Consider the following 144179-nt stretch of genomic DNA (forward strand, 5'->3'; position numbering starts at 1 on the left):
TCATGTCCAAGACATGGGGTATTTTTGGTAAGCAGACAATTGTCCATTCATTCACAGCTCTCTACTTATGGTAATATCACTCTGGAGGTACCTATTGTCTATTTAGGCACAGAGTGCCTTGAATAAATTTTCCCTTGCATGAGAGAGGAATTCCTAATAGCTCCACAACATTCTAATTAAGCAAGTGCCAGTACTGTCTACATGCAAGCTTCTCAGCTTTCCTGCTCAAGTAACTTGTCTAATTAATCCCCATCCTTTATAAAAGAAAAGGATTTGTTTTTCTCTCTCAAAACTGAAAGCCTTATTCATGGATCTGCTTTTGGTTATCCTTCCCTTGATTTATAGTGGATCAAGCCACCATCATTGAAGTCACAAGTATTTTCTGTGGACAGGTCTTCTATATCATCTTTGTAGCATGTCTTACTACGCACCCAAATCAAGCTAAATATCATCACCCTTTTCTAATTCAGGGAACAGTCCATGAGGAAATATGTTAACTATCAAATATGGGTATGTCTAAGGCTCATCATTGTAAGTGGCATTTCTTTTCTAACTCTTATCAAGAAAGCTAAAAATCTCACAGTCATGCAATTCCCAAAAGTAGTTCCTAAAACCATTAGAAATCTGAAAATATCTATACAGTTTTCAGTATTGTCCTACAATAACTTATTTTACTATTCTTACCTAGATTTCTTTTTGGGCCAAACCTATGCTCAAGCCGTACTACCTCTTTTTTGTTTGAATTTTTTTTTTAAGGTTTTTTTTTTTTGTTCGTTTATGTCTGATCATATTGTGAATGTGTTGCATTAGCCATCTGCCTTAACTCCAGCTAAATGTATAAACAGTTTTTCTGTATATGGCATACCTCTCAGTACCTACAGTCCAATCGCAATTCTTCCTTATTCCACCATGTTCCTCTTATCCCCACCCTGTCTAGTTTCATTTCCCCTACTAACTCAACTTCCTCTGGTGTGCTACCGGACTGTGGTATTAGTATCTAAATATTTGATTTCTCACTGACCATACCCAGTCTCTGAGATGAGGTGTAATTCCTTCGGTACCTATAGTGTTCCCTGTTTTCATCTACATGATTCTCTTCACTGTCTTTCTGTCCACTGAAAATGTTCTTTTGCGGTTTGTTGTATACTTATTTGTCTGAATTATGGTCTTGGTGAGCAAATACTAAGCCTTGAAATCATACAAGTGTCTCCCCACCTTCTTCCCATGTTCCTTATTTTAAAATTAATATGTCTCATTATCATTGCAGAGATTTTTTCAGGTAATTGGATAGAAGATAATTTGAAGTAGGTCATCCATTAGGTCTTTACCTTTTTTACATGTTATCATAGCACAGTTCATAATCAGTAAGAATATATAACAGTCAGAAATGCAACATACCACCTCCACGTGAGTGTTGAGGTTACCGGCAGAAAAATATTATGGTGGAGGGCTGGGATATAACAGTAGATTATATCTATATCTACATATCTATCTAACCCAGCTCCAATGTTCAAGCTGGTTCCTGCACTATATTTTTAGACATTTGTCCAGTCTTATTTTTTAAGTCTACTTTAAAGCATTTTGCAGTCTCATAGTTATACTTCCTCCAAATGTTTCATTAATTCTTGTGCACTTCCTTTGCATCACAGTAAATTCCTCTCCTTCTTTGGCATTCACATACTTCAGCTTTTGCAGACTGTTATAACAATTCCCTGAGTTATCATTTCATATTTTCCTCCCAAGTCAATATTTCCAGACTTTAATCATTTTGCTGCCATGCCTTGCTCTATAATCTTTGCAGTTTATCAACAGCTTTTTATGTGAGCACTCAACTTACACAGAATATTCATCCTGCCTTACCAAACATGCGTTATCTAAAAAAAAAACCTGAATTTTTTTCCACTGTCATATCTATGATTTACAACGTCGTTACTGAATGAAATAATAGAATTATAATACTTGTCATGCTGACAAATTGCTGCTTGATCATTTCTCCTGGATTTGGTCATGCTTTGTCTCATATCTTGTAGTACACCTTTTGGGGATGAGGAAATATCTTTTTCTACAGTCTCTGGGCAGCACATCATAAACTGATGCCTTGCTACATGAGGTGGATCAGCATTAACCACGAAAGAACATATAGAGACTACAGCCCAATATCTTGTATGAATATAGAACATCAAACACTGGGTTTTGTTCTTGAAATGTTTTTTTGTTCTTGAAATTTTTTCTTTTCAACTCCTTGGCATGGAAAAAGGTAGCAGAGGTGATATGGTATCTGTAGAAACCAAGAAAATACGATGAATCTTGAACAGTTTGTTACAGTGCAATTATCCAAGGTTTCTAAATTTGCCCTTCAAATCTCAATTTGAATACGACTGCATAAATGTGCATTCAGAAACGAAGAATTTTGACCCTAAACTTGTTCTTATCATGAAGTCTGAATAATTATCATCATGAAGTTTCAGGCACAAATACTAGGTATTTGAATGAAAAGTAAGTCACCACCGTTGTGAGAAAAATGCCTTCAGCGGCATTTGACAAAGACCATTGGGCTCACAAAAAGAGAGCCTATAGACTTGCATTAACCTCCAATTGCAGTGTTGATTTACAGAGGAAACACTCTTAGTCTCAGAAAGCAGACTACAGATTGCGATTATTTTTCCTTTGCAGAGACATTGGAAGAAGGAGAGTATTAGAAAGGGTCTCTGTGCTTTTCTCACACAGCATTTGACGTTATGAATTTCCTTGCACTTTTATTACTGTGCATCCAGGCCTGGAAATACAGATCCTAACACACTCAGAGTGAAGTGTGTGGTCATCAGCTGTAAAAATACAAATGTAGCATTATTACCTTTTGTCTTCCATTGAGTCCAACTTTTCCTTCATGGACATGAAAACAGATTTGGCATGTGCCTCTCTGTGAATGTAATGGAACAGAATATAAATCCTTCAAGAGCCCTACATGGGATTTTTGCAGGGTGGAGAGTTGGGGCCGGGGGCAGGAGGGGACGTCCCTCTTTTTTTTTTTTTTCTTTTTAACAAAGAGGCAGTCTTTTGGCTTGCAAGTAATGGCATAGAAACTCAGCAACTATGGTTCAATGTGACTAATAAAAATTAGTTATAGAGAGGAAGCAAAGAGTTGTGGAAGAGAGAGGGAGAAGATAAAAAGGAAGAAATGTATGAGAAGAAGAGAAGGGAGGGAAAAATGAAGGGGAGAAAGAGTAGAGTATAAAATCTTTCCAGTGAGTTCTGATACTGAAGAACATGTACGTACAAATAACTGTGTCACAGATACCAGAGCACTAGCACTATTAGCACCACTGTATATTTGACTTTTTTTTTTTGTTGTAAGAGCGTACAGCTCCCCCTTGAAGTTACTTCAGGCAATTCAAAGGAAACATTAGCTGCTCACAGAAATCCTAAGAAATCTGGAGAAGTTCCAAGATACTTTTTTTTTTTTTGCCAGCCATTTTGAAACAAAATCTACTGAAGGAAAGTGAAATCTGGCTCATTTCCTCTGCCTGTATGTTCCAGAGCCCCACAAAAATGTTTCCTTTTTCTTCCTCCATTCAAGGATCTAGCTCAGTTTTTCGTGAAGTATTTTTAGGTCATGTTTTTATGAAGAATGAACAGCACTAAGAAAATGCCAAAGCATTATGAAAAGAGAATGGAAAATTTTATATGCAAGGTTTATCTAATAGCTCAAATATCCTCCCTACATCTCTGTCTTTTTGAAAGGATGCCAGAAAAGGCTTAATTTCATTTCAGTATCATAGATCAGGAAGAACATTTTATTGTATGCGGGAAAGGGGAAGAAAGGAGGGAGAGACTGGCTATGTAGGGAAATGTCTTCTAGTGAGGAAAGAAAATCCTTAAATAAATCAGTTTCAAAGCTCTGAGATTGGAAATAAAACGCACAGTCCTATCATTTTAGATTGTTGTTTGCGTTCCAGGTCAGTCTTATGTAGATAGAAACATACTTCCATTTGCTGGTGGTTTAGTAGCTGCTATTGGTTGCTCCACCTATTAAAGACATGTAATAATATCTGTTTAAAAAACGATATTTTAAAGGTCTGCTAAATTTTGAAACAAATTTTTTCTGTGTGTCTGCTGTGTTAAGGTAAAATTAGTTTTCGGAAAATTTCAACCAGAATAGTTCGGTCTTTTCAAAACATAAATTAAGGATATATTGTTTTATTCAAATATCCAGACTTCTGAGGCTTTTTTTTTTTCTTTCAATTCTTCTAACACCCACATACATTACAGTTTTACATGGTTGCTGCATCAGGAGCATGCCATATTCCAATATGAGTCCTGCTAAAATTCTAAGAGTAACCGCATCTCATATAGTGGCTCTTTGCAGCTATGATTATCAAATATTCCACCTCCACAGGGCATGCCCAAGCATGAGGCTAAGCACAACTGTCCTTGAAAATGCCAAATTCCACGTAGCCACACAAATCACAGAGAAATAAAGAAGCTGTCAAAGTCAAGGAGAGGACAAGACTTGACCCATATGCAAGTGGACTGCAAAGGAAGCCTGTTGAAAGACTGGGCAGGGAGAGAAGCAGACCTGGTGTGACTTGGTAAGGAGACAGGCCAGAAAGCAAGAGGGAAATTGCAGTGTAGAACAGAAGCAATAGAAAAGCTTGGCTTTGTGTTGAAAGAAATAAAAATGGCATCCATCTCCACACTGATACTGTTTCTCTCAAGACGTATCCCTTTCTCCTGCCAGGAGCATTGTCCGACTGGATGTACAGTAAATGCATTCCAGAAATACGGTCATTCCACACTAGAGCCTCACTGTCATCTACATTTTTTTTCCTCTAGCGATGGTCTAACATCACAGTTAACTGATTCAAAGTGTGATAACAACTCAAGATAGTTCTCTACAAGGCAGCACTTCTGGAGCCTTTTTTTCATTTAACTTTTTGAAAACCAAGCAGGCTGCATAGAACATCTCTTTTTATTGTTTGCAAGGTTAAGGTTCCAAGATGAGGAAATACCAGCATTCATCACTGTATAATCATAATTCAGTCCTGTTGTATGCATAAGGAAGCCAACTTCATGATTTCACAATTATGTATTTTCCTCCTTAGCAAAACCTTATTCAGCATGCATGCTACAAAGCACTCTGGGAGGGCAGGAAAGCTCTGAAGTAAAAGTGATTATTGTTGGTAGCACCCATAATCTTCAGAGAGACTGGGAGGTGTATAACAGTTAGAATCAGGGACTGCAGGAGAAAAAGGTGTGGTCAGGGTTGAGGTTAAAGGCTCAGCTGAATTCCTCTCTCTGCCATGTATTTTCTACCTGAAACTGGAAAAGTTACTTGAACCAATATTTTATTTTTTTTAAAACAAGTGAAGGCTGCATGTTAACTTCTGGGTGTCTGAACTCAAGCTTCAGCTCCAGTAAAAGAAGTCTCATTGATTCACAGCTGTAAGTGAAGTCAGGACAAGGTACAGTTTGAAGATATGAAGTTCAGTTCACTCCTACGTATTCTTAAACGTGATTTCCTGCATGTCACATTTTTGTCAGAACTGCACAAATAGAACTGTTCTGTCTCAAATCAAGCTAATTTTTTCTTTTAATCATAAGACCTCCTGGAAGTGATATGATTTGCTTGTTTCAGGGGCCTTCGTAAAGACAAACTATGGCTTTTGAAGCATTCAGGCACTATAGGAAAGCACAAGTCATCTCAAAGCGCATGGCTTCTTGGTCATCAGACACAGTCCCTAAACACCAAACACAGAATAATGAGGCATAAACAAAACACTAAAAAGGTGCTCATTAAGCGAGCGCTGTCTATGTCATGCACTGAGTCTGGAGTCCTGGGAGGGTGGGGAGAGGAGGAAGCATGTGATCATGCATTGAAGAAAGCATTGCAATAAGATGTATAAAGAAACCAAAATCATGGAAGCACAAACAAATCTGCTCCTGCTATTTCCTACTTTTTGAATGTTTGACTTTGGGACTGTCATACCGTTCTCTTTAAAGTGTACGCCTATGTTAATTGAAAATCTCTTGATCTAATTGTTTCTTATGATACTTAGTGAGGCACCTAGGGATAGCTATCACCAGGTTAAAGACAGTGGCTTTGTGGGGAAGTGAGCAAATAAGAAACAGGGAGAGGGAGTACTGAGTGTTAAGCTAGTGAGATAAGCGTATTCACAGACGACCTAGGGTAAGGAGAGAGAAAAAAACCCTCACCCCAAACCAATTTCAAAAACTGCCGGTTGCCATGCCATTTTCCCTGGAACTTCCTGATTATTTACCAAGCTCACATATGACAAAAACAACCTATACCAGCTAAAGCGCCTGCATCCTCTAGAACCTCAGTGCTGGCAAAGACAGAATTGAACAGACACCACTTTCTTCCTTTGGAGCACCTCTCACCAACAAACCTCTCATCTCCCCCTTCTTGAGTATAGTACAACCTCTTGACAAAGGGCTAAAGCTGCTCTGCTTGCCCTCAACCATCTCCAAGCAAGCTTAGAAAATTCTGCTGTGATTTTCTCCTGCAAAGAACGATTTCACTGGGCAGAGTAGCAGAGACCCTTTTAAATTAAACTGCAACTCTAATATCTCAGCTACAGCTTTTTTAGACAATTTCTGGGCTCTTTAAAATATAAATCCAGTAAATATATTCATCCTGTACTGCTTAGTATGAGGAAATCCTTGCCAAAGAAAAAGACCCGTGCTTTAAAACTCCTGGAGCTCACTGTGGGAGATGTTCCACTCCAGTCCCACAGAGGACGTTTTCCAGTTTCAGTCTCCAGTATCAACTGGGGAATGGCCTGATACAACCAGGGGGAACCTTAATGTCAGGGAGTCACAGGGAGACTGAAACAGCAGATCACATGAGGTAAGAGAGAAAGAGAGAGAGAAACTAAGGAAGGCTCTGTAGACTGTTAACAACATAATTTAACCGAGTGCAGATCCAGATAATAGTTACTTACCACATGAGATTGTAACCAGCATTCTCTTAAACTGAGAATGGGAAATTACACCAGACTGGGAAAATCTTAGCTTCTGCAGGTGTTTTGAATGTTTTTCTCCTTAATTAGCATCCACTAAAGGCATAGCAAACATGTTATTTGTTGGTAACAACCCACCCAAAATATGAACTAGTAAAGATTCCTATGATTCAGACATACATGGGCTTTCAAATAAAATCCTGAAGGGGATATAAACTTTGGAAGTTTTAAAGGAATGAAGAAATTAGGCTAGAGGACTATCCAGTGTAATATCTTGTCCTTGAGTGAGCAAGATGTGACATTCTAATAGGGAAGAGAGGAAAACCTGGCACCACACACTCTTTCAAGTACCAGGATCAAGCTATTTATCTGTTCTACTTAAAAGAACTCAACGCAACTCATCTAATGCCACTCCTAAACTATTTTTCAAGTGCATGTGGGTTTTTTTTTCCTTAGTTAAAAAGGCCTTCATATTCCAAGCTGTGAATCCAGCATTATTCAACAGAAACTTGATTAACGTAGTAGCCTCTAATAGTGAAGTTCACTTTTCTGTTAGGTTTACTTTCCGTTCTAGCAACATTTTATTTTGTATTTCCTGAATGCTCTGTTCCAAGCACTGCCAGTTTTGCCTCTTTAAGAGACAGGAACTTTATTTTAGTACCCTTCCTATCTGATAGCTAATGTTTCACATGATTTTGCTGTTATCTTTTGACTGGCATGAAACAAATGATCTTATGATGCTGTGTGGCTTTTGTGTCAGATAATGCTGCACAATTTACATCTCAACTTTAAAACTACTAAGTAAAATGCAAACCACATAAATTTAATTTCTCCATCCATGAATTTTACACAATATCTGGTCAATGTTTATTATATGGGTACTTATAATGGGCAACAATTGCTATTTATTTAGCAGTCCATCATCATCAATTGACTCTAACTACAGACTACATTTAAGGATAAATTTGTCTGTCACTGCAATACAGCAATTGACTGAAAGCGTATTGTTTTGACAATTGTTTATTTCAGATAAATACATGTGAGAATTTAAGGAGGAAAACCACAGTGACTTGGAATCTAACCAGAATTCTGGGTCCTGTTCTTAAATGCAAAGGAACCTTCATGGGCATAGTTACAGTAAGGCAGTCATCAGCACTCTGCAAGCAGTCGATTTAATCCTGACTAAGGCCAAATGTATAGCCAGATGAGTGAAAAAATGGAGAGCCCTTCTCAGAGTCATGGGCAGGATGCAGAGAATGAAACTAGGTCCCCTGTTAGTCAGCTGCACCCCAAAGCTTTACTGCCCATTAGTCAACAGCTCCTTATTCATGGGTGGTGACTAATACATTTCCGTGGCACAAACCTCTTCTCAGTCACACCCTGAGCTTTTTCTCTCACCCAGGAAATAGGCCGCAAGAAGGTTGCTTTGCTGCTTTTCTGGTTCCAACAGTACCTTCTTTTGTAATGCATTACTATGATCATTGCTTGTTTCTGGCTCTTCCCGTAATAGTTTTCCAGCTAAAAACTTTTTCCAAAACAAGTTTATGATATGTTGAGGGGGCAAAAAGAGAAAGTATGTAGGAAACAAGTGATTATTTCCTCAAGTCCTGAAGATCCTCACTGGTCTTTTTCTGCTGCAGAATATTTTAAAATAAAGTTTGCTTTGCAGAAATACAAAGCAGCCCCCAGACACAGGCATAGACAGTTTGGTACCTGTAGTCTCTATGCTATTTTTTTCCAGGCTGTTTCTGTGTTCTCTTGTAGGCTTGTACATCAGGTTTTGGCTTTTCTCAGCAGAGTTGAAGCACGTGGTACCCACCTCAGAACAAAATGCAGGGTGATGTAACTCTTGCTTTGCTCTTTCAGTTGCTCTCTGTCCAAACGCCTGCCAAAGTAATCAATCAGTGCCTGGAAAAGCAGAATCTTAGATAATGATTTGCATACAAACTTCTCTGGAGAGAACAGGCATAATATATGTTAAAACAAAGCGAATTAATTCAGAAAACAATTTGCAGATGTGTCTTTCATATACAGTTGGAGATAATATTTGAAAGAGTTTGATCCAGTGAATTCACATTTCAAAAACTGCTGGTTGCCAAAACAGCGTACATGTGTTAATTAGGCCCTCTATGTTGGTTTTTTTTTAATCTTCACATACCTGCAGTGTAATGCCAGGTATATATCATATAACTGTGTGCTGTTTGCAATTTCTGTTCTAGTTTGCACAGCTGTTTGGTTTGTCTTATTTTGCCTAAAAGCAAACAGAGAACGGTGTTAATAAAAATATGCAAGTGTCCTAGTATAGAGTAAGAGCTTTAAAGATTGAAAGTCTCTATGTCAATGTCTCCTGAATAATTTCATTACAAAATTTATGAGTACTTTATTATTAATCCAAAGCCCAGAATGCTCCCATTGGCTGCAGCAAGGGCTGCCTTTGCAAGCAGGAAAGTAAAACTAAAGGCAACCGAGCTAGTTCAGGCTTGTTATTTCTTATGAGTTGCTTATGGTGATCCCATAAAAGTAGAATTAATAACCGAGAAGTTATTATTCGGCTGCCTCTGCCTGCTGTGACGCTGAGCATACCTCCTACTTTGTAACTCTCCACTCATGTCAAAAGAATGTTTACATGGCTGGCAACAGAGCAGGCTACATGTAAAGACAGCAGTGGCCTGCTAGCCTTTAAGCTTGCGTAACTCGATTTTCCAGAGATGGATGAGATATTTTTAAGCAATTTAAGTGAAGGAATTCAGTGTTTCTAAGTTAACAAGCACCAAGCCTGGGAAATCCCTGCTGTTCAGTTTCCATCCAGTAACTCTCACTAGCTTCAAGACAGTCAAGAGCCGTTTCACAAGTACTTAGGCTGAGATTTACCTGAAACTGAGAGCTAAAACCAGCACTGCCTGTATTCCTCTTGAGCACACCATGACTGTAGTTAACAGACAGCATTTTTATTTTTTTTTGCAGAATAGTTATGTCAGTGACTAAGCCACAACAGTATTTAAAAACTAATGCCTATGTTCTCCTTACAGCCATTTTAAGAAAAGCTTTATTTTTTTATAAACCTAGCTCTGCATTGCTCTAATTTTCCTATTTTCAAGTGACAAGGGTATATCATTGTCCATTTACACAGAAATCATATGGACAGTATGCAGACAAGATTTTTTTCAACTTACCCAGCGTTTTTTTTCCTTCTGGTTTATATCAAATGACTACTGCAGACTTCGCGTTTCACAAACAAGAAATTCTGTCTCTTCTATTAAGTAGCACACACCTTTCTATTATAAACTTTTACAATAAAATTATACCTAAATAGAAGGAGATATAATCCTGATTTCTTCTGATCACTTTGGGTAAAAATCTCTAGTTAAGAAGTTTCCAGAAATTCAGTGAAAATATCTTGGAACCATATAGTCTAAATAAAAATAATTTTGAAATAACAACTTGACAATAGAAAACATCACCTTTTTATTATATCAACATTTAAAGTCCTCTAAAATCTTACTACTAATGATTTATTAATTGTGATACAAAGTTGCTTTTTCATAAGGTGTTGTTTGTATAACACAAAGAACTATTTGGGCTTTGTTTATGGAGTTATTCTGTGCCAATTTAAGAATTATTTTTGCAAGACCGAACAACTAGGAAAGTCCTCTGAGAAAGGGGAGTTATCTTAGTATGCATTCTTCAATTTACTATCAGAAAAAATATTTACTGGCTTGATAAATTGCTCTCTTTCTTAGATATTATGTGTATGAATAATACTGGCATGACATACAAGCCATGTGTTAATTCAGGGTATTTTCTGCATGTAGACACGCAGACCTCACCAATAGTTACTCAGACTCACTTTCTCCAAGCTTACTCAGAAGATACCCAGGTACATTTCAAAAAGAAGAGACAGTTAACTGACTCAATGAAAATGATCAGATTTCCAAAAATTATCCCCCTGATGTAATAGAAAAGTCTTTAAAAGAACAAATGAGTCACGTTGCCATAGCAGGACAACGTTTGCATGCATTGTAGCTATGCAGTATAACCATGGAAAAATTTGGGACAAGGGGATAATCATGCTTGTGTAACTCATGCATACAGGCTTTGCTATTATCTTAGACTAGCTCGACACAATTCAAGACTTCCCTTGTTTTCATTTGCTGTGAACTCTTACACGCTGTATACGACAAATTCCTTCACTGGCACATATCGCCATCTCTGGCCAGGATTATTCCACCCAGAAAGACAGGCATTGTAACCGCAGTGTGCTGCAATTCCCTTGGCACTTTCAAATGTTAATGTCTCTTAAAATGGGAACACCTGCAGAGAGTGGTATCAATTGTTTAGAAGACAGCACTTTCACCTTCTCCCACCAAGCGTTATGCCTGAAAGGAAGAAAAGAAGGTATTTACACCTTTCATTTGCAGGAGACATCACTTCCATCTGCAAAACGTGCTGCAGGCAGGAGGGTTATTTTGCACTGATAAATGTTTGGCCTTTCCTTTCTCTGAGACTTGAAAAGGCAGAGCACTGATTCATTGTGAGACAGCAATACCAAGAAATGGATGCCTACAATGAACCACACCAAAACGTGGACTCACACATACCTCAAGGAAAACCAGGAAGTATTCAGGGGGTCTCAGCTCAAGGCTGTGGTCGTCACCAATCTTGTCTCAGCATTTTGATTCCATGTAGACCTATGGTTTGTGTCAGTAAAATGATTTTGATTTCTGACACTGAATATGCTTTGAAAGCCCAAATGCAAAATTCACTAGGATCACATGAGCTAAAAAGTGTGATCAGATTTCTTAGCATTCTTAGGAAATAATGATTACTGTTCACCTAACAATGAACAGTAAGATAATCTTTATTTATGGGAAGTAATAATTAATAGGGCATAGACTTACTCCTGAGAGCTGTGACTCAGGACACCCGTCTGCATTAGCCTCTCTGCCCGACTGTCTTTGCTTTTGAATGTTGTGTTCTTGGCTACATAGTGGCTCTCTCTCATGACATAGGTAAAGATAACCAGGTGCCAGTTTACCCTCTTGTCTATCTATCGCTTTTTCCCTGGAAGGGTGAACCCTTGTCAGAGGAAAGCACTGAACCAGGGTCTTATACTCTCTGAGTAAGTCTAAGTGTCAGACTTCCTTTCAAGAAAATACACGCTAAAAACTCCACCACCACTGAGCCAGCATCCTGACTGAACGGACAAATTGGCCTCTGAACTTTAGAAGGGGGGTTCTTACTGGGAATTTCAGGTTTTCATATACCTCAAGTCATGACTAAAGAAGAATTCCAAGCCCAGGAAAAAGGCCAGATTTAAGAATTACTCCTCTACTGGCCTCTATCAGTCTACCTTGAACAACCAGGCTGGATTCTAGCCCCATTCTCCATGCATTGCAAGGTGCTTAACATCCAGGAGATCCTTTTCAGTAATTTTGACAGTCTAAAAAACTCAGAAATCCCAGGGCATGAATTAGGGATATAAATTCTGGTACTGGGACAGCTGTGTGCAAAAGGTATGTGGGAAAATCTCTCATAAAACCATGCAACAAAGTTTCTCAGTCTCTCTCTACCTTCTGAAAGAAACAGTGAATTGCCCTGTTTGGAAACATATATTGTCTCACAATCTGTAAGGCAGAGTGTTGCAAATCAAGAGATTCCTCATTTGCCTCCTCATAATGTTCAGATGCTGTCTGCCAAGAAAAAAATATTTATGAATTTAAACTTCACCGGGCAACACCAATACAATCATTAGAAGAATCTGATGAAAACATGTATTCTTCTGTCATGCGTAGCTAACATTTACTCCACAAGATTTCATTGGAATGAGAAACCTCCTTGCATGCACCTCTGATCACAGAGTCTGGGAAGCCTCATGTCCGGTTCTCCTCATGAGGGCTGGGTTCTTCCTCTTTATGTCTTTGAGAAGGGAAACAAAACAGAGTTTCTGAGCTTTGTCAGCTCCTATACAATACTCTATTTCCCTCTTGGGTTCATATCCACATTTACTAGCAGCTTCAGGTGAGAAATCATATAATATCACGAGAGCATGATCTCCTGATTATGACCTGATAGATGTATTATGGCAGCAGAAAGCACAATATACATGCAGACAAACATCAGCAATTACTGTCCACGGCTAAATAACTGAACTGAAGCAGCATATCTCATCCTGGAAACGTAAGACTCCTGTTTGTTTAAATGCAGCTAGTCCAGCATGACATTAAGCCATCGGAAGTATTAACTTATCTCTATTTCTGTGCCCATATTAATACTGCGCTACAGTCAGCATTTCAAGTAGTTACTTTCAAAGGAGATGTGACATGCATAAAGAGGAACTACTGATGTTCTACTTCCTTTGCTTATAGCAAAACTTATTGGTTTCACTCAGCTTCCCTTCCTACCTAATTTTCATGCCATGCCAGGGTGAGGCCTTTGCTCTCAAAAAAGTAATAAAATTTTTCCACTAAGTCTTTAGAAATGTGTCTAGATGATCAAAACAAATACCAAAAAAGAAGGTCCTGAAAATTACTTTACCAAAGAGATCTGTAGAGTTTGATGTTGTCAACTGATGACCTATTCTGTGTACAGAACAATTTATAGGCTATATCACCATGCATGAACACCACAATTTGCTGAATCATTAAAAACCAAACCCAAATTTAGATGACAATCCAAATAATTTCCAGACAAAAAGGTTACACTGGTGTTCAAAAGAGTTTTCACCGTTTAAACTAGTGGTTGTGGTAATTCTGTCTTTTCTCATACACTGCCAGAGATTTACATAGGTAAATTATGGGATGAGGGATCACGTCTGAACGGGTTTACTCTGAAAAAGGTGTACTTTAAAGATACTACATCATAGGTTGGAGTGTGAGCTAGCGACAGTATGTACAAGGTACGTACTGAAAAGGAGAAAGAAACTCCTATAGCAGATGCAACCATCAAACCACTTGAGATAGAAAATTTAGTTGCTGAACATGGAGTTTGATTCTCAGAGCCAGCTGCATTTAGGGAAATATGACGTTATTCACCTTTGGAAGAAAATTATTTGAGAAACTCCCTGAAGTGGAAAGAAAGCCACCCACCTCTCCAGAGCTAATCAGAGGAGTTAGCTATGCAAACAAATTTCATTAGTTATCAGAAGGTTTTGGATTATTAAATCTCATGGGCCAGGGTGTAATCACTGGGAAATTCCCACCCTCTCCCCAGGTCTGTGTATAACTTTGAATAGATTCCTTATGTGTCTTATTCCTGTTTTACTCTATCTCTTCTATCATGCAACACTACTGAAAACAGGATGCACAGGTGAACTGTTATCTCCCATGTTAAATTGTTAGACTGTAAAGAAGAGACTGGAGCTCCTGTCCCAGTGAACTTAAACTCTCTGTGCCTGAATATTTTTGTACCCTGAAAAGACTCTGCAAAGATAACTTAATTTAACTTTATGCTTAGAGGCTGGGAGCCACAGGAGAAACTAGACAGAATATTGGTCTAGTGTCCTGTAGGTGAAGGTCACCCACAGTTTTTGATCAGTCTGCAGACCTGCCAGCAGACCAGCATCGGACCATTTATTTGAACAAGTCTAAAAAAAAATAGTAAAAATAATGAGTATAAAAAAGATCATACTATGCTTTCTATATAATGATATCAAGGCAGTGGCTGGACACTACAATCTGGTTGTTATAGTAACAGGTGTTTTAAAAAGCATAGGTTATATGTTGCAGTCTACACGCATTGCTTTACCAAGAAATCTCCAAACTATATTTTCATGCTAATAAATAGCATGTAAGCAAATGTCTGTTTAGAGGAGAGAGGGCAGGCTTGCTTTGATTTGGTTTTAAGTGCATCAGCCTCCACCATGGATCTCAGCAGCTCCTCAACAGCATGCCGTAACATGGCACAATAAGTTTGAAGAAATCCAAACTGAAGCTGTACAAGGAGCTTTCTAAAGAGGCTGGAGACAATTAGCCAACGTGGAAGATTTCCCACAATGCAGTTCACTACACAGCCCCTTTCCAGTCCTCTGCTTATTCCACTATTTTGCTGTGACTATCTTTGCTAACTTGCCAGCACATTCTTAATAGCTAATCGCTGCAGAATATTATACAGGCTTGGAAACTATTCAATGAAACTATTTGCACAATGCAGAGAGAGAGAAAATTGCCTTTATTTTCAGATGGGACAGCGCAGTTAATATCTTGGTCAGATCATAGAACAGTTTGAGTTGGAAGGGACCATTAAAGGTCATCTTGTCCAACCACCCCTGAAACGAGCAGGGACATCTTCAACTAGATCAGGTTGCTCAGAGCACCATCCAACCTGACACTGAATGTTTCCAGGGATGGGGCATCCACCGTCTCTCTGGGCAACCTGTTCCAGTGTCTCACCACCCTCACTGTAAAAAACATCTTCCTTATATCTAGCCTAAATCTACCCTCTTTTAGTTTAAAACCATTAGCCCTTGTCCTATCACAACAGGCCCTGCTAAAAAGTCTGTCCCCGTCATTCTTATAGGCCCCCTTTAAGTAGTGGCAGACCTCAATAAGGTCTCCCGGGAGCCTTCTCTTCTCCAGGCAGAACAAGCCCAACTCTCAGCCTTTCTTTACAGAAGAGGTGCTCCAGCATTCTGATCATTTCTGTGGCCCTTCTCAGGAACTGCTCCAACAGGTCCATGTCCTTCCTGGGCTGAGGGCTCCAGAGCTGAATGCAGTACTCCACGTGGGGTCTCACCAGAGCTGAGCAGAGGGCCAGAATCACCTCCCTTGACTTTCTGGCCACACTTCTTTTGATGCAGCCCGGGATACAGCTGGTCTTCTGGGCTGCGAGTGCACATTGCTGGCTCATGTTCAGCTTTTCATCCACCATCCACCCAAGTCGTCCTCCTCAGGGCTACTCTCAATACCTTCATCCCCCAGCCTGTACTGATACCAGGGCTTGCCCTGACCCAGGTGCAGGACGTTGCACTTGGCCTTGCTGAGCCTAACGGGGTTCACATGGGCCCACTTCTCAAGCTTGTCCAGGTGCCTCTGGATGGCATCTTGTCCCTCAGGCATGTCAACCACACCACTCAGCTTGGTGTTGTCTGCAAACTTGCTGAGGGTGCACTTGATCCCACTGCCTACGTCACTGATGAAGACAGTAGACAGTACCGGTCCCAATAGGGACCCCTGAGTGACACCACTTCTCACTGATGTCCATCTCTATATTGAGCTGTTGACCACCACTCTCTGGATGCAACCATCCAAACAATTCCTCCTCCACCAAATAGTCCACCCATTAAATCCACACCTCTCCACTTTAGAGAGATGCATCTCATCAGGTCCCATAGAATTCTCTATTTTCAGGTTCCTCAGGTAGTCACAAACATGATCTTCTCTTACAGCGGGAGGGACTTTGCTCCCCCAGTCCCTGCCTTGTGGTCCACCTACTTGAGGGCTGTGGGGAGAGAGGTTGCCAGTGAAGACAGGTTGCCAGGAATTTGTCCCACCAAGTTATAGGAATGGCTACTAGGTTGTAGCTTTCTAGCAGCATGCTGGCTTCCAGCTCCTGCTGTTTGTTGCCCATGCTGCGGGCATTGGTGTAGAGGCACTTCAGCTGGGCTGTTGGTCATGTCACCTTCTTACAGCAACACCCCTTAATTCCTCTGAGGTAGTTCACTGGTCTTTCCCTGCTGGCTCCTATTCCCTCAGGAGGCCCTGGCTCATCTCTCTAAGACTCATGCTCCAGCATAGCCAGCCCATCTCAGAGTGACAGGCTGAGGGCCCTCACGAGTACCCCGGCCCCTCTAACCTTGGCATGTCATCCCACAGCTTGTCACAGGCAAGCCTGATATTATCCCCCTCCCCCTTAACTCTAGTTTAAAGCTCTGTCAATGAGCCCTGCTAGCATGTGAGCAAGGACCCTCTTCCCCCTTTGAGAAACGTGAATCCCATCTGATGCCAGCAAGCCTGGTGCTGTGTAGGCCACCCCATTATTGAAAAACCCAAAACTGTGGCAGTGACACCAGGCACAGAGCCATGTATTAATGGACTGGGTCCGTCTGTTTCTTCCAATGTTGCTGCCTGCAACTGGAAGGAGAGAGGAAAAAATAACCTGTGTTCCAGATTCCCTTACCCTGAAGTTCCAAGGCCCTGAAGTCTTCGATCACCCTTGGACTATGCCTTGTGGCTTCATCTCCACCCACATGGAAGGGCAGTAATGGGTAATAGCCTGAGGACCGTACCAGCCTAGGAAGTTTCCTAGTGATGACAACCCAGGCCCCAGGGAGGCAGTGGACTTCCCTAAGAGGAGGGTTGGGCCAACATATTGAATCCTCCGTTCCCCTCAGAAGGGAGTCATCTACAGCTATAACCCGTCTTTTCTTCCTCATGGAGGTGGTCATGATACATGAAAGGCGGTAGGCCTTTCTGACCTTGGCAGCACCTCTGGTGAAAATGGACCGTCATCCACATCATCCACTGACTGGCCTTTCACATCCAGAGCCTCATACCTTCTGTACAGAGGCACCTGGGAAGGCAGGGTGGGACACCTGGGAATGTTCAACTTGGAAGTGATTTAAAATTAACATTCAAGTACAAAAGATCTAATAAGCCATGCAAAGAAGTGGAGAGAAAATTACCATTATTAAAATGTCAGAAGAGCCAGTGGTAATTATACTTACTGTTGACATGAGTGAAAGATCACTTGCTTCCATTCAAATACTCTCACATTTCATACTTTTCATATTTTCGATCCCACAGGGACTGAAAACAGTGGGTAGAGCCAGATGCTGCTAATAAGGGTTTATTGACCCTCCCAGGCAAGGCAAGTCATGACCCAGGTACAGACTCCATCCAGGGATTCCAGTCAGGAGCAGAAGATGGCCAGAACCAAGACCATCCAAAGGGTCTCTCTGAGGAGACAAGCTGCCTACAGCCAAGGTCTGGTACCTGTAATTCACTTTTCTTAGTAAATGTCTTTCTGTAGGCTGCAAAGCTTCATGAAGAATATGTTATTTAATATGCATAATTCTGGAGCTATTCCTCCAGGTAAGGACTTTACTCCAAGTGACTTGCCCAACAGGATTATTTTCTGCACCTTCTCTTTATACTGACTTCTTGGTCAACCTGGGGAAATCCAAGGAAGTGTACACCCTTAGAAATCCCATTTAAACACTCTGAAAAGGGTGGATTTCCTTAAAAGTTCTTTTCTGGACAGGTTTATAAGGATAATGTCTTCTGATAGTGTCTGCTAAGGTCTTTAGCAATATTGCATTTATGATTTACCATGGCTCCGTTGAAGGTACTGTGTCATCACATAAGCATAAGATCCAGCAAGCAAAATGCTTATAGGTGCTACAACAGACAAAAAGAAGAAAACTGCTTCAAGGGAGCAGGGCAAGGAAAAATGAAACTACTGCACTAGCAGGAAAGAGACATGAGAAAAGAAGACCAGGTAGTCTAGAAAAAAAAAATAAAACACTGGGTACACAAGGCTTGCTGGAACTGGAAAGGCCAGCAACAGGAATGACAGGGAGATGCTGTGAACCAATCTGCAAACAGAGGCCTTATGGATAGTTCCATACAAATGAAAAATGAACCACCAAAGAATCATTCTCTGGTTGCTTTCAACAGAAATGTGCCCCTTGTTCTGGCTTTCTATCCCTAAACTCAATGACCCCTGAGTAGAAGATTGACTTGATAGCTCTTGCCTTATTTTAGTTGTAGTCAACAGTCGCAATGCTGTGGTTGATCACCATATGTTTACCCAGCAGGCACAGCAAAGCAAGCTTCTGGTCTTTCTGGAGTCTATGAAAACTACAGGGAAGAGCCTGGTGTTCATAGGTCATAGTGCATTTGCCTTCTTAGAAATCAGAAATTGCTGGCATGCTGCCAAACACATGGGCCTATTGTAAGAATTCTGCTGCTGAGACAAGAGCAATGACAAGCACTTTCCTTTCTTAAAAGCAAACTGTAATTAATGACTCAGTGAGATGCAGTAACACTGCAATAAAGAGTAGAGATGAGGCCTATTAGTTATGAAGCACAATGGAACATGTCTCAAGACGAAATAGCAGTGTTTACCCTCTCTCTAATACATTGCTCTTTTTTCATTAGCTTATACACTGCCATAGAAATGAATGTGCTGCTTTAAAGATAACAGTTAGTTTTGTGATTTGGCAGTGGATCTAAATGTCAAGGATGGAAATCCTGAATTTCTTGAAGTTTAAAGATACTAAGTGTTTTATTCTATTATGTGCTGGAGATAAAGGCCTGTGGAAAATTCAGGTCACAATAAGAAGAAAGTTTCTTCCAAATCTAGGGGACAGTTGTATTACAGACTTTGATTCCTGTTTCCTTCTCCCCATACTGGAACTCGAGAACTTGTGAGTGTGTTTTATATGCCCATACTTAGTTGCAAAAGGTTCTTATTTTCCAACTATTCTGTTCTGCATCACTCCAGCTGTTACAAGGTAACACAGTGTCTTAATATGTGGATTTTTTTAATCAGTCTTTGGTATCAGCAATTCGCTTCCTCCTGCATCACTCTGCCTTCTGTCCCTAATGCAGGCAAGTTTGGACAGTTTTCCACACCCTTTGATGCATTCTAGAAAACACAGCTCACTTTACAGTAAATTGAACTGAACTTGCTTGGTGATATAGATGCTATAGAATATTTTAACATCAGAATGCAAAGGTAAACCTGCTTAAAATTCTGACAGATTCATGGTAAACAATACACTGTGAAAATGCAGCCTGGAAAGTTACAGCTGTTTCCAAAGCTCCAGAAAGACTGACCAGTCATACCCTACCCTAGGGATGATGTACAATAACATGTATTTAGTTATTATATGAAAATCTTCCCTAAGATGCTAAAGAGCAATAGCAATTTTATAAAAGAATCTGCCATACAGGGCAGGAGGGATGTCTGGATAACAGATTTGACTTTCTGAAATATCAGAATTGAATAAAATTGCTGGAGAAAGTAAAGGCAGAGAATCATTGAAGTACCATGTTCTCATGGTGAATACACAAGAGAACTTGTTTAGGTTCAGTAACTGTAAAAAATGGAAAGAGAACGATGAAAATAAATGATGGTTTTGTTGTCTATAGCTTGTTTAAAAGGGTTGCAAGAGATCCTTACTTGGGAGAATCTTTGCTTCTTAAACCATGCAAAATTGTGTATCAGAGAAAGCATTACATCTGTCTTTGCAGGTTTGTCCTCCAGATGTGGTGGGGCGATGTCCCATACTGCAGAAATCTCAGAGTGGAAGGCAAAAACTACACTCTATGCTGGGAGAAACTGAAGAAGCTTCACCAAGAGACTGCCAAGCCTCATACAGTCCTCTGACCAGTATCCACTGCTGTTGTTTCATGTGGGCACCAGTGACACGGCCAGGAGCAGCCTGAGGAATATCAAGAAGGATTATAGACCCCTGGGAGTGGTGGTCAGGGACTCTGGAGAACAGGTAGTTTTTTCATCAATCCTCCCAGTCAAAGGGAAGGGGTCAATCAAATCTGGCAAATCAACAAATGGCTACAGGACTGGTGCCACAGACAGGGGTTTGGTAAAGACCATGGGACTTGCTTTGGGGAATCTGGTCTACTGGGGCCTGATGTGGTCCCCTTGTCAGAGAAGGGAAAGAGTGTCTTCCATCAGAGGCTTGCCAAGCTTGTGAAGAGGACTTTAAACTAGAGTTGCTGGGGGAGGGGAACCTCAATCCATCCCACTCCTACCAGTATGATGCCAATGCCAGTAATAGATGCCCAAAGCCTGGAGAAGGGTTGCAGGTCAACATGAGAGCACCTGGAGGGCAGAACAAAGGAATACCAGCCACTCCAGACAATAAGTTAACTTCATCAGGAGCCCAACTTAAATGCCTCTATGCAAACACACATACCATGGGGAATAAAGAGAAGGAGCTAGAGATGTGCACATGCTTGCAGGGCTATGATCTTATTGGCATCATGGAGAATCATAGAATGGTTAGGGTTGGAAGGAACCTTAAATATCATCTAGTTCAAATGCCCCTGCTGTGGGCAGGGACACCTCCTACTAGACCAGGCTGCTCAAAGCCTCATCCAGCCTGGCCTTGAACACTTCCAGGGATGGGGCATTGACAACTTCCCTGGGCAACCTGTTCCAGTGCCTCACCACCCTCACGGTAAAGAATTTCTTCCTAATCTCCAATCTAAATCTACCCTCCTTCAGTTTGAAAATGTTACGCCTTGTCCTATCATTACACTTCCTGATGTCTCCTACAACTGGAGTGTTGGAATGGAAGGCTCTTCAGGAAGGACAAGCAGGGGAGATGAGGAGGGGGTGTTGCCGTCTATGTCAATGACCAGCTGGAGTGCATGAAACTCCTGGGGATGGATGAGGAGCCAACTGCGAGCTTATGGGTCAGCATTAAAGGGAGGACAGGCAGATGATGCTACAGTGGGGGTCTGCTAAAGGCCACCTGACCAGCAAGACTGAAAGAATGAGGCCCTCTATAGACAGATAGGAGTAGCCTCACGTTTGCAAGCCCTGGTTCTCATGGGGGACTTCGACCACCCTGATACCTGTTGGAGGGACAACACAGCACAAGCAATCCAGGAGGTTCCTGGAATGTGTTGATGACAACTTTCTTCTCCAAGTGACAGAGGAGCAAATGAGGAGAGGTGCCATGATGGACCTTGTTCTCACCAACAAGGAAAGGAGGGGCTGGAGCAGAATGTGAAGCTGAAGGGCAGCCTTGGCTGAAGTGACCATGAGATGGTGGAGTTTAAGATCTTTAGAGCAGTGAGGAGGGTGCACAGTAAGCTCCCTGCCCTGGACTTCAGGAAAGCAGACTTTGGCCTCTTCAGGGATCTGCTTGGTAGAGTACTGTGGAATAAGTCCCTGGAGGGAAGATGGGGCCCAAGAAAGCTGGTTAATATTCGAGGACCACCTCCTCCAAGCTCAGGAGTGATGCATCCCAACAAAGAGGAAGTCAGGCAAAAATGCCAGGACGCCTGCATGGATGAACAAGGAGCTCCTGGACAACCTCAAACAGGAAAAGGAAGCCTACAGAGGGTGGAAGCAAGGACAGGTAGGCTTGGAGGAATAAAAAGAAATTGTCTGAGCAGCCAGGGACCAGGTTAGGAGAGCTAAAGCCCAAATAGGGTTAAATCTGGCCAGGGACATCAAGGGCAACAAGAAACACTTCTATAGGTATGTGATAAAAGGAAGACTAGGGAAAATGTGGGCCCTCTCTGGAAGCAAATGGGAGATCTGGTCACCCGGGATATAGACAAGGCTGAGGTACTCAATGACTTTTTAGCATCGATCTTCATTGCCAAGTGCTCTAGCCACACTGCCCAAGTCACAGAAGGTAAAGGCAGGGACTGGGAGAATAAGGAGCCACTCACTGTAGGAGAACAGGTTGAAGACTGTCCTGGTTTGAGCAACACAGGATTAATTTATCTTTCACGAATTTTACTTACTGGTAAGGTCTCTTCTAATCTTGGGAAAACCGGATTTTTAGAAGACTCTAGTGTGTCAATTTGTGAAAATATTTACTTTATAGCCAGCTATGGTATCTGGGTTTGAAGGTCTTAGTGTTTTTGAGCTAGCCAGGTGCAGGGATGAGGAGGAGTGAGACCCAGGCTCTTGACACAAACTGGACAACAGGATTATTTCATACCATGAACATCATATTCAATATAAATTAGAAAGTTTGATGAGGAGTTTTCTCTCTTCATTGATGGCTGTGATCCTAATAACTTCTTGCCCTGGTGCTGGACCCCTGAGGCCTTCCTTCCTCCTGAAGCCATAGCGCTTGCAGTGTCCAACATTTTCTGTCCACTGCTGGGAGTGTACAGCTTCCTACTGATATAATTGGCTGAGTATAATCCTTGTATATTTTATATTGGTATCAGGATCAATATTGGTCCTTTAGTATTATTAATGTTAATTATTTGGTCTTATTCTATTAAATCTGTTTATATTTCAACCCCTGGGTTTCCTTATTTTTTCCCAGTTCTCCTTCCCGGGTGGGAGGGGTCATCAGGTGATAGAACAATTGTCTAAATTACAATAAATTGTTGTGGGTTTCTCAAAATATAACAGAGACCGTCTAAAGAACCTGAAGGTGCACAAGTCCATGGGACCTGATGAGATTTATCCATGGGTCCAGAGGGAGCTCGTGGATGAAGTTGCTAAGTCACTATCCATCATATTTGAGAAGTCATGGCAGTCCAGTGAAGTTCCCACTGACTGGAAAAGGTGAAACATAACCCCGAATTTTAGAAAGGGAAAAAAGGAAGACCCAGGGAAGTACAGGCCAGTCAGTTTCACCTCTGTGTCTGGTAAAATCATGGAGCAAATCCTCTCATGCTAAGGCACGTGGAAAATATGGAGGTGATTGGTGATAGCCAACATGGCTTCACTAAGGGGAAATTGTGCCTGACAAATTTGGTGGCCCTCTATGACTGCGTTACAGCTTTGGTGGATAAGGGAAGAGCAACTGATGTCATCTACCTGGACTTGGGCAAAGCATTTGACACTGTCCCATATGACATCCTTGTCTCTAAATTGGAGAGGCATGAATATGATGAATGGACAACTCTGGATAAGGAATTGGCTGGATGGCCTCACTCAAAGAGTTGCGGTCAACAGGTCGATGTCCAAGCGGCAACCAGCTCACCACATCACACATGTACAAAGGTGTCATGGTTTGGCCTGGACTGGCCACTGAAGCGGACAACAGATAGACTGTTATTGCTCATATCTTTCTAAAACATTTCATCCAAGTGATATAGGCAAAGACAAGTGCTTGTATCTCTTGAATATATCTGAGGCATAAAGATGTGGCCTGATTCTTCTGGGATTTTAATTGAAATGCTTTGGAAATATTTTCCTGTTCATTTGCCCACAGAAACAGGCCCATCACATCTGGAATTAGTAGTATATGTTCATGGCAGTGTTCAGAGGACAAGGCATCTCAGGAAGTTCTCTACTGATTCCTGGAGGAAGTTACCTTTTGCCCAATAGAATACTTAATGCCTAATGCATTACACACAAGGCACTAGAAGAGCAGAAGCGTATCAGCAGCCAAAAAAAGAAAAACTGCAAAATAACAAACCATTCAGTCTAGATTGGGTATCTGCACTTAATAACTTGCCATTTTCCTCCAAGCCTTATCAAAGTAACCTCTCATAATGCTCTATAATGTGACAACAGAGGCCTACAACACTCACACAGTGACACCACTTTATGGAGCAGAAAAGAGGTGCAGAATCAGAGCTATTTCATTTGGAAATGAAATGGTTTTATTTTTATTAGGTAAATTGTAGTCAAGGAGGCATTGTTTTCCTTTAACATGAACTGAAAAAGTGCCTGGCTGTCATCCCAGGCACAAATTGTCCTTGCTGGATACTTGAACTATGTCAGATAAGCCACTGAATAACTCCATCTCTGTCCTGCTGATCACATATGCACTCAACAGAGTCCAATTAAGAAATCTCAAAGACTTATTGCATTATATACTCACAATTGCTGGAGTGAAGGCAGCTGTACAAATGTTAACTCTTACTGTGGATAAAAACCCATGACGCAGCAGAGGTACGGAAGGTAAGTGCTCTGTTCTGCAGCTCACTGAACAGTTCCTGAAACAGAGAGACAAGATTGTCTGTGAGTCACTGGACAACTAACTTCTTTCTCCATTTACCAGACTTGCTCTGCTTCCTACAGTGCCAGCCAGTGCTGCATCTCCATTTTCGATATCCATCTTTAGTCTTTGGCCTATGTTCCCTTCTTGGAAACCCCATGACCCTCTTCAGCATGGTCTCCTTCTGTAACATTCTATCTAACCTTATGGCATGTACTCCCCCTGCAGACAATTTATCTTCCTTGGAATATAATAGGAAATGCATGCTCATATTTTCTAAAAATCAGGCCTAATTATGGACTTAATTACATGACTGTTTGTATGAATTACAATCACGTCAATTAATTATTAATTTTTATTCCAAATAATCAGTTGGAACAGTACTGGAAAGAGTCAAGGGAATGGCCTTTAATAGCGATTAATTTGCCTTGGTGTTTGAGATCAAAGGCATTGGTGTGATAACGTCATGCTCTTGGTTTACGACAACAAACCTAGTGTGTTGTAATCAGCATCAACATGTACCAGCATCTCTTCCTTTTTTCCCTACTTTTTTCCTGATGTAGCATCAGCCTACTATTCACTGAAGAGATGTTTTATTGTGTATGTGCAAAGTATCTAGAAGATGCCGACCAGATTATTCTTAGGTTTTGGAAAGTCATATATACTGGGAAAAGTCCATATCCCTACAGTAGGATTTTCTTCTTTGTTTACGTCTAGGTTGAGGGCTTTTTCATTTAAAAAAAAATTAAAAAGTATACAGAGGAAGTAACTATATTTCATATTAATTTATTATGTAATGAAGTTATCCTGAGGAGCACTATTTATTTCTACTCCAAATGCTCAGTAAAGGAGTCCAGCTGGCTTCTTGGCAGGATCTGTTGAATATGAAATCAGAGCACTCTTCTAATTTATTGTTTCCACACACCTTACCGAGTTTTAGTAACAGTTACATGTTTTTCAGTTCCTCATTTTAAAAAGTTTCTGTGTTTTCTTTCATATGCCTCAGTAAGTCACTTGATAAGCACCTGGTAAGCAGGCAGTTCTTGGAAATCGGGGGTGAGACACTGTTTGCAGCTTGGAGTTTCCTGAGAACTTACACTTCAAACTCAAGAGTCATCTGTAAACGTTTAGTTTTGTGCCAGGAGTTACTAGACAGAACTTTCCTCCTCTTTGATTCACGATCCAAATCTCCAAGTTATAAGTAGCAGTAGTTCATGCTGAAGATTTAGTCAAAAGTGAAATTAAAAGTGTGTCTTGAACTTCAGCTCACTGCTATAAATGATCTGAAATCTATCAGAAAGATAATCAAATCAAGCTGTTCTTCAGCAAGTCCTGTTTCTCAATGTGAGAGTAGTTTGCAAGCTGATTTCTTACCTGTGTATGAGGCAGCTCTCTGTCAGGAATGCAGAAGTTGCATGTAGCGTGTGTATCTTTATCTTCAGGACGTGCACAGCTACTGATGTGGTTAGAAACATGTCTCTAAGTCTAAGGAAAAATTGATTCTTTATATATCATACATTGCAGTGAAAGTACAAAAGGTCCTGTCAAAAACCAAACATTCAATGAGAAAAAAAAAAAAATCAAGTTCATTATGTAGGGAAACAAGAAACAGCAAGTCAAAACCTAACAGTGGTTTCCCTCCATGCTTACTCGGTGATGTAACTCAGTGATGAGAATTTGCTGTTTACGCACAAGCCTCAGTGCTATTTTAGACACCTCTGGATACCCCACCTGCTCTCTAGCTGTCGCTCCTGAAGAGCAGCTATTGTCCCCTATTGTTTTAACTTTTTCTTTTTTTTTTTTTTTAAACCAGGTGTGTAAAGGGCCACTGCAATCCCAACATGCAACTTGGGGGGTAAAAAGAATTAAGAAAAGCAAATTATAAACATGCTACCTTCAACAATGGTGTATTTTATATAACTCTCAGTAAACAGCTTCTAACAAAGTGATTTGGCAACAGTTATAGGTACCCTGCTCTAAACTCTAAAACACAGTATGTGCTTTACATTAATGAATCCTACTTTAGTGAATCTTGAAGAATTAAAACAGTTTAGCGACAGCCAAAGAATTCTTTAGAAGGGGTTGAAAATCCTGCTGGATTACTGGTAGTGTTCAGTTTACAAAGGAGGAAATAAAGTAATCTTAATTAAATTCTTCCTCTTGCTTCACAGGCTTTCAGTAATTGGCTCAAAAGAAACTATTCAAACAGTTTTCTGGACAGGCAAATGAATACAACATTCGGAAATGCACATGTGTGTGTGTACGTGTGCCTCACACATTTTTACTTAAAGTCTCAGCTTTTCTCCTTTTGCAGGATCTGTGAAGACAAATATCAACCAGTTCCTGATACGTGGCTGGTAAGCATAGAAGACAGCTTCAAGGAGAAGCAGCACTAGCAGGAATTATTCAAAGCCAGTGGGAAGATGAGCTAATGACTGAAAAAGGATGGTAATCCAAGTTTACAAAAAAGGAGGCAGCAGAGCTGCAGGGGTTTTTTTGCTTTAAGCATATGATTCACAGACTGGCTGAGATTTTGAGACTTCTAACAAACAAGACCAAAGTGCCTCTAGAACATCTCTACCACAGTCAGAATAAGCTCCACACCACGAATACCCACATTTATGGTGGTGGAGAAACTGTTATCCTAAGTGTATAGGGACACTGTTGAAATCATCACAAGGAAGATGTAAAACTAATTCTCTGGTAAAATTTCTCTCACTTTTAATTTCTGGAGTCTTTATAATGTGCCCAAGTAGCTAAACTAGATCATAGAATCACAGAACCATTTAGGTTGGAAAAGACCCTTAAGATCTTCAAGTCCAACCATAAACCTAACACTACCAAGTCCACCACTAAACCATGTCCCTAAGCGCCACGTCTGCCTGTCTTTTAAATGCCTCCAGGGATGGTGACTCAACCACTTCCCTGGGCAGCCTGCTCCAGTGCTTCACAACCCCTTCAATGAAGAAATTTTTCCTAATATCCAATCTAAACCTCCCCTGGCGCAACTTGAGGCCATTTCCTCTTGTCCTATCACTTGGGAGAAGAGACCAGCCCCCACCTAACTACAATCTCCTTTCAGGTAGTTGTAGAGAGTGGAAAGGTCTTCTCTCAGCCTCGTTTTCTCCAGACTAAACAACCCCAGTTCCCTCGGCTGCTTTTCACAGAACTTGTTCTCTAGACTCATCACCAGCTTCATTGCCTTTCTTTGGAAACACTCAGAATCTCAATGTATTTCTTGTAGTGAGGAGCCCAAAACTGAACACAGTATTTAAGGTGCAGCCTCACCAATGCTGAGTACAGGGCGCTAGTCCTACTCACCACATTATTCCTGATACAGGCCAGGATGCTATTGGCCACCTTGGCCACCTGGCCACTGCTGGCTCATATTCGGCCAGCTGTCAACAAACACCCCAAGATCCTTTTCTGCAGGGCAGCTCTCCAGCCACTCTTCTCAAGCCTATAGCACTGCATGGGGTTATTGTGACCCAAGTGCAGGACCTGGCACTTGGCCTTGTTCAACCTCACACCATTGGCCTCAGCTCATCGATCCAGCCTGTCCAGGTCCCTCTGAAAAGCCATCCTACCCTCAAGCAGATCGACCCTCTCAGCTAACTTGGGGTCATCTGCAAATCTACTGAGGCTGCACTCAATCCCCTCGTCCAGATCATTGATAAAGATATTAAACAGAACTGGCCTCAGTACCGAGCCCTGAACACCACTCATGACCAGCTGCCAACTGCATTTAACTCCATTCACCACAACTCTTTGGCCCAACCATCCAGCCAGTTTTTTACTCAGAGAAGAGTACACCTGCCCAAGACATGAACAGCCAGTTTCTTGCAGGATAATGCTGTGGGAAATGATGTCAAAGGCTTTACTAAAGTCCAGGTAAATAACATCCACAGACTTTCCCTCCATCACTAAGTGGATCATCTTGTCATAGAAGATCAGTTTGGTCAAGCAGGAACTGCCTTTCCTAAACCCATGCTGACTGGGCCTGATCTCCTGGTTGTCCTGTGCGTGCCATGTGATGGCACTCACAATTATCTGCTCCGCAAGCTTCCCTGGCACTGCAGTCAGACTGACCGGCCTGTAGTTCCCCAGATCTTCCTTCCAGCCTTTCTGGTAGATGGGCATCACATTTGCTAACCTCCAGTCAACTGGGACATCCCCAGTTGGCCAGGACTGCTGATGAATGATTGACAGATGCTTCAGCTTTCTGCTGTATGGTCAGTAGTTTTCTTTGTCTTCTTACAATTTGATTGCTTGAAAGAGATGAGACTCAGTGCCAGGAGGCCTGAGACACATGAACACAAAGGGTCATATGCTTCCTCACTGATATTTCACAGTATTACTAGAAGCCAAAGACAGATTTTTAAGATGTAGTTGGAGCCGCTATCCTAATCTTTTCAGTCTCTCAGCACCTCTGTGGACAGTACTAGTAGTATTTTCATTTCACAACTCTGGATTCTATTTACATATAAGCAAGAAAACAGTTACTAAGGAAAGTCAGAAACTCTCAAAAATCTTAACTCTTTCCAATAAAGTTTAGTCCTCTCAGACTTCAAAAAAGTTTCCTTTCAACTCCAAATATACTTTCATGGTAATCAAAAACATTTTGAAAATTATTCTATTCAAACTTACAGGTTCTTTAAAAGGTCTTTTTTTATAAGGATTTCAGAGATAATGTAAGTTCTTATCAATTCGTGGTGAGCCAAGGCTTTCTGGGCTGGAAAAACTGATTAAGCATTGCCAGATAAGAAATTCTTCAAATGATTTAAACAACTGACACATACATGGCCTCTTATTTTAACAAGTGGTGGTCAGTACTAAAATAATCTCTATGCATATTTTATTATTTATATAAATCTACATCTAAATCAAAACTTATGTAAATGAACACCTTTGAAGTGTTCATAGCAATTCTAATGAAAACATTTTTAACTATAGATATACATCCATAGTTCTGTGAAAACATCAGCATTATAAATGTTTTTGGTAAAGTAGGCCACTGATTCTTTCAGTACATTGAAACTACTTTTAAATGGAAAAAAAATGAGTAAAAGAAAATTAGATGTATTAGATGTTGTTCGCACCTGGCTGAGATCCTAGAAAAAGGCCATCTTTACATTTCTTACCATTGGCGACACGGAGATCTACTCCAGAAAATTTATCTAGCGGTTGCATACCTTAAGCAAAAACATTTGCAATCTATAATTGTTTAATCTGCTGTTCACATATGAAACTCTAATCAAGCATTCTAAATAACCACAAGAATAATAGCAAACCACATGAAAACATTTATTTTTAATACATATATAAAAAAAAACTTCATAAGAAACCCCTAAAACTTCCAGAGTCAGAAAAGGAGATTCTAGAGTTTGCAATTAGAACTTGTGGCTGGTGTGGCGAAGAATTGTCACTTAACAAACCAAAGCTAGAATTTTCTGTATTAAATTAATCTGAAAACTGAAAAAAAAAAACAAAACAAACAAACCTCCTCCCAGTCTTTAGGTATGGAAGAATCCAGAGTTATTTTGCCACTGAGTTACTGTTTTCCTGTCCTAATCTCTCTTGTTTTCTGTCGCTTGTTAGGCAAACTATTACCCCAGGGGAGCAAACACTGCCCACTAATATCGCTATTCAGTAGTTGGTTTTTTTTTCTTTGTTTGTTTGTTTAGCATGGCATTTCCAGTGGCATTGATGCTTATCTAGTCAATTCTGAAATGAAAATAAATGTGTAATTACCATCCATGGCTAGTTACTTTGATATAAATGGTATACACACACACTACTGAGGTGGCTATAGTACACATCCACAAGCAGACAATCACCACATTAAACAGCTTAAAAATTAAATAAGGCTCAGGTTTAGAAAAGCACAGAGAAAAAAATGGCTTAGCTTTTACCTAAATCAGTCTTAATACGATGTGATCTCTAAAATATCCCTGTCTGGATTCATAGATTTCTCAACAAACTTAGTAACATATTCGGCAACAGTTGCGGGCTTTGCTTGGTTAGTTGATTGTCTTTTTATTTTTTAACAAAAATAAATGTTTAAAACCTCTCCACAAGCACTAGACACATTATTCCCACACAAGATAACTCTTTCCACCACCACATTCCCCCCAAATGCTGTCATGAGGTACGTATAAAGGATCGCTTCACAGATTCTTCAGGGTATCTCTCTTAGCCAAGAGTATTTGCTCCTCGCTATCATTTCAACTGTCTCATCACTTGTGTTTGAGCAACAGATGCAATGTTGCAATTACTTCCTTCAAATGTAATCAGGGCAGGTTTCTCTTAGGCCTCCCCCAGTGTTGTACCTCAACACACATACATTGACATACATTTAAGCAGAAATGTTAGCCTCAGCAGCGGAATTCAGAAGCCTGTCTCTCTCTTCATCCCGTAGCCTGGATCTGAAAGGCTTTATCGAGTGTGGTTGAAATAGCAGATGGCCCTCTTTACTAGTCCATCTCAGCACATACAGAGATACACATGTGCACAGGCACACATGCAAAGCATGCACAGATGCTTTAAAAGAAGGTCCAAGAAGTAAAATTCCCTTTCTTAAATTTGTTATGGAACATTAAAGTTTTGAAGTATTGTTTCCTTCAGAGTTTGCTTGAGACAATTGCGTGGTCAGAGATCATCTGCTTACGCTTTATGGCTTAAAAAACCCCCAGGCATTCCTTGATAATCAATAAAATCGATATAACACTACACAAAGTAGGATGTTCAAGTACAGGTGAAAAAGACTAACTTCTTTTGACTTACTTTCATCTTTTCTACCCTGCCCAGTAGGGATTGCCTTCCAAAACAAGGAATACAGCTAAGGGTGTCACAGACTAATGATTAACACAATCATTATGTCAACACACAGTACCGAAAGGCTGTCATCTTTGAAAACAAAAGTATTAACACAGCAGCAGTTCTGTTGTGGTAAAACTGCAACCCTCTGCTTTGACTTTGAGTCAGTGAAACCAGCTGCATTGTAGCTAAAGGCATTGGAATGGAACTATTAACAAATTTTTTTTTGAAAAAGAGCCAATAATCACATTTCTTCTCCTTTATTAGTATTGTTCATGTCAGTAAGAGGGCCTAGACCCTCTGTTTGTGGCCTTCCTCTGCAGCTGTCAGAGTGGTTGAACCCTGTCAGACAGCATACAAATATAATGCACTGTTTAGGATAATTTAGCACATCCCAAATTGTCCCTTCTCTTCCAGGCTGGGAGTCACTCAGAATCTTTAGCCCTTGTTATTAGCTTGAGTAAGACATCACCTACTTGGCAGTCTATGGTAGCTAGATTAGGTTCAAAATAGGAATGGACAGATGAAGGACTCCTAATCTGCCTTAAAATTCTGTGACTCTTCTATAGATGTCAACAGGGAAACGCAAGATGATATTAACATCTGATAAATTTCTGTAGACACAACCAATTCATTTTTGAATTAACTTCAAAATAATTCTGTACGTAACGTGTCTCTCTAAGTATTCATGTGGGGGAAAAAAAAGCATGACAGTTATTTCATTTGAATCTGTGTATTGCTTGTACTATGAAGTGAATAGTAAAAGTGCTCTAGAATCCTTGCCAAAATGAGCAAGTGAGTAAGCAATGTATTGCACTCAGAGTATTTGGTTGAAATTTACACTATAAGACAGAACTTTCACACTTCTGAAGAGTGTAAGAAGAGTTTCTTTCTTGATCAACCAAGGGATTCCTTATAGCTCCTATTTTTCACGCAAGGAAGAGGAAACAGCGTGATGCTGTCTGCTGAAACCTAGAAAACTCAGTGCACACTGCTAACGGAGACTGGGACATGACACAGCAAGTACAAGCATCTGCACGAGCAAACAGCCTCCATGGCTATTTGATCTTATAATTTATTTGGCAGGGAAGAAATTAAAAGCGCACCTGAGTTGCCAAATGCAACATATTTTCTTAAGATAGGCAGCTGAAACAGGAATTGGTTGATGACTAGGTTAACAGAGCGTATCCTACAACGTTCAATTGCTCGTATCCCTGCAAAGCAAAGCGAACAGCAAGTGGTAATGAACGCAACATAGACAGTGCAAAAATCATGAAACTGCAGGAGAGAGATCTGCTGCACTAACAATTCAGTATATACTTCATACAACAGTGAGCAGAAATAAAAATGTTCATAGCTGCCCTTTCTTCCTATCCAGGTCTAGGCTACGCGAGAGAAACTTTTAAGGTATGAAAGAAAATCTTCTCTTGATCTCTAATCTGTAATTCATTGACATAGCATGAATCACTTTCCTTAGTACAGCTAATGAACAAGAAGAAAAGTCTATCATTTTCCAGCCAGTTATTTCTCATAATGACACAAATGTTTAACTTGCCAAGTAAGACAATTATTGTGGAGAGAGGGAAGAACAATATGGTTATTGTATCTGAATAATTATCCACTGTGATACCTACAAGACAAAGCAAAGTGACATCAAAGGGGAGGAGTGCAAACTGAATTCAAGCAAACAGCGATGGCTTTTCACGGATACAAATTAGGCAGATTTTGTAAAGTAACCCTGCAAAATAGCCAGTCAAGGCTCCAGTAAATGATTTGCACCTCAGTTTTATCAACACATGGGTCTTCACTCAAATCCTAAATTTCTGTGTTTCTTGGAACATTTACTGGTTAGCATGTTTCTACAAATCTCCAGCAGGCTACCATGAACTTCCTCCTGCTTTACTCAAGCATGATTACAAAGAAAGAAATTACAAGAGTTGTAAGTTTAAAACTTACGCTTAACTAAGCACATATTGAAAGCTCCTTTCAACTGATCAGTTTTTTCTCTATTTAATCTATAACAGATGTAATTGCTACACTGACCTGGAGGAATCTTCTCTCTATACCTTCAACATTTTAGGGACAAATGGAATAAAACATCATTGAATACGGCTCAGCAGTGTGCCCTGGCAGCTGAAAGGGCCAACCGTGTCCTAGGGTGCATCCAGCTCAGCACAGCTAGCTGGTCAAGGCAGGTGATTGTTCCACTCTACGCTGCACTGCTGCAAGCTCAACCTTGAGTACTGTGTGCAGTTTTGGGTGCCTCAATATAAGGACATCAAACTATTGGAGTGTGTCCAGAGGAGAACAACCAAGATGGTGAAAGGTCTCAAGGGTATGACTTATGAGGAGCAACTGTGGCCACTTGGTTTGTTCAGGTTAAAGAAGAGAAGGCTGAGGTCCTGCAGTCCACAACTTCCTCAAGGGGGGCAGCAGAAAGGGAGCTGCTGATATTCTCTCTCTGGTGACCAGCAATAGGACATGAGGAAATGGAATGAAGCTGCATAAGGGGAAGTTCAGGCTGGACATTAGGAAAAGATTCTTCAGTGAGAGGGTAGTCAGACATTGTAACAGGTTCCCCAGGGAAGGACCAAGCCTGACAGAGTTCAAGGAGCATCTGGATGAAGCTCTTAGTTATAGGATTTAGTTTTAGGGAGTTGAACTCGATGATCCTTACGAATCCCTTCCAACTTGAGATATTCTACGATTCTATGATCCAGTTCCGCAGGAAGTGCCATACACAGACCAAGGTTTCCATCTGATCCCAATTCCAACAAATCAAGGCAAGTTAGTGTTTACTGTTCCTTCTTTATTCATGTCAGGTGCTTTCTGAAACACTTTAAAACCAAAGAGAGCTAGACCATCAGAAAACCGGGCTGCTCAGTCTGCCCTCTGCTGGCCTTTCTGTATTTCAGTATTCTCTTTAAAACAAAGTCTTTCATTGACTGAAATGATCAACAACAGTGGCACCATCAAAGCTTATACCAAGAAAATCCACCGGTGAGTACATCAGAGCTGAATGACGAGTCAGTGCTTAAGAATGATTCAGTGAACAGCTCTATGTGCAGAGATAATTAGGCTGATTAATACATTTTATCGGAAAAAAATTTTGGATAAAATTTTTCATAATTTACAAAATACAGCAAAAGACAAAAGCACACTTCATGCACTTTCCTGTAGAACGTTTCATTTTTCATGTTACATTACTACAGTCAGAAAGGAAACTGACAGGAGACACATTGAAGATACTTCTCTATTGCGCTAACATTATTTAAGCTACTGCAGTAATGCTCATCTTCCTTGCATCTTGAGATCAATGTCATACTCACCTTAGATATACTCCTTCTGCAAGAAAAGTATATAGCTATCATATATTTTTAAATGACTGCTAGGACTTCAATTTAAATGACACACTCTCAAAGGGTTTGGCCTTGCCTCTTAAAACCAACAGAGAAATCTACTCAATTCTGCCATTTGCCTGAATTAAAAAAGGAAACATTCATAAAATAGGTGGTTTCTAAAACTTAACCTAGTACACAAAAACTAAAAGATCAGAACATTTAAATTACTTAGGAAGGGTTATCAAAACATTATTCTCATTTTATTGGACTATCTTTCATTGGACTATTCTTTCGTTATGTATTTAATTGGACTATTCTTTTGATTTCAAGCTAACACTTGGAAGCTTTAAGGAAAATGAAAAACCATCATCATTGTAAGCAAAAAACCAAGAACATACACTGAACAACCATATTTTTCCACCTTACTTACCAAAGCACAATGTGACTATTCACATGTAATTCAATACCTCTTAAAACCAAAAAAAAAAAAGAAAAGAAAATACAAACAGCAGTCTACAAATAGATATCGGGGAACAGGAAATTCCAGGTGCTAGGACACTTCTTAAATGATAACGCTTAACTACTTACAAGAAAACCTTCAGAATAAAGGAAATAATAGCTATTTGTTTCTGACCCATGATGCACTAGGTAAGAATCTCTACTGATCTGGAAAACTCATAAAAATATTAAGACCAGGTAGTCAGCTAGTTAAATTTTATTAGTTGTGCCGCAGTACTTTGTATGAAGTGAAGTGATATTTTCTTTCAAAGTCTTGGAGAAAATAATAATTCTCTAATTTCAAGAACAAAATAGTATGAATCAGAGCAGTTAAGGCAGATTATCCATGAACAAGAGGCTGAAAAACAGCCCGTCCACAACATAAAAGTGGTATGTTGAAATATTACCTACACAAAAGGCAGAAAAACTTACTCTCATCACTAAAGTAATTGGTACAGTGATCTAATAAATAATTTACTAATCCTACAGCAGTACAAACAGTAATGAGCTTAAGCTTGAATTTAACAAATAGCTCAAGAGTACAAGAGTACATACAAGTAGATTAACCTTCCTCCAGCTAACCCGTATCCGAAACTGCCAGGGTAAACTGAGTGGTACTGAAAGGGGCTTGCAATGAGTACTTCTGACAGAAAGAGACAGACCCATCTGAACATCTGGCACTGGTCATTGCACATCCATTGCTACTATGTGTGTTATTTCCACCACTTTCAAAAAAATTACAATAATATGCAACATTTTCAGTGGACTTTAGGGAGGAAAAAGTATTTGTTGTGGTCTGATGTAATCCAGGACAAAAACTCAGTGGAAAAATGAGAAGTCATACAATAAAAGCCAAGAAAGTAAAAAATAATGAAAAAAATAGAATAAATTTCAAACCTACAGGTCATCGCCATAAAACTATTACAAGATCAATCCCAATGTCATCTTTTTCTTTATTTTCCATCACCTTCTGGCACAAATTATTGCATATGAAAGACACATCCAAGTATGACACTTAGTTCCGACAATTCTGAATTAGTTTCCCCTTTACTCACTCTGCAATTGCATATACTTTAATGTGATCAATATGCAACTTTCTGTACAACATAGCACATAAAAGGACATGATCGGGCTTTGTTTCTTGGATTATTTGTCATATTTATGGCTCCCTACTCAACTTTAAAGTTCTATTGTATCCAGTGGGACAGATCATCAGTAGAAGTAAGGGTGTCTACTGTAATGTGTATGGATGGAGATGAGCATGTGGACAAAAGGATTAGGTGAAAATAGCACTGAGCATTCACTTTGCAAGAGTCAAGTTCTTTCAGGAATTACGTGTAGGAAGATTTACTACAGAAATTTTATTTCATAAGGAATACGTTGCAGGAAAAATGTCAAGTACATTGCAGGAAAAACGTCAAGTACGTAACAGTTATCTATGTTGTCAAAACAAGCAGCAATCTTCACTGAGTTTAACACAAGGCAAGTCGCATAGGATTCTCTATGTTGGCTTTCAAGGTCTCCAAAAACTTTGAAGCCAGCCCATCATCTACCACCCGACCATCACTTGAAAGAGTCACTGTCATGAGTTGATGCTGCTTAAGTTTCTCATTCCCTTCTTCATCTTCCACAATCTTGAGTTCTGCTCTTGCTCGGCCCACAGCGAGGATGCAGGCCTGTGGAGGGTTTATGACTGCAGTGAAGTCATTGACACCAAACATGCCCAGATTGGAGATACTAAATGTAGGAGAAGAGAGTTACCAGTAATGTCAAAAGTTATATATCCCCCTAGAAGAAATAATGTATATTCAATAATTACTACGACGTAATTCCCTCCCAAGTTCAAACCTGTTAACTTTAAAAAAGATCTGAATTGGATTTCAGTCGGGCAAATTCAGACTCTCAAGAGTTTGGGATTTTTGAGATTACAATTAACACACCTTTTTAAAAGCCCCATTTCTTTACAGTAAGATATCCTTGCACTGCATACACTAAAAGCAGAGAGTAGGACAGGAAAGTAGTATCTTCAAAAAAAAAAAAAAAACCAAAAAAAAAACTTTGGCGGCCCCTGTTCAAAGCCAAATGTCTTTTAGATTGAACCTCACGACTTTAAGTTACAATGGCTGCTGATAACCAAGTGATACGATTTGGGCATATAAACATCACTCAGGCACAGGAAAGCCTCATCATGCCTTTCTCCCTTTAACATTTTTGTCTGTGTCACCAACTGGGAAGTGGTATATTGGATAAGACTGGGACTCTTTTATGACAGACTGTCTATAGAGAAGCTGACCCATCATCTCGCCCTTTTTCTTATAGTTACAGCAAAGAGCAGAAAAGAGATTAATCTGTACAGAAACATAGAATGGTTTGAATTGGAAGGGACCTTTAAAGGTCATCTTGTCCAACCACCCCTGAAACGAGCAGGGACATCTTCAACTAGACCAGGTTGCTCAGAGCACCATCCAACCTGACACTGAATGTTTCCAGGGATGGGGCATCCACCGTCTCTCTGGGCAACCTGTTCCAGTGTCTCACCACCCTCACTGTAAAAAACATCTTCCTTATATCTAGCCTAAATCTACCCTCTTTTAGTTTAAAACCATTAGCCCTTGTCCTATCACAACAGGCCCTGCTAAAAAGTCTGTCCCTGTCATTCTTATAGGCCCCCTTTAAGTAGTGGCAGACCTCAATAAGGTCTCCCAGGAGCCTTCTCTTCTCCAGGCAGAACAAGCCCAACTCTCAGCCTTTCTTTACAGAAAAGGTGCTCCAGCATTCTGATCATTTCTGTGGCCCTTCTCAGGAACTGCTCCAACAGGTCCATGTCCTTCCTGGGCTGAGGGCTCCAGAGCTGAATGCAGTACTCCACGTGGGGTCTCACCAGAGCTGAGCAGAGGGCCAGAATCACCCCCCTTGACTTTCTGGCCACACTTCTTTTGATGCAGCCCGGGATACAGCTGGTCTTCTGGGCTGCGAGTGCACATTGCTGGCTCATGTTCAGCTTTTCATCCACCATCCACCCAAGTCGTCCTCCTCAGGGCTACTCTCAATACCTTCATCCCCCAGCCTGTACTGATACCAGGGCTTGCCCTGACCCAGGTGCAGGACCTTGCACTTGGCCTTGCTGAGCCTAACGGGGTTCACATGGGCCCACTTCTCAAGCTTGTCCAGGTGCCTCTGGATGGCATCTTGTCCCTCAGGCATGTCAACCACACCACTCAGCTTGGTGTTGTCTGCAAACTTGCTGAGGGTGCACTTGATCCCACTGTCTACGTCACTGATGAAGACAGCAGACAGTGCCGGTCCCAATACGGACCCCTGAGTGACACCACTTCTCACTGATGTCCATCTCTATATTGAGCTGTTGACCACCACTCTCTGGATGCAACCATCCAAACAATTCCTCCTCCACCAAATAGTCCACCCATTAAATCCACACCTCTCCACTTTAGAGAGATGCATCTCATCAGGTCCCATAGAATTCTCTATTTTCAGGTTCCTCAGGTAGTCACAAACATGATCTTCTCTTACAGCGGGAGGGACTTTGCTCCCCCAGTCCCTGCCTTGTGGTCCACCTACTTGAGGGCTGTGGGGAGAGAGGTTGCCAGTGAAGACAGGTTGCCAGGAATTTGTCCCACCAAGTTATAGGAATGGCTACTAGGTTGTAGCTTTCTAGCAGCATGCTGGCTTCCAGCTCCTGCTGTTTGTTGCCCATGCTGCGGGCATTGGTGTAGAGGCACTTCAGCTGGGCTGTTGGTCATGTCACCTTCTTACAGCAACACCCCTTAATTCCTTTGAGGTATTTCACTGGTCTTTAAATAGGAGCCCTGCTGGCTCCTATTCCCTCAGGAGGCCCTGGCTCATCTCTCTAAGACTCATGCTCCAGCATAGCCAGCCCATCTCAGAGTGACAGGCTGAGGGCCCTCACGAGTACCCCGGCCCCTCTAACCTTGGCATGTCATCCCACAGCTTGTCACAGGCAAGCCTGATATTATCCCCCTCCCCCTTAACTCTAGTTTAAAGCTCTGTCAATGAGCCCTGCTAGCATGTGAGCAAGGACCCTCTTCCCCCTTTGAGAAACATGAATCCCATCTGATCATCTACAACTATAACCCGTCTTTTCTTCCTTGTGGCGGTAGGCCTTTCTGACCTTGTCAGCACCTCTCTCTATGTCTTTCTCAAACGCCCTGATGCTCCTTACCCTTTGTACTTCCTCTCACAGGTCTGCCACAAGGCTGAGTAAACCATCCAGCCGTTCACACCTGACACAGCTGTTCTCATTACTGCGATCTGTTACCAGTGAAATGTCCACAGTTATTCACACTCAGGGGCCATTTTGTTGATGAACACATCCAAGCCTCCACTGCTGCATTTCCATACATTTTTTTCTGCTGAAAGGCTTAGACATTTTTTTGACCACTCCTCCAGCATGAGCACCACATACTCCAGACAGCTGCAACCCAGGCACATATATTGCTGCAGTATTTCTGCAGAAGTTTGTATTATTACTCTAATCACAAATTATCTATTCTAGAAGATATGATTAACATAAGCATTCAGAATTAGCTTTTAAAAAATTGACAAAAAGTGAGCTAAGCTACAGTTAATAACAAAAAATGTTGCTTGATGATACTGTGTCATAAAATACAGTACACTAAAAATTTTAGAAACTTGGGGAGTGTAAAAAGTCATCTGAGAAATTAATTGTGCAACTTTGTCAATACATTTATGCTGATGTTTTACACATGCCATTTATTTCTCATCACTGAGTTCACTATCTCCTTTTGCGGAGTACACTTCATAGAAAAAATATTTACTAAATATATGCTACTACTTAAAATTGATCTACTCAGTTTTTAATGTTTCAGTTTAAAGTAAACTGTAAGAGTTAACACCACAACTTTGCTGTAACTTTTCTTTTGCCCCCTAGACATTCCTCTGCAACGCGAATTGAAGACAAACTAGACATCACTGTCTGCTTCAATATCTCTGCCAAAAAAACTCCTTTGAAAATATTTATTTAAAAACTATTATCAATGGGTTTTCTTAACTACAGAATGCAATTTTAAAAAAAGAAAAAATAAACTAAACCAAAAAAACCCAACGGTCTTCCGCAACTGGGAAAAATTAGGTGCAAAAATAAAAGTCAGATCAGTCTCGGTATGAAAAACATGAATTTCACACCAGGCTCAGATGAAATAAACCTGCACCAAAATAATTGTTTCCCCTGATACAGAAAACTCAGCTTAGGTTTGGCCCTCAGAATCATCACATGGAGTTTCATCCTAAATGGAGCGAGATTTTAAGAGACAATCGTTAACACACAGCAGAATAACAGGATAAAGTAGTTCTGAACCTGCACTGTATGTATTAAATACTGCTAGAGAGTTTTACCTAAAAGATCCTCCCTGGTACTCTTCTGGTAACAGTTTTCCATCTCTTGCTTTCTTTGCTAGAGCCTAAGGAAAATGAAAGAAGAAAAAGAAGAGGAGAGAAGAAAAAAGTGTTGTAATAGACTACCTCCTTTTAACTCAGTAAGAAATTTTAAGTACCATTAGCCATTAAAAAGTCATCTGCTTCTGGAATTAGGCAAGTACGTCAGCAACATTGTTGTTGTAGCTGCAATGATTTGGCAAAGAGACTATGATGCAAAACTTCATTTTCCCAACAATATTGGCTGTTCAATAAAAGCTGTTCTCTCACCTTAAAAACCTTACTTCAGTTTCCACAATGGAACCACCATTCTCCCTGGTGTTTTTACATGCTAAAAATATGTAGCAAAATACTGATGAGAAATTCACAATATTCTTCATAACACATTTGTTTAAAGAAATTGCCATGTACCACTTCAGAACTTTCTAGCAGATTGAAAGTACATATTTCTTCCAGCTAAGCAGTCAACTATCTCAAAACCCACCTTTCATGGAACTGCCATTTCATTTGTGACACTTTTCTACTTCTAAATATAACAAAAGAAGCTGTCCACAAGTTTTGTTCAAAATACAGCCCAAGAAGTTCATACTACATTCTACGATAAGATCACAGAGAAAAAGAACTTTATCCCCACCTAGGATGTTTCTACCTCAGAGGTCTCCTCAGATGGAAGCAGCAGGAATCAGAATGAGTAATTCTTACAGTAGTGGTCACATAAGGAGGAGAGGACTGAGTGGACCTCAGGAGAAATGGCACTCATTGGTGGGTCAAGAATTATTCAGCCACCAGCTCGTTCCTAACACCCTGTGAATATCCAATGAAATGTTGGTGACTTTAGTCACCATTAGTAGCAACCTTTTCAAAATAAGGAGCTCTTCAACTGACAGCAAAGACTGAAGTGGGAATATATGCAGGACAGATATCTATCCTACTCATACGGAATACATTTAATGTTTTTGGCTTGTATCATATTTGTTCCACAGGTGGAAAGTGCATGGAAAACGTTACGTTGTGACAATTGTCTTCAAATGTCATAATGCTGAAAAAATGACTGTTTTCAAAAGCACAGTCATTTTATTTTTCAACTTCTTCAGTGAATTATTGAAATAAATATATAGCTGACATGCACACGTGGGACGCACAAACTGAAACTGCAGCTGTGGTATGTTTAATAGAGCTGTGACAAAGTAAGCATTCTCCTTTCACTTCAAATGAGAAATAAGACTCAGATCAGACAGACTGATAAAAGCAACACCATCTCTATATTTTCCTTTTGCTGGTAAAAATAATAAAACTAATTACAGTTTCCAATCATTTAATTATGTTAGGGAAATTTTGGTCAAGTGAATAAAAAAAATAAAAAAAAAAATCTACTTTCTCAAAAGATGAAAAAGCAATATACCACATTTGTGAAACTTTGAGATTATTCCATGAATTCCCTCTTTTTCCAGGAGGAATTTCCTGTTTTCCAGGAATTTTCTACCCCCTTTTTAGGAATTTACTACTTTTTTCCGGTTTTCTTTCTAGGAATTGATTTATTTTTTTCCCCTTTTCTGATTTCTAGATTGCTTTCCAGGAATTGCCCATTCTGCTTTCCAGGGTTTTTCTACGTGTGTTCTGTGAATATCCTGTCAACCACTCAATTCAATCTACCAAGAGGTAATTTCTATGAAAGCTCACCCCTGCCTTTAAGGACCAGAGTCAGTGAGTGGAAACTATGATTGAATTGAGTTCTTTCTGTTTACATGTGGATGGAAACAGAGTTATTACAAGATTAAGTTCTACACAGATAATGTGTTGGTTAGAAGTTATAGTTGTGACATGGATTAATCCCTTTTCATGTTGTAATATAACTCTGATGGTCATGGTAAACAACTGTCTTCCCTGCATTGCATTTCTAAACATCTTTCAAGCAAGTGTTCTGAAAGACCATGGTAGTTTAACAACTGCAGTGACTTAAGCTTAGAAATAAACACCAAGAAGTTTAAGAGAATCTCATTCTAATGAATCACCCACTAAATAATTCAAGGTTACAACAAGTTTTACAAAACTTTGACACCCTTATTATGAATTTAAAAGTTAAAAGAATACACTGAATTTTATTTTGGGCTTTTATTCAACTCTGAATAATTAGTGATCCAGACGACAACAGCCATGAGAACAGCTTTCACACAACAGGGTCAATATAAGCATAATGCATATGTGCAATTGCATTATTTGAATGATGAAAATACGGTATTAGGATGCACATGACCTGGATAGCAATTAAAATTAGCATGCAACAGAAAGGGACATATGCAATCTACACAAAGAAAGCACCTGCTAAACTACAGGGAGACTGGTAGAGAAGCAGCTGCAGTTTCAGTTTGTGCCTCCCATATGTGCATGTCAGCTATATATTTATTTCAATAATTCACTGAAGAAGTTGAAAAATAAAATTAGATTCCAGGTGTCCACACCAACATATGTGACTCAAAGACTTTGTTATTGAGTAGTGTGACCTATGTTACACGCATTCCATTTGAAGTGAAAGGAGAATGCTTACTTTGTCACAGCTCTATTAAACATAATGCAAGCACACACTCCCATCATGGGAACTGGAGGACACTGTGATTTATAGGAAAAGAGGTTTGTAATACTGCATCACAGTATCACAGGTATTGGGGATGATAATGAAAGCACAAGCTATACTTCACTTCTCATACTGCTGCTCTTCTTGTTGTTCTATCATAAATCATAGAATAATGTAACAATCTGAGCTGACCTTCCTCCTTGGCTGACTGTTATGTTAGTGAAAGGATTTGCTTTCACAACACATTCATCATGAAGTAAGAAGCATCAACTGTAAAAAAAATCTTAAAAGCGTCCAATTATGAATGTGTTGTGCCATGACACGCCTTTTTCTGCTACAACTTTGTTGGTCATTCCCTTCCACCAACAGACTATTATGATTCCTGTTGTTTTGAGGAAGACAAATGTACAAAATGCAGCCTGTGTCTGGTTTTGTGACAGTTTTGTGCCCTAGCAACTACTTCCATTGTATTCCTCAGATACCGCAGGCCTTTAATTAGTACTCATTAAATGACCAAAAAAAAAAAAAGCTTGTATTGGTGCATTTCATCATTCATTGTATTTTTGCCTGCCACAAAATAGTACTTCTATGGCTGGCAACAACTGCCACAGATTCAAGTTACTTTAACTGTCAGACGGTCTACACAAAATACTGCTCATTAGTCTGAGGAGTTTAATGTTATCTTTTGGGTGACATTCTCAACTGAACGGCATATTGAAAAAATGCAGACAGAAATAAGTGCCATAATGTAACTGCACATAGAGTAACTCAAGCAGCTACAAGCAAATTTCTCAGAAAGGGCAGAAAAAAACCTCCCAAGCAAAAAAAAAAAATCTCAAATCCAAAGACCAGAAATACTAAAGAAATTAGCATTATCTAGCTTTCTCATGAGGATTAAAGTAATACAGTTATATTAAATTGCAGAAGTCTGTATAGGTTTATTTTTCAAACAGTCTAGCCAGCATGCAACTAAATAACATGATGGCTAAGTTATCATTAATTAAAAATGAACAGAGCTGCAAAATTAATAATAGTTTGAAGTCTAAGGAATGCTGAAACTTGTTTTGTTATTACTGATGTGTAATGGTCATGCTACGTTTTCTGCTACAAAAAACTATATAGCTACTATATTCCTCAGCCTACTGTACATTTAAGACCTACCTTTGCAGAGGCAGCAATTTCCTTTATTCCCTTGGCAGCAGCATCTTTTATGATCGGTGTAATGAGACCTCGGTCTGTTGCCACAGCAATAGAAATGTCAATGGACTGCAGCTGCCTGCAGACTTCTCCATCCCAGGTTACATTCACATCTGGCATTTGCTAGGAGAGAGGGATTGAGAGAGTAAAACACACAGCTGTTAAAAGAATAATGGTGCAATCAATTATCAAGAAAAAGGAAAATCCTTTAAGACATGTAGCTACATACAGGCATTCACCAAATTAATTACTCTGTAAATGAAAGCAAAAGAACAGGTCACATCTGTCATCAGGACTGCTACAAGCAAAACCAAAAAAATAATCATTGTGAGGGTCTAAGAATAGATGTACATGATTGGCTTGCATTTGTTTTATTTTATTTAAACTTATTTTGTCAAAAAGCATGAACATATGCTCCAAGAACTGAAAATGGCAGGGCAGCCAGAAGGTTTTTTGGTGCTGCTGGAAAAAAATTAACAAAAGCCTACTTCCTTCAGGTGTCACTGATACCATCATACAGATGCCCAGCAAGCAAAGCTACAACGCAGTATCATTTATGCCCAAAATAAATCACAGAATATTGACTTAAAAAGCATGGAAATGGACATCCTAATATATCAACATGTTGTTTTCCACTTGTGTCTCAAGGATGACTCTCAACAAAGGAAGCTACAACACATTTACTCAGACGAGGTTCCCCTAAAATGTAAGATTTTTGTGTGTGCGTGTGTAATCAATTAAAATTGAGATAATGTTTACTGATAATTTCAATGAGGTTTCTTGAGTTTACCATATAAAGCTGAAACAGCTCGACGGAAAAAAATAACCCCAACATATAGGTGAAGTCTCGGGTAACTGGTCACAGAAACTGTGAAAGTACTATTTCCAATAAATCCAAGATTAGTATTTAGTCTTCACTGTGGAGAAGGTATTCCAGGAAAAAAAGTATGGAAGAGACATTATCTCTGTCTAAACTAACTCTGCTCCTAGAAGAATAAATAAAAAAATATTGTGTAGAAAAATAAAATAGAAAAATAAAAAAACACGGTGTAATACTCCTCTTTGCAAGTCAAATAAACTTCAGGAAAGTCCCACAGTATACACAGCTTTTATATGCCTTCAAATGGGTGTTGTGCATGTTAGACTCTCTATATAAGGTATCCAAAGGAGATGGTAGGGAAAAGGAGTTTTTCCTATCAACTTCAACATGATTAGAACAGTTTTAATTTTGATGTAGACCAGACAGTATTATTTCTCCCATTGCTTCAGAAATTAAATACTGTTTATTTTTAATGGACAGCTGATATAGTGGCTGTTGTTACTACGCCCAACCACTTGTGGATGTCAGCCTGGAAGCTTTCATTCCTTCCTCCAGCCTTACTCCTCCCTCCTTGTTCCAGAAAGCCTGAATTGTTCTAATGGGCTATCATCTGGTAAGCCCACTGGCACATTCACAAACCTCTGGCAAGACCAAGTCAAAAAGTAGAATTCATAACTGGACTTGTGGTCCTAAGAACTGTGAAGGAGAAATTTAGCATGTTAAAGAACTGATATAAGCAGCATCTTGAGGTGTTTGCTAACTGATCACAAAATGTCAAACCAGCCACTGTCAGTTCATTCAAGCTAGAAGAGCATTCGTCTTGCATTGTTCAGAAAGAAAATATTAACAAAATATGATTTGAACAGTGTCCAGAAGAGTCAGTAAAAGTGCCTTGAATTTAAACTTGCAAATGTATTCACACCACTGAATTTCAGGGTGGGGAGAAGCACGTGGAGGTGGGTTTTCTTTTTAGAACTAGTACTCCACATATTTTCCTGAAAAACAAACAGAAAGTAGTTGAGACATAAGCTTGATCATGAAATTATTTCCTGGTATACTGGGTTAAATCTGTTTTGTTTTGGTTTTTTTTTTAATTTATTATTTTAATAGTCAAACAAATGCTAGCATAGATTTGTAACAAAGCAACAGAATAGGCCCCCTTTAAGTACTGAAATACTGAAAGGTTGCAGTAAGGTTGCTTCCCCAACCCTTCTCTTCTCCAGGCAGAACAAGCCCAACTCTCAGCCTTTCTTTATAGAAGAGGTGCTCCAGCATTCTGATCATTTCTGTGGCCCTTCTCAGGAACTGCTCCAACAGGTCCATGTCCTTCCTGGGCTGAGGGCTCCAGAGCTGAATGCAGTACTCCACGTGGGGTCTCACCAGAGCTGAGCAGAGGGCCAGAATCACCTCCCTGGACCTGCTGTCTATGCTTCTCTTGATGCAGCCCACAAAAGAGTTGGCTCTCTGGGCTGCGAGTGCACATTGCTGGCTCATGTCCAACATTTCATCCACCATCCACCCAAGTCCTTCTCCTCAGGGCTACTCTCAATACCTTCATCCCCCAGCCTGTACTGATACCAGGGCTTGCCCTGACCCAGGTGCAGGACCTTGCACTTGGCCTTGCTGAGCCTAACAAGGTTCACATGGGCCCACTTCTCAAGCTTGTCCAGGTGCCTCTGGATGGCATCTTGTCCCTCAGGCATGTCAACCACACCACTCAGCTTGGTGTTGTCTGCAAACTTGCTGAGGGTGCACTCGATCCCACTGTCTACGTCACTGATGAAGGCAGTACCGGTCCCAATACGGACCCCTGAGTGACACCACTTCTCACTGATGTCCATTTCTATATTGAGTTGTTGACCACCACTCTCTGGATGCGACCATCCAGCCAATTCCTCCTCCACCAAACAGTCTACCCATCAAATCCGTCTCTCTCCAACGTAGGGTGAAGGATGTTGTGAGGAACCATGTCAAAGGCCTTAGAGAAGTCCAGACAGATGATATCCGCAGCTCTTCCCTTGTCTGCTGACGTAGTCACTCCATCATAGAAGGCCACTAAGTTGGTCCGGCAGGACTTGCCCCTGTTGAAGCCATGTTAGCTGTCTCAAATCACCTCCCTGTGCCTTAGCATAGCTTCAAGGAGGATCTGTTCTATGATCTTCCCAGGCACAGAGGTGAGGCTAACAGGTCGGTAGTTCCCAGGGTTCCCAGGTTGGAATTTCTTCTAATCCAATGCACAAAAACTTCAGCTTCTCAGAATCAGACCTAGAACACCAACTCATAACCAAATATGCACTGATTTCACAAAAATGTATGCTTTATCATTTACTAGGTTTGTCTACTGAATTTCCTTTAAAGTTAAAAATGACACACTATAGATGATTTTCTCATGTTTGCAGCATAGAACTATCTAATCCTGAAGTTCAAGATGCAAATTCTGTATTATATACGGGTCAGCTGAGAATACTAGGAAAAAGAATACAAATCTAATCACAGATTAAATATTTTTATTTGTCTATCAGAAAGAGAAATCATATTTACCTAATTAATTGGTTAGGTCATTTTGTGATGGCAGATAAGGAAATCTTGTTTTAAATTCTGGCAACAAACAACATGCATAATTCATAAGTGTGGTCCTTCCAAGTACAGTAAAGCAGCCTAATAGTTAAGTGCACAGGAAGCTACTTGTCTTTTAAGTTTCAGGCAGCAATTTAAAAATCCCACAAAGAACAACAAACAACTTTTATTATATAAGCAGAAGCAATAAAAAGTACATTGAATGCTTGTATTCAAGTCATTCTTTCACATATAGATGAATTGTACACTAGGATTACATCCCATTATTTTTCTCAACTGGTCTTTTTGTGTAGAGTAGAAAAACACAAAACCTAATCTTTCATTCCTCTCTCTGTCTCCTGTTCCTTTCACCTGTTCTCTGGTGCAGAGATTTGTTAATCCATGCTCGCAGCTAGCAGTTCACAGTCATTTTTGGATGTCATTATTTCCTTGTGTAAGATGTCATTAGGCCACAAAAAGAAGTTTCTTGCTATGTTCACATCTAACAAATGCATAGCTAGCATATTTAACTCCTCCTTCTGTTTCTGGTATAGAATAATTTAGGAAGTTTTTTTTCCAGTTTATCTAATGACTAGGATTTCTCTCAGGCACTTGCTTATGAAACTGCCTAGAATCCTGTCTATTTTCTGACAAAATCTGTAAGTCTTGCAATTATACATTAATATTTAGATCATGTTTGGCTAGAAATATCTCAAGTCCATTCCAGTGTAGTGTTCTCCCTTAATTCCATATATCCATGGGAATAGTTCCCCAACATGTAACTTCCTGCTTCAGCTTTTGAATAATCATTTTGGCAAATAAGAAAAGTGGCTGTCACTCCCTTTCTGATTTTTTTTTTTACTGTTGTGAGGTAATGCAACTAGTCTGGATCATTGTTCTGCTTTATCTTGTATGTCTTAGTTTTTACATCCCGCTGCTCAAAGGAGGAAATGATATCAGAAAAGTTTAGCTTTTCAAGACATTTACAGCTAGAAGGTGCGACCATTGTGCAATCAGGAAGGTATAGGTAACAAATCCACAGCAATACCAAACCACTTCAAAATCTGCATTCTTTCATTGTCACACGAATACATTGCCTTGATGACAAGGGCAAACTCCATAGCATAGTTTCAGGATCAAGCATGTGTCCCCCTTAATTATCTTTCTATATCACAGAGATCTTTTCCAGCTGTTAGTGATCACTAAAAGACACTATTTCCTCCCAAACCTTAAAAATACTGGCCTTGAGGATGGTTAGAACTCCCACCTTATTCTAAAATTAAGTGCAAACTGAATTTAAACCAAAAACACTCCACATCTAAAGTGAAATCATCACACTTCTTGCTTTTCATGAGTTTGTAAACAAGATTAATTTCACATTATGTATTCCAAATGATTATATCTGAAACACTCTGGATTAAGAGTGGGAGAGTTCTCCTAAAGAAGGATCTCCGAAACCTTTTAGTTTCAAAAAATTAAGTGGCACTGGGAGCGTTTTCCAAGCAGAACAATCAACACAGACTGGAAGGCAATGTATCCAGTTCTATCCAGAGAACACACAAACTGCTTATGGAGACTGTCAAGCCTCTGTAGTTTGGCATGGAATATGTAGGCCCTAATGAAATTTAAGGTCTTAACTTCAGGATGTTTTGCAATCGTTTAACTTTTACATTGACAACAGGAACAATGACAATTCTTAGCAATGAGCAAAGTTTGGTTGCCTGAAGAATTTTTAATTCCAAGCAGAGGTCACTGAATATGCCATCAGAATACATCTAAGGTAATACACAAGATTGGTGTAAGACCTGGATAAATATTTGTTTACTACTGTAAGAGAAAATAAGATGCAACAGCAAAGAATAGAAGACTTATCTTGCCAATTGCTTCAATCTGCTGACAAAGCATCTACCACTATCTGCAGATGATAACTATACTAAGCGGATCTAAGAAGTTCTCACTTTTACAGTCCACAGCATAGACAGTGCAGAGAATTCTGCCTGTAGAGCATTAAAAAACCTGACAAGAGATAAAGAATTACAGGCTTTGCTATTATTGCATTCATAGCTCCATACAGACTCACAAAACACTTCTCTTGTCTCCTTGGGAGTTTACTATAAAACTTTTTTTTTTTAAAGCCAATTATTCACTTACCTTCAGAGTAACTGCAGTTGCCTTTATTATAAAGTCATTTACAGATACTTTAATGTCATCTGCAAAAAGAAAAAAAAAAAAAGACAATCATTGCTCATATGATTTGTTTATCAGCATTCGTGTGATGACAAGATTCCAGTGATTCAGCAGACTTGCTTCTTTGAAATTTTGCCAAAATGTAACTCATCTTCAAACTACATCATAAAAGCAAGAAAATGTTTCTCCCTATTGAGACAAAAGGAGTATCGCCAAGGAAAAGTCTCCTGACCAGAGACATTTTTGCTAGCTGTTACTAGAAGGTCAAAAAAGCTGCAAACTTGAGTATTACTCCTCATTCTTATAAGTAGCAGCCCATATGTGTTTTATGCTTTACATATTTACTGTCTATGTAGAAATCTATTGGATCTAAATATACAAAGACAATACTGGAGACTACTATTCTTTATGTAGCATGATGCATTACAAGGAATAATTGCAGAGGTCAGCTTCTATTCAGCTGTAAATCAGAAGTACGTTATTCTCCAGTGATCATTGGGGCTTTATAATGTAAGAATTAGCTAGGTGAAGGCATCTGTCAATCCTTAAAATGGGCTAACAATATATTCTAAAGCAGGCTACAAAATAATACGAGTGACAAAGTTGTTAAATTAAAAGCAAAGCTACCAACAAAAAGAGGCAGCATTAGCCAGAAGCAGATAAAACAGTCTTGAGAGGACTGGATTTTTTCTGATGTGAGCCTAAGAAATACTGCATAACACTTTGGTACATTTGCTTCCTTCCCCCAAAAGCTTGGGAGATCAAGGGATGAAAACAATGGCTATATTTGCTCGGTATTATTTTTTTTCCCCCCGAGTTTTAGGACACCAAAAGTACTAACTAAAATCAGGACTAGCAGCAGCAGACTATAGATACAATGCAGAATATGGCACAGTTGCTGCAAGATTATCCTGAAGATGCATTATGTTTACACAATACTAAATGCATCATTCTCACAATATAAAAGCTACGTGACTCTATTACCATCCTCCAGTACAGGAGTACTCTCCGCTGGGTTAAAAACTGGCCGGAGGGACGGGTGCAAAGGGTGATGGTGAATGGAGTTAAATCCAGTTGGCGGCTGGTCATGAGTGGTGTTCCCCAGGGCTCGGTATTGGGGCCAGTTCTCTTTAATATCTTTATCAATGATCTGGACAAGGGGACTGAGTGCACCCTCAGTAAATTTGCAGATGACACCAAGTTAGGTGGGAGTGTTGACCTGCTTGAGGGTAGAAGGGCTTTGCAGAGGGATCTGGACAGGTTGGATCCATGGGCCAAGGCCAATGGTATGAGATTCAACAAGGCCAAGTGCCGGGTCCTGCACTTGGGTCACAACAACCCCATGCAGCGTTACAAGCTTGGGGAAGAGTGGCTGCAGAGCTGCCTGGCAGAAAAGGACCTGGGGGTGTTGGTCAACTGCTGGCTGAATATGAGCCAGCAGTGTGCGCAGGTGGCCAAGGAGGCCAACAGCATCCTGGCCTGTATCAGGAACAGTGTAGCGAGTAGGACTAGCGAAGTGATCATCCCCCTGTACTTGGCACTGGTGAGGACCCACCTCGAGTACTGTGTCCAGTTTTGGGCCCCTGACTATAAGAAAGACATTGAGGTGCTGGAGTGTGTCCAGAGAAGGGCAATGAAGCTGGTGAGGGGTTTGGAGAACAGGTTTTACATGGAGCGGCTGAGGGAGCTGGGGTTGTTTAGTCTGGAGAAAAGGAGGCTGAGGGGAGACCTTATCGCTCTCTACAGCTACCTGAAAGGAGGTTGTGGAGAGGTGGGGGTCAGTCTCTTCTCCCAAGTAACAGGTGACAGGACAAGAGGAAATGGCCTCAAGTTGCACCAGGGGAGGTTTAGACTGGATGTTAGGAAAAATTTTTACACTGAGAGGGTTATTAAGCATTGGAACAGGCTGCCCAGGGAAGTGGTTGAGGCACCATCCCTGGAGGTATTTAAAAGACAGGTAGACACAGTGCTTAGAGATATGGTTTAGATTAGCGATGGTTTTTGTCAGTTAGTCTGATGGTTGGACTAGATGATCTGAAAGGTTCCTTCCAACCTATTCAATTGCCAACCAAGGCAATTCTATGATTCTAAGACTTATCATCACTGCTGTCAGCTGAATAGATGAAGAAGCAAAACTGCTTCAAGTCCAGCTTATGGCATGTAACACACGTACCTTTAGAAATGCTTTTGTAAAGGGAGACTTATTTATAGACAATTATAATAAGTGAAGTCTTCTAAAGTGATCATAAATTTGGAGGAATGAAACAAGTATCTGTTTACCACACAACTGACCTGCAACATTTGCCATCATTAGCTATCTATGTATAAGAGGAGAGACAGAATTCTAATGTAATACAATGGAATTAGCAAGTACTATGGTGCATTGACAGAATTTCACATCAGACAAACCTGTATCTTGATCATTAAATATATTTTGGTATTTTATATTTTGATTTATATACTACACTCCTAATCCTTGGCAAAAATGTCACTATCCATGAGGGGGGTGGGAATACAGTGAAAGTATAAGAGTGCAGGTAAATGAAGTATGTCTGATAATATTTCACCCTCAATCATTGATGTTTAGAGTACAGATAATTGCTATATTTTACCCCCAAAACAAAGAAGTCTACAGTAAGGAACATTGCATAAAACTTCCACATTACATCTCATCATGTAGTAGAAATCACCATCATTTCATCAGAAAAAAGTCTACCAGGATCATCTCTGCAAAGACATATGGCTCTTTCCCACACCTACATTTTTAAAAAATATTCACTAAGAATCCACAGCAGCAGAAGTGAAATGTTTTAAATGAGCATTCCTAAGACAATTTTTTACTTCATTTCTTATGACCTGCTACTGTTTAAAGAAAATATCAACATCATAAATTGTCTTTGACATTAACTTGTGAATAAGATCTCATTTAAAAAATCAGGTAGAAAAATGACCTGGGTACTCTTGCATTTAAAAGTACCCATTCAATACTCCAGTGAAAAGAGAAGCAGCTCCCGTACCATCATCTAGAAAATCTGGACACACCAGTCTAATTCAATTTAGGACCTCACAAATTGATAAACATGCATGGGCTAGTCACCGGTACATAACAGTAGCCCACAACATCAGCATTCTAGTTCCTAGGTGTACAGCTCTGTAACACTAAGCTGAGAGAAAATTCACTCACTGGGTAAAGCCTTGGGAACAGCAAACGACTATGAAGTACCCTAACACTCCTGGAGGATTTATGTGCTATAATGCCACATCAGAACATCCCTATATTGTGATACCCCCAGGAAAAACAAAACAGTCTAAATTGCTAGAAATACCTGGTTGCAAGCAGATCTTCTGTCATATCAACAAAACCAAAGACTATTACCTTCTTTGTCAGACAGGCATATCACCACATGAATACTTATTTGTGTTTAAAACCTAGCTAGTGCCTCCATATACAGAACCTTTCAAGGCTAATTTCATTAGATTAACCTTGACAACCCTTTTCTATACATCCACATGATAACCCATTCATGTAAAGAAATTTAACTCGGTATGGTGATTAACAACAAAGCTGTTTTTTAACCTTGCCCCAGAGGCAAAGCTTTCAGGAAATAAAGAATCCCTCTACTGTTGAGCACTAGCTGGAAGAGTTGCCACATATAAAAGCTATAGTATCATTCCAGAGGGGATGGGGGGAGTGCGGCAACAACAATAACAACCCCACCTACCTACAGCTGTATCTGGCATAATATACAGTGAATACTGGATTCCTGATGTGCCTGCTTTCCCTTGAAGACAAGAAAATTACTCATTTGAGTTACGTTGGTCTTGTCATACAAAACGTTTACAGATGGGACCAAGAAAGCTTCTGAAGACCTAGGTATTCTGTCTAGGGCAACTACAATACAATTTTTTTCAGGTAACAAAGAACCAACAACCCCCCTTCCCCCAAACCATAAAGCCTAAAGATATCTTTTAACTCTTGTTCTACTGCTCTTCTCCATCGTGCTAGAAAAACACCAATAAACAAACAAAAAAAAACCCTTGTAAGAATAAAGACAGGTAAACAGCACCAAGAATGTTTTGGTCAAATCACTGAAAGATTGTCATAATTTGCTTGAAGGACAACTGATTGCTAATCATCACCCGAAGCTACAGTAATAAAAACATTACTTTGAGACTACCAATTCCCAATGTGTCACTGGTCAGAAGTTTCCATGTGACTTTGGAGTTTTTAAAACTTCAAACTGTTGACTTAAACTGACAGTTGTCTCCTGAGTGATAGAAAACCATATTTTGCTCTCTAACAAATTATTTATTACAGAGAAGTTATTTAATGCACATTGTTCTATGAGTACTTTGTACCTAAGAATAAAGGGGCACACAAAATTGTGTATCTCCCTGGGATACCAAGAAATGCCGACTCTTACCTCCCTGTGCATTTGTACAAGTGCCTTATCAATGAAAGATTCACACCCATCCATTTTCCAAAGTTCAATACCCAGTCCTTTTCTTTTAAGAACTGAAAAGGGATGTGATATCAGGATATCTATTAACAAAACCACCAACTGTTTTACTACTGCTCCCTTTCTTCTCTTGTTTGGCATCAGTCCAAACTGAATCTTGCTACCTCTAGGATGCTCAGATACATATCAAGTTGCAGATACTTCAAAAAAATCACCTGAAACACTATTTGGATTCATCATTTCTCTGAAACCAACATGTTTTCTTTCAGATTTGCTTTAATTCATTTCAATTACCAGTAAAGCTTCAAATGAAAAACAAGTTGTATTTTTACAAATTATATTGACAAAAATACTGTGTTTTCTCTTATGTACAGAAGAATAAAGTTAATATAAAAAAAAATCAGATTTTAAATATACATGATACACATTTTTTTCCAGGCTGTCATATAAGGTTTCTCTAAGACATTGCTTAGCTACTGCAATTTGACAGAACCACATGTCAGGGGGACCACACTCTAGAACAGACCTCAAAAACTGATTGTGGGACCCACCAAATTCAATCTGCCAACTCCAGAACTACTTACACTGAAAGACCTCCAAGCTGACATCTCTTCTTTTTTTAGTCTCATTTCCTCCTCATTCTATTTTCCAGAAATGCAGCCTCCAATACATTGTAACAACTCTTATTTCCTTTCCTGTCAATCTTTCAGGCTCTCTTCCTTGTCAGCTTGGATTAGGTTATCCATCCTTTCAAAAGTTTTGTTAAACATAGCCCTACTTACTATCTAGAAAACTTAAAGAGGTCCTTTTACTCTTTCACAACTTTTCAAAGTCATTATCATATTTTGCTTTGAAAGTAATAACTGACTGATGATAACTAATGTCTTAAAACCAATGTAAATGCTGAAAGTAATTTAGAATTCCAAATGGCGTTCCTTAGTATTACTATCCCATGCAGCCTCTGAAAAAATTGTTCAGTAAAAAGTTAGGACTCAAGTTGAGTGAACATGCAGTAATTGATGATTAACAAACATCAAAAAGCATTTCTCTTTTTTCAGCCTGATGATCCTTGTGATTTGGTGTCAGTTTTCAAGGCTAGTGTTCAGATCCCTCTAACTGGCCTGTACAAGTATGAAGATATTTGTGGCCTGATTCTGTAAGTAGTCTCTAGGTTTCACAAACTTCAGTTAAACCTTAGAACATGCAGCATCTCTCAGAACTGGACCTAATTAGTGCAGATTAAATAAAGTCACAGCAATGTCAGCTATAGGTGGCCCCAGCTTTCACACTCTGCTCTGAATGCTTCGATAAAGGCGAAGAAAGCACTCAGTTTCTCAATCAGTACAGCAATAAAAGTGTACATTAAAACTATCCTGCTCTGCTATACTGAATGCAGAGTTCACATGGCTTCAGAAAACTATTATTTGAACCTGAACCTACAAGCTTTCAAACCGTGATAGCAATGATGAAGCTTTAAACCAAAACTTGAAGTGTCACATGTCACTGCCTTAAAAACATAAATATTCACTTTTCATTATTGTGGTAATGTCTAAAACAGCACACACTATTAATTCCATTTCTACTACTCTGTGTAATAATAAGGATACACATATAAAAGCTAAACTATTGAAAACAAATTATTTAAATGGTACCAGAAAAAAGGACTAATTCAACAACACCAAAAAGAATACACGTGATATTGTCTACGTACCTTCCTCTTGTGTAAAGAGCTGTATTATCGCATGAGTATCTTTAGTCTTAGAAATAAACTTTGGTCTTGAAAAAAAGTTTAGTGGAAAAAAACCCCAACCAAACACATTTCTCCTCATTATAAATAATGGGCCTTCTGAATTTTTTATCCAAGTAACAGAATTATTACCAGGCTATGTGTGCGTGTCTTCTTTAGCAAACAGAGCTTCGCTACTTGCTTATGCAGCCTGAACAGTGTGGAAAATGAGATTTCATAAAATGGAATGAATGAAAACTAAATTTATAAAGTGGCAGAGATTAATATGCACGCCTGGAACAGTATCCAAACTTTGTAGGTATTGAAAAGTCAAGTTTTGTGAACAAATAAATGATTCTTTTACCAGCATAATTAGCTAAGCCCCTCAAAAGAAAAAGCAATCAGTTTTTTCCCAATTTGATTTGAAAAGGGATCTCTCCTCTAAAAGAATGAAAATTAGTTTTAAAAGCCATGCCTAATTAGTTTGGCTGCAACTGATAAAGCAGACATCATCTGATCTCAACTGATTCCCAACAGATAAAACACAACAGATGTCATGTAATTTTAGGCAGAGATAAGATCCTGACAATTCAATAAAGCCTCTAGCCTCAGACACTAGAAATAAATATCCTTTGTGAAGAATATTCCACATTTTCTAGAAAATAAAGACCAGAAGAATCACTTACAGATATTGTGGTCAAATCATGATTTACATGATCTTGACTAATTTACCAAGTCCTGCCTTAAAACCAGATGGATTTCCGGAGAAGGCTACTCTTCCTGGACAGCTGCATCCAAACCTCATTTTTCAATGTATTAGAATTAGAGCTCTATAAACAAGCAGGAAAATGAAGGCAGGCATTGACCCCACCTGGGCCTGTCTCCCTTCCCCTCTCCTACTGCTTCCTACTTTGCAACATCACCTCAATTTTGCCCGAATAACTGTTTTACAGGTCTGATGCCAAAGTGTGTCATGTGGATTAGAACAGCTTAAAAGAACTCAAGCTTTGGCATCAGAAAGGATGAAGATACTACAGAGGCACAAGCAGCACTAGTTTTCAACTGTTTAATCCAGCATTTCTGTGAAGAAAAATATCTCCCAAAAATTGATAACCTCTGCAAGTACCTTAGGAGATAAGTGAAGATGTAAGTTGCGACTGAAAGGACAGGGAATTCATTCTTTTTTCCCCACAGTTTACCAGATTGGTGACAAAAATATGACCTTGCTGAGAAAAACAGTCTTATAGCACAACTACTCAACAATTCTCTCTCTGATCTTCATTACAGTCCTTTAAATTCTTGCTCAAGATGTGCATTTAATGGAAAATAGCCTTATAAGTGTGATGGAAAAAAGAAACATTACATTACAAAAGAAAATTTTTCCTCAGACTTAAATATCTCCAAGTCAAAAGAAAATTTTTCAAAGTCCTCTAACTTAAGGTGAGTTACTGAAGAGCAAGATGCCCTAGGTTAATACAAGTCTAACCTACTCAGCTGTAAATCTGGCTTGATCAAATTAATTTACAGCTGTCAAAGCTTTATGAAAATGTATGTTTGCATATTTCTGACACTGGTATTTATAAACAGATTGCATTTTGTTGGTGTCCTCTTTACAAAATATTAAACAAGATACCAAAATTAATAAAAAGAGAAGAGAGAGGGACAAGTGAGAGGGAAAAGATGAAAAAGGAAAAAAAAAAGAAGAAAGAAAAAAAGAGAAAAAGAAAAAAAAGAAAAAGAAAAAAAAATGAAAAATGCTAGTAACTAAGGCAAGAACTGACCTAATACAAGTGACTTCCTAAAGAGCTTCCACAGGTTTTGGTTTCACAAAGTATCAAATTGGAGCCACTTCTTGTAGATAACATTAAATCCATACATTGATCAAATATTTCTAAATATAATGAAATTCATTTAAATTAAGAAGATTATGATGTCAATGTAATGAAAATTTTCTTTCACGCTTTTTACCCAACTAAGTAGAAGTCCTTAAACAAAAAGATTAAAGACGCAAAACAATACTTTTGTGATATTTTGCATGAAAATGAAGTTTCTGCCTGAAGAGTGTTCTATTGAAAAAATCCTCTTGTTTTTTTTAAATGTATATCATACATATTTTGTTGAACTGAGATGTAGGAAAGAATATTCTAGTCCGCATAGTTAATTTTGAAACTATTAAAACATCCTGTTTGCACAATACACTCAACTGATTTTAGCAAAAATAAAAAAAGTTTTAGCAAGAACAAAGCAATCTTTGATTATGACTTTAAACTTCAAGAACGTTTTCTAAATAAGTCACTTCAGTGAACAGAAGTTTAGACAAAAAGGGACAATTTCTTAAATCTAATACATAAACATTTCTGTATAAGTAAGACACAGTGAAATGAAAATTGGGATTTACACATACACAGAGAGATTTATAGTTTTTAATCCAATTCTTAATGTATATTTTAAAATTATCCATTTTTCTGTGGGACAGATTTCTATTTCAACAGCTTAACATCGCTTTAAGCATATATATAAGTTTCAGTGAGAGAGATAAACCCGCCTCCTTCACATTAATACCATTAGATTGCCTTCCAGAGGCATCTACCCTGCACTGGATGGCACATGCTAAAAACTCACTTTCTTTCCTCACCATGGCTAAAGTCATTCTCACCCAGAATTTGAGAGGCTGAGTTAGCTTTCCTTTTCCACTAAATTCAACAAAGAGACCAGCAAAACTAAATTTTAACATTGTACCTAGAAGGACAGAGCATGTCTCTATTCTAATATGAAGTTTCCCCTATTATCTTTCACATGAATAATTTGAGATTTTAAACATCAAGAAACTAAACATTGCCACATCTGGATGGAAGGAGACAGAAAGCATAGCCCTGTATTAAACTGCAGTTGTCTACAGAGCATTGTGTTAGTTGCCAGGTAACACCTCTGTCTTCCTCTATCTTGGTAAATCGCCCAATTTAATAATCAAAGGCAACTACAGCTTGAGTCCAACATACAGAATGCCAAAAAGATTATTTAAATCCACAGTGTTCTGCCTCCGCAAAAATCTACACCTCCTGGGCAAGACATGTAAACAAGACAAAGTACACGTTAGTACCACGTTATAGTAATTCAGTTTAATCACTAACCTTTGGCCAATTCTTTTCTTAATCGCAAAATAGCATCAATATCACAGTCAGCAGCAGCATATGCATGAGGTATAGTAGTTTTAGACTCTGTTAATCTCTTAGCAATAACTCTTCGGATGTTGCTAGCTGGGATTTCTGTGAACGTGCCCTGAAAGAAATCATACGTTGCATATTAAATATCAAGATGGAAAATATTCTTCCCCTTTGCAACAGGACTCCATCATGGACTTGTTATCATCAATGACTCCTGCTCACTTCAAATGTCCCCTAGATATCAAAAAGCGATACATTCCAACTACAGAAATTAATATGATTAAGATCCATTGAGGGTTCTAGTCTATTCCACTTAACTTGGATCAACACAATGGGTTTTATAGAATAAAGACAGTTTAATTTTACAGTATAGAATTAATCCTACTATTCTATCAGGCTGCTAAAAAAAAAAAAGTATTTCCAAATATGCAGGCATTAATTCTCAGCCAGAGTATATAAGCACTGTTCAACCTGTCAGACCCGGCATATTGCTCAGAATATGCTTTGTTCCATTTCAGTTATAATGGAATATTTCCTCAGTACGCTATTGCTTATGCAGTTCCTCAAGTGGTTGCTTAAGACAAGCTTTACTGCATATCTTTTTTGTTATTCTTCTCTCTCCTTCCAGATATAATCAGTAATCTTTCAGTGCAGAGGTTTTCTCAAATTCTTCATAAAAGCAAGTCAACTTTCAAGGAATCTCTTGAAATACCAGAAACTACAGAAAACAAGAAAATAAGTGATTCTGTAAAACATTATTTTGTATACCTCATGTATAGCACGTATACTACATACTGACTAGTACTCAACACAAAACAAATTGCAATATGTATGCTCTGGTGCATTCATAGAAGCATTTCTTTCTGTAATAGAAAAATATCGAAGTTTGAGCTTTCTGTGCTGTTTGGTTCTTTGCGGCATGAAAAAAAAGCAGCACTTTCTGAATATTAGGAATTATAGCTACTTTGTAAACTTCAGCCTGTAAAGATATTTCAAATTTAGTTCTAGAGCCAGAAAGTTCCCCGCCCCATTTATCGCAAAAGCTTTTCAATTTCTACTAATGTGCGTTTATTCTTTAAAAAATAATTTCTGGTATTTCTAACATTCCAAATTAACACAGAAACTGTATTTAGGCACTAGAGTTTGCAAAATTACTCTTCAAAGCAACCACTAAGCCCTTCCCTTCCTCATTTCCTCAACTCATCAATGGATATTTACATATACTTATATTGCAGGAAAGTAAACAAATGAAGTACAGTAAAAATAACTCATGATTCAAGTTTCTCCTAGCTTGGAAATACATACTGACATACTGATCCTCCAGGGATTGAAGGAGAGGGTGTATTGTTGATTTCCAAACTAGCGGCATCTTCTTATTTGGGGACTGAAATAAAACTGCTGCCTCTCTAGCTTTCCTCTTTCCAAGGACTGCAACGTAAACTTTTTCATGGCTTCAATTTGCAAGTTACACAAAGTAGTGCGTGGACCATAATTTCAAGAGCTCTGCAGTTCGAATTACGCTGCCTTAGAATCACTCAAACATACTAAAAACTGCACATACCTGGACTTGACATCTGGGAGGCCTTTGTTTTCTTGTCTCTATAGTTCTGGAAATCTCATATAGCTACTTAAGTAGCCATGGCTATACTTAACTGCAGCAATGTTGAGGACTTAACAGACATCTTACCGGTGCAGCAGGTTGTCCTGGTGTGGAAACTAATGGAACTGCCGGCCTTGGATAAGCAGAAGTCACAGCTGTTGCTTGTGAAGCAGAAGGCACCACAGTAGGCTGAGGAAGAGCTGGAGAAACCACAGGTTTCAATTCACTGGGTTTGCCCTTGTGCTTCTCTTGCAGAAGTTTGAGAGCATCCCTGGTAATTCAACACAGTGAAACACTAACAACAAAGAAACTGTTTCAAAAATTCCCGAAATATTACTATTCCATTACTTATTTTAATTAATTAGATACTCCTGTGCATTTAAATTTATTGCCAAACCAAACATTAAGAAGGTGATTTTTATTAACTAATATGAATTTTGTGTCTCTTGTGATATCTTTTTAGTAAATTCTTATTAACTTCTGTGAATAAAAGGACTTGACTATGTAGTAACAGAAAACATTTGTTTTAGTGAAGCATAACATTCATCATCACTAACTGTGAGTGTACAAAGTAATTTGTGAATTGCCCTAGCAATTCTTCTAAATAAGATGTCAGAATACACTGACTCGGGCTATAAGGTCTCAAATAAAAGCTGATTCATTATATTTGTAATCATTTGAATTTAATGTAATTAATTAGTGCTCACTGAAAATTGAGCGCATTTATCATTCAAGTCTCTGTATCTTTCTGACAAATATGCACAAACACGTGTAAATAGTATACAAGTCCATACTTCATAAGCAATTTGAAAGATAGCACAACACTAAAGAAACAAAGCCAAAAACTGAGTAACATCTAACAGTCCCCAAGCATTCTCCCAGGGTCCTTATACTGATATAGCTATCACCACAAAAATTCCCTCTAGTGGGCACAGTATGACAGACATAAGTCATACTTACATACACCATCTTTAAGCTATAATATTATATCCACCCTAGGTGCACTGCATTTATGAAGCAACACGCTAAAGATTAGCACCTCTGAGGCTAAACAGAAGACTGCATTTACACCATCACTGCCAATTGTAAGGGAAATAAACTATAGTAAAATTTCTGTTTTGCAGTTGTAACTGCACCTATACTTAGCAACTTGTTAAAAGAGCTGTATCAGTCAGATCTCCTCTCTTTATGTTCCAGATCTGATAACAAAAGTCTATATCTTATCTCTATCGCTTTAAAAGACATCACCACAGCATGTACACAAAGGCTTACATACACAAAGTTTTATTACATAAACTGGTAGAGAAAATTAGAAATAAGTGTAAAAGTCAGACTACTGAAAACCACACCATGGCTTCAAAACATAACCCATAAATATTAAACAACAAAGCTATCTGATTTCATTAGATTACTGCTTGAGTGAGAGTCTATTCTTGAGTGAGAGTCAATGCTTTGTGTTGCTAATTTTTTGTAGAAAGGACAAAAATCTCAGAACAAAATTATGCATTCTTAGTTCTTCCTAACAAAGTAGCACTCCAGAATCACAAACTGAAAACTGAACACTCTGTATGCTGTATATAATGCCTTTTACTGATTGGTGACTTGCTTCAATTTATTTTTAGCTTCAATACATACTCCAGGAAATTATATTAAAAATAAAAAAATGTTTAAAATGACTGAGTTCAGGATGTAAGTTTGTCATTATTAAAGTTGTTACTTGTTTTCTCAAATTAACACGTTAGCCAAAACTTGTTTTAAAAATAAGCATTTAGTATTTAACCGAATTACTGTATCAGGGAAAAAAATTAGATTTCATTGAATGAAAATCATCCCCTAGCATTACAATTTGTCAGAAAAAAAAATAACTGCATGACATAATACAACTTTTCTAGTTAACATATTAGAAGCTACCAAAAATTACTGAAGGGTTTTAACTTGGCAGTCATAAGACAGACCATCTGCTCATTATACTCTATAATACATAAAATAGAGCTTTTATAAATTCTTATATATTTTAAGGCTAAGGAAATGCTTTAAAATTACTGCCACATACTATGCAAATGACAAAAACCAGATGGTCCTACCTATCATAGCCAAGTCTAAATGCTTTAATAACGTTGGTGGCTTTTACTGTGTTAACTGAAAAATATATTGCCAAAATTGAGCTGATTTTTAGATTGCAATATTCACTCAGGAGTTTCTGAAACTCATGCATGAGTATGAGATACAAAAACTATAAAACATACATATATAATATCAAATTTCATAGAATGGTTTGGGTTGGAAAGGACCTTAAAGATCCTCTAGTTCCAAGCCCCTGCCGCGGGCAGGGACATCTCCCACTAAACCAGGCTGCTCAAAGCCCCATCCAGCCTGGCCTTGAACACTTCCAGGGATGGGGCAGCCACAACCTCCCTGGGCAACCTGTTCCAGTGCCTCACCACCCTCCTAATATCTAATCTAAATCTCCCCTCTCTCAAGTTAAAACCGCTGTACTCCCTGATAAAGAGTCCCTCCCCATCTTTCCTGTAGACACCCTTTAAGTACTGGAAAAAAAGCAGGCTTTTTAAATAATGGAATAAATAAGAGAATATGAGGTTGTAGCTTTACTGAAATATCTACGTACTCTTTAGTGAAGATTCCTCGAGGCCCAGAAGGTGTAATATTGCTTGGGTCTAGTCCATGCGTCTCCACAATGTTGCGAGCTGCAGGACTTAAGCGAACCCTACAGAAATAAGGAGAAAAACAGACTATTTAAACAGTAAGATTAACTTATTTAATTTAACGTATATCAAAAGAAACTACACAATATATGCTTCATTGCAGACGCAACAGCTGGGGAAGAAAACAGAGTTCTGTACAAAGGGCGTGATCCTAAAACTGAAGGCAGGCTGTGCCCCCTCACTAGCTTCACTTGGCTAGCTGTAATTGCATCATTAATGCAGCTTAGTTCTAATTTTAACATCACCTTTGCCCTAGCTTCAATTTTATTTTATAGGACTGATTTAGTGAAATGGCTACTTTTTGGGAAAGCACAAGCCATACAGATGTAGTTGCATAATCAGTGTCTGCTTTAGAAGCCCTCCCACACTCAAACATTTTAATCACCATATACCTAAGATACACTACAATACTAGTAAACCTGTACCTGCCATCTTGGCCTAGATGGAGTATGTCCAGTCGTAAAATTTCTGCCTAGTAACAGAAACAGTGATCAATTACAAAGCATGGTACATAGCTACAGAGTACCCAGTGCACCTTAGCATGAGTTGCTTTCTGAAAAAAGCAAGAAAAAACAACACGTAGAGATTTCAGAATTCTTAGGTACAAAAGCAGCATCATTTTCATAAAAGAATAAATACTTGGTTTCAAGTCGTTCCACAGAATCTCCAATAAGAACTGTCCTCAAGCCCTTGCCAAAAAAACCCATGTCATAAATGATCACTCAATTCCAAAGATGCCGATACATTTTTAATTAGGAGTTGCAGTGAAACAGATGCACTTCTGACCTTCTCTGGTGCTAAAACTCAAGACTTAATCCTTTCAAGGATTCTGTCCTCGAAGTTTGGGCAATGACCTCAATTAGTTGCCTTTCATTTGCATGAGAAGAGCCCAAATGCTGATAGCAAAAGTAAACCTAGCAAACCGATTAGAAAAGGTAATGCGTTTTTTTTTAAAAAAAACAAACAAACAAAAAAAAAACCACACACACAAAAAACCAAAACCCAAACCAGAAAAGCAAAAAAACCTGAAAACAATCAAAACCAAGTAGTTTGTGTAGCAGATGCTACCAAAATTAGCTTCCTATTCTTTTCCTTAATAGGTTGCAATTTTACAGCTTTTGTGTTATCTCAATTCACTCCAAATAAGGAGCGATACCTCCAAATAAGGTACATCTTGTGACACAAAACACTGATTTATAGATTACTGTTACCTGACTAACACTTTGGGGTTAATTTACTCTCCCTTTAAGATGTTTGCAATGCTTAGGGTACCCTAACAGATCAAAACAAAACTATCAAAGAGCACCTAAAAGCACACTTTTAAGTTTTTCACATTCCATTGTTATGAAAATAAGACATTTTTTCTAATATTAAGAGTGCAAGAACGTGGAAGGGTTTTGGAGTATGCCATTAGTTTGTTTGTTTTTTTTATCCTAAAAAAGAAATACAGAAGTTACAGGTAAACTGAGCATCTGATGCATAAGCATTAGTGTTCATCGTACATAAACACAACTTCTTCCTAATCTAAGCTTAGAATTCTTCATAAAGGAATTGAATGTCAGACTAAAAGAATAAATATCCACCATAGAAGGTGTTCCAATAAAACTATGTTGTTCAAATTGACTTACTGGGCTTACAAGCAAAAAAATATTCTGGCAAGCTTTACCACCTCACACATATTAAAATACTCAAACAGCTTAATATTAAGTAAAAAGGGACAAAAGATTCTTCTTGTTTCAGCCCTACTGATTTAGCTAAATAAGAGTTCCATTTCATAACAAACATAGAAACTTACAGCAATTTTCCAGGTTCACGGTCCAGTTTAGGAGGGGATAAAACTGAAGGACCTGCAGGTGTTGAGGTAAGCGCAGGTGCTGGTGGAGCAAGAGAAGATGGATCACTACCATCAGCTGGTATTTCAACTTGCTTCCAGTCCTGTCCTTCCTCTACCAGCAGACAGATTAGTGAGCCCAAGCGTACATTTTTGCTTCCTTCTTCCACCTAAATTTAAGGCAACGAGAATATTGTTACATATTGCGCTGTGAAAGTTTCAGGCATATTAATGACACTTCATCAAGAAAATATATTGCATTTTATCCCTACTATTAATAAGATGACACATGACTGAAATGAATTACCGTTGCTCTTATAAGGAGAGGAATATTAACGTATTCCCCAAAATCCCATACATCTGCAGTTAGCATTCAGAAATCAAAGTAAGGAAGTTACAGACCATTGAGTACCTCCAAGACAAGGCAACAAAAAGAGAACAAATCCCACAACTACAGTAGCACCCCATTACTTCCTTTTGAAAAAGACAACATTCACTTTCCACTAACTTCCACCTCTAAGTTTGTCTATTTTAACATAACTGGTGCCAAATAACTAGTCTGTCCACCAAGAAAGTAAAAGCACTTATGCAATATGTAAACCACCCTTTCAAAGAACATCTGACAAGAAATCTTACAGAAAGATAAATATAATCTTATCTAAACGTAACCTAATTAGATTGGATAAAGCCAATCTTTTCTAGATATTCCCTTTAAAATGAAAAGATATCTATATCACAGTCAAAATATCTCTTTGATGCTTTCACAGATAAAGGTATAGCAATCATGTTAACTTAACAACCTAATGAAGGCTGCCTCCTACAGTCTCTGAAATGGTTACAGAAGTACAAATCTTCAGGTTTTCAAATGCAATAACATTTTCAGGGCATCAGGCCAAATGTAAAGACAGCCCACAGGTAGCCAAACACAACTTAGACTGTACCAGCCCAAATACAGTTTATTTGCTAACAAAGGAAATGGACATTACATTTCCATCATAAAGCCATACTGCACAAACATTGCCTCAAGTGGAGCTTGTATACATCTGCAATGCTGACATTTTGCCCAAGAAAATGCAAATCACTGTCATTTGAAAAGTCTAGAGACAGACTGTCCTGGTTCTGGCGGGGATAGGGTTAATTCTCCCCAGGCTCCGGCAGGGACACGGGTATTCCATGACAGGTGAGCCATGCCCACTCAGAGCTGCGGTGGAGGGGAATCACAGCTGCAAGCAGGCTAGGGCGGGCTAGGGCATCCGGGGTGGCTAGGGCATCCGGGGTGGCTAGGGCATCCGGGGTGGCTAGGGCATCCGGGGTCCAGTCGGTGAGTGGCGGTTCCATAACATTCCTCTGTCCGTGTTATTGTTGCTGTTTTCTTGTTCCCTTTGCTGTTCTGTTAATCTGCCTTTGTCTCAACCCACAAGTTTTGCCTTTTTCTTCTGATTCTTTCCCGTATTGGGAAAAATTTGAGAGCGGCACGTGGCTCTTTGCTGCCATCCGAGGCCAAACCACAACAGACACACAAAATAAAGTCATACATAGTACCAGGTATCATAATTGTGTTTTCTAGGCACTTAAACACTAATAAATAAAACAGAATGCTGTAAAGACTGTACTAGGCAGATGCAACTACTAGAATTGTTATTACTCAGATAAAATTGTTGTCTGCACAGTTAACTCCACTGACAGAATATATCAGGTTTCACAGGATTACTCAGCTCTGACACTAGAAGGACCAACACTCGACCTATGAAGGAACAGCAAAGGCGATTTGTTCTCGGTATGTTCTGATAAAACATCTCACATTTACAGTTTTGCCAGTTTACTTCTTTTTTCCCCCCGTATGAACATTAGGTAAATTCTAGTGTAATACTTCTTTAAGAGTATTTATTACATGAAAAAAATTATTTAAGACTCTGTTCAGTATTTCTTGTTCTGATCTCTTGATGCATTCTTCTCCATTAATATTCTGAAAAGCTTCATTTTAGAGAAGAAAGTCTGAAGAGTCCATCAAAACTTGATCATATTTTATTTTTACTGAGATGACTTCAAAGTACTCGGGGATGACAGAATGCCATCCAAAAGTCCTGAACTGATTTGTCTAAGGCTGAAAGATCCTATTGAAGGCCCATTGATAAACAGATTTATAAAGCTACGTTTAATTGCAGTGTTACAATCAAATAAACGCAGCTTGAAGCCAGTACAAACACAATCTACCTAACCTAGTCAATGAAACACAAAAAATAGGAAAAAAAAACAAAAGAAAACAAAGCTACAAACATACAAAATACTGAAGTTATTCGCTTTAATAATTTTACGGCATTATCACACTTAGCACTGAATAAGGTATTTAGAAAAACTGTTTATCAGCATAATACTCAGATGTTTGATCCATACTGCCGTGGTTCAACCCCGACCGGCAACAAAGAACTGCGTGGTCCTGTCGCTCACTCCCCCCAGCGGCAGGATAGCAGAAAAATTGGAAGAAAAAGGCAAAACTCGTGGTTGAGATAAAGGCAGTTTAGCAGAACAGCAGAAAACAACAACAATAATACTGACAGAGGAACATACAAAACATTATTAGTGTACCATCGGTCACCGACCAAACCCGGGATGCCCCAGCCCGCTCCCAAGCGGCGATTCCTACCCCCTCCCCCAGCCAGCCCCTCGCCCATGGCCTGGGCATGGCGGCACAGAACAGCGCTTTGGCCAGTTCGGCTCAGACGAACGCCCCCCCGCTCCATCTGTGTCCCATCCCAGCTCCTTGTGAAAATTAATCCTATCCCCGCCGGAACCAGGACACACACCAATGACGATGCAAAACAGGCATGTCCCCCCAGGTTCAAAATACTCCCCACAACATATTAATATGCAGCAGTTAACCTTTTTCTTTCTAAAATGAGTAAACCAAATGTTTTTGCACGTCTTGTCTTTTCTTTACAAAGGCTTGCACATATAACAGAGAACCCTTTTATAAGCAGTCTACATATTGTAACTGAATAGACAAAAGCAGCACTGCGACACGGTTGTGGTGTCAAGTCCTTACCACTATTTTGGTGTCGGAGTGCTTTAATGGTGCAACAACAACACATGCAGAAATCCAACTGGGATGACTGAGCCTTCAGAAACATAACACAATACTTTAAACACTAGTTAGGCTTTGTGTATAACTCAGCATTATATGAGCATTCAAAACCATCAATGTTGTCAACTTTAACTCTTCAAAGCAAGCCAAATGCGTTTTTTCTTCCGTTCACCACTCCAAGAGAGTTATGTGAAACTCCAGCATTCCTTATTTTCCAATGCAAGCGTCCAGCCCAGATGACTGCAGAGTTTATACTTTTAAAAAATGTATGCATGTATTTTAAAAAAAAAAACGTTTTTAAACACACAACCTTTGCAGTTCAGAACTAGAATAGACAAAGAAAAATTGTTATTATTTTGCTTAACTTTCCATCTCCTGGATTTTTGAGTCACTTGTACATTTTCATAATTCACAATACCAGAGAACCTCTCTGCATAAATCTCAATGAATCACAGAATCCCAGATGCAGAAAGAGCTGAAATAAGCAGTTTCACAGTACTTCTATTACTGTGTGTATGCATAGCCAAGAAGAGTCAAAAAGATCCTAACTTTGCTGACAAACCAACAAAACACAGATGAGACATGACACCGAGAAAAAAATTGGAGACTAGTGCACAGAGGAATAAAGTTCCCTCAGAGCTGTTGCCACTGCAATACAGTGCTTTAGTCACTAAAACACATATACCAAAGTAGAAGTTTATTTCCTAAACTGGGATGAAGGTGGACAGAACTTACGCTGGCTCACTCCACATTGGAAGTTTCAGTTCATACCAATTCCCATTAGGTCACAAATAAGAAAATTATAATGGATATTAAATCCTGTTCTTAAACAATCAATCATCACCTGGTCTTGGTCCAAAGTGAACTAATAAGTATTTTAGGCAAAAAAGTTAGTGTTAATTTAAGTAGCAACTCTACTGAAAGAATAATCACCATTCTGAAACAATCCTTCTAATACTTTCATTCAGTCATTTGATCTTTTACTGCATTTTACACTGAATCAGATGCGATCACTAGAAGACCTATTCGGACAGAATATAGGTGTATCTGTTTTACTGTTAGCCTGCTCTTTCTTAAACCATACATGCTTTCATTGTACAGTCTAGAAAAAAAAACAAAACAAACAAGCAGGGTTACAGAAGTTGAATTCATTTACCCTAATGAACCTTCTATCTTTAAAGGTAAAAAACAAAGTGCTAGGCATATACCATGTTTATTTGACTTGGTTTTCCATACTGAACTCAGTCAAGATCTAGCAGAATTGTAGTTGGCATCAAAGAACAAAGAATCAGCGAATGGTTCGGGTTAGAAGGGACCTTAAAGATCCTCTAGTTCCAACCCCCCTGCCATGGGCAGAGACACCTCCCACTAGACCAGGATGCTCAAAGCCCCATCCAGCCTGGCCTTGAACACTTCCAGGGATGGGGCATCCATAGCTTCCCTGGGCAACCTGTTCCAGTGCCTCACCACCCTCCAAATATCTAATCTAAATCTCCCCTCTCTCAAGTTAAAACTGTTACCCCTCATCCTATCACTACACTCCCTGATAAAGAGTCCCTCCCCATCTTTCCTGTAGGCCCCCTTTAAGTACTGGAAAAAAAGCAGGCTTTTTAAATAATGGACTTTCCAAGTTTATGAAGATTCCTCTAGGTTCAATGGAAGAAATAAGGGAATGGTTGCCTCATTTCTTTCAGGAAGTGAGTAACTTCAGCCAGATGCTGGCAACTCAAATGCATCAAACATTCCTAATTTCCCATCGACTACATCACATCTGAAACTTCTGAATGGCCTTTGGAAGCGCAGTCTTTTCAATAAGAAATCACCTCACCATCCACAAACCTGAGACAGCTTAATGTTATAAACGTTACACAAACATCTACTGAACACCCAGTATAGTGCAGAAATATCCACAGGATACTGCAGAAAGACTACTAAGGATCATACTTGAGCTAGGAAAACAAACAGTCAGAAATTTTCTTATTACTCCCCTATTATTGTCTAAAACATCAGGTTTCTTCTGTACTTGTAGGAGACTAGAATGAAAGCCTATTTGTATATCTATTCTGTACTCTATTACACTAGTTCTAGATTACAAAAAGGGTGATTGAAAGAATCCATTAAAGACTGGTTTGCATAATAACCTGTTCATGTTACTCCAGTACAGCTGCCTCTCTTTCCTTAATCTGAAAGACATTATAGTTATTTTCCACCTCCTGGCATCTCCTTCTCAGACTCAGCTCTTGGTCCATGATTGTTATTGGATGATGTGGATATCTTGGCTAAGGCTGTGTGTCACTGCTCCATGATAGTGATATCATGTAGTTGCTAAAAAGTCTGGTTTTGATCTATCAAAAAACGTGCCACAACAGCAATACACAAAGAAATTTTGGAATTTGGAACGCATTCAGAATACAAGACAGGAAACAGGAAAAACACACCTTCTGAAATATTAATGCTACCTGTAGTCGTCATGAATTACTATTAAAGAAACTTGAAAAAAAATCAATATTGGAGTCTGCTATTCTTGTCTTAACGTCTCTGGGAATCACTCTTTAATACTTTTGAGAGAGAAAATCCCCTTATCTCCTTTTCACATAATCTAACAAAGCAGTACCTGTAAATGCAGAATAGATACTTCATATTAAAAAAAGTAAAGAGGTTGCATAAGTTTTTGTCAAGACAAAGTAAGATGCAAATTAGATGCAAACTCCAGACAAAATTAGATGCAAAAAGATTTTCAGAAACATTATAAATTGAAGAGAATTAAAAATAGTGAAAGCATTACTCACCCAGCAATTATGAAAATAATTATATGCAGACTAAAAACACATCTAAAAATATGTCCGATGTGAGATTTTGTCCTGGGATAGTGAAGAGTGAAGAGAAGAAAAGTCAATGAAGGAGCATCTCCCTACTTCATCTTAGTGAAAACCTATACAGTAAATTCAATTTTATTTATAGTTCCATAGAAATTACTTTTGTCAATTAAAGTTTCACATTGAAGGCTGGATCTCTCAGTTGGGACTTACTGTTGATACAGGAGGGGCTTTTTTTTTTTTTTTGTCAATACAGCTTTTCACTAGGGTCTAGTAGTGGATAATCTACTAGTGGATAATTCTGTAACTGCGGTGTCTTTACTCTAAACCACCACCTCTGTTCAGCAAAGAATTTTCCCTTTCAAGTTCAACTCTTGTTAAATTTTATGTTTCCATCTCAACATTTTTTCCACTCCCTTCCCTCCCAACCTACCAATTTGACCAAAAACTTTGACAGATGACTAAACATTTTGATGTAATTTTGACTAAACACTTTGACAAATAATCTAGTACACATATAGCAAAACAATTTCTCATAATTTTTTATTTATTTTATTCAAAGTTCTTCCAATTCACCCTATTGTTTAATTATTGTGGAGGGAGAGAAGAAAAAGCTGCAATACTCAACCAGCATGGAAATAAGACTGTTCTGAAAAATTCAAAAAGTGAGGAGTTTGGGAAGACAAAAGCATAAAAAAAATGAAGAAACAAAATTTTAGTCCTCCCAAGCAAACCACAAGGATGGAGTCTTGTGAGAGTAAGGAAGACAGACTATCATGCACGTGTGTTCTTTCAAGTGTGGCACAGACTAGCCTATAAGCACCATGAAAGTTTTGAAAATGTGGTTTGCAACAAAAAATTAATTACAGCTTTATTAATGATTTCCACATACTAGAACAGCAAAAGACCATTATTGTATTGCTGGAAAGTCAAATTTTCAAACAGCACAATTTCTATATACGTATCATTTAGTCTTTAATAATATGCTTTCTTGTATTTCTTCTATTTTCAATGAAGCTATATCAAGATGTACAAATATGTACAAAGAGATGAAGTTTCATCTCTGGGCCATTCCTGCTTCATCATTTTTTGCGGCCTTTCATTTATGGTTGGGGTGGGTTTTTTTATGATATAAAAGATATATAAGGAATGAGACAAAGAATTGAAAGGAAGTATCAAAGACAACTGAATCTTGTCCTGCAGAACTGAAATTTAGTCCTTTCTGATACCAAGTTCCTACACAATACAGGGGGAGTAATTTTAAACCAGACTGTTCGCATGAACATTAATGACGCATTCTTTATATCTTGAATGCAGGAGTTGAAACTCTGTTGTACAAGTTGAAGTATGAAAACTTGCAGTGGAAGCTACAACAGTATTTAAATACAAAGCCCAACTAGACAAAAGCCCTCTACAGTCACTGTAAGAGTAACATGGCAACAGGGTGGCACCACATAGCTGCATAGCTGTGCATCCCCTCTGTACCAAATCATGCTGGACTGCACATAAGTAAAGGCAAACATCCACGCCTGCTGCAGGGTGTTCATTTCACACCAGGTTCAAGAGCACTTTGTAGATGCAATTGGTTGTCCAAGAATCCAGGTGGTATGCAAGGGTAAGGCCCCAGAGGAAGGCAAACACTACAATGCTGGAAACCCGAGTTATTAAGCAATGCTTCAAGACACAAAGAAAGAATACAAACTAAATTAATAACCCTGGAACAACCAAACCTCATATACTGCATATCAAGACAGTCAAAGTGTCTGTCACACACTCTTAGAGTTCAGACAAAATAACAGTACTAATATTCATTTTAACACGTCTACCACCAAAAAAAGCTAAGAAGCTGCACAGTGATTCAAGTACATTTCTTCAGTATCCTATGGTTTGAACATTACAAAGTGTTTCGTAATTCTTCTTGGAGACACTAGAACATAGGTAGGATGTTTAAGTGTGATAAGAAGCTCTTTATATATCAGTATATGCCTTAAACCTGAGAAATATTATGCTGCAGAATCTTTTTTTTCCATATAGCTGCCTATTTGACTGCCCAACTAGTTTTTCTACAATTGTAATTAAGTTGTTTTATCTTAACAAAATTGCAAATTCACTGCAAAATCATCTTTAAGATTATCCATGGTTACCTACCTAATTTCTAAAAGGGACAAAGAAAAGATATCAGTCTTTTTCTTGACAGTACTAGAGGCTAGCTGACAGTTTAAGGCTTCACAGGATAAATAAGAGAATTCCACAGATCAGGATGTTGTTTGGGGAAAACTTCAGAAAAAGTGGTAAATATTGAAAGGGAATCCTTTCCTTGTCCTTATATAAAATTAATAACAACTTTCCCATTATACGTATTTAATGGACAAGATAGTTTCCCTTAATTTTTAAGCATCAAATAAGAGCTTTCAGAAAATGTAATATTTACTTTTACACTGAAGCAGCAACAGAAGGCCTCAGAATTACAGCCCCACCCTTCTAAATTCTAAGAAGAATTAACATGAGGTCATTTTGAAATAAGAAACATTTTTCAAAAATGTTAGAAAAGAGGAAGAGATACAGAATTTGACTTGTCTTTTTAGAATACAGTACGTATCGAATAGCACAGGACTGGCAAGCAGACCTTAAGCAATGCAGGGTTAGAACTAAGTTCTTCATCCAGATCTCTATAGTCCAGTTGTTATTGCTTCCATCTTGGTACAGAACAGGATTTAAAAACAAACACAAACAAGGAACCCAAACAAACTGAACATTATCTCTCATATATGCACATACAGGCAAATATTCCAAAATTATGTTCAGATAACTTCACATTCATCCCAGTTCTTGTTCTTCATATTAAGCCTGATCAATCTAATTTTAAGAACACAGGAAATTAAAAATTCTAAGAATTGTCATCTGTGTCAGTCCATCTTGTATAATGTTTCATCTTCAATGGCCAGTAGAAGATAATCTAGCACAGAGATCACACATCCTGGGTAAAATACCATCCAAAACACTGTATTCCAACTAACTGATTGTAACTTGTTTTTCTATAACTCAGAGTAAGATATGTCAAACTGCAATGTTTCATGAACACAATTCATAAGGTGCAAAACATACAAAACAACATAATTCAGTCAGGTTAACTGAAAATCAATAAAACATATAGAATCATGTACCATGTACCAGTAGTCTGGTAGATGTACAAAATAAATATAGCAATTAAGTGCATTATTTTGAAAGCTTAGCAGAAGGAAATTTAGCTAAATAACCTAGGTTTTGAGGCAATATGCTAAAAACAGTCTGACTAGAAGTTACATCATCCTACTCATCCCTACCAGTATTTTAGCCAATATGCCATCATCACTTGATTCCATGGTAACCACCGCTTTGTCTGTTTCAATTTCACACAGTGCATCTCCAGCAGTCACTGTTTCACCTGCAAAACATAGCAGAGCTTAAGAACACTTAGCCTAAACTTCCTTTCAGATCTATCTAACGGTAGAAGACATTTATACATATAATACAGCCATTTTACAGTCTTTAATACATTCTACAGCTAGTTGATCCATCATCATTTATCATATTGTATCTTTCATTTCCAAATAAAACACTAAGATTCAGAGACACAAACTGCTGCAAGCAGAACATCAACATGTTCCAAAGACTGATGTTTACAGTTAGTTTTCCAAGAGGAAGTACACACACAATGATGTTTATTTCCAGAACACCATTACTCAGTAACACTGCCATGAATAAAATCTTGAGCCTTCCATATTTATTGCTAGCCGTAAGTCAAAGCAAGCTATTTAAAACTAATTTTTTAAGACAATGGCCACAGGCAACATCATCTTTAACTAAGTACCACAGTTCTCTAGTTTGTATCTACACTATTAAATATACTCAAATAAAAACCTCAGGCACTTTAATCACTTTGAAAAGCGTGCCTGCAAGTTTGTTTCCTCAATCTCCTATACAGTTAAAAAGAGTCTTCTAGGAAAATACTTACTTTGTGAAACAAAAAGATGCACAAGTGTTTGAAATTGTTTTCGCTACATTACACAAATCCATGATTAATTTTGAAGTATACTCTTCCTCTGCTTTTGAGGAATATCTGTATCTGCTAGCACCCCATAAAGATATTATGGGTCTGGATTTTTTCAAGAGATCAATACTGACTAGATGGCCAACATTAAAATTGAAGTTACATTGAAAAACTTCGAGGTAGTTGAATGTTTTGGCCTCCAGCAAAATATGATACCCTTTTCCTTATAGAGCGCTGAAAAATAGGGACAATACATACAAGCTTAACACATGACTACAATTTTTATATAAAGTAAAATTTTAATACTTCCCCAGTACCAGAAATGCTGCAACAGTATTATCTGTATAAGCATTTAATTCTTGATATCACACTCTGTTGTACTTCAGCATCAGAATAAACCTAGTGCAGGTTACCACCTGTATTGAGGTAAGAGATAAAACACTTTCTTTTTTCTTTTTTGTTAAATAATTACTTCCTGTTTCAGGACTACCTGAATTGAAGGCAAAAATTAAGTGTTGTGTGATCCTTGTGATCTCTGTAGTAGTAAACAATGGAAACATTCAAAGCTCGGGCACTTATATAGTCTTTTAAAGTCATAAATGTTCCTATTACCGCTCTTTGCAAATCAAATCCAAGTTCACAGAGCACAGAGACAAGTCCCTGGAGGTGATGTCTCGGAAGGCAGCAGTTACACCGCGTGAAGAAACTGCTAGCACTGTTGGCTATTCTGTTTCCTGCCCACAATAACAAGAGGATTTCAGTCTCCTGGGCTATCAGTCTATCATCTTTCATCAACATTAAATTCATACATAATACATATATGTATTTAGAAACACAGTTTTATTTTTATGAGAACAACTTTTTTATCCACAGGAATCAACATGAAACTGCATTAACAGTGAGAAAGAAATAGTGAAGCTGTCAATTAAATTCAGCTTTTTTCTTTCTGCAGTACTGAAATCATCTGTCCATCCTGTGAAACCGTAAAATGGAAACATTTGATATTTATATAAAGAGCAGAAAACCTATCAAAACAGTATTCTACTGAACCCTGCTGGTTGTACAAATGGAAAAAACATTTCATAGGCAACCATCAGCTTTCTTCTGTCAATTATTTTAAAATATTTATTTTCTTGGATATTTGATTATGAAAAATTTATATTCAGTAATGCCACTACATTTACATGGCCAGATCACTGGAGGATTACGCAGTTATGAGCATCCCTTGCAGATAGGAATATAAGCATTAAATCACTTTGCTTTTTTCTTCAAAAGTTATCTTCACTTTTTTTAATGTTGTCATTACGCTTATTTTCCGGACTGCCAGAGGGGAAAAAAAAATTAGGAATTAATTATGGTCACAGATGTGCCAAATAATATACTATATTCAGTCTTGGTCTTGTCTCTAAATAGAAATCAGAGCAATAAAAGTCCTAAAATAGTTTTCTCGCAAAGGCCAACCATCAATTACAATTTCATTTTCATTTAATTAAAATAGGTGTGGAGCTTTTTCTTCCTTTTGTGATGGGGTGTAAGTGTAGTGGAAAGACTGACAAAAACCATTGTATAGCTGTTGTGTCCTAAGACCTTTTTGTGAAAAAAAAACTGATTCATTCATGTTGCGGAGCAAATCCTATTGTGCTCTCTTCTTTGCTTTCTCGTACAATTTTGAATGCTATATTTATTGTGAAACAGACTACTGTTGATTTTTACTGTGTTACAGTTGTTACCAAAGATAGGTCTCTGTTTTGTTTATAACCATATGCTAATTAAAATGTTGTTTGTTTCCTACTAACCTCCTTACTCTGTGAGAAAATAGCTAATTACTGACATTATTACTGTGTGAGAAAATAGTTAGTCACTGAGATGGTGTTACAGATAGTGATAATGAGGAGACAGCCAGAAGTAGCTAATCACCAAGGATGGGATAACAAGAAGTAGTTAATCACTTCAAGGTTCTTTTATGGGTCAAGTATGTACTCCTATACCAATTTGGATAGAGCTGTGGCTACTTCAAGGAACATCCTTAGCATCCTCAAGAAGTTGGCAAACTTACACTAAACTTTTACTGTCCTGAGATGTCTCAATATCTTAAAAAGATAATGTGAGGAAGGGTCTCCTTCCACAAATGACCACTGAGAAGCTCACACTCATGCAGAATTGTTTTGCTGATGCAGCAAAATTTAATATGTGTGTGCAAAAAGGCTGTTCAGTCATCCAAATGAATATGTAAGCCTAGGTGGAGTTATGTATCAGGTAGGCGGAATTATGAGAATCTTTTGTGTATAAGTAATAGGTCAGTATCCCCGGTGAGGTTTGCTAGATTTGTGGGTTGTCCCCCTAGCACCCGACATCAAATAAAGCAATATCTCCTCTCTAACTACTTTTGGTTTTGGGAGCTTTTATTTCAGGTAACAGTTATTGATAACTAATATATAGAAAAAGGACTTTGGATCTTTCTCTCTGCATAATCTTGGACTTGATACTTGACTAATTGAAGCTTCAAGTTTCAAGAGCATTGGTGCAATTACTTTCTACAGACATAGACTGCCATATTGTTCCTAGAAAATTCTGCAAAAATTCTTACCAGAAGTTTTACAGGCAGAAGGTCGTCTCCACTACTGGAGCAACAAGTTGCCTTCTGGCCAGAAGAAGAACAGAAGCAAAGAACTCCAGCAACACAATGATGGAGGCTTTATCAACACTTAGAGAGTAAGCCAAAGGAAATGGCTTATCTAGGCAGAACAGTCAAAACACATGTTTAGCTCACCAAGATCTGTCTGTCGAAGACAGTATGCTTTAAGAGATTTTCTTTTCTCCAAATGTGTTCATCTCTTCAGAAAATGTCTGAGAACAAGATACGTTCCTACAGTCATCTAAAACCATGCAACACATCCTATACCAATGGACAACTGCTACCTAGAACCCAAAACTACAGTCAAAATCCAGTTTTAATACTAAATTGGAGAGGGGAAAGGGTAGGAGGAGAGCGGAGAAAGGTCTCCTGACCCAACAGGGACTGCTAATTCTTCTGCAGATTATTTTTCATTTACGTACAACCTATGTCAAGACAAAACATGCACTCAGACTATTTATCTAGCTGCTCCAAAATACTTTAACAGAAGTACATTACTTTTCAGTTGTCAGAGCACAGAGAACCTAAGATAACTAAGGCTATTACGGCTTTTTTTGGAGAAGCAGTTTAGCTTTTGTTTTGGGTTTTGGGGGTTTGTGGGTTTTTTTTGAAAGAGATTTCCCCATTTGGAATTTGGGTTATGAAAGTAATTTACATTTTTCTATCGGCTTTAATTGTGGACTACAATGTAGATATTAAAAAACTAAGCCCTGAATAGCAACTATAAAAATACCACCTCTTTCATATTATTTCGTAACACAGCGAATAATGACACAGAGACTCTCCCCAAGTCAAAGGCCCTCAGACTTCCAACATTACTGATATACATGACAACACTGGGAATTAAGAACAACACACACACACTTACACCTTGGAACATCCTAGTGGAAATTCTCCAAAAATATGAGCAATGCAGCCTTTTGGAAGACAACTACAGGAAAAATGTTTCAAGAATCAACAGTTTCAAAGCGGGTATTGTTCGAGATGACAGCATCCATATACCAAACATTTTGCTTCAAAATACTAAGGTACAACCAGAAAGAATGATCTTATTCTTACAGAATAGATTTATATAGCTGAAGAATTACAACAATTGTGTGCATAGAAAATGCTATCTTACCTTCCTTTTTTAACCATTTCACAATGTTTCCTTCTTCCATTGTAGGAGAAAGTGCAGGCATGAGAACCTTAATACCAGGTGTACCTGTAAAACAAGCACATGATTATCTAGACTAAATACTTTTTGAGTATAATTATTTTTTCAGTTAACTGCTTAACACAAATGAAACTTAAAGTGCATAAATCTGAAAGACAGCTGAACAAAAATTCACTGTGATGATTTTTTTTAAGCTTACAACCAAGCATGCACTCCCAAGAGCACGAAGGAAAACAAGGCACTAGCTATAGAACCTGCATGTTAAACAGAAAACACCACTAGCACTCGCTAGATACTCGCACTGCTTCAGCTTTGATTCAATTGATTTTTAATGGAAACTTTCTCCACGACCAAATATTGGTGCATTCTTTAAAAAATACAAACTAGTATTTCAAGTACCCCTCAGTTCAGCCTGACCTACTGAACAATCCTTCGGTGCATGCAAGTGAAACAGGGTTTTATCATTTTTGTCCAACAGGAATGTAAACAGAAAAAAAATCTGCAACTTGCTTAGATCTCCAACTACTCACAAGCTATTGTGTGGAGAATGAAAAAGCAGCTAAAAAAAAAAACATTTGAGAAAAAAAATCAGCAGCCAGCATGAAGCTGTGATTTATTTTTTTTAATTCCCCCTCACCCCTGAAATGCCATAAATTTCAAAGCTGAGCCAGCTAATATCCCCTGCCTCTTGTGTATCAGGGGCATTTATACTAAACCAAATCCCATTTCCATTTTGGGGGGCTTTCCACACATGGCCCTGCATATGCTTAATTCTGCCCCTGTCAGGGTTCTTTGAGCAAAACCTTGGTTAAAATGCTGTGCCACGGCCTCCGATTTACTCCAAGACACAACTGAATGAGACGAGTCTCAAAGACTTGTCCTCTTATTTACTGCTTGCTTGGTAGGAAAGGAAGTCTGAATGTAAGACTTGTCAGCAAGCCCAGAGGAAAGAACACACACACAGACAGGCATGCACATGTATCTCAGCCCTTGAGACAGGCCAGAACTGCTGCAATAATGAGAAATTGGGTAAGAGGTATTGATACGTTCCCTGCTGATGAACCATGATGTGATACAAAGGATAGTATACCTCCACCCACAAATTCCTCGGTAGTATTTACCATAGTTTTTCTTCCTAGTTATGCGGTATGTCAGCAGTATGATTATGAATGTATGACCAGAGTACCAGCCAGGCAGGCATCTTGTCTTCTGCCTTAGAGCACTTACCCATCCTCAGGCTTCTAGTCACGGGCATGTAAGTGTGAGGACAGACTGGAGTGTAATTGTGCTGAACGTATCTAGCCCACTGCTAGAATCCTTTCCAACTCTTGACCTAGAGCTATATAAGCTAGATACTTAAATATTTTGATTATGACCTCAGTCTTAACGCTGAACTTCAATATTAAGAGCACACCAAGGCCAAGCATATAATCTCATTTCCCCAAAGTACAAAAATTTTAAAAAAAAAAAAAAAAAAGAGAGAGAGAGAATTCAGAGTCCTGAATTGCTAGACAGAAGTTTCATTGGTCTTACCAAAACCCACCACAAACACTGTCTCTTCCTTTCTCCTCTCCTCCTGCTCTTTGCTGTGGAATTTTTTCCAGATGACAGGTTAAAGCATATCTTTAAAATTAATAAAGGTCCCCTGACCCTAGTACTCGAGATACTGATGATCTACCTCTTTCACAATGTTTATTTATCCTTTCTGCTAGGAAACTATATGTATTTTGCAGACTAAAATTGCCTAATCTCAAGTTTCAGTGATTGGATCTTACGTCTGTTAAAAAGCTTGAAAGATTTCTCATTATAGAGATCTTTCACATGGGTAAGTGTCTATACATAGAGAGCAGGTAAATTCTTAGCCAAATAAAAAGATATGAAGAGTCCAATGTATTTAAACAACACAACACCACAACCTCTCTGGCCCTGTAACACCACATACTAGACACAGCGAGGCAGCAAATCACTTCAGTCTGCCAACTTAGTAAACCCATACACAGACAGAAGTGGCCCTGCACAGCAGCAAGCTGTATGCTATGTGAGATTCTTCTGAGGACAGGGCTCATGATACAGCACATTCCTCGGTTTCAGAGCGCACTACCTCTCCTGTCATTTGACCCAGTATACCAAAGTAGTATTCTGACATACAGCTTGTAATAGAAGAGATACGAGAATGCTTCTCGTTACTCCTTACTTCCAAGTTCTAAGAGTTCCCATGATTAAGATCTCAGAGAAGACAAAAAAGAAGTGAAACTTCAATTAATATACAATGATTTAAGGTAATTAAAAGTGCCCACCCATGTCCTGTATATTCATTAATGTTAATACATCCAATAAATCTGACCTTGTCTTTCACATTGCTACAGAATTACGAAAGAATAAACCATTACACTTGTAAAAGAATGTAGGTATTCAACCATAAATATTTCAGAGGTTCAGTAGAGTTAAAAACTTTACATAGCTCTTCAATTGTTTCTATTATTTCCATTATTATTTAATCTCTCTCCCCACACCTCTCTAGCGGATGAGCCACAAGGCAGGGACTGAGGGAGCAAAGTCCTTCCCACTGTAAGAGAAGATCAGGCTCAAGACCACCTAAGGAACCTGAACCCACACAAGTCTGTGGGACCCAATGAGACGCATCCCAGAGTCCTGAAGGAACCGGCTGATGTAGTTGCCAAGCCATTCTTTACATATTTGAAAAGTCACAGCAGTCAGGTGAAGTCCGTGGTGACTGGAAGAAGGGAAACACTGCACCCATTTTTAAAAAGGATAGAAAGGAGCCCCTGGGAACTACCGACCTGTCAGCCTCACCACTGTGCCTGGGAAGATCATAGAACAGATCCTCCTTGAAGCTATGCTAAGGCACAGGGAGGACGGGGAGGTGATTTGAGACAGCCAGCATGTCTTCAACAGGGGCAAGTCCTGCCAGACCAACCTAGTGGCCTTCTATGACAAGGGAAGATCTGCAGATATCATCTATCTGGACTTCTCTAAGGCCTTTGACATGGTCCCTCACAACATCCTTCACCCTACGTTGGGGAGAGACGGATTTGATGGGTAGACTGTTTGGTGGAAGAGGAATTGGCTGGATGGTTGCATCCAGAGAGTGGTGGTCAACAACTCAATATAGAGATAGACATCAGTGAGAAGTGGTGTCACTCAGGGGTCCCTATTGGGACCGGTACTGCCTTCATCAGTGACGTAGGCAGTGGGATCGAGTGCACCCTCAGCAAGTTTGCAGACAACACCAAGCTGAGTGGTGTGGTTGACATGCCTGAGGGACAAGATGCCATCCAGAGGCACCTGGACAAGCTTGAGAAGTGGGCCCATGTGAACCTGGTTAGGCTCAGCAAGGCCAAGTGCAAGGTCCTGCACCTGGGTCAGGGCAAGCCCTGGTATCAGTACAGGCTGGGGGATGAAGGTATTGAGAGTAGCCCTGAGGAGAAGGACTTGGGTGGATGAAAAGCTGAACATGAGCCAGCAATGTGCACTCGCAGCCCAGAAGACCAGCTGTATCCTGGGCTGCATCAAGAGGAGCATAGACAGCAGGTCCAGGGAGGTGATTCTGGCCCTCTGCTCAGCTCTGGTGAGACCCCACGTGGAGTACTGCATTCAGCTCTGGAGCCCTCAGCCCAGGAAGGACATGGACCTGTTGGAGCAGTTCCTGAGAAGGGCCACAAATACGAGGAGAGGGACCTGTGTGGACAGGCTGAGAGAGTTGGGGTTGTTCAGCCTGGAGAAGAGGCAGCTCCCAGGAAAACTTATGGTGGCCTTTCAGTACTTACAGGGGGCCTACAGGAAAGATGGGAACAGACGTTTTTATAGTATCTATAGTGACAAGATAAGGACTAACGGTTTTAAACTAAAAGAGGGTAGATTCATGCTAGATATAAGGAAGAAATTTTTTACAGTGAGGGTGGTGAGACACTGGAACAGGTTGCCCAGAGAGACGGTGGATGCCCCATCCCTGGAAACATTCAATGTCAGGTTGGATGGTGCTCTGAGCAACCTGATCTAGTTGAAGATGTCCCTGCTCATTGCAGGGGTGATTGGACAAGATGACTTTTAAAGATCCCTTCCAACCCAAAACATTCCATGATTTGTTTAAAAACATGTACTGGAAACATTGTAGCAAGCCTCCAATAACCTCAGCAGCCATCAATGATCTTGACACTTTAAAATGCACCAAGAGCAGAGAGCAAATTACGCATTCCTTCAAGTCCCCAGGACAACACCACAATCAGGGTCATGCTCCCCAGAACACTTCAACTGTGGAAGCGAGCCCAGTGTATGCTTAGTTCTTGTTCCCAGAAAACTGCATGAGCAAATATACATATTTGTCTCAGCCTTCTATTCTCAGGTTAATTTTCCTTTTCCAAATCAGTCCGAGAAATTAATATATTCTTTCCATATTTAGAAATGTATCCAGACAGCGTTCCTCATCACACTGGCAATTCCCATTTGAATCACCTCCAAAGACTTTCTTTTAAAAATTTCTTCTTGCAACCTCTCACCTTGAACCAATACACACATTCTTAACATAGTTCATTTTTCTATGTTATTCTGTGAATGTGTCTCTCTCTTCATTTTCCAAATCATGTTTTGTCTATGATAATTTTTCAAGTACCACAAATTAAAGCATGGGTTCAGTCTTCTTTACTCTATATGTTTACTGAAAAAAAAAAATTTACAGTAAGTAGAAAAATAATACATTACAGGATGCAAAGAAGCATTCTCCATTTAATTTGTCTAACTTGACAGTCAGCTTTGACAATCAAAACATGATTTTGAAGTCATATCCCACAAATATCTAGGACTATATAAAATTAGTGAGTCTAGGACTATCTAGAACTAGTGAATATGCTTCACTGAAAAAAGTGAAAGCATTCCACGTTTCTAATGAGGAAAAAAAATTAATGTTTAAACACAGTGGTTCACATGTTTCACTTCAGTAAAGAGTCTCTTGAACCATTTCCCAGAATATGTTCCATACTTTGGCATAAATGCAAAATCGATCAACACATTTGTGCCACTACGAGCAACTAACACAAAACATACAGTCCATTCTGGTCCTTTGATCAAGTTTGGAGAGAAGATCCATCAGCAAGTACACATGAAGTGTGTTTAAAAAAAAAAAAAAAACAAAAACACCACAAAAACACACACCCCAAAAAAACACCCTCCAAAACAACCAACACACACACCCACAAAACCCACCACAGGATACAAAGCAGAAGGAAGAATACAGAAATCAAGGCACACGCCAAATCCAAAAGAAACTGCCATTTTCTATACTACTGTGCCTCACTGCAAGAACGTTAACAGTAATTGAGAAGCAGCACTCAAACTGACCTTAGAAGGTATATGACTATACCTAATAGCCAATCCAGTAGGCTAACAGACTTCTCAGGCACTTAATGACTTAATACTAAGTCACACTAAAACAAAACCACACCACACATAATCAACCCACTTGCCACTAGATAAAAACTCCTTCATTCTTCCCTAGCTTTCCACCAGGAACACAGAATATTTGACTTGTAAGGCCTAGGCAACTAATAAAGGCTTGTTAGGAACTTTGCTGCTACCTGAGAAAGACCAATATATCATATAGCTCAAAGGAAAATTATTTTTTGGAAAAAACCCTACAGTGTTCTACTACTCCTATTTGGGAAGACATGGGGAGCCCAAGGGCTAGTCATCAGCTTCAGCAGGCAAGGGAATATGAACCCTCTTAATGAGATAACATTATCTCCATATCACTGATGTAAATCCAAGTGCTAGCAGAATAGTTCACTCTGCAGCACACAGCAGAAGAGTAAACAATGTCCATCTTTCCATTTCTAGTTCCATGTTTTATGCTGTATATAGAGTATTAGAACTCGAATAGCGTTCTTTCCCTTCTTGACCTATGGAAACACTTCAGTGCAATTCTGTCCTCACAAATCTGTACATATATTTAGAAACTGTAAGAAAACTAAAGTTTGAAAACTATCCCTATGCTCCACTTTCTTTGAAGACGCTAAATACATGATCCTGAACTCTATCATTTCATGATCACTACAACTTAGGGTGCCCCCTACCTTAATGATCTCCACCAGTCCCTCTGTGTTTGTCAGTACCAGGTCCAGGAGTGCTCCTCTCCTTGTTGGCTCCTGCACCGCCTGTGTTCAAAAAGTTATCATCAATGCACTGCAGGAGCCTCCTGGACTGTGCGTGCCTGGCTGTGTGGTCTTCCCAGCAGATATCATGCTGGGATGTGGGGGAGTAATACACATTTTTAATCTATTTTATTGTTTGTGGTAATTACACCTGAATGTTGATTATTAAATAGCAACTTAGGTATATGGCATAAAGCTAGCATGAATTATTTAGAAAATTCATTACAAATTTCTAGTCAGCTGTAGCAAGCAAGTTGTTCAGAAAAAACACACATAAAAACTGAATCAGCAGAGAGCTGAGAATCCCTACACTGGAAAACCACATGCAGGTTTGTCCATCGTCCCCCCCACCTCCTATACTCATCAGCAAAACTTCAGATCTATTTCTAGGCTGGTCTTGCTGATATATTGAAGAAAGAAAAGTATTCCTGACACTCTCAGTAAATTTGTTGGGCAGAAGACTTGAAAAAACACAACACTAAGAAAAGTAATAAATTATCTCAAGACATTTTAAAATTGAGCTATCTAGGGAAGAATGTTATCTTCAGAAATAATGTTGATTAACATGGACAGCCATGTCAGCAAAAAAAAGTAGACAAAGTATACCAACAGATTGCTTTACTTGTATTACTTTTCACAGAACTTCCTTATTCTCATGACTTCTACGCAGCCTGATCTGAATCGTGCAGAATTATATAACAAAATTATAATAGTTACAGCAGCCATTACAGTAATGCACAAAAAAAGATTTCAGCAGACTTGTCAATGCTGTCACACTGATTATAAAACTCAATTTCTAATTACTTTCAGCTGTCTGGAGGTCAGATGCAGTCAATAAGTTCATTGAAAAACTTCACAGAGAACACATTTACTAACATTACTTGCGATGCTTTAAAATAATTTCATAGCTACAAAATCAAAGTGCTTTTTAAATAAGAAAAGCATTTCTTCTCTCTACAATGTATCAGAAATCTAATTTTGCAAGGCAGCACAACGATCGCATTTTGAATGGGGCCAATTCAGGCAAAAAGTTTTAAGCCATGCCTCTTGTTCCACGTTAACTTAATATCAATCCATGATACAACCAAAAGGAGCTGATCAGTCTTCTGCTCCAATTGCTCATGTTCACACTTTTATTCATACTACCAATAGTACTAATATTCATGCTGGTGCCCAGTTATCCAGACTGGGGAATGGATTTTGCTGGAAGTTAACCTGATCACAAAAACACAATTTCAGTCAAGTTAGCTTCCTGTTCTGGCTCATCATAGAGCAGTACAAACAAAATCAACACCCAAAATGGGCAGTGGGAACTAGGACAGAATTTAAATTGAGTTAAAGCAACTATGAAACTACAATACAAATGCTTATGCAAAGGAAAGGAAAAAAAAAATGAGGTGCACTTCAGCTCCATTTTCTCCACTCCAGTCTCACCAACCTATCCATCCTGTGTGCGTGCATTTAATGGTCATACATAGAGATGTCTGTGTTCAGAGAAGTTCAGTAGTGTTGCAATTAAGAGACTTGGTTCAGCAACACAAGAACAGTTGCAAAACAATGGTCTCCTTTCAAAGCTATTTTAGTCACTTTTCAGTTAATGATCACACACATCCAAAACCAGGCTTAAATGTGTCTCAAAAAAAAAAATAATTTTACAATGAACAATTCCCTTCATCAAATAATATTTTCCCTTGTTAAATCAAGAAAAACCTAACTGTGCTAATAAAAGGAGCCATTGGATTCATATAGGTTAGTTGCACTGTACGGGCAGTCCTTACAAGCACTCTAGGAAGTAAATATCGTTGCTCTTTCATTATGTGTAAGGGAAAAGTTCTGACAATTTTCCAGTACAGAGCTCATGTCCATAATATAATTTTGAGCCACGAACATATGAAACTTCTGAAGTCTCAGTCACCATCCATCAATTTTACTGCTATCAGCAGTAACTGTGTTATTACATATCAATTATCTGAATAAAAAAGGAGAAAGACTTAGAAAAACTTCACATAAACAGTAGCTGCTATTTTAAAGAAAACCATCTGCATATCCAAAGAGAATTTGTTTCCGTGACACATTTTAAGAATCGAGTCTGGGCATGACACTTCTGTCTCCTTACTTCTCTTCCATTAAGAGATTCTATGCACGTTTAGGCTGTGTATCAAGCAGACTAAAGATCAGGGGTTTAAGAGAAGAGCAGACCATTAAACTTCTATAGTATCCTATTAACTACAATCTGAGAACCCCATTGAGAGCAAATTTTGTACTTAAACTTACTTAGCATAACACAGGTTCACTGCCTCTTTTGGACCTCCTTTGATATGGAAACAGCTACAGCATTGTCAAATCATAATCTCATAGGTTGATTTCTATGAAACCCAAACTCCATTTAAAAAAAAAAAAAAATTCTCTTTCAGTACACTTACACCTAGGAAGCACTGAACTATTTTCAATTGTAAGCACTTTTTTTTCTTATCCACAGCATTTACATATTTGAAGGCCTAGTCTCCCATCAATCTGTTTTCCTCTTTAGACTCCAATTCCTTCATTTTTTTCTCCGTGACCACATTTCATAGACCTTTAATAATTATCAAGTCTCTCTCTCAATTATTTGCCATTAGCTACACCCTTCCTGATGTATTTCTGGAACTTCCGGAGACCAAACGGCACCCTACCAAACTAACCCATCTCCGCAGCCTCTCATCCACTTCCCAATCCGTCATTGCTACCCGGTTTCTCCTACTCAGTACATCAACGCTCCCTTTCGGCCCTGCCACCCACCTGGTTAACACCAGGCACTCGCACCTGCCCACCACCTTGCACAGCCTTTACTCCTCCCCAGTACCACCTACCCTCATCCCTTACTGAACGTCGCGGCTCCTCCGCAAGCATCTGCAGTAGGCCAACAGCACAGGGCCCCGACTAACAACAAAGGGCTGATCCAACCCGTTACTCACCCCGTAGCGCTCTGGTCTCGTGCAAACGCCCCCAGCCTCCTTGAGCAGGGAAAGACACGCCGGTGCCGAGAGCTGGCCGCCCCCTCAGCAGGAGCCTAGCCACCCCCTTGCCACCGCAGCTCAACCGCAAGGAAGCTGCCATCTTGCTTCTCCTCTCTTCCCTGCCCTCCCCAGGACCGGGGCTGTCTCTGTCACTGCCTGAGCAGAAAAAAAAAAAAAAAAAAAAAAAAAGTGACGCGCAGCACCCGGCAGCCAAGCCTCCTTAGCGCCGAGAAGCAGCTTCACTAGTACCCCCTGCCCTGCCCCCGACCACCTGCACCTGACACAGCGGCAAGCCCTCCTGCAGCACCACCCGTAGGCGCTCAGCCACTCGCCTGCTCGGGACTGACGGCCTCTATCGCCACAGATAGAAGCAAATACCTACCACGCACACCCCCGCGCTCATCCTAGACCTGCCTGCCCGCCCCCAGGGCGCGCCTGCATCTCCTCTCCAGCTGGCCCTTTCCTACCCTCCCGACCCGGTGAGTAGCAGAGGAGGGGGCTAGGCTCTGCACCCCACCCCGGCCGTCCGCCTCTGCCTTGGGGCAGGGCCTGCGCCGCCCATCAGGGTATCGCTTTGGTCCACCGCCAGCGGTAGGTAAGCGCTCGGCAGGCGCCCGCGCGGCCGCACCCACAGAAGCTCCTGAGAAAGGACCCCCACGCTCGCTCCCCGGCCGGTGCCATGGCGGCTGCTGCCAACGACTGCGACGCCGCGCAGGTAACGAGGGGCCACGCGCAGACCCCGCGCACGGCGCCTGGCTCTGAGGCCGCGTGGGCTTTAAAGGGTCGCAGGGCTTGGCCGCGGGACGGGAGCGTTCCCTTTAGGTAGCCCAGCAGCGGGCGGCGTGGGTTCGGCTACACCCCGCCCGCCCAGCGCCCCCTGCGCCTGCGAGGGAATCCTGGAGGCCCGAGGCGGGACAGCGAACCGGCAACGGCTCTGCCGGCGTGCCCGGGCCTTGCCGTGGCCACCCGTGCCACCTCTGATGCTGGGTCAGCCCGTCACCTGGAGAGAATCACTTTGGGTCAGCGGGTGCTCCAGGATAGCAGTTTGCAATTGCAGTTGTTGAGGCTATTTTTGTAAACTTAGTAATTATCTAGTAACCTTCATAGTTACTAATTAACAGAGAGTATAGAGATGTTATGAAATTTACAGCACTTTCCAAAATGCTGCCAGCTGACAGTCTGACTGCAGTTGCAGGCCTTTGGGCCCTTTTTATTTATTTGTTTATGGTAACTGTTTGTTACTGTAAGTCGGCACAACCTGAATGTGAGTCAGTAGCGTTACACTTCATCAAACGAAGCAAACATTGTGCTAGAGTGTATGGGAGCATCACCTGGATGAGGCTTGAAATACCTGTCCTTGTTTGTATGTGGAACTGGTCAAGAGACATCAAGAACAGTGTGGACTGACAACAGAGAGATGAGAATCATCATCAGAGTAGATAATGTGGCCTGTCAGAAAAGAGGGAAAGAATCTGTTTAGTCAAGAAAAGAGAAAAAAAAAAAAAAAGGAGCAATTGGAGTTGTTCTCTTAATATGTAAAATGTCACAGAGATAAAAGGGAAGAATGTCTTCTTTATGCCCGTAATTGTTTGGTAAGAGATAACAAGCTTACATTTCAGCAAGCAAAGTTTAGGTTAGGTATTAGGAAAATACTTCTGACCTGGGACAGTTTTCCTTGGGAGTTTGTGGCTCGCTGTCATTGGAAGTTTTAAAGATGAGGTTAAAGTAGGAGCTTCCAAACCTTGTCAAACTTGCTTCAGGCTGCCGTCTCCATCGCTTCACCTTCTCTGTCTCCTGCCTCAGAACCACTGCTGCTGTCTTGCACCTGTTCCTGTTTGTCCCATGCTGCCGCCACTGCTTCCCCATGACTGATTCTGCAAGTCCAGCACCAACTGCTACATTTTCCTGTAGCAACTGCAACAAGATGCAAGTGGTCTGTTCAGAGGAGCTGCATTAAACAAAGCCTTTGCTTGCTGTGATTCTGAGGGCTAGGAGACAATCTTGAGGGGCTCACAAAATCCCAGTTCCCCTTTGCTTAAGTCTTATGGTCTTTAGACTGTCAAGGATCACTCTGCAGCTTCAGAGACTCTGTGGTATTGGGGTCAGGGGAGAGAACAATGACAACAGCACTTTTTTCCTTATGTTTCAGCAAAGGTATTGGTACTAAGTAACTACCTGCCTACCAGTTTTTGTATGTGGTTAGTTTTTGCTTTTGTTCTCTTTATTCTGTGTGTGTTAACAGACCTCCCTAATGTGGATTGCTGCTGCTAAGCAGATGTTTCTCTTGGAAATGGCTTTTCATGGGCATAAATGACGTTAAGCTGAGCAGCTGATCACTTGTCATTTTAAAAAAAAACTATTAAAACTTCTAATTGCTGCAATAAAAAATTTTCAAAACATAAAAAAGGCATAGCATAAATGATCAATTTCATTTGGATGTCTGTACTTGCAGTAAAAATGCCAGAGACTTTTAAGCAGAGTAGGAGCCTCACCACATTGCTTTCCTGTCTCTTCCTTACAATTATTTCTTTTTCTCACCTAAAAAAACTCCCTTGTGCATTATAGAATCCATGTATGGTGCTGAAGGTGTTGTAGAAAATAAACTTTTTTAAAGGCTCATTATGTTATTTTTGCCACTTTGGTTTATTTGATCCATTTTTATGCTAAAGAAAGATTTTAAACAGAAATCTACCAGCTTATTAATGGTACTTTTCTCACTTTATGTATACAGGATAATACAAACCTATTTTACCACATCAAACTTATCACTACATAGCTATTCAAAGAAACCTCATCATGATTTACTACCCATCAGTCTGCAATATCAATGGTATTATTTAATCTATGCAGTCTGTTCTTATTTCTGAGGAAAATGTATGATTTCTGAGCAATTTATGACAGGGAGATATATATTTCAGACACTGGTTATTTACTGTAATATCTTAAAATATTCACATCGTAGTTCAGTTTTACATCTTTTGAAAATTATCCCCAAAACCTTTACAAATGTGTTCGTTCTACAAATAGAGTGGATCCACCTTGATTTCCGTTACATTAGACCCACATTGTTTTCTGGGTTTTTGGGGTGGGTGGGTTTGTTGTTTTTTTTGTGTTTTTTTTTTTTAATAATGTTAGGTACAGTAATTTGAATAAAATAGGAAAAAGCTAATTTGCCTTGAGCAACCATAGTCTTGCGGAATACAATAATAATTTTTGAAAAAGATTTGACTGATGGAAATATTCTAAATTTTCAGTGAATACTTTCAGTCAGCTCCTGTTTAGAAATTTATCAGCCAATTTGTTTTCAAAAGAATAATTTAATGGATTGAAAAATTAGTCACTCCTTTTAGTTTATGGAAATTTGTGGAGTTTTCTTTCGTATCTAACAGCGTATAGAAATTTAGGCTAAGATATTAGCAGCATAGCAGCAAAGAAGCTGAATTGTTCGTGTTAGCTGTATCAGAAAACTAGTGGGCTAGGTCCTGATTTGGAGATGTGAAGGAAGAGATAACCAATGGCATCTGTACTTCAACTTAAAAATCAAATGTAAAAGTACTGCTAATTGAGGTTTGACAAAGAGTAATCGTGTTGAGTTGCCTACTGCTTTCACACATGTTCGCTCCCAGACTTATTACAGCAAGTACTGTTTTTTAGTTATGTAAACAACTGTCATTTTTATAAAAAATAATTTTAAGCAGGAAATACAGTAATATTTTTATTTAGATAGTTTATAGTCAGTATCCACTGATCCTGGAAAAATACTCTTAAGCTCTGAGGACTGTTTTATAATCCTGGCATTTTTCAGAAAAAAATAGTCAAATTCCTTGATCCTGGGGTCTTTTTCCTTCGTGTACTCTTGTATATGCTGTTCCGTTTGTTTCAGGTAATGTGAACTGATCATTTTTTTATGGTACTTTAAAAATCTTAACTTCTTACATAAGTTTCTAGGATTGCTGGTTAGAGTCTTGTTTCTATCACTTGAAATATATAAACAGTTGATTTTTTTACTATATTAAAAGAGACTGTAAATAATAGAAACAAAATCAGAGCAGGCAGGAGTAGCATCTGAACTGAATCCCAGTTCTTTAAAGATAAGTGCATCAGAAACAAGTGCCATTGAAGAATATGGTGCTGCACTATTAAGTTGAAGTTTGAAGTGTAGTGATGGGGATTAATGCATATATAAAAAGAATTATGTGAAAGTTGGCTGCAGTAGCAGGGAACTGTATTTGGTGACCTAAGGGCTTAGCCTTCCCAAAGCTAATCCATTTTTCTGTTGGAAACAATGCAAGGAGCACATCTGTTGTGCTTAATTGCTGATTTCTGTCACACACCGATATACAAGAAAGAAAACCAGCTGTATTACTGTGGTAATGTAGGTGGAAATCTTACCCTATCCCAGGGAGATAAATTAATTTAAATAAAATTAGTGCTATTTCTCTACTGTTTAATTCCTTACCCGATGGGTTCAGTTATACAAGGATCTTTGTGAAAGCACATAGATTTTTATTTTTACACTGGTAAAATGGGGAAGACTTTAGCTTTTGCTTCTCTCAGATAAGCTAAAAGAAATACTCAGGACAACTCAGTTTTCTGTATGTACACTGGTTATATTTCTCATGTAAATGATTCCAACATTCAAAATTTTTCATTTTCCAATGTAATACTCACTTATCAAAGACTGCTACCTGTTAGCTACAGCTTTCTTAGTTTTATATATTCATTTCAGAGTAATATTTAGGATTTCCAATAAATAGTTCTGGCTTGTATTGTAAAGCGATTCTGGTTTAGATTAACTATGAATGAATCTCTGACATTACAGATACCTTTGGTTAATAGATAGATATAGATGTATTTACTGATAAAATAAATAATGGAATATGGAAAAATTTAGGAACTTTTCTTCCTTCTGAAAGAAATATTAAAATAATGCAGTTTGCCTTCTGCATGTGAGGTAACCTCACACTGTAAAAATGTAGGAATGTGAAGTTCATCAAATAATTTGCCTATGTTTTCTATGGTATATTTGAATGCTATGTAAAAATATTATATAACAGAACTAATAAAGTCTGTGCTGCTGAAATTTGTAAATCAAGCAAAATAAACATACAGAAAACTGATTCAATAGGAAAAGTTATTAGTTGAGCTTTTAAAAATGGATAATGTTAGATGCATTCATTTTTCTATAACTTAGTCTCGCTGTGGTGCCACTACACTTGAATAAATTTGAGATGAGGCCTTTTCTGTGAAGGGTAACTAGAGGTGAATTTTATTTGGGGGTTTTGTTTCAAGGTGCGAACGCAGTCATTTTGTAACTGAAGTTCCTAAGCATAAATTAGGCTGTTGTACTGCAGTATGAAAGTTCTACCCCTTTAAACTCAATTTCAGAATTGAAATTCTTAGGTTTGTGATGTTTCTGATGGCTTTTAATTTATTTCTTTATTTTTAGGAGAAGTTACATCCAAGAAATCTTATCCCAGAGCTTTGTCGACTGTTTTATGGTTTAGGCTGGGTAACAGGAACTGGTGGAGGAATAAGCTTGAAACATGGGTAAGTGAAGGTGGAAAAGAAAGAATGTGATGATTATAGAGAGAGAGGGTGGCTGTGTTTAGTAGTTGGTGAGGGCATTTCAGTTCCATGAAAAAAGTTTGAAAGTCAAGAGTGAGCGAGAAGGTAGAGGGAGAAATGAACAGTATGCCAGATTTAACCATGTAGAAGGGAGGTGGCTTGTCTGACTTAACCATTGCAGTCCCTTCAATGGAGTCAGCTTCAGAGAGTGACTTTTTTCTGTCCTTTTCCTATCTTTGTTTAAGGTAGATAAATTGTCTTTCAGGAGCAATGTATTCCCCCTTTTTCATTTCATTGACTATGGAATTTAGGCACACAGCTTTCAAATGCCTGTGGTTAGATGAGATGAATCCCACCCTAGATATTTTGCAAGCAAGACATTTTCTTGAAGAAGGAAATTATTGTTCTACTGAGGTATTTCTAAGGAAATGTTCTTAACATATAATTAAAGCAGGACAGGTAACAGCAAAATAATTTTTGGTGTGTATCCACTGCTAAGGAGCACCACTTTGCTTTTTAATTTGCTCTATTACTTACCAGAAAGGTAAGGATTTCCAGTCTCCCCCTCTTCATGCTTTACAAGCTTTAAATGGAGACAGAGCTCCTCTCAGTGGCCACTGAAAAAAGAGAAGTCCTCATTCTGCAGAACACCTTGCCCAGTGCCTGCAATTCTGTCCCCAGTCACAGGGTGTTGTGACACTTTAACTTGAAAGTCTCTGATCTCTCATTTTTCTGACATACACTTACATGCAGACACAAGCAGCCATTGCTATTCAAATATATGAAGAATTTATATGTGTGTGTGTATATATATATATATATGAAGTAAAGGCTCTAAATGCTAATGTTTGTGCTGTTCTAATGGCTTTGTGCAGGTTGTTCCACTTCCCTGCTTGATTTTACAAGCAAAGCAACAGCAATAATAATGAGAGGAATGATAAGAGGGTTAATTCTTGTTTTTAAAGCTCTTCATCTCTGTAAACTAATCATTAGTCTAGCACTAATTTCTTATCAGTAGCTAAATGTAGCCTATTTTCTTTGCCATTTCAGTGTGATTCATGTTGGTTGTGGCAAGACAAATGGTGTCAACAGGGAATACACCAACGTAGTAGTACAGTTTTCCTCAGCTGTTGTATAACTTGGTTGCTCAGACTACACTGAAATACATATTTGAGTTGGTACCAATGTTGTCTAGTCAACAATACTAGTCATCTATGTGGCTGTACTGTTTAATAGCTACAGTAACAGTTAGCTATGTTTCAAAATTAATAGCTGTGAGGCAGAGATCAGACTAGCTTAGAACTGTTACATAGGAAATAGTGAAAGAACAGCTGAAATTTGATTGAAATTCTAACAAATGGTCTTAAAAGCTAATCCTAATCAGCATTACTCACTGTGCAGTTCATATCAATTACTCAGAAGAAAAATGCTAATTTGGACATGGGATAGCATATTAAAAATGGATCTCAAATTCTTTGTCAGGTGTCCTGTATTTCAAAGTCTGTATTTCATCATCAGATTTTGCCTCTGTGATTAATTTCTAAAAAAGAAAAAAATTTGTTTTAAGAAAAAATGCATGTCTTTCATTAGTAACCAAATTACCACTTGATTTATCGATCATTTGTACTCTCAATCATCTTGCTCATGCAAAGGAATTAAGACTAAATTAATGCAACGTTGGCAGTGTTAATTCATGAATGTTAAAAATTACAAATATGATAAAGCCACATTTTGATGTGCTTCACAGCTGTTTTACCCTTAAGATCATTGAGTCCAACCATAAAGTGCCTAAGCGCCACAGCTGCATGCCTTTTAAATACCTCCAGGGATGGTGACTTCTGTAGGCAGCCTGTTCCAATGCTTGACAACCCTTTCAGTGAAGAAATTTTTCCTAATATCTGATCTAAACCTCCCCTGGCACAACTTGAGGGTGTTTCCTTTTGGCCTATCCCTTGCTACTTGAAAGACAAGACTGACCTCCACCTTGCTACAACCTCCTTTTAGGTAGTTGTAGAAAGGGATAAGGTCTCCCCTGAGCCTCCTTTTCTCCAGACTAAATAACGCCACTTCCCTCAGCTGCTCCTCATAAGACTTGTCCACCAGACCTTTTAACCAGCTTTGTTGCCCTTCTAAGTGCTCTTGTCCAGAAGTATAAACATCTTGTGGTCCTTAGGAAATGTGTCTGTAACTTGACTAATTACTCACTAGATGTCTCTCCGCTTCTGAATTTAGTATGTTACTGTTGAAACCGAATAGTGATTACAATTGAGAGAGATAATCTGATTATTTTTTTTGCTATTTTTGAAAATGTTTCAGATGCCATATTAAAGTAATTTTAATTTAAATCAATTTTTTACAGTCTTTGTTCATGTAAACCTTGCAAGAAGTGATGTACTTCTACTTGAATTTCAGTCATTTAATTGCATTGAATTAGTGTTATATTTTTATCGATACAAATAAGTATACAAATGCATTAAAAACATGTTTACATGTTTTTGACATAGTTATAAAAACCCCAAAAGTATTTACGTTGTAGAATACTATAGATAATTAATATTGTTTATAGGTAGTCTGTGTATTTTTAAGTAATAGTTTTGTCACCGGTTTTGTCATAGATCAGTATCTGCTTGCAATTTCTCTTGTTCATTTTTATTGTGAATTCTGAGTTCAGAATTATTGCAGGGGGAGGCTGTGTGTTTTTCTTTGTAGGAAAAAATAAGGCTGCACTTTCTACGTGTGTTTCAGATCTCTTCTGGGGTTGGAACTGTGGTTTCGTACCCCTGCAAGTCAGAGATTTCATATGCCCTTGTATGATTCAGTTCTATTTTGAAAACCATCTACATGTCAATCTATGGAAGGAGCAAGAAAGTTGTTGAATTTTAAGGGGCTAGATTTGTATTTCCTTTTCAGTGGATTGCGCATGCAGTTGGAGAACCTTGTGTTTATCGATTTTCTGTGTCTGTAACTTTTCTTAGGAATGAAATCTACATCGCTCCTTCAGGAGTCCAAAAGGAAAGAATACAGGTATGTTGAATTGTATTTTTATCTCAGAGCTCATCTTGAGATGGATGAAAGTACCTTTGTTTAGAGTTTAATTTTTCTTTCTGTAAAGTTAGAAACTTGGATTTTGCCCAGTACTCCACTAGCATAGCAAACCAACATGTGTTTCAGTGGCCAGTGTAGATTAGTCTTGATGATCTCTTTGCTTTAAATTAACACAGAAGACTGAGATTTGAACATTAGTACTAAAGTCCAACTTTATTCTTTGTGAAGCTTGAATGGCTCTATAGCTGTCTGGCTACAGTTTTAAGTTACTGTGGCACATACGTAATTAAGCGTTAACACTTAATCTCTATTTATTTTCCTTTGAGTGATTACAAATCTTTGTCTTGACATTCTCAGTAAATAGATGGGCTCTCTCCATGAAAAGGTTACTTTGTCTACCTGTTTCCTTTCCAAAAAAACCCCAAAATATAAGTGGAGAGGAGAATGGTAAATGATAGCTATTTTATGACAGCAGGAACTCCCCCAGAATAGAATAATATGTGGAAAGAATTTGTTGTTGTATGGATCTCGGGGTAGATACAATGAGAAGTGAAAGGAATCTCTTCACTGGCAGAAACTTGGGGTGTCACAGCAGTGCTCACTGGGGATGTTAGCAAGTAAGGCAGACAAAGGCATAACGTGGCAAGACCGTGATGGTCTGTTCTTTGCTAGCAGTAGCAGTGGATTGAGCGCAGTGAATAAGGAAATCTCTTGCAACTGCATTTCCTGATGATTTTTAAAAAAACATTAAAGAAGAAGGTTTAATTGCTGCCCTGAACAATTCTTTGTACTATTATGAGTAGCTGATTGATGCAAAGGTAATATTCATGTAAAGCTACCGAAAGCAAAGTTTAAAAAAATAGTTCTACAAGTTGAATTAAATCTACACATAATATATTTATGTCACTTGTTGGTTCTTTAAGGTGGGGAAGGAAAAGTACATCTACATTTCTTTTATTGAATCATTTACTACTTTTCCTTTTGATCTATTGTCTGTTATTTAGATACAGGTTATCTTCTTTTTGAGAAAATTTTAGTTTTACAAATATCTGCTTCGCAGCATTCTGAATAAAAACAGTACCTCATATTAATTCACATTACACAATGTCAGTAAATAGTATTAGAAGCTAGAATAAATGCGGTGCTCTACAGCACTTTTATAAAGTTAAAATCACATTTTATATTAAATATGTGGTGTATATATTTGTCTCCCTAGAAGGAAAACAAAACTATTAGGGTCATCATAGTTCAAAATAATTTTTTCTTTCTTACAGCCAGAAGATATGTTTGTTTGTGACATGAATGAACAGGACATCAGTGGTCCTCCACCGCACAAGAAACTAAAGAAAAGCCAGTGCACACCTCTTTTTATGAATGCCTACACTATGAGAGGTGTGTAGCAAATGTTCAGTGATAACTGAAGTGCTGTATATACACATCCACAAAATTGAAACTCAATACCACATTCTTTATACATGGAAGTTACAGTGAAATTAACATGAAAATATAAAATAAATTAAATTCCAAAGGAATATGTACAATGAAAGGTAGTCTGTGGTAACATCCTGTGAGTTTCATTTACACTTTAGTCTTCTAATGTAGCTATACATCATCTTTTTGGCACTAATTTTTAGTGCAGTATACTAGTAGATTGCGGGAGGAGCTGGGGGATTTACAGCAGTCTTATACCAGCAGTTTTGCCTGTTCAGCAGCTATGTTTTACAACCATTGGCTGTGATCAAAGGTTCTAAATTATGGATAGGTGAAAAAAAATATATGAAACTTTTCTTTTGTAGGTGGACAGTAATAAAAAGCTTCTGCTGTTGTGTAAGATTTATATCTGTTACTTTATAAAGGATTTAGTGAGTCTCTTCTAATCTTCCTGCACAAGAAGCTTATATGAGCTGACGGAATTGGCTGGTGTAATTGTCAAGCCACTCTCCATGATAGTTGAAAAGTCACGGCAGTCAGGTGAAGTCCCCAGTGACTGGAAAAAAGGAAACATTGCACCCATTTTTAAAAAGGGTAGAAAGGAGCACCCTGGGAACTACCGGCCTGTCAGCCTCACCTCTGTGCCTGGGAAGATCATAGAACAGATCCTCCTTGAAGCTATACTAAGGCACATGGAGAACAGGGAGGTGATTTGAGACAGCCAGCATGGCTTCACCAAGGGGAAGTCCTGCCTGACGAGGCCTAGAAAGAAAAAGAAAAGTACTAACATAAAAAAAAAAAGTAAAAATTTTTAAACATTTATCTCACAAATAAGTTTGGGAATTCTTTAGAATCTCGGAACTCTGATTTGTACTACTAATTTGTAGAGTTTTTCAGGCATTGCAGTATGTAAAGAAATGTACAAGTAGTGTTTCTCCTTGAATTGGGCAAGTAGTTTTTCTCCTGCAATTTGTTACAGAATCACAGAATGGTAGGGGTTGGATGGGACCTTCAGAGATCATCAAGTCCAACCCCCCTGCCAAAGCAGGTTGACCTAGAGCAGGTTGGACAGGAATGTATGTAATATCTCCAGAGAAGGAGACTCCACAACCTCTCTGGGCAGCCTGTTCCAGTGCTCTGTCACTCTTAAAGTAAAGAAGTTTTTCCTCACATTGAGATGGTGTTTCCTGTGTTCCAGCTTGTGCCTGTTGCCCCTTGTCCTGTCACCAGGCGCCACTGAAAAGAATCTGGCCCCATCCTCATGACATATTAGATATTTATAGACATTGATGAGATCCCCTCTCAGTCTTCTCTTCTCCAGGCTAAACAGACCCAGGACTCAGCCTTTCCTCATGAGAGGTGCTCCATTCCCTTGATTGTCTTCGTAGCCCTCCATTGGACCCTGTCCAGTAGTTCCCTGTCTTTCATGAACTGGGAATCCCAGAACTGGACACAGTACTCCAGATATGTCCTCACCAGGCACAGTAGATGGGGAGTATGACCTCCCTCCACCTTCTGGACATGCTCTTTTTAATGGACCCCAGGAGACCATTGGCCTTCTTAGCCATAAGGACACATTGCTGGCTCATGGTCAACTTGTTGTCCACCGGGACTCCCAGATCTCTCTGCAGATCTGCTTTCCAGCAGGTCAACCCCTAACCTGTACCTGTAGCCTTGTCACTAACTAAAAGTTGATGCTAGTGTCCTAAGACATTCCCTAATTATCCTTTATAGATAAGTAGTTATGTCATATCTTTGTTTAGGTTCCCATATGTTTTTTCCACTAAAAGAGTAGATCACCATTTGCTAAGATGCCTAGCCAAAGGAAGTGAATCAAGTATGTGAATGAAATTGATTCTAAAAATACATTTTTTTCTTCTTTTTCTCTTCTTAGGGGCAGGTGCAGTGATCCATACTCATTCCAAGGCTGCTGTTATGGCTACCCTTCTTTACCCAGGGAGCGAGTTCAGTATTACCCATCAGGAGATGATAAAAGGAATCCAGAAGTGTACTTCAGGAGGACATTACCGGTACTTTTCTATATTTAAGAAAAGAGGCATGCTATTTGATCATTTGTTTTCAGCAATATAAATAGATAACGAGTTGCTTGAGTTATGTGTGTCAAAGTGTGTAATATGAAGCATTAGGAATAAGAAAGAAGAACACCGCTGGAATAAATTAGTCATTGGCTTTCCCTAGGAAAATCTCAAGCCTATGGAAGAGATCTGAGATAAAATCTTGTAATGTCAAGTCTACCGTGGTCTGTTGAGCTACAGAACACAAACCAAATAAAGAGCTGTGTCCTGACAAATATCTCAAGAACACAGATGTTAACACATCTGTACGATATTAAACTGAAACTGGAGCCAACCAACATTAGGTTGGGTTGATAACATACAAACTACATTTGGGTGGACTTCGCATATCACTGCCTATGCTAGTTTAGGGTATTTTAAGAGTGTAGAGGATTTCAGGTTTTACTTGACAGACTTTGAAAGAAAATTCAGAATAAACAGCTCATTAAAGCTAATGTTACTACTTTTTAAGGATGAGCTCTAACAGTGCCAAATGTCCCAATCCTCCTTCAGAAGAAACTCTTAGGCAAGTTCCACTGAGTAACATGCATCATCTTGTCTTTGGAACTGGGGTTCTCAGGCTCTCTTAAGATCACATATAGCCCACCAATGACTCCATCACAGAGAATTTATTTTTCATATGTTGACTCTACTTTCTATTTATATGCCTTAGCAGGACAATCTTATTTCCAGGGGGTTTTGGACTACCTAATTTTTTTCTGCTCTCCAGCAAACAGCTTCATTTCCTTCTTCATTATGTGATTCTTTTAAATAACTTAATCTGAGATATAGCTTGTAGGTGATGCCAATACAGGATAAAGAGAGTCTGAAAAAGTTGCAAAGGCACCCAACTAGAAAGCGATACGTGAACAAACAGCTACACCTAATACATTAAATCATAGAATCATAGGGTTGGAAGGGACCTCTGGAGATCATCTAGTCCAACTGTTATTTTCTTTTTGTGCCTCAAGGGTCGCTCAGGTATTGCCAGCATAGGATACGTTTGGGAGTGAGAGACGTTCCTGAGGGTTCTTATATTACAGCATTACTCACAAGAGAAGAGTTTAGAATCACTAGTGTTGAGAATTTATTAACATCTTTACACAGTCAAAGGAGGATCTCTTTCTTAGGGAAAAGTTTCGTACATCAAAACACTACAGGTTTTTTAAATACGTGAACATTAATCTTTCTTTTAGGTATGATGATACACTAGTGGTTCCCATTATTGAGAATACACCAGAAGAAAGGGATCTCAAGGAGAGAATGGCACGTGCAGTGGAAAAATACCCAGACTCTTGTGCTGTATTGGTCAGACGTCATGGAGTTTATGTGTGGGGAGAAACATGGGAAAAAGCCAAAACAATGTGAGTACAATTTAAGAATATGGTATGTTTTGCTATTATACCTCAAAATCTTAATGACCTTAATGTCATGCGTATTTGCAATCCATGGACAACGATTCATAACATTAAGTTCTGGCCTCACTGAATGTATAGGGAGCTTTTGGGAATGGACTGGCTGATAAGGTTCCTAACATTTTCCTTTTGTATGGACAAGTTCCTCCTCATACGAAACCTGCAGGCAATCTCTGCTTTTTTATGACACCTGCCAGTGCTGCTTGTGTAGTCTTCCCTAGTCTCATTTTTGGAATTTACTTCTTTATTTGCTGATGGAAATGCAGCAAATCAGGATCATGTAGCAAAAATGCTGGGAACGTTCCATACCACAGTCATGGAAAGAGATAGTAGAGCCAGTCAGACCGTCGCATTGGTGATGTAAAGCTCAAGGAAGAAAACTATTTATTTTCATAAAACATGGTAAAACTTAAGACTTACTTTACATTTCACTTTTTTTTTTCCTTTTAATTTTAGGTGTGAATGTTATGATTACTTGTTTGATATCGCAGTGCAGATGAAGCAGCATGGGTTAGATCCTTCAAAACATCCAGCGGGAGAAAATGGGATCTTATAAATGACAACAACATTTATATTCAGGTGTGAATTTATCTGTAGAGATGATCTGTTTGGAGGGAGAGACTACACATGACGCCATTGCTTCAGTCTGCTTTCCCACTGGGGAAACTTTAATATTGCATATTTCCCCCATCCATTCCATTACCACTGCAATGGTATCTAATGCCTAAAGTAATGCTCCTTTGCCACACAATGCAACAAAAAGATACATATTAATAGTTAAGCGTGTCCTGTGCATATTCTAGCACCTACGTACAGCATGGAGTGCAATTGCTTTTTAAAACTAAATTGTATCAAGCATTACCAGAAAAAGCCAATGGAGAAAAAAGACCCCACGCAAGTAAGCTAATCTGTACAGAGATGCTGAACACCCACTTTTGTTCTTTAGCTTGCAGGATCAGGTTTGATTTCAGTCCATCTCAGTGGTATTACTTATATGGTGGGTTGTTTGTTTATTTTCCTTCAGCAGAAATGGCTGGTTGCAATTTGGTTAAGTTTCATTGATTAGTGTCACCTGTGTACCTCATACAGGAAATTACCATGCCTTTCTGTTTTCTAATGTGTCAATAATCAATGTTTTGAAAGTTCTCATAACAAATATTTTAAAGTAAAAGCATGTAGATAATGTGATCAGGCAGTACCTTACGTGAAGGGTCCCTGAAACAATTATCACGTAAGCAATATACAGCTTGGTATGGCAAAACACAGTGGTCGCGTAGTGTTTCACAGTCTGGGACGTTGCTCTAGCCAGTTTTAAGATACCAGTACTGAGATTATAAAGGAGTTGCTCAGCCAAAGTGGTGGTCTAATTAAACAGGGTAGGCTAACTTGTTGCACAGAGTTGGCCCATCAGACAGTCCTCTACAGCCACCACGTTTGCATCAGAAGAGATGACAAATGCAGCATAAGCGAAGAACAGGCAGGTACTTGGATCACTAGCCTTTATGCCCACACTAGGGGAGGAAGCAGTGGAACAGGAGGCTTGCTGTCAAGTGGCTCTCTGTGTGAACAGGTATTTGGAGTGCTGCCTCACTCCACGATGTGATGAAGTCACAGTGGCTACCACACTAGCACAGAGCTACCTCATGGTCCACGAGAACCTTTCTAAAATTGCTCCTCAGCTCCTGCAGTCAGATAGGTTGGGCTAATATAGTGGAATTAATATTTCTTTGCCATTTTTTACGAGTATAAATACCTAGTTTTAGAATATTTTCACTTTTGCGTTGTTTCTCTTATATAGGTTTCTTACAGGATGATGGGAGTTCCAGATTCCACCTCACGCTGTTAAAACCACAAGGGGGTGTTGTTACACTCGGCTGACTGACAGATGTTGGCAATCAGTTTTGACTGTTAAACACATCCAAGAAGAAAAGGAGAGTTAAAAAACAACAAAAAAAATAAGCTGAACAATCATTGCATTTAGAATCCTGTCAAATGCTACAGTAGGAGCAATGAAAATTCAGATGCAAAAAAAGATTTTGAAGAAAGCTACGGAGAACAAATGTGACATTTTGTTTGTGTGCTTTAAAATTTCATGTTTCAACAACCTGCATTTTTGATCCTGCTCTACTGCTACATCATTTAACTTGTTTTAGGTCTCCATTTCTCAAAGTTATAGTAGCTTTTTTTGTGGGGGAAATAAGTAAGGACAACCCCTTGATCAGAAGTTAGGAATAAAGTTTAAAGCATGGTTTGAACTGTTGATTCATTCACGACATGTTAATAAGTGGGTTTTTTTTTAAATTAAGCCTGCAGCTTATGTGTTTTTGAATTCTCTTAATTGTCATTGTAGTGATTAGGAAACACATAATTTTGTAGCATGCATTTGGAATTTGTCTTGTCTGGGTCTTATCTGTTTTCTACCTCTTTAAATTCATTCACCATCGGTAAGATTTTGTTTTTTACAACTTTAAAACAGCGTTTTATGACCTATGATTAGCCAGCCTAAGGTAGATTTAATCAAACTGCTCTGCTTTCAAAATCTCCTGGCATGGCCCCCCAGTGGCATCAGTCTAAGCCTTGATTGACCAACTTTCTGATTTGAGTATTGAGACTCTAGTCCCAAGGGTGAGCACCAATTGACCTTGTTTTCTGCTAGGAGCCATGCATTCCCAGCACTTGCCCTGGCATCATCTCTGGCGCTTTTTTGAGCCAGAATTAACTCTTCAACCTAAGAGAAAACTACTGCAGGACTAGGGGGAAGAAAATTATTATATTGTTTCCTAATAAGCCAATGTCCATAAAACATTGAATCAGCTCAGAGGTGGGTCCAAAGAAAACTGGAGCTGGGGCAAAAGGGGAGATGGCTGAAGCCAGAGACTGCAGACAGTGCTTCCCCCATTTCAGGGGGATGGCTATTCAAACTCAGTTGGCTACGTGTGGACAGGCATTTACCGTGGATGTTCTGAAGAGTTCAGAAAGAACTGAAATCTGTGGAAAGTATTCTGCTGAACCAAGAAGTCAGGAAGAAACTTCTTATATTTTTCACTCATATGAGCATTTATTTTTCTTTAGTTATGTGTGTCAGGCTACTGATTATAGCACAACATATGCCATTGGTCTCCCTAGTTACTGGTAATTGCATTGTGTTGAACTTGCACGAAAAACATCCTGCTTTGGCTTGGTGGGTATTCATGCCCCCATGTAAAAGTCTGTCACTGGGCTCTGACAAAAGTCATTTGCAGTAAGGCTTCGTGGTATAATCCAAGCACCTGCTGACCTGGTCCAACCTGCTGGGTATCAGCTGTTTCACCTGTGCCATGACAGCCTGGTGTAGCCCCAGAGTTGCTGCTATGCTGACAGTTTGTCAGCAACCAGATTCCTCTGATCTCCACATCCTTATAGCAGCTATAGCCTGTCTTTCTGTGCTGTACGAGAGAGCATGTTGAGCATCGGCTCCTACCAGACCAAAAGCAGCTGTCAAAGTTGACATTGAGACCTCAACTGATTAAGTTACCACTCCACAGGATTTGCTAGCAGAAACTTGCTGAGTACTCATCTGCTGAGATAACATAACTTCACCTCTCTGGGATGCTTCAAATTTTCTTGATAGGAAATACCTGAGCTTTGCTCTCAAATTTTCCTGTCCCTGTCAGTCAAATATCAACTGAAGAGTTGTTAAAGGAATTGCCATATAGTTCAGATAGGCCTCTTTTTTCCCCCTGATGACTGGACTGCAAGACTCACCAGCATCAATTACAAAATCTCTGCCATTCTATTCTTACATTAAAGAAATAGCCATATTTAGTTCTTTTCTGTATTTCCTTATACATTTTAGGAAAAAAAATAATAGCATTGACTGTTTTGTGGTTTACGTCATTGGCTTGATTTCTGAACTCCCTTCTCAAATGCTTGTGCTACCTAATAATTAAAATTTGTAAATAGTAGTGGTGCTATGCTGACAGACTTGCAGGTTGCATTAAGATTGGTGTCTTGTGACTGTTCAGCACGTTTGTCCTTCCCTATTGTACATAGTGCTGTACCTGCAGTGTGCAACATTTAAACCTTGGGGGGAGGGTGACCTTAATTATTGTGAAATAGTGGTTATCACTAAGTTACCACAGGTTGTTGACTAGATGTGTATTGTTTGGCAGTGTCAAATATTTTGCAGTGACTCCACGTCTTGTGAGTATATGTGGATTGCAGTAAGAACTTGGATGAAAAATGTTATTTTTTAGATCAAAGAGTGACTTTGGACAGGCTGCATATTCCTCTGCTCCACTTAAGCACAAAACGTATCTCTTGACTATTTTCAAGACTTAACAGGTACAAATGACATGAAGGGAAAACCGACTGTATTTCCATTAGCTTTTCTTCCCTTTGGGCATGCTAATGAAAATACTTCTTGATGTGACAGTCCACTTACTTAGTCTTGAAATCTAGTTGCCATCTATTGATTGCAACCTTTAATTCTGTATTTAAACTGCTATATTTCTGTAAATATAGTAAGTAAAAAAAGTAAATTCCTGTGGTATTCTGATGATGCTGTCAGAATAGGACATATTTGTATCATTCCATAATACTTATGTTTTCTAAGGATAAAGATAATTTTACACTTGGTGGTGTTTTGTTCAGCATGTGTCATGATAAACTACAAAAGAATTCTCACAAGGAAAGCTATTTTTTGCAGAATATATTCTTTTTGGGTCCTGTTAATTACAAATATTCACTTCCTCATCCAGCTACAATTTACCATTCTGTAGTCTTTCTAAAATGTGTGTGAAATATCAAATTTCTATAGTAGCAGTGAAATTCTTTTGTATTACGAGATTCCGAGATTTCAATTCCGAGATGCTCAGAGTCTCATTCAGTGGAATGGCAATGAGCTAAGTACACTCTTCTCACGTCTGTTTGTGTGTGAACTCTCAACAAAGAAAGCAATGACTTCACAGCTTTGGTGGCTTCATAAACTTGTGAAATGATTATTGTTTCCCCAAGAGTTCAGAGAGCTCTTACAGTTCAGCTCCAATTATGTAGAACAAAAATATGAAAATGTCCTATATGATTTAAAGCTTCTAAACTCTCTTTTTTAAGTCTAGATCATTTTCTGGTGTGAATTGTAGGCTAATAAGCCGGCTAGATATTTTTATACATTTGCAGCAAATAATTGATCTCCACCAAAGCCTGTTATTTAGGTTTAATATCACCGGACAGGCTTACGTAAAAATGACATAATTTCCATTTCAAGTGGGTCATCCAAAATACTGTATGCTGTAATGCCTGAATGACTGGCACCCTATTTCCTTTAATTCTGAAATCATCATTTAAAAACTAACATCTAAAAAAGCCCATCAACTAGTGGAAAAATGCAAATAAACCAGTATCCTTCCTCTGAATTCTTTTTTGCCACACTTTTTGGCAAATATGGCTGTAATAATTTTTTGCCATTTTACAGGAGATGGCAAATTGGCAAAAAAAACCCCCACACCTGGAGCACTTAAGATGGCTTACTACTGTATCAAGGAACAGATAATACAGGGTTTTAAATTGGTGCTTTCTTAATTTCAAAATTGTTTAAAAACCTCTGAGCTGATTTAAGTTAAGGTATCCCTACTGAAGGGAGTTATCGGTTATGTACTCTACAGACTCATAAACAATAAAGAAATTAGGAGAATGCTTCATTTGTGAAGCCGCTTTGGATTTGCAGTTCCCTTTTGTCATAAGGGGAGGTGAACCCTTGCAGACTTTGTTTTTGTTTTCTTTCCCTACATGTAAAGTGAAATAAAAGTTGTGCCTCACAGACCGAGGTTGTGTCCAAGGATGGCCCTCTGAGCTGAGGTAACAGTCTGTTACAACAGACTGTTGTAACAGAGAATATAGAGATGCCTGTGATTGTGCTTTGCTACCAGCTCTCAAAGCTTTCATAGAAGTCGGTGAATCTGTACGTTTGGTTTAATTTTAAGTCGGCTTAATGTTAAAAGCTTAACGTTACTCTAGAAGAACGCTACTTGATATGATTTTTAAAAGAGCAAATTTCTAAGTCTCTGAGTCTGAAAAAGAGCTCTCAGGCATTTATCCTGGTACTACCCAAGTATTCACTACATAAATCAGGTGATAAATAAAATCACACTCTCTTGTGGTTGACATCATTAGCACGGGGACCTGTTTCTGCTCAGTTTGAATCCTAGTGGTTCAGCATACTGAGCGCACCATTGCAAAAACATTTTGGCAGTGAAACCTCTAGCGGAACTACAACAGCTGGCTATTTCTTAGGATATTAATCTATTGAAAACAAAATCAATTCCAAAAAGTAATTGTTAAAATTTTTCTGTATATCTTCACACTTAATCTAGCATCTGCTAGATTTTGCTAGAGCAGTGAGACAGAACAGACTGGCTAGTACTGAATACTAAAAATGGGCTGAGTGTGTTTGACAAGATGGAATTTAATGGGGAATCATGGAAAATCATATTGTCTGAATAGCATTTGCAAACACCCATTCTCTCTGTACTTAGGTATGCGTGTTGGGTTTTTTTACTCTAAGGTGCTATGCTGTTGTACTAGCAAGTTTCTCGCATCTATGACAGATAAAATCCGTCACAGATTTTGATCTCCAGAAACCAGATCAACAAGAATTTATTTAAATAGTTGAGCATAAATACTCACTCCTTAATGACCCTCAGATTAGCTCTGATTTCTCTAATGGTAATTTCTGGTAATTACAGAATACACTGGATGTGGAAGAAAGAGTAGGTCTTACATTTAAAGCAAAGAGCTGTAAGTCTACATTTTGGGGCTGATTCAAGTGTTACCTTAAGGTCATGCCTTGAACACTTTGATGGGAGTTTCAAAAGAGCTTGAATGAATCAGATGCTACCCTAAATCCCATTGGAGAGTTAGGTGCTTAATTTCATTAGGCTTCCCTGTAACTCCAAGGATTTAGCTGTCTGTGTTTCAATCGGGGGGGAAAAGAGAAAAGGGGGGTGGGAGGCACCTCGAGTACTAGCTGACAACTTATCACCAGTGTATCCCAGATTGACATCAAAAGCTTAACTGGCATTTTTTTCCTAAAAAGAAAGGTGACCTCTTATACTAGAAACCCTTAGTTTAAGAAAAAATGTTACCTAAGATAATTTCACCTGGCAGAGATTTACAAAATCGAGAAATCAAGAACGGAGCTTTCCCGCTTACTCAGAGATGTACATTAATACTGCCACAAGTAATACAACACAATTTTTATGACTTCAGTTCAGTCCCTCCCAAAGGATACCAGCCGTCTATCTTTCCAGATGGAACATCTGATTCCCATTCTTAAGTTCCTGTTCTCCAGACAAAGCAGGTTACCCTCACAGTCCCCATTGTCGTGCAGTTCCTGAAAACATCACCACTGCAATAATTTAAGTGCATCTATATGCATGAATGATGATGTCAGACTACCTGGGCTCAGCAGGTTGCTGTGCATTTAACAGTAATGATTACATTTCTTTTGTCTTCATGCTTTGTCTCATTTCCATGTTTTATTCAGTTTTAATCCTGCTTTTCTGTAAGATTTTTCTTGCTCCCCTGTTTTCTTTACTATCTTTGAAACCAAATGTAAACTTAATACCATTTGCATTCTGGTTGAACATTCAAACTCGGGAATATTTTTGTGTTAGGAAACTTATCCTTTCCTGATTCATCTGCTACATCCCTGGCATATCCAAGCATGTCCTGTTATTTGCATGTTTGCAAAATTTTGGCACTTAAAGGGTTAACACACCTTTTGTACCTCAGACACACTAGGATTTTGCAAGCAAATGTCTGTTGGTTGCAAGAACATATGAGCAAGTATGAGACTAATTTCCTGTTAAGGAGTCGCTACATTAAAAGGATATTTGCATAATCATAGACTAAGATAATGTAGGGAAAACCCCAGAGATCATTCTGATGCCAGGATTAAGCCAAGCCCAACATGTAATTTATTTGAATGCATGAAAGCTGCTGCTTATCATTCACTTCTATCTCAAGTCCCCGAGCACTTTAGTTGGCAGCAGCAGGCTCTAACTCCTCCTGGCTAATTCATTATCCTCAACACCTTTTAAAAGGGTTATTTTAAGTTTAACTTAACAGTCCCTGCAACTTAATTCACACAATAAAAAAGTTATTCCTTTTATGACTTGTGTCACACGTTCAAAATAAAGCTACCGCAGCTTCTCATGTCATAACTTTATTTAATGCCCTCACCTTCAGGTTATGGTAATTTCTGAAATGTTGCATGCACCACAAAAACAAGGGCTCGGGACTACACCTATGAAAAACATAGCCAAAACCAATAAGATTTCATAATGCAGGTAGTTTTTTCAACTTTTATATGTAAAAATGAGTGTCCGCATCGGAGTTTAGCAGAAGGGCCTCAAGAGAGAGTACATTAGTAATTAAAAATCAAGGCACTAAGTGTTTCTGAACAGATTAATACTTAGTCAGGGCTGGAAGTCCCTGACATCCATTTTAAATCCAGTTGCAAGCTGTAAATTTTTATTTGGAGAATCCCATTGCCAAAGCATTTGTCACACTTGTCACCTGATACTTCCTCCACGTAAACATGCTTAGAGGCTTATGGCTGGTGTGCCGTAGAGGTGTCCGCAAGGTTTTTTACTTTTTACTCAGCTTGGCTGAGTAAGTTATTTGAGCCCAAAATTCCAGTTGCCAGAAAAAAACCAAACACACAAAACAAAACAAAACAAAACCTAAGGCTACTGTCATGCTTGCCTGCTGTAGTTAAAACAAACGGGGATACCAAGACATGTAGAAGCAGGAAGAGGGCAGCTGCTGTTGCTGAAAAGCAATAGAGGGGGGAAAACCCATTCAATAGCATCTCAGTGACAGCTCAATCAAGCCTCAAGCCATGGCATAAGAGGGGAATAATGCTTCAAGTGAGGGAAGGACAAGCATTATGATAAATTTTTTAATTGTAGTAAAGGGAAGAACAGAAAATATAATTAAGGTCTCAGGCACCTAAATAAGAAAGCATTCAGTAGCAATGGTAGCAACATTAGTAGATAAGCAGAGTTAAATGAATAGGACAATGACCACTGTCTATCGCAATTGAAGCACTAATAAAACACTTTCACTGTACTACAAAATAGTACCATGTTTTACTGTACTTTAACTATGATTAAAACAGCACAATCCCAGTAGCCAAAATAGTTGGTCCAATATTATTAATTAAAAAGTGATATACTAATGTACATTAAGATGTATTGTCCAGTTTGAAATTTCTAGTCCTCAGTAAGGGAGACTGCTATATTGAAAGAGGAAGCTCTAGACATTTTAAGTAGCTAGTACAACACAGATATCTCCTAAATTCTGGAAGTGTTAAAAACAAAACTATTGCATACTGAAGATGAGGGACTAATTCTAATTAGACCACAAGAGGACAATGGCCTACCAAGTAGACAATACTTGATAACCTAGTGTAACCTGAAACTCATATTCCACAAAATTAATTACCAAATAAAATGAAATGACAATACATTGTAACCGATTACCATAGGGAGACAAAGGATGGGAGACAGGCATCCCAGCTATATTTAAGTTTAATGTCTCTCCATAATATATAGTCTATGTTTAACTTGATAAAGTTCCCAGGCCAAAAGTTGAGGCCAAAGTTGTGGCGTTATGCCATATAGCAGCATTATGTAAGTCATGAGCTTTCCCTAATTTATGTTTCGGTATATGTGGAAATCTATGCAGAAATCTATATGAAGAAATTTATCAGAAGGCTTAACTGCTGGGGAAAAAAAAAGTTTTCCCAAAACTACTTTGCTTACTTCCTTTATAATTAATGATAGGCCACTCACAGCTTCACTTCCAGAAAACCTCCAAAGCTCTGTAAATCTCTGCAGCATTCCTATCTACCTTACTCACCTTTACAGGTCATTGATTTTTTTTCCTCATACCATATTCAAAATTGATCCTAACAACACAAGGGATAGTTGTACAAAGAGTTCTTCTTGGAAGAAGTGTCCACACATGAGAACTGCTTCAGGATGAAAGAAGGAATAGAGAATATTCACATGCAGTAAGGTTTCCATCATGAGCACAAGGAATGAGCACAGAATTCTTGAACAGAGGAATATGGTGCAGAAGAACAGGAAGGAGAAAGCTAAAAACCATAGGAAATGGATGTTAAAATCCCAAAAATTCCAAGTAGCACACCAAGGAATGTAACATAAAAATAATCTTGCATGGGAAAAAAAAAAAAAGAAGTTGACAAAGTTAAATAGCTAAGTGGCCAGACTTCGTTTTGTGCTACAGATATCATCTGGGTCAAAAGAAGATTTCCCAGTACAGGATTAAGTTTATCACACAATAAGCTGTAAGATATAGATGCAAATTTAACGTACTCAGAATCAAGAATTTTATGGTCCATCCCATGAACATCAGCTTAGTTACAGTTGTAAATATCCTCTTCTTTAAAAAAGGATACTAATAATTGATTCAGGATATTTCTCATTTGCATGTTTTGTTAAAATCCTTAAGCTACTTATTTGTATTACAGTTGACTGAGATTGATTTTTATTTTTCTGGGTTTTTTTTGTTTCTGAGAATATTTTCATCCTGCTTCATCCTGAAGTATCAGTCCAGTGGAAATGACAGAGCTCAAATTCTGCAAATAAGAAAATAAACTTGCTTTCAAAAAAATAAACAAAAGACAGACAACTGTGGTGCAGCAGTGATCACTGAAGTGCACTTAGACAGGAGAGGTTAAAGTCAGGATGGTGTCATGAGTTGTAGTTTCACACCTTCAGCTGCACGCTGAAATTGTACTTTTTAATCTTACTAATGTCTATAGAGTAAATTCTCACTGTCTTCTATGCTCTTTACTTTGAGTATAAAGACTAACTTGTCAAAAAGGCTAAAATCAGGCCAGAGATAATTTCACCAGGATGGAGATTAACGTAAGCAACTGAAGCCTTCCTTGCAGCACTCTTGCAAGCTCTCCATTAGGGTCTGAGCATAAAACAGTGATTTCAGGAGCAGAGAGCACAAAACTTCCTCAGCATTTGTAGATGTTCTTAGAAATTAGCTTCCATAACCCACAGAGTCTTTTGGGACTATCCAAAATATCCTATTTGGTCATTTCAGCTTCAAGTGAGCACAACAGCAGTATAAAATCAAAACATCCCCCCACAAACTATGACTTCCACGCTTGAGTTCTTAGAGGATAATGGTGTGCTTTCACAGATGGATAAAAATCAGTTCCTGTTCAGAGAAGTAATATCAGGTCTTTGACCACCCTAAGGTCTGTAGAGGTTTTATACTTCCTTATGCATCTTTCAAGCACTTAATAGCCTGAAAGTGCTCTCCAAAAAAAGGAGGTAGGTTTCTGATACTTGTAATGGACTTGACAGGCTGGAGAGGTGGGCCCATGCCAACCTCATGAAGTTCAACAAGACCAAGTGCAAGGTCCTCCATCTGGGTCAGGGCAATCCCAAGCACTGATATAGGCTGGGCAGTGACTGGCTTGAGAGCAGCCCTGAAGCAAAGGACTTGGGGGTGCTGGTGGACGAGAGGCTCAACATGAGCCGTCAGTGAGCGCTAGCAGCCCAGAAAGCCAATCGTATCCTGGATTAAAACTAGAGATGGGTTGATTCAGATTGGACATGAGGAAGAAGTTCTTTACCATGAGGGCGGTGAGACACTGGCACAGGTTGCCCAGAGAGGTGGTGGAAGCCCCATCCCTGGAAGTTTTTAAGGCCAGGCTGGACGGGGCTGAGCAACATGATGTAGTGGGAGGTGTCCCTGCCCACGGCAGGGGGGTTGGAACTAGATGGTCTTTAAGGTCCCTTCCAACCCTAACAATTCTATGATTCTATGATTCTATGACTTCCTTGTAAAAACTTTTGTATTCAAAGGTATAAGAAGATTTAAATTTTTTAAAATACAAGCTGTGTGTGAAGTAGAATAAGCAACAAGTAGCAAACAACGTGAATAACAGCAGGCCTTTAATCTTTACCCATATCTGGGTGTTAGACTGAACACAGCAGAGGGGAGCCTCCTCCTATTTGAGAAATCTCAGCCTAGAATCCATTCGTAAAGATGGATGCCTAAGCAGTGTCTTTGAAAAAAATGTGACCAGGGATTATGAATTTATTCCTGAGGAGAAGGAAATATCACCTCCTTCAAATTGTACCCAGGCAGTAAATGGTCTCATTCAGAATGATGAAAACTTTTTCCTTTTTGTAATGAGGAGGTGAAACCAAGTTTCTCCCATCTCCTTGAAGAGAGCTAAAACTTCAGTTATTCTAAATTTGGAGGGAGTACTCTCATTTCTTCTTGCTGGAGATGTTGTGATTCACTGGCTCAGAAAGAGATAGCAGTGGGCACCCATGAATCCTCAAGGAACAAATAAATCATTTAAATGGGGGAGTCTTGAATTCTAATCTGTGTTCAATTTATAGATAGATACTTGAATATGTGTTCCACTTTTTTTAGCTTGACCTAGAGAAAGGTGAGTCAGCAGACGGAAGTTAACATACTGCCACTCAGCAAAGCTTTTGTCATAGGAGATGCAGATATGAAGACCTTCCAGCAGAAGAAGGAATTAAAGTGTATCGGAGATTTTTGAATGAGTGTCATTTATATAACATGGGATATGAAACGCTACTTTTCTGTCACTTAGTTGTGAGAAATATTTTATTCAGAGCCTGACCCAGATGTGCTCATACCTTCAAAGATATATCAAGACTGGTTCCTGAAAAGGCTTAGGTTGGATGTAGGTGCTTGGTTACTTGAGGCTTTTAGTGACTGTACACAATTCTAGGAGAAATCTAGACTTATGGATTTAAACCTATGGATTAGATGCCTCTAACAGAAATACTTAAGGATCTTGAGAATAGTCCTTCATGCTTGTAATTGAGGGTTGAATAGGCACTTTTGAACAAATCCAAAGAAATGAGCAATTACAGCTTCCAGGCCACCCTTTTAAGAAAAAACTCTTTTGCATTCCATAATTCTTGTAATCCTCTTTCGGTCCTGAAATGGATGACAGATGCTTCTACCAATCATTCATCTTGGCAAATTTTTCATTTTTCAAATTAGTAACCTTTAATAAACACACCCCTGTAATTTGCATCGATAATCCTTTTCCCTAGAAGAGTGGGTGTTGCTGCAGTAACATGTCCAAAGGTTGCTCTCCAACCAGATACTACTGAAAAAAGCACCATGCCAGTAGCTATTATGACTCAATAATAGATTGAAATCTCTTGTTGTGTGTTAATATGGGATAACAACTCCCTTAGAATTTCCATTAATAATGAAGCACCTTAACACAACACAGACAGAACAAAAGCTGCTGTGAACTTCTAGTAGATAAAATTTCTGCAAGATCTCTGTATTACATTAGCAGTCAAGACACTGTATCTCAGTCTTCCAGACACCCAGGAAAAACAGTCACAGGCCCAGTTCAAATGCTGACATACATACGAGTGAGTAAAAGCGATTTCAACACAACACAACAACACAGATATATTGTGCCTTTGTGAATATAGTAATGTTACTGCATTAAATAGTACGTTGTTCTGACTATAAAGTGATTAAGGTCAGCTTAAACAAAAGCAGAAAAAGCCTCTTTGAGTGTGTTGTATCAAAGGAATGGAGTTTGTTGTACCCATGTAACAACATCATTGTAATTGGTGGAACCTTCTAATCTAAAGAAGTGACTTAACACTGGTAAGTTTTTATCTTGGAATGGGAGTATCCATTTTAGGACTTGAGTCAATAACCCCTTATTCATGCCCTACTTTATTTTGATGTTGATCCTTATGTACATCGACCATGGTTATTTCTATCCACCTGCAAACATGGATGCTAAAATCCATTTGGAAAACCTATTGATTCAAAACTTCTTTCAAGAAAATTGACCAAAAAATTGTTTTTTCTTTCATTTTTATGACGTCTAAAGTTCAATTTTCTCTTTTATCAACCAAATATTCATTTCCATGTTAAAAACTTAGAATTTAATTATTATATGCATTGGTTATTTAATTTCCACTCCCATTAACAGAAACTGATTCTATCTTGCTCTTAGAATTAGTTTACATTTGCAGAGTTAGAGGTAGTAATAACTTAAAGTGACAGGACAGTAGTCCTTCTGCTTTGTAAATGAGATAGAGCGAAGCATATATTTCGGCACGTAACTCAAATACCCTTCCCTCTCCCAGAGGATTTACCACAGAGGAGGACAACAAAACCAAAAGACTATTTGATCTTCATTTATACGTGTCAATCAAGTACCTCTTTTCTTCCTTCTATCTCCAGTTGTGCACCTTTCCCCATTGCCCTGCAGCAGAACAGGGGTGGAATTCAGTGAAGGCACTTACTCTGTTTTTCCCCATTTATTTTTCAATAAGCTATGATCTCGTCAGTGATGTTTATGGAGGTAGTAGGAGTAATTTTTTCTCTCTGTGTTAGCTTAGGATTCTATGTGCAAGCATTTTTCAAAAAAATTGTTTTGTTGGCACACCAGTCAATTGCATGATTACTGGAAAATAGCAAGCACTGAAAGTGTTATCTTAAGTTAAGCAAGCAAGTTACTGCCATTGCTGATAAAGTCACTGAATAGTTACTACCAAATAATTAATTCTTTTTTCCACAGTAACTATGCAATTAACTTGTGTGCCTAGTGTTATTTCAAGATGGGTGTACAGTTCAACTTACTTGAGTTATGCAATACAGGTGTTCTGCAGTTGATGAAACATCCTGTAACCTGAGATCATTTGGGTGGAAAGATATCCACTCAGCAAAGTGGCCAAGGGTTAGTAACCATAAAGAATAAACTGTTCTCTCTGGAAAAGTACAAAAGAAAAGAGAAAAGAGAGAGCACACAGAGGGAAAATGTATGTTAAAAAAAAAAAATTATTATTGATAGCCTCGTACCAGTGGGACTCACGAAAATTCCAGGTTTTCTGGATTTTAGTAAAGCTTTTGACACTGGACAAGTTGTCCAGCTGTGGGGTGAGTAGGTTCGTGGTGTGCTGAGTAAAGAACTGGCTCAATGGCAGAGCTCAAGAGGTTGTAGTAAATGGGGCTACATCTGGCTGGTGACTGGTCACCAGCAGTGTTCCTCAGGGTTCAATTCTAGGGCCAGTTTTGTTCAATATGTTTAACAATGATCTAGATGCCGGAGTTGCATGCACCATTAACAAGTTTGCTGTCAACATCAAGCTGGGAGATGCTGTTGACTCTCTTGAGGGCCAAGAGGCCTTGCAGGGGGATCTAGATAGATTGGAGCACTGGGCAATGATTAATGGCATGAAATTTAACAAGTCCAAATACCAGATTCTACACCTAGGATGGAGTAACCCCAGGCACAAGTATAAATTGGGAGAGGAGTGGCTGGAGAGCAGCCCTGCAGAAAGGGATCTGAGGGTGCGGTTCAACAGCAGGCTCTATATGAGTCAGCAGGGTGCCCTGGCAGCCAAGAGAGCAAACTGCATTCTGGGGGGCATCAAACACAGTATAAGCAACCGGTCAAAAGAGGTGATTATCCCACTGTATTTAGCATTGATGCGGCCCCACCTTGAGTAGTCTGGGCAGTTCTGGGCTCCATAATTTAAGAAGGATGTTAAGGTACTCGAATGTGTCTACAGAAGGGCAAAAAAGCTGGTGAAAGGGCTGGAAGGAATGTCCTATGAGAAGCAGCTAAGGACTTTAACTTTGTCTAGTTTGCAGGAAAGGAGGCTGAGGGACAAACTCATTGCTCTCTACAGCTTCCTGAGGAGGAGAGGCGGAGAGGGAAGTGCTGAGCTCTTCTCCCTGCTATCTTGTGATAGGACACGTGGGAATGGTTCAAAGTTGTGTCAGGAAAGATAAACCCTGACTTGACATTTGGAAGCATTTCTCTACAGAGAGGGTGGTCAAACACTGGAACAGGCTCCCTAGATATGTGGTCAATGCCCATGCCTATCAGTGTTTAAGAGGCATTTGGACAATGTCCTTAAATAATTTGCTTTAACTTTTGTTCGGCCCTAAAGTGGTCAGGCAGTTGGACTAGATGATCATTGTAGGTCCCCTCTAACTGAAATATTCCATTCTATTCTAAATGGTCTCAAGCCTGAAAGCATCTGGCTTCCTTACACGGTCAAGACACTGACTGACCAGAGACAGGTTTTCCTTATCTGTGAAAGGAGGATAAAATTCCTTTCCGCTATGCTTTGTGACTACCATAAAAGACCTCATGCTTAATTGAGACTGCTTAAGTGCAGTTAATAAATAAATATAGTACTGAGGAAAAGGGGGAGGAATATGCAGGAGAGAATAAAGGAAAGAAAGAAAATGAAAAAGGGAAAAGCAAGCCTCATGAAAAAGACTTAAAGATATCAAGGGGATATGAAGACATACACAAAAATGAAAATATTAGAAAAAAATATGGGACAAAGGATTTAGAACAAGAATTTCTAAAGGGCAGAAAAATAGCAGAGCTTAGAAAAACATTTACCTTCTAAATATGGCTGATAACAGAAAAAGCAGTGGCTGTGTCACAAAACAATGAGTACCCTGTGGCAGACCATCCATTTGCCTCATGCTGGAAGAACGAGTTTCTTTCCTCTTTAATTGTTTGCATTTCTCTGGGGTCAGATGTCCTGGACTGTTCTGAGATGAGAGCTCCACAGTGCAGAGATCCCCAAAGAACAGACTGTGTGCCTGTGAATCCAAAATACTTGCAGAGAAGTGTTACTAATAAAGTTGCCTTGAGGGCTAGTAAGTTTAGCACTAATTAAAGTGGCTGATTAGCAGATTTGAAATGTGTGGTTCCAGTATTCCACAGGATGGTCAGAGATGACTTTTACAGTTTGTTTCTGTGCATGTGGTACAGCTAGCACATCATTCCTGAACCCCTGGAGCAAAAGTAATTACTTTTCTACCTTTTCCCTCCCTATGGAAACTTCTGAAGTTACCAGTTCTATGGAGTTTAGGCTTTTGTTGGTCTTCTGTTATTCACCTGTACTGGCCCACATGCTACAAAAGAACATCAGCCAGCAATGATTGAAGTGGTTGGTTTTGACTTTCATTCTTAACCTTTGTGTTGATGTTGACTCAGCTCATTCATCCTCCCTCATGCATTGTGGCCTTCATGCTATTCTAAAAAATCCCGAATAAACACAGGGAGATGGTACCAGTTTGTCACCAGTTCTTGAGGTAGAGAATGGCCAGGGGCTTCCAGCTCAAGAAATCTGTAAGAGCTGTAGGAAGAGAGAACAGAGAAAAGAGCCAGCTTTGGGAGAAAGGGCAGAATCTGTGAGAAGTAATCTGCTGGAAAGTCTTTTCGTGCCTGGATGGGAATTAGCTACAATTTTGATATGGAATTATCTCAATCTCAACAGGATCCTGTTGTTTTTGATAGAAAACTGATGGCAATCCAAGGAATTCAGATTCAGAACATTATAGAGAGTTGTTGGGGTTTTTTGGGGTGAGGACGAAGCTTGGGGTTGTGGGTTTTTTTGGGGGGCAATTAAATAAAACAAAGAATCCTATTTTGCAGAAGAATAAACAAAATAGTTGAGGATTAGCTAGCATTCCCCCTTCCTCAGGGGAGAAATTACTTTGTAATAATTACATTGACTTCTACTTTTATCTGCCCCTGTCTCATTCCTCATGTCCAGTGCCTCTGTTAATCCACACAAATTCCTTGGTGCAAAAACTACACATGTGAAACACATACAAAAATTACATGTATGTTTCAGTTCAGAAAGTGATCCAGTGAGGCACTGTCTCTAATAGGTTTCTTGAAGGCAAAACACGAGCTTCAGTCAGCTGAGTATAAAAGGTTCAGTACAAATTCTTTTTTTCATCCCTGGCAATGGCTAATCAACAGCCTGGAAGCAAAGCCCGGGCCCTGACTTTTTGACAAGTCCTATAAGACTACAAGATGGATTAATCAGGCCAGCTAATTTAGGAATACTGATGTCTGGAGTGAGGAAGGATGAAGATCTAGACTGTGTCTGGAAGATTGTATTAAGTTACTGCTGCACTGTGCAAACACATCTGTATCTTTCTCCCCTATATTAGGCTAGGGAGAAAGGTGACCCGCAAGCATTAAGAGAGTGACTGTCCTCAATTTGTGCAAACAACTAATAGAAACAGGCCTATAAACTGGGATAGTCATGTACAGCATGCATGGATTTTTCATACAGGGCAAGTGCATAAACAAATTATTCCTTACTTGACCTAGGGAAACACCATGACCACTCTGCACACAATTACATCTTTTATGTTCTGCATGAAAGAATATACTGTAAATGAATCTTAGTACAAAGTTTAAAAAAGAACTACCAAGTAATAATTAACCTAGTCTGACACTAAGGTAAGGTCAGTTTCCTTTAATGCTTCTCATAGAATGTACTCATTTTAGAACAGGTATGACTACTTACACAGAGGTCTCAAAAGATATTGTGTTCTCCTCCTGGATTAATGATGCACTGTGTATTCATTTTTGTTGCTAGTTTTCACTCAATTATTGATATCACAGTCAAGGTGACATGCTAAAAGCCAAGTTACCCACCAAGTCACCTGTAACCTCTCCTGGAAGGTTTAACTAAGGATCTCTTCACTTCTGTGATGAAACACTTTTCACTGCGGGACAAGATACGTTGCTGTGGTTCAAACATAAGGACTCACCAGTTACATTTTATTCCTAAAATCTATCAATGTGGGAAGCTTTTTGTGTGCTGGTGGTCAATCAGAGGTTAGTTAACAACCAATAAATCAGACCTAAGTATGGAGAAAATAATTTGCCATGTACTAAAAAAAGTCTTACAGCGGAAATACTTTTTGTTCTAACTTCCTAGTCTGGATGGTGTTCTAAGAGCAAGCTATGTAGACTAACACATGCACAGCTCCCCAAATCTATTAGAGCTTCTCCACATTACTGGGCAGTATTAGTCTGGTGACAAGATTCTGTTGTGGCACCCCAGGGCCTCCTCCACTGCTTAGTTCCTCCCAGTGCACTGCAAATCACCTACTACTGGAATTTTATTTTCAGATTTTTGGGTTAGAGATAATGCTAATCTTACAAAGTTATTATTTACTATTTATATTATAGTTGCACCTAGAAACCCCAAATAAAAGCATTGAAATTAATTAGGTGTTTTGCAAACAATAATAAGAAAGAGTTCCTGCATCACAGATCTAACAGTGTTATCAGTGGGGATAAAAGCGACAGATGGAACAGATAAACCACAAGGTAGGACTGGGTTGGAAAGACTGAATAACTGTAAAGCAAGCAGCCTTCACTACATCTCACTACTTGCCTAATCGATGGGAGTGGCTCACAAGCACCACAGCAGAAAAAGGTTTTGAGAGGGATTTTGGCAAGGACTGGTTTCTGCTGCTAGGTACTGCAGAAAAGATTCAAGGTTTCTGACTATCTCTGAAAAAAGCACAACTGCTTAAGAAGTTGCACTAGGTGACCACCCCTTTAATAAATTAATTGCTATAACCTATGGTGAATGATGTTTTTACTAATTGACTCGAGCCTGTTAACATCTGTAAACTGGAAAACAGTTTTAATTTTCATCTCCTGTGAGTACTTATAATTACATCCTCTCTTTGTTTTTTATCCTGAAGTTGATCCTGCTCCAATAAGGCTGGAGTCCAGAAAGCATAACTGTATGTTGAAATGCAAATTGCACAATAACCATCATCCTAGAGACTTAAAGGGAAAATTATGAGATTTGTGTTATAATCTTGTGTGGCTTTACAGGACTTTTTAAACTAAGAAATTAAAAAAAAAAATTTTTTAATAGAAAATATGACTGCATTTCACAGAAAATCTCAAGTCTTTTCCATTGTGGGTTGAACAAGATTGTTTCTTTTCCACTTCTATACTTTGAGTGGAGACAATTGCAGTCTATGTTAAATACAGTTATTTGGGAGCTGATAATACCATACTATTATTAATGTTATCTGATTTATGTTGCATTAAACATCTAAATTTAAATCAAATTAAACTCTTAAGAAATAATAAAGTTCTCCTAAAATTGATATGTGTGCCGTTGTCAGCTGTAAAACCTTTCTCACCCTTCCGTGCCCCACTCTGACTGACTCTCCAGGGTCCCTGGATGCTATTCCAGGTTTGACTGTTCATCCATTAGCATCCATCTCCTCCCCCCCGACACCCCTTGTTTACATCTAATCTGTTCCTTTTACATTTTGCCATGCTTTTCCTACTGCTTAGGTTCTGTCATCAATCTGCCACACACTTTCCAACTGATTAATGACTTGTCCATACAATATGCACCCACGCTAGCTCCAATCATTGTCTGCACCGTGTGTTCATGCCATAAGAATTCGAAGGCCATATTTGGTCATTTCCTGGCTTTCATGTCCTTATTAAAAGGCAAATACAGACCCTTTGATCGACTACAAATAACCTGCTAAATCACCTCCTCCCTAGCTAACCAGTCAACCTCTTAAGCATCCCATTACTTTAGTTGCACAGTTCCAATATTCATCTCCTATTTTTTCTAGGCCTCAATTACATTCTTTTCACTGACACCTACAAAGTCTTATTTCAGGAAACAGGAAAATTAACCACAATCTTTATTTATTTACATCCATATAAAGTGAAACCTAGCTAGAGTTGTTAAAGCACCTGGCACAGGTTTAGAAACATAATTACAATATCATAGAATCAGTCAAAACACCAGCTGCTCTTTCTCTCCTGTATCTCTTCCATCAGCTACGTGTCTTTCACTATTTAGTGAGAAGATTCAGTAAAGATTAAAACTCGTCCTAAACCATATCTATTATACAATCATATCTTTACCTTGCTGCTATAGCTAAGCATCTCTTGTACAATCTTTGGAAAGAGGCTATGGGGAATAAGTAAACAAATAACTTCTAAAAAGAAGCAGTAATGTTTTGTTCTATCATGTAGCCCAGATTATTGCACCCATGGCACAGGTCTGCCACTTTTTTCTATTGCTCAGAAAATACTTTTATGTAATTTTGAGAAATGCTTTGGATAAGTCTACCCTTCCCCCCCAAGTTCAAAACCAAAGAATTAATCAACCAAATAAGATCTAAAGTAATTCTTACTATATACAATATTTTGATAGGTAGCAAAATATATTTTTAAAAGTAAATAGTGATTTGGAATGCAAAACTAAATACTGATTAATCAGGGTAGGACCGGTAGTTGATGCAAAAGCACATTAAGCACCTAGTGCTGTAAATAATTACTATTTTTGTAAATTTGACATACATGAGTACGGCAAGAGAAACATATGTTCAATAAACTGGGTCATTTTTATGTACATGGATGAAAAATGATGCAACAGTGTTCTTCCAGGCAGTCTGGCAACTGCCCATGTAACAGTTGGGGGTATAATTCAACAGGTAACCTTACGGTTTCACCTAGGATACATTCAACCCAGCCAAGATATTCCTGCTGATCCAATCTGGATTTGTATCAAATTGCATTTTGGCTGTTCTATGTTCAGAAATGCAGGAAAGCCACTACAAGATTTTAATTGTCAGTTAAATACACAAGGAGTTTTCTAAGAAAGGGTATTCTGTATGTTCACTTTAGATGCTCTTCGTAGGGTGGGAGGCTGGGAAAGAACTCCCAGGTTAACATTACACTAGCAGGACTGAAAATAGGAATGATGTATTGTGTCAAAATGTATACATGAAAACATCAATGCAATCCAGAAACCTTAGTAAATGGGTGCTGCACTCAACTTAGAGTAATATAGCAATTTTCTGTGATATTCAAAAATCAGCACTTTCTGAAATATCGGATAGATCCAAGTATGCATACTGTTATTATTTCTTTTATTAGTAACAATTTAGTCTGCAGTGGGATTAGTTATAGTACTTACCTGTAATGTACTTTCCGAACTGGCTAATCAGTGCCTGCATCAGCATGAAAGGTTGCTGTATTTTCTCCCCATTTGGTGGTGGAAAAATATGTGCAAACATTTCTCAGTAACCTTAGTAAAACCATGAAGCCTTGATGATTGGAGTGCAAGAAAGACTCTCCAGGCCTGCACTTAGACTGTGTGCTCCAGGTCCTCTCAGGGAACTGAGAAATTTTATTGATCGCTTGGCTGGCCATTTGACTTTTCCTTTAAAGATAAAGTTTAGCTACATCTCTACAAAATCCAAGATTCCCCTCCTCCCCCTTTCTTTTTTTTTTTAAGACAGCTAAAAACTGATAAATATCTGTCAAAAAGCAGTTCATCAAATAGCAATGTGAAGCTTTGGTATATCAAAGGGCAAGAGATCATAGAACAGGCATTTGTCTAAAATGTAGCCAGATTTTCCAAAGAGCTCAAGGATAATTTTTTCAAGTGCTCGGCATCCACCTCTATAGGCAAATTTTCAGAAGTGCTCAAAGCCATGCATGCTAAAATTCTCTAAGAATGCTGCTAGTTGTTTTGGTTCTTAAAAAGAAGCCAAGCTTTTTGAAAAGCCTGTCCTCTTTGAAATATTTCTGCTAAAGGATATTACAGTATCCCTGCATGATTATTTTGGGTTCTATATGTATCTGTAGTTCTCTTCAAAATAACCTTATTGTAAACCCGAAAATCAAACGCAGTAACTTTGGAACATAAGTTCTTTATTTTGTTATTTTTTTAAATGGCTTCCTAAGCAGTCTTTGTATGAAATACTTCGTCATTGGTTTTTGGAAATTTTATATCATAAGGACATGTCATTTTTCTATTGCATCTATTTACAAAGCAGACATTCTATTTTGTTCCCTTTTCACATGTATCTCTTCCTAAACTAATGCCTGTTTTCCCCACTACAAATACCATGACTTTTACAAAAGAGAGTTACATCTGATGTGTTAATTAAATTGTTCTGTTGTTTTTTTGGAGTAGTGCAACTACATTTGCTAGACCCTTCTGAATAAAATACAGAGAACAGTCTCAGAAAACAGTGCTGACTGTTGTAGTTATCAATAAGAAAATTCAAGAAACTGGAAGGAAAATAGAATACAATTTAATAACAGTGTTGAGCAGAAGATGCTACACTTACACAGATGTGTTCATCTGTACAAAACCAGAATGGGGAATGACTGTCCAGAAATTGGTTTTGAGTACATGGAGGCAGGGGATCTATCTGAGCACAGGATGCACTTCAGTAAACATTTTTGTGTTTCGCCACAACAAAAAAATGAGAGGCTGACATCACCCTTGGATGTGTAAAGCAGAGCATAGCCTGACAGACATGTGAAATATCTGTTTTCAGCGTTAGTAAGACTTTAGCTCAAATACAGAGCCTAGGACTGGGAACCCCACTTCAACAAATATGGCACCTGGAAGTGACACAGAGGGGAGCAAGAAGGGGCAAGGGTCTTCAAAAGACTGCAAGAACTAGAGCTTATTAGCCAAAAAAAATAATAATGAAATAGATATTCATTACACTTGCTGTTGTAAAAAGGATGGGTATCTTTACCAGTGACACCTCCATCCAGGAGGAGTGCAATTCCAAGGTGATAATCAAGTCTGTCAGAACTATCAAGATATATCGATATATTTCAGGGAGCGGCACCAGTAGGTGGCTGAATTATCCAGTGCCAATGGAGATGAAAAACAGGAGAAAGTTTGCACTAGGGAGATGGAGCTGGCGAAGGCTCTCTGCCTATTCAGCAGAGAAAACAGAGGGGCACTGAGCAGGAATGAAGCATGGGGTCATGGAGACAGAGTTAGTTGTACCACCAGGGTCTGAAAAAGAATCCCCTTAGGAGATGTCACTGAGGTGATCTGATGTAGGCACCATGACCAGGAAGAAGGGTATTTCCTGTGGAAGATTTCACTTTTCATACACATAATGCAGAACAGCTGCACAGTGTGACTACCAATGGTCATGTAATGTTAGGTATTTCAACAAACAGCAGAAACTTTTCAACATTTTATGAAATGGCTCTCATAATATGACTAAATTCTAAAGTGTTTTAATACAAGCCCATTTTAAGCATGCCTTCCCAAGATTCTCAGGTTTATCATTTAAACAAATTAACAGTGGACAGGAAAGCAAAACCCAGAGAGGGAAGGTAACTTGACAATGTCCTTCTGACCCAAAACTGGAGAATTCTATGCTGCCTTTAAAAATGCGTGAGACACTTTTCATGCTGCCACCTTTCGCGGCTGCTATTTCTGCCGAAATGCGTACATCAAATGTAAAACGAATCCCAGAAGACTACCAAGTATAAGATTACTTTCTGACTGTATATAAAGAAAAAAATATTTCAATGAGAAGATGGAGTGTTCAAACAGGTCACCAAGAAAGGTTGGGGAACAGGTGTCCTTGAGGGCTTTCGAGACCCAACTGGGCAAAGCCCTGTACACATGGTCTGCATTCACAGTTCACCCTTCTCCACGATGGGGGTCAGACTAGACACCTCCTGTGGTCCCTTACCACCTTCCTGATTCTATGCTGACCCTATGAATTCACCATTCCTCAAGGCTTCCAGCCTTTGAGGCGACTTTTCTTCTAACTCTAAAAGAAATCCATTTGCAAGAGAATGCTTCATCAGTTGGTTGATACCATGGGGGTATAGTCCGGGGTAAGCATTTCATGAGTACACATGTCCCTGCACATGAGTAAACCATGTGTGTGTCCATGTGCAGACATACATGTGGACACAGGGTAGTGACCAGAGGCTGTGTTCAAACTTGGAGACTCTCCAAGGCCCAAATGTCCGTCATTTAAATAGACTTTGATGAAAGATTAAACAAAATACTTGTGTATTGCTTGGCTCAGAACACCCAGTAAGGAGAGGAACTATTCTGAATTGCCTGCAGGAGTTTGCAACTAGGAGCAATGGGGTAAAGTCAGGTAAAGAAAAACAGTTTGAACATCAGTAAAATTTCCTAACTGTGAGTGTTATTAGACTGGAATAATCTCCCCTAAGGGAAGCAATAAAAACGACATCATTTGCATCTTTGCGAACGAGACCAGACAAAGCACTGGGAAATATACTGTGGAGAATAATCCTGTAAAATGATTGCACTAATTTTTCCCATCTATTCTTTCTTCATAGGGTTGCTTCATACATGGAATGTGCCATACTCTTTTTCCTGTTACTTTATTCCCTTTCCAGTGGGCTGAGAAAAAAAAAAACCCTGAAGGAAATGATACCGTTCTCAGTGAAAAGTAACATATTAAGACAATTGGCATGTTTATTTAAAAAATGACATCTTTTCCCTTTAAAATACAGCCAGTGATAGACACAAGAGCATATTCTCTAGGATAATGACACACTGAAATTAATTATTGTTTAACATACTGCTCATACAAAGACTCTGTAACAGGAGGAAGTTAGTTTGACCTTAATTATTGCCTGTAAATAATCCTTGAGTTGTAACTAAGTAGTGCCTTTTAAAATGTAATTGTTATAGTACCAGAGTTACAGATCTCATTGATTTATAATTACTTAATTGTTTATACCTATTAAACCACAGCTGTGATAGGTTCATCATGCCTATACGCACTAGCCTGGAAACTGATGAAGTATGGCCAAGCACTTGAGCAAACGTTATCTCCCACAGCTAAACGGCTAAATAATCATTCCAGTCTAGTCAAGGTCAGTAGCGGTCATCAGATGGCTCATAGACTGTGAGAAATGAGCTGGTCATTTCGGTACACATCTTTCAGAATAATAAGGAGGGGAGAGGGGGATACAAAATGTAAGCACCTCCAGGGTCCTGAGCTCTCACCAGCTAATTCAGACAAAAAGCTACTTTGTGAGTCTGATTTTTCACTTTTAGGGTCATATTGTATAATGCTCTATTGGAAGTACTGGCAACTGTGCTACCGTGAAGCAGAATACCCATGTGATTATGAAATTTTCTCTTCCTCCTAAACACAGCGTGTGTTGTTGTTTTCACACTTGCATGCAAAAGGAGAGACTGCCATTTTCCTTCTCATACCTCGCACCTTAACATGGTAAGAGCGGTTCATGGAGAGAGTTCAAGCCACACACATGATCCTCTTGCTTGAATATATGCAGTTCTTTCTCTGCCACTGTCTGGTAATCAGCATCAAAACCTCTCTGGTGTATTACATGTATTTCTCTATTGTGAGTGGAAAAAAAGGAGAGATAAATAATAAAGCAATTAAAAGTAGTCAGCATGACACACTTTCACTTAAACGGTAAATCCCACCTGTCAGAGGAGTGGAAAAGCCAACGTCTTTCTCAAATCTTAACTCTGAAATCCTATTATAAAGTTCCTACTATATTTTGCTCACAAGAAAGTGGTATTTATAAATCATCTGTGTGGTTTTTATAACATTAGAAGTTTGACTTGGCTCAAATAAGCCTTCGTTCAAATCTTTTGCTGTCTTATAGTGTAGTCACCAGCTAAGAAGCATGTGAATTCTGTGTGTTACAGAAGTAGACCCTAGAAGGAATGGTAGAACTATGAAGTGACCACTCAAATAACTATGCTAGCCATACAAGTATTCACAAAGCAGGTCTCAGGAATAAGAGTTTATGTATGTCCTCAGTATCCATATAAATTTTTATGTATTTCTTAAAAATATAATATATTTTGGAAGCCTGAGAAAACTTGTTCTGTGTTACACCGTTAAAGAAGATTCTACTATGAATTTCTTCAGAGTACGCCCTGCAGATGAGAATTAAGATTTTTGTGCAAGATGTACATATAATTTAGGGGTTAAAGCAATTAACTCTTTAAGGATTTGAAGACCCTGTTCCAATCTCATGCTTTCCTAGTCTGAATCGCAGACTGTATAGCAGGAGGAAAAAAAATACCAGCACCATTTGTCTCAATTTCTGAACTCCTAAAAAGGCAATATTAGTCATGTAGGTTCACCAGTCAGGTTACATCTAAATTCCCCATGGTAAATGAGACTAAAGAAATGCAAACTATTCTACAATCCAGATGGAGTGATAATGCTGTGCTTGTTATTACCAACATTCCACAGCCATTAGGGAATTGCAGCAGAATGCTAAATCTATGGGAAGAAAATCAGATTGCCTCAAAGTGTGGTCTTGTCCCATCATGTGACTGAAAATGTAGGATTAAAGGAATTGCTCTCAGTGTTTCTTGAGCACTTTTTAGTTTATAATTGAAAGCGTTGTTTTTTTCAACCGTCAGTTATGCAAATACTACACAGGTCCTTGCCCTTCTGTGTACCCTCACCAGTCAGCAAGGTTTTGAAGCCAAACTCTGCTACCAGTTTTACCTGCACAGACCTATTCCTTTCCATCTTCCTGTGACACTTCAACAATAGGCAAAGAACAACTTGCTTCAATTTAGCAGCTAGCCGTTCCTGAGTGTTGATTCCCTTGGAAAGATGATAAGCTCCTCTTACTTATTCTGCTTTTTCAGATACAGCATGAAGAAAAAGCAGAAATAAAAAAAAAAATCATTCATTCACAAAAGTTTCATTTCTCTTTCTTAGCTGCAATGCCTACTGAAGAAAATAATGTTTACATTGATGGCATCTTTTGATTTTCTTCTTCTGTGACCAGCTGGTATTTCTTATCCCAGGCTTAGAATATAAACTCTCTAGTGTAAGCACGATCATATCATTCTGTATTCCTCCATCATTATAGCCAGAGCAAGAACAGTAAGAAATAACTTTTTTTTTTTAACATAAGTATTTGGAAGACTAATTGGTATGTGAAGTGTATCCTGAAAAAGTGGAGTATTATATAAATAATATGGACAGCCGGACTTTTCTTAGCTTCCAAAATTTTGATTTTATTTCCTATATTATTTTACCCTGGCAGAGTGTAGCGCTTGGCTGAAATGAAAGGAACTTTAACCAATAAAAGTAACTGTAGATCTGAAAGCATTAAATTCTAAAGGTTAAAACTGATATCAAAGTTACCCTGTGTAGGAGGTAACAGACCCAAAAAGTAAGCAAGTCAAAATACAATAAGACAACAGGGGGAAAGATGCAATTGTGAAGAACTGGTAATTAATCACTATAATGAAAAAAAGAGTTACTTTCCTGACATTCAAAGGACCAAAGGAAGGAAAAAATAAAAACAAAAGTTCCTTATTAAAAGAAACTGACCTGATTCTGTGCTGGTAACTCAGGGACTGAACTTCTGATAAGCCCAATGACAAGAACAGCAGAGGTTATAGTTTTGCTTCACAGCATCTGGCAAGTTTACAGTATTGAAACAATCCTCCATTGATGGCAAAGCACATCCCTAAGGGACGCGGCTCCACAGAGGGGAATCACGCAGCGCAGTTGCTAAAGGAATGTCTACAAGTGCAGACAGAAAGGACAGTAAGACCATATAATACAGTCATAAGCTTGTGCAACACAAGTCCTAAAGACACCTGCTCATTCAAACTCATCAGCAGAGGCTTGCTTTGTCCTCCTCCAGTACTGTATAAACTCACTCCATTTTTCAGAAACATTATCTATATATAAAAATGACCTGTGCATAAAAAGGTACTAATGAAAAAATTTGAATTATAGTAGTACCAACAAGGTAGGGCCTTAGTTTTTTAAAGGATTTATGTACAAAGCAAAGAGTCAGCCCCTAAACACACACACACAAAAAAAAAAGAGTATGAACAAAACGTATGACTAACTTAGATAATTGACAGTCTTACTTGAGGACACCAAACACCAAATAAATAGAGACACGTCCCTGTGTTTCACTCCTCACTTCGTCCTCCCAGAGGGGAGGTTCTGCAGGCATCATGCCCTTTTCATACAGACCTATTAATACAGGGCTTAGAACATCTTTATCCCTCTTCTAATTGAGATCCGTAAGTAGTAAAATACAGATTGGTGTTTCTCCTAATTAAGTACATCTGTTTCCACCCAGGGCACTTTTCTGTCAGCTTGAAGGAACACCCAGGACTGAGAAAATAGACACCTTGAATTAGCACAGAAGTCATACATACTGACATGTACAATACGAGCAGATTGTCCCCCTTTTCTATGCACTGAATTCTTGTTGCTAATCTAATTAATAATCCCTGATTATGTCAAATGGTCATTTGGCAAGTGATAGCAAAGATAAAATGCTCGAGTATTTTGTGACACACACCCGTTTTTTGTCTGCCGCATTTCCAACACACTTTTCTTTAGTCTGTTCCTCTCCTTTATTTCCCTCTTTTCAGTTCACCCGTTGCAAATGTGATGCCTCTCCTTCTCAGCTTTTGGGAGCAGTATTGAGATACAAAAGCTCTCTTTTCCCTACATTTTTCAATTTATTGCCTCTGTTCTTCTCTGTGTCCCTTCCCTTTTTGCATCCCTTCTCACCTCTCCTATCGCCAATACTTCCTGCTCCTCACTTTGCCTGTAGGCTGCATGCAGCCCTCACGAACTAACCCACCACCCACCAGTGCAGTGTTGATCTAGAGGCCACAGCTAGGGCTGAGAGCCACACTGGGCTGGGTATAACCCACTGAGGAGGAGGACAGTCCTCACCTGGAGATCTTGCAGACTATGTATTTGAAGACACAAGGAGTGAAACAAACAAGGTGGATACAGATTTGGTACAAGGTAAAATATCTATGTTTACTATGTGTTCGGCCATTTTCATGTGTTATGGGAACAAATAAGAGGCAGAGTAGTGGCTCCTTTGCTGAGCACAAAGGGCATATTTTCTCCTCCTCATTCTCCTACGACTTCACCTCAGACTGAGGCTAAACAAAGCCATGAACAACCATGGTGAAACAACCAGAGTTTCTGGATTTGTGATGATCTGGAAATTTTTATTTAGCGTTGACATATTTTCAGTAATAAAAGCACACACACACACAAAAAATAAAAGTCCCTCTGCCAAAGAGCTCTCTTCCCAAGAGAAGGGATACCAAACAGCAAAACTCTGATTGTAATCCAAGAATGATAGTTGTCTAGTACGTGTACACATGCTAAATCTCATGGAAGAGGCTCTCTTAGAGGTACTTGGAAACGGTGCTTTAAAAATCATAATGCTCATTTATGGGGGAAGCAAGAAAAGCTGCATGGACACTGGAGTGTGGGAGTAAACAAGATTGTCTCTGCAGAATGGATGGATTAATGAAAAGCTAAGGGCATAGCAAAGGGAAAGGGTGAATGGATCAGGGCTCCTTTGAATGAAAACCTAGTGATTGTCAGCCTTTTATATCCACCATTCCTGCACTCCTCACAAGTGACTCATCTTCTCCATTCAGAAAACACTGTCTGTATAACAAACACCATCCTTACAAAATGTCTGATCCAAATTCCACCAGTCAGCTGGAAATAAATAAAGAAATTGTGAAGACGTCCCAAAAAGTTAAACAAGGTCCACTAAGGGAGTGCAGGGAATAAATCCAGTTACTGTATATTTTAACCTGAATTTCAAGTATTCCCGTGGCAAGGAAACAGTCATAGTATGACTAAGCAGGTTTGTATGAAAACATAGCCTTTGTATTATAAAAAGGTCTTTCCTCATTTAAAGAGGACTAGTATAGTTGCGCATTTTCTTTTATGCAAACCCTACTCTAGTAGAGCAGAATTCTTTAACAAAAATGGTTGAGAGATAAAACCCAAACTGTACCAAGCCCAATATTTCACAAAGCTCTTGTTATGTTGGAACAATTCAACATACTGCTGGCAATAAATACAATAATTGCATTCAGTCAGACAGGAAAAAATAAAGACTGAGGACCTGAATTCTTTGTTGTCATGGATTTTTTATGAAATCAAAAACATTCCCTATTTTCTCTTTGGGAAGTCACTAGAGGGCATCATCACCTATTCAATCTTGCCTGCAGACCAGGTCAGAGCATTCACACCCTACCCTCCAGAAGCTCAACAGGGAACAGGTTGGGTGCACCTATGCTGCTGCAGAGCTCTGAAAATTCAGCTTTCCAGTTGTTCCCACAGCCCTAGCAGAGGGGAACCTGCAGGACACCATGAAAATGGCCTGCTTTGGATCACAGCAGAGAGGAGAATTCAGGACTACTTGGCTCTCAGCACCCTTTAGCATTCAGCACACACACCAGAGGAGTCTGGAGCACTCACTCCTGGTTAGAGCCATCGTCTGATTCACAACCACCCCTGCACAGCAGCTCCCTCTCAACTATCTCTTAAAAACAGCACTACTAAACAGAGATGTCCATCAACGGCCTAACACTCTCACTTCTTTGTAAAAGTGTAAAAAACCTGTAAAAGAAAAGTGCTTACATTTCCAGATTGCCCTAGCAATTTGGAAAGATGAAGTGCTGAACAGCCCATGAGAAGATGATTAGCTTTGTTAGGCCAAGGACAGGAATCGTCTCCCACAAATTCCTCATAAATGTTTCTACTATGAAGCACTCATACCCAGGTCCCATTTTTCCACTAGCACTCTTACAATGAGCATGCCAGTGGAAAAATCTGCGTATGGCATGAACTACAAACACAGGGGAGAAGGTCCAGCCACTGACTTGAGTATTTGCACACAGCTGCTTTACCCCTCTCTATCTCTTTCTCTCCTGCTTCTTGTGCTTCCCAAAATGTCCTAGGTAGGTCATCTCCATGGCTTGGTATTCGTCACCATGAGCACAAGCCCTGCTGTCCTAGGATTCCTTAATAACATTACTACTTGGACAGTATTACTGAAAGTAAATCATGCACATACAAACTGGGAGTCACGGAGATTCTGAGCCCTCAAATCTGATTAAAGACACTTCTGCGTACATACAAATTCACACCAGGGTGAAACCCAGCTACATGCCGCCCCCTGCATATCGCCACCATGTCGCAGTCCCACAGCCTGGGAGTGGGGCCGTGGAACTTGTGTTCCCCTGTCTGCTCCCAGGCATGGCACAGGAAGCACCTGCTCCTCAACGAAATGCAGGGCAGAAGAGTTTTCTCTCATGCCTCACTACCTACATTTTCCAAATTAATTTCTTCTGAGGGTGGAAAGCGATAATGTCTTGAGAAAAGTCTTCATCCATCAGAGGACTTGGAAGGAAGCACCTCTTTTTTCAGGAAATGACGAAGTTCAGAGAGACGGCGACAAGTGACATGATGGTGCGTGTAAAATACACCTATGTCTCACAAGGGTCTTCCAAGAGCAGCTTTGGACCATGTCCAAAATCTGGAGAAGTGCAAAAAGCACCTGAAGTTCCAGTGTCGGAAACACCCATTATACAAGGAATAGGTCTACAGGTCATAAAGAGTTTGTGGCATTTTGATTTTTACCTGGGATTTTCCCTTCAAAGGGTGGGTACCTGGAGCTGTTTTATCCAGGCTGACTCCGAAGTGCATGCTTTAGTTTGGAGGGAATAAATAAGCAGTGGGTGTATACCACCCTTGCCCTGCACTATTAGCACTGGTATAGCCAGTATAATGTGCAAGAGAGCAGCTTTATCAACTTGTTAGCAAAATAGATCGAATGTGGGAAGCACAACAGGAACAGGAGGAGGGGAGTTGCGGGGGCAATGCAAGTAAGGTGGGTAGGTAAGTAGGTAGGTGGGGAAGAGAAAAATGGGGAAAACATTGGAACTAGATCCCAATTAAAGGGGTAATATATTCAGATTGGGGCACAAATGTTAGTTGCGTTGTCTGAGGCCTGGAAAAGATGACACATTTGCATTAGAAAAATCAAGGAAGCAGACTCAAGTGGGGTCGTAAATCTTAACAGTTTTGGGTATCAGAAACTCAAAACCTGGTTAAAACCTCTGTGAAAATTTCATGGAACTTTCTGTGATGAAAATTATTGATGTTTTCATGGAACACCAAGAAAAATTCACTTCAGAGCAAAAGCTTGTTTTTGCCTTTCTCTACTGGACTGGGAAGAGTTGCTCCTACCTGTACGTTTACATACAATGGGAGGATATTCAGTGATTATTATTCACTAAAGCTCCCGTACTAGGCAAAGCTACTGTCTGAGTCACTCTAACAGAAACCCACCCATTCCCAGGCTTACAGCACTTACTCACAAGCCAGCATTTAGATATGCAAATAACAACATATTGTTATCAGCAGCTTGTCCAATAATATTTCCTTTGTTTCATCAAAAAGGCGTATCAGTTTTGTACAGTTGGCAGTGAACATGCAAAGAGGAATTTGAAAAAGCAAGACCAGCCAGAACAGCAGCCTCTGCCAGTCTGATTGCAGGCATCGCTGATGTTCAGATGATGCATCAGAAGCTTAGGGTGCTAATGACTTGTTGATGTGTTTGACATTATGCAGCTATCCCTTAGCAGATATTTTCATGGTAGGTATTGCTTTTGTAGATGTTGTTGTATTACTCACAAGCTGGAAGTAGCAAGGGAAAATTTTGAAAACAGGATGAAAGCTTGAGGGGACAGGGAAGAAGTGAGATACAAACCTTGTCTGAATCCTCACCTATACCTTCTCCAAAACACAGAAACATGAAATACCTTGTCCTTGGTCACAAGCCTATTACAGAATCAGACATATAGGACACCTGACTTAATCTTCTCAGCTACAGTCATTTGTTTATACTCATGTATACATACATAATAAACCGTAGTCCTTGAACAGATGTTAAAACCTATTCAAAAAAAGAGGAGAGAATTTAAGTAATAGATGTACCTAAATTATCATCCTGAAATAATCCGTCTAGTTTATCTTCTTTGGTTTTTTGTTCTTCTTTCCTTTGGAGATTTGCATGACAATTGTTAGAGCCTAATGAACTTTTTGTACAAAGATGCACTCCTTTCATTTTGGAGAATTAATCACATTTAATCTGCAGACACCAGCCATTATAGCAAATCTGTCTGTCCAGTGTGACAGATAGATTATGAGAAAATAAATGGAAAGTGACATTCACATTAGCCCGAGAGTGTTTTTGGCAGACATGGACTGGCTTTTCTAGTTACTATGACTTTAACCCATCATCACTTTTTCATTACAACTACCATATTGAGTAGGTTAGGTTGCTAGGTGGCTTTTCCAGGCATTTATTATGACAGTAATGTTGTTTATGTTTGAAGTTATCAAACCCCTTCTGAGTGAATTGCTTTCTGAAACATAAAGTATCTTGCTGTCAGCTAGAAACTGGCTGTGTGGGGCAGTTTCAGAGTTAAAGCTCTTTAGGGACGAAGGAGTGCAGATCCAATTGCAAAAAGGGGAGAAGAATTCATTAATGCATTTTGGGCTGCATATCCATGGAAGTTTGTTCCAGTAGTGAAGGTGCTGGAAAAGATGACATATTCTTACAAGGGACTTGGCATAAAACAAAAAAATGCGTATACCTAGATAAGAAGGCAACTGAGCGAGAATACCAATGCAGTGAAATATGTCTAAGAAGAAGCAGGGGGGGAAAGAATGAGGTCTTTCTAGATGAAAGGATTAAGAAGTATGGAAAAGATTTCTATAGCCGTGCCAAAGAAAAAGAGATACAGTTGTTGTGTTTTGCAGTTCGGCCAGAAGTGCAATCAGTACTTTGTAGAACACATGCAGAAGTAGGGCTGCTTAGGAGACCATGTCTTCTAGGGTGATTTATATCAGCTAAATAAAGGTAATTAATGATATAAAGGATCGAAGCAGTAAAACCAGGACTGAGCTATTTAACCAAGTGTGACAGCTTTGCATGACTGATTATTCATGAACTACTCCTAAGTAGTTAAGAAACATAAAATGTGATTCATTAGCTCTAGAAAGAAAACAAGCTATTTATTAAGAAACATAACTTTATGATGCTCCTAAAACTAGTATAAATATTTATATATTCCTTTCTAAAAATTTTATTAAAAACATGAATAAATACACTCATTCACATCATGCACACGCATACATATCTTTCCTAACTGGTAGTTAGAAAGTAGGCACTGATGTGTGCAATATAAATGCATATTCCAAAAGCATTACGCAATTAGCTATCGTTTCTACCAAATTCTTACCATGTATTTTTATGGAGATCAACTCCATCAACTGAGGAATGTTAAATAAGCAGGCCCTTCAAAAAGAGAAATGATCCACAAAACTATCCTCTGATCGGGCTGAAAGCTCCTCTACACAGGTACATAATTGAGTAGTACACTAAATGATGACTGTAGCGTGTATTAACAACTCTTCATTAACTCTTCACATGCAATTATTGTAGCTCATTTACACCATCAGTTAGCTGCTAACGCTGACTGTACTGCAAGCGTATATACATGGCGGGGTTAACACTGCAACACTACCAATTACCAGGTCATTTCACAGCCCCTAGGGAATCCATATTTACAGCTCACAATTCGGTAATGACCAAACATATATAATTCTGCAAAATAATCTGTTAATGAAAAAAGAGGAAAGTAACTCTTTATTCTTTTATTCATCTGGACATCACAGCAGAAAGAGTGATAAGTGTTCATTTCCACGTGATTTGGAGTTTTTGTTAAATATTTTCTTTTTTTTAAATATAATTTCCCCTACCCATTCTGCTGCTAAGTATGACTATTTCTCTTAGCTTGTTGGGATTTTTTTTGCATTTGGTGAGATACAAAAGAAGTCATGCCATTATGAACATGCTTTATTATGAGCCTGCTTTAAGGTAAACGTAAAACAAACACCAAGGAATTGCTATCAAAGGTAATTGCTATAAAATAATGTTGCTTGACTATCAAATTTTGTAACTGGATATTGCTACAGTTACCAATGCGTTTGTGGTTGAACTATTCAGGTATTATGTGGAAGTAATTTTCCTGGAATTTCCATCTGAATAAAACACTAAATTTCACAGATTAGCTTAAACACTGACATTCCAGCTTTTCTTTCAGGGTAAAATCATGGCACAACTTCTGCAGAATCTGTTTTGGAATTGCTGCATTATAGTTAGTATTTCCTTCGTCCTATGTTACTCACATTTATTGAAGAAGAAAAAGATATTTTTAATGTATGCAAGCACAACCCCCCCCGCCAAACCCCTTTCATATTTCTTTCTACAATTATTTTCCATCCTGTACTTCATGAATAATTTATAGTAATATTTCTGACATTCCTAGATTTGTTCCATTTTGATTGCAACTACAAAGTTCCCTGGAACAAATCAAAGCTTATATTTGAAAATCCTTTATGTCATATGAATATAGAAGATACTTTTAAAAATACTGTGGCCCTTTATATGGTTGCTATATCTGACTCCACTGCAGCCTTGCTTGCTTTGCTTTTCCACCAATTAACAGTTGCAGCTAAAGGAAAAGGACAGATTTTGCAAGGAATCTGTAACAGGATGTTCACCTTTCTCTCCTTTCACTGGCTAAGGTTTTTGTTTCTCTTATTCCAGCCTGAGGATAAATAGTCATAATAAAGGCATATATCCTAATTTTCCTCCTAGAAATTCTGTAGAATTTCATGGCTAAGGTTTCTGTAAAGATTTAAAAATTCTATGAAGCTGTGCTACCGCAATATCATTCTTTTAAATTCAGTAGGGTGGATTACAGCATCCTATAAAAAAATAGATATATGTATATATATGGCCTGAAAAGATTTCTACCAGACTTTGCAGGATTTTCTCCCTTCATCTTTGCAACACAACTTATCTGCAGTGCTTAAATGCAGTTTTGAATCTATGTCCCTAAAGATATTAACAGCTGTAAAACAGTATCAGTAAAATAAAGGGAGACCTACTTCCAAGAAAACATGCACAGTTATGCAAAACATAAATTAATTATATGCTCATAGCATCAGATATGGAAGATACTCATGAAAGTTATTTAAGCTGCCTATTTATGAAGCCTTGAAGAGTCTAGAGACCAATATAACCAATAGCAGAGCTGGTAACCTCATGTGGTATACGTTACTCGGACAACTGAGATTCCCATGTACTGAGGACCTGCTCTGAATTATCCTCCAAACCAGCTTTGTTTCAAGAGGCCTTTGTAATAGCAGAACAATTAGCCTTAGTGTTTTCATACTGCAACATTGTCAGCCCAAGACAGGAAGATACACAATGCAAATGATGACCCGAGGACTCAGGAATTTAATAAGCAAAAACACCACATGCAAACTCTGGTGAGTAGAGATTCCTCTAATATGTATGCATTGGTTTTAGAGTGAGATGGAGTGATCTTGCTGGAATAAATTGTTGCATAAGTGTCTTTGACCTGCTTGATTTGGACAGCCCAGCTCTGGGCTGACATGCTATGCTCTGACTCCAAAGTTATTCTGAGGACATTTAGAAATACTTTGGAAAAAAGCCAATGGTCCAGTTTTTAGCTGGAGTCAAGGCATTTAGGTTGTATGACTGTGTGAGCCGATGCAGGCAGGATGCAGGAACAACCACAAACCACGGATGGAAAGCAAAGAACAAATTTCATCTCGATACCTCACAGACTGGGGAATCTCCAAAGCAACGGAGGCACGCAAGGCGGGGACGCGGGCACTGCGGCACGAGAGAGAGTTCATGTTAGCAAGAGCCCTTGGCAGCAAGAGAGTCCTTGTTAGCAAAAGCGCACGTGGACTCCCTGTTATTGCTGGTATTCAAAGGGTTCAAACAGGCATAGTTTTCCCACTGTGCTTTGATCTGCAACAACAGGCCAGGATTCTCAAGCGGCTAGATAAGGTATCCCTGAGTCCATCGCAGACTTATGTTATCTAAGTGCAAGTGTTTTTCTTGCAAGCACACGAGACTGAATAACAATTAGTATGATATACGTGTTTTCCAGCACCCCAGGTGCAAGTCACTTGAGCGTATTTACAATGCTCCTTGCCGATCTTCCATTGCTTTCCCACAATGACATAACCATTTGCATTGCATGATAAAATGTGTTTGTGGCATTTAGTAAACTCATTGTCTGGTTCAAGTAGGTACTCACTGCTGTTACTGTTGTGGCTAATAGTAGCACTGCTAATATCAGAATAGCAACTGCCAGTCTCAGGAGGGACTGGACTCTGTTTAAAAAAATAAATTAATTAAAAGACAGAATCAGTCTCAAGGAATTTATGCTGGAAATAAAATTTCAAATTTTATTTAGCTGCAGCTGAGGGGTCATGAATCACTGCCACACACTGCCAGCTTTCATGGCAAAGTAAGACAAACCAAAAGTGAAAGAGCTCTTTGTGTGCATTTATCAGCCTGTGACCTAGAGAGTGTCAGGAGCTGATACTCTGCCTTGTCGTTGCCCCCATTGCAGGGCAATAACCCATGGCATACAGGTGTGACAGCCCATCATGCTTCTAATCACTTCAGTCACCCCAGCATGAATGTGTAGAGCTCATGAATCAGAGTCCAAAGGGTGGGTGTGAGAGCATTATCTTGCTGCTACCTAAAGAAATGGAGCCAGCAATTCTCTTGTAAAAAGGCCCATTTCCTCTGTGTTGGTCCTTGCCCTCCAGAGTGTGGGGGCATCCTTGGCTAGGAAATAAAAGGAGCAGAATAAATTCATCAGGAAGGAGCACGAAGGAGCTTTGCACTTTGCAGGGGAAATGAACCTCACATTCTTTCCATAAAGGCCAAAAATCCAATGCTGCAAGCTTAGCAAGGCCTCAGCTGAGAAGGCAGCCTTCAGCGTGGGGAGCCCAAGTGCCAGCTGGTTTTGTCAGCCCTGCTTCTCCAGGACTGTGAAGCCCACTCAGTTTGCAGATCCTGCCACTATGCCCCAGCAGGCAAACTAAACCCTGCAGTCGCTGGGGCCGTTGGACTTCCTCGCCCCATGCAGGCTGCTAGCGGGGAGCAACTAGTCCTAAAACATGCTGGGAACTGCTTGAGAAAGTAGCAAAACATATGCCAGGGATGTTGTGAGAGTGTAAAGGCATAAAAGATCAAGTGAGGAGTGTTTCTTCACTGTTTAATTTAGCAGCTCATCTAAATCCACAGGGGCCATAAGCATTTAGTTCCCATCAGAGCTTCCCAGAATAATTATGTCCAAGTGCCAGCTTTGTGCAGAAAGGATCAAATCCACCTCCACTATCACCCCATTCATTTCAGCAGAATTGTAGGAATTTGCTCACATGAGAGAAACACTGCACAGTTCATGCAGGCTGGGAACTGTCCCAGTTTCTGAGACTTTACTGAAAATACGCACTGGGAGAGAGACCAGCTACTGTAAAATTTCTCATCATTTTCTCCTCTAGCCCTGGTTAGATGTGCTTCCTGAAGGACTTCCAGGCAAAAAATTTTGCTTTTTTGTCATTACTGTTTTGCTTCAGCTTAAAATTTAAACTGAAAAGTTAAAAAAAAAAAACGTTGTTTGCTTCTAGAAAGAGATGAATGCATAATGCTTGAATGGGTGAAGAAAGAGGGGCTTTTTCCTTATTATCATCTTGCCAAAATATATTTTGCAGTGAAATTATTCTTCCTCCAATTCTGCCTTCCCTTCTTTCATTAAACTCACAATGAAATAACACTCTTAATCCCCAAGAAGCATCAATATTTTTGCTGCAAAGCGTTGCACAACTTGTGGTATGGACTAATGCCATGCATTAGCCATGAAGCAAGGTTTGACGTAGATAAAGAACATCAAGTACAATACCACATTTTATCAAAACCAAACAGCAGAACAATGCACACAAGGCTCTCACAAATATACCAGACCCATCAGATTTCTATCTGATAAAGTCAATAGAGAGAAGAAATATAGGGTACAGTCTGTCTCCTTTAACACAGAAATAGGCCCAGCAGTTCCACTCTCCCTCTGCACTGTGCTCTTAACCCAACAGACTTGGGGACCAGCCTCTCAGGCTGAAATATTTGGAGTCTGGAGTTTAAAGATCTGTGCTTTTTTCACCAGAGTGCACTGACCTCTATCCCCAGCTCTGCCTGCAGCTAAAAGGGAGGCACCCACATGGGTAATCAGTTAGCCAGCAGAGGCTTAACATCCGCTATATGGCTTACCGTGGTTTAATGTGCTGCTTCTAATGAGGAAGAAATATGCTAAAGAAGAATGTGGGGTGCACCACAGGGAAAAGATGGAGAGCAGCTGTAGAGCATTGGGCTGAACTATGGCCATTGGTGTTGAAGCAAGGTGGCTCACTGCACCACAGCTGTTCCTCACCTTCCTGCTGTGGGTGTTAGAACCAGGACCACCAAAGACACTGGGGGTGCATCCCGAGGGCATACAGCAGGCAGCACAAGGGAGGCAGACCCCAGCTGCTTTCACCAGGAGCTTGCAGGTCTAGCTGTGGTTGCACAGGGTGCTATGTGGGCTAATTGCCCAGGGGATTACCCCATTTCCCAGGCAGGTTTTGCTGTTGACCACACACTCCAGTTCAAATGCCACCAGTACCTGAGCAGGCTAAATGAAAGCTACCTTGGGTCTGTCTGCATGCTGAGCTGACATATTCTGTTATGACACGGGTTGCCTACATTGGCAAATTAGGGGAGTAATTGTCCATGTGCCTTTCATTGTCCCATTACAGGGAGAACAGATCTGATCGGATGGATCAATTTGTCTGTCAGAGTGCAGGGCAGCACCACGCAAAAGTGTGCAAGCCAGTCCAAACACCAGAAACAACATCACTGAGCAACAATCCACCTAACAATGTAAAAGCTGAACCCTGCTAATTAAGGAGCTACAACAATCCTGGTCAGCAAGTGTAAAACCATATGGGATGCATTCGCCCTGCACTGGGCACTGTGCACAGGCAGTTCAGCTGAGGGGCTGTGCTAATTTTGTGGCTAGCCTGATTCCAGCACCCAGCCTGGCTGCACACAATGACCCATAGCACCCCAGTGCTGCATCCTGCCCTGAGCCACACCTGAGCTGGACCTGCTGGCTCTGACGTAGGGAGAGCCTCAGGGCACCACAATGCTTTTCTTAAAAGCACAACTGTTGCCAGCATCACCAGGTTCCTTGCTCACTTTTTCTGCTCATTTTTGGAGGAGATGTACGGGGTGCATGTTGCAGAGGGGCCCGACTGCACTGCATAGCCTGGCACAGTCCATGCTGGGCTGTGCTTCTCTTTGGTGGAAACCAAGGGGTTTGGGTTACGTACCCTAGAGCCCTGTCTTTATGGCTTGTGTTCTGGTTCATGCCTCCGGTCCAAGGCCTAGAGGGAGGAGAGATGGAAGGAAAAGCATTGACTCCCAAGGCTGGATCCCAAATAATGTAACTGACCATTGACACATTTAACAAAAAAATATACATCCTCAATTGGTATGTTAGTCGTGGTGATTGGAAACGCTGAGCAAAGTGAAGTGCTAAAGTGGAGATAAATGAGGAAGCACACACTGCTGAAACTCATGCTATAACTTGTTTACAGCAGTGCCGATGTTTTGCTTGGTTCAGTAAATATCCTAATTTAGACACCAATCTCACCAATAATGAGGCACGTGGAAATCTTGCAAAAAGAACCTTCCAGTGCTCCTGCCTTTGGAGAGTTTGAAAGTTGTACTGCAGGAGTGATTTTCCCCACCACATTTTCTCTATCATGACTGAAGCCAGATAACACAAAAGGTGAGTGCAAATGTTTTTGAAAGGAAATTTCTAAATGTAATTATTTTTTAAAGAACAGTGAGGGAAAACAAATACAATCAGATCATAGAATCATGGAATCATAGAACAGTTAGAGTTGGAAAGGTTCTTAAAGATCATGTAGTTCCAACCCTCCGCCCACCTTCCACTAGACCAGGTTGCTCAAAGACCCATCTAAGCTGGCCTTGAACATTTCCAGGGATGGGACATCCACAACTTCTCTGGGCAACCTGTTCCAGTGTCTCAACACCCTCACAGTAAATAATTTCTTCCTAATATCTAATCTAAATCTACCCTCTTTCAGTTAAAAACCATTATCTCTCATTCTATTGCTATGCTCCCTGATAAAGAGTCCCCTCCCCATCTTTCCTGTAGGCCTCCTTTAATTACTGGACAGCTGCTATAAGGTTTCCCCAGAGCCTCCTCTTCTCCAGGCTGAACAACCCCAACTGTCTCAGCCTGCCTTCATAGGAGAGATGCTCCAGCCTGCTGACCATCTTCGTTACCCTCCTCTGGACATGGTCCAACAGGTCCATGTCCTTCATGTGTTGAGGGCCCCAGAGCTGGACACAGTACTCCAAGCGGGGTCTCACCAGGGCAGAGTAGAGGGGCAGAATCACCTCCCTCAACCTGCTGGCCACTCTGCTTTTGATGCAGCCAGGGTACAGTTCGCTTCGTGGGCTGCAAGCACACGTTGCTAGCCCATGTTGAGCTTCTCATCAACCAACATCCCCAAGTCCTTCTCCTCAGGGCTACTCTCAAGCCATTCTCCACCCAGCCCGTATTTGTGCTTGGGATTACCCCAACCCATGTCCAGTACCTTGCAGTTGGCCTTGTTGAACTTCACGAGGTTCACATGGACCTACCTCTCAAGCCTGTCAAGGTCCCTCTGGATGGCATCCCTTCCCTCAGGTGTGTCAACCACTCCACACAGCTTGG

General features: G+C 39.2%; 2 protein-coding genes across 4 annotated transcripts; one reads left to right on the plus strand and one right to left on the minus strand.

Moving 5' to 3' along the window:
• Nucleotides 1–36577: 36577 nt before the first annotated feature.
• On the minus strand, nt 36578–89011 carry PDHX (pyruvate dehydrogenase complex component X). Of its 2 annotated transcripts, none has more exons than XM_054201106.1 (12): nt 88912–89011; nt 88353–88550; nt 79199–79282; nt 74737–74837; nt 65480–65685; nt 63588–63686; nt 61049–61232; nt 59329–59476; nt 49976–50034; nt 44413–44571; nt 40641–40705; nt 36578–36983 (listed from the first exon to the last, which is right to left on the minus strand). In XM_054201106.1, exons 2-12 carry the CDS (start codon nt 88492–88494, stop codon nt 36719–36721), a joined length of 1512 nt encoding a protein of 503 aa, XP_054057081.1. In that variant the 5' UTR covers nt 88495–88550; nt 88912–89011; the 3' UTR covers nt 36578–36718. The 2 variants fall into 2 exon arrangements, with proteins under 2 accessions (XP_054057081.1, XP_054057082.1); XM_054201107.1 differs by lacking the exon at nt 88912–89011 and adding an exon at nt 85321–85401 and having other exon boundaries at nt 88353–88464.
• APIP (APAF1 interacting protein) lies at nt 88975–107495 on the plus strand. Of its 2 annotated transcripts, XM_054201108.1 has the most exons (8): nt 88975–89109; nt 93844–93944; nt 96938–96986; nt 98282–98399; nt 100333–100468; nt 101710–101877; nt 102385–102507; nt 103727–107495. In XM_054201108.1, exons 1-7 carry the CDS (start codon nt 89074–89076, stop codon nt 102482–102484), a joined length of 708 nt encoding a protein of 235 aa, XP_054057083.1. In that variant the 5' UTR covers nt 88975–89073; the 3' UTR covers nt 102485–102507; nt 103727–107495. The 2 variants fall into 2 exon arrangements, with proteins under 2 accessions (XP_054057083.1, XP_054057084.1); XM_054201109.1 differs by lacking the exon at nt 102385–102507.
• Nucleotides 107496–144179: the final 36684 nt, after the last annotated feature.

This window comes from Rissa tridactyla, chromosome 4 (genome assembly GCF_028500815.1).
Source record: "Rissa tridactyla isolate bRisTri1 chromosome 4, bRisTri1.patW.cur.20221130, whole genome shotgun sequence".
NCBI lineage: Eukaryota > Metazoa > Chordata > Aves > Charadriiformes > Laridae > Rissa > Rissa tridactyla.

Bases quoted from the DNA above. Each gene is read 5' to 3' on its own strand.
- PDHX (XM_054201106.1), bottom strand. From the start codon at position 88,494: ATGGCAGCTTCCTTGCGGTTGAGCTGCGGTGGCAAGGGGGTGGCTAGG. The intron at 79,283-88,352 runs GTGAGTAACGGG...CTTGTTTTACAG, and splicing joins CGAGACCAGAGCGCTACGGG to GTACACCTGGTATTAAGGTT. The intron at 74,838-79,198 runs GTAAGATAGCAT...TATGTTTTGCAG, and splicing joins GAAATGGTTAAAAAAGGAAG to GTGAAACAGTGACTGCTGGA.
- APIP (XM_054201108.1), top strand. From the start codon at position 89,074: ATGGCGGCTGCTGCCAACGACTGCGACGCCGCGCAG. The intron at 89,110-93,843 runs GTAACGAGGGGC...CTTTATTTTTAG, and splicing joins ACGACTGCGACGCCGCGCAG to GAGAAGTTACATCCAAGAAA. The intron at 100,469-101,709 runs GTACTTTTCTAT...TCTTTCTTTTAG, and splicing joins ACTTCAGGAGGACATTACCG to GTATGATGATACACTAGTGG.